Raw genomic sequence first — 144179 nt, forward strand, 5'->3', positions numbered from 1 at the left:
TCTTAATTCTGCTGGGCAAGAGACAAGACAGACACCTGCGTAATAAACCTTTTTTTTTTTTTTTTTTATTTAGTCAGGTAGCATCTTCTTTATCTCACCTAGCTTCTGTCTGATTAGAGTCCAGTAGTTTCCTTCCACGCAGCAGCATCTCTGGGGGTAATTAACCACATAAACCTTACAACAGGATAAATCAGCTCCTAGAGAGAGGCTGTCTCTTTCCACCTATAGAAGCTCAGACCAGACAGCTTTCAGATAGCCATTAAGGTGCAGCAAATCCCACCCTTATTATATACAACCCCACTGAGTAATTAAAAAAATAATACTGAAATCAAGCATATCTTTTCCATCTCACAGAACAAGCACTGATGCTCTGAACATACATTCTATAGTTAATTTTAGGTAAAACCTTTCAGTCCATCTTCTTTCCTGCTACTGTTTCTGTATATTTCTTTTAGATTTCTTCCCCACGAGGAAGAAGAAATCAACCCCCTGTGGTCAACATTTTCTTTCACCCAAAATGCCCTATATCGACACTGCACTAGTCTGGCCCTGATTCAGCAGAGCACTTATCCATTTATTTAAAGACTGCTGAATCAAGGCCAGAGGTACCATCCTGTGCTCAGCAGTGAACTAATAAGCCAAATATTGTGGAGTCAAGTTCAACATGCCGAAAAATTCGCATTTATCAACTTGGATTCCTGGAAGTCTCCACATTTCTGCAAAAAATTTGAACTTTCACTGATTATACTCTCTGTACTGGAGGTGCAATATGTTGCATCTTCTTACCTACTCAGTAAAATTTTAAAAGTATTTACCAATGCTCCTGTAAATCATTGGTACAACATTCTCCAATAATTGTCCCATGACATGTGTATAATATGCAGAGCATATGGAAATAAAGAAAGCATTGTAAGAGACCAGTTCATTTCCTAGGGTAGCTAGAAAAGGAAATAAGGAAACCGGGACAGCTGATGAGAGAGCCTAAACAATTCTGTTTAAAGGGAGAAACTTCAAAGTTATTATTCTTTAGCAAATCATCCTGAATGAATTTCATCATTCTTGATTCAAATGTGGTTTTTTGACACTTTAATTATAAAGAAACCATTCCTGAACCATACAATATGAACAGAGATGACATAAGTTTAAGTAAAATGCTATTACCAGATAATTTTGCAAAATTCACAGCCTCATTCAAATTAAACAGCACTTCTCTACAACAGATGAAATGAATATTACAAAAATGAAATTGTATGCATGGGTTCAGGAATATTTTAACTATTTTATACTTTCTATAAATATGCATGTGTGTGTGTATGTGGTTGTCAAGAATGGCATGCTGGCAACTTGCAGTTTAATTTTTTCCCCACAGTAAGATACACTCTTATGTTCTTAGAAATTAGAAGCATTCACTACAGCAGTATAATAAAGCAATGTTCATTAAAACAGAATATGTAGGTAATACATTTCTATTACCACATTACAGCATCCACTTAACTAAAATACAGACGACTCTATGAATTCACCTAATTTTTTTTGCTTGTATTCTCCTGCTCCTCATTTATTATTGAGCTACCACATTTATACACATTTGGACAAATTTTATCCAGAATAAAGCACAACAAATCTGCACAGTATAATGTTTACCTCTCACCCCTTGTCTTTTTCTTTTCCTTCTCTTCCCTTTTCTAGTCACAAATCATTTTCACAAGCTCTGACTGATTAGTTGTCACTTTCCTCCCCATTTTAAATTCAACAAAAAAACAAAGTTGAGCTCAATATATTTTTCTTTAATAAATATATGCTTCTGAATAATGCAGGGTAAGCAGTTACTTCAGGTATTACATAATACTCTAGTTCAATTGATAACATTTTCAGCCTGTAAATCAGTTTCTAAATTTGCATGACAAGCACAGTTCATATGACATTTAAGCTAGTGACTTGCTTTACGAATTTATGGACTCTTCTCTTCCTATAATGCTAGAAGAACAGGAAGCTTTAGTGTTAAATTATTTTGATTCCAAAACATTGCAAATTCTGTTTCACATTTCCAGGATCTCTGTTCCTCTGCTATGCAGTAAATATTCAGGCAGCAAAAGGGCGCTGCAGAGGGTACAAAACATAAAGGGAGACAGACTGTAAGAAACTGTTTTCAACACCAGCCAGAAGTGAATTGGAGCCCTTTGCTCTACCATATATAAAGAAAATAAAAACAAAAGCAAAAATCTTTAAAAAATCTTTCCATAGGGAACAGAGCAGACATTTGTAGAGCATCTTTTCTGATAAGGTGTCCTCCACACAATATTAGCTGAGGCAGAAAAGCAAGATGATAGTTGCAAACAGAAGTAAAAGCACAGCAACAAACCTAATGTCCCATATTATTTCACCTCTCCATTTTCACATTCAGGGTAAACAAACATGAAAATTTTAGAAAAATTGTCTGGTTACACTGAAGTTATATACTTTTATCCCACTGGCGTTAAGGCAGCTTGGGCTTTCCCTGAGTTACCCAGTTCCTTACTGTACCTCCTTTGTCTAGCTCTATTAAAATACAGCACATGCAGAAGCATATTCATTCAAATTGCACAGTTGTATATACACAGACTGACCTGATTTATAAGAACAGGATTCAGTAAGTACTTAACACCTTGAATCTCCAGCTCAGCTGCACTCAAATGACATATATTGGACTCAATTCTCACCTCAGCTTGCTCAAATACAAAACTCCCTGTGGTTTGGGGGGCTGGTGGCTAATCAAATGCCAACCAATTAATGAAAAATAAGAGGTAAGATATTAGCTACACTGAAAACCACCAGCCAGCACAACAGGAAACAAGGCTGAGTGAAATTATAATTTCTGAATGCTATTAATTATTTGCAACTGAAGAAGGAAAACCAGTCCTGTGGTTAAGAACCTGTAATAAGACTTGGGGCCAGACAAGTGACCTGCTTCTTGGTTGTGTTGAAGTTTCCCTGAATAACTTTGTGCTGGCCAATTTGTCTCCCATATAATTTTCTTATATATGACATGATAATACCTACACCTGTTTCTCTTCCTGCTTCTTTGTCCTCTTTCCTCACCTTCACCCATAGAAACACTGACATAAGAGGTAGGCTCTCCTAAGTGCCTGTTACATTTTTTTTCCTTTTCATGAAAAAATACCCCATGGGGCTTAGGTTAAAGGAATATGAAGTGCAAAATTTTACAGTAAGATTGTTTTTTTAAAAAAAGTCTGTTAGAATTACTAGAGAAAAATGTTTAGGTCTCAGTGAAACTATATCTATATGCTATTCATAAAACAAAATTTTATGCATATTAAGATATTACATATTTCAACATTATTCAACCTTACCATATCACAAGCCCTAAGCTTGACTATAGAAATCCTATTTTTCAGCAATATTGAACTGCACAAAACCTTCTGCAAAATAAATAGAATCAGCTATGAATTAAACATCATTCAACCTTAAACAAGTCTGCATATATAATTTTACTATAAAATCAATAAAATTTTCCATTTTTAATGAAACAATATAGTCAGCATTTTTCTTTAAGCAGGACTGTCTTTTGGTGAGGTTCTAGGGCTTATATTATGCAAAACATCAAAGTCCAGGGCCCTCTTCATGAATATATATACCTTTTCTTCCAGCAACCTCAGCAATTATAAAACTTGCCTAATTTTTTTTTACTCTCTACTGAAATACATTAATTGAATGGACAATGTGCACGCTTGTTTAACCACAGGGGGGTTGAGTGACCAGATAAAAGCCTTTTTTACCCTTATCAGTAGGCCATACCAATTGGCCTACTGAAAGATTTAGCTATCTTCACACAAATATAATCAGTGAAGTTTAAATTTGATATTATGCAAGACAAAAATGCAGAAATGCTAGAGTACACAGGAAAAACGAAAGCTTTTAAAATAGTTTTCCTCTTTTTTAGCAGTCTGTACAGCATGACATATCCCAACACATTGACTACATTAATACATGTATGCTTTAATAGATCAATACCCAGAACACACTTGCTCATAATGCATTACAGATGGTTCTCTGCTAATTATTTACATTTTGCTGTATGGAGGCTATGCTGCTTACTGCTTTGATGATACTTTGAGTTACTGTTTTGATGACTCTGAATAACTTTAAAGACTTCAAGGTGATGCTGTGTTCCACTTACAAGTCTCCTCTTGCTCTTATATATGTGATTAGCATGCAAATTGGAAGATTTCTATTTACAGGCCAGACACTAAGTGAGAAACAATCTGTATCAGATAATCTAAAGAATATAGTAACCTATGCTTCTTATCCATTGCTTATATACTTGACCAGTCAACAATCCAAAATCTAAATTTATTTATCTGCTTGCAATGTTTGTGTTGCTTTCTTAAGTCTTGTGAATAACTATATTCAATATCTATTTCAAGTTTTTCAGGAATAAATCTCACACACTGATCTACCCTATTAAGTATCATCCTCTGTCAATTACTTTTCTTCATCTTATTAAAATATTTATTATAAAAATCTTATTTTTTAATAACAAAAGATAATTTTGGGAGAGAAAATTAAATTATTTAATGTAAATGAAAAGAGCAATGCTATATTTATCACTAATAATATCATTAATTAATTCATCATTCCAGGCATGTACATTTTTTAATATACCATTTCCATTGTTTAGCTAGAACTATGAAGTCATTTTAGATTTACATATTCTTTTCTGATCTTCCTGAATGAAGAATTATATAAATCAGAAGAGCAAAACACTTCAGAAGTGGTCTTGTAGGAGTGGAAGAGAATACTTTTTTAGCTTAAAGATGGAAGAAGGCTTCTGCAAAAACTTCCAAATTACTTTGTTCCTCTGAGTCACTTTAATCCCTTGCAGAGAATATCTTCTGGAGTGACCTCCTTGAACCTTTTGTGACCAGGGCAATAAAACACCAAAAGACCTAGAGATTAGAAAAGAGAGTCTTGAAACTAAAAAGGGTGTTCCTCAGGGCTATAAGTTACACCAACATAGTGAGAATGAATCCCAGTGGGAAGGGAAGATCCTGTATCCCTATCATTAATTATCTGCTTCATAATCTACTCCCATTATAATTGCAATACTTTCCAAATGCAGCTCTCCTTTCTCATGCCTGCAGCAATGCACATTGTTCCCTGTCTGACAAAACCAGTCTTTGTTTGGGAATCACAAGCTATGTAAACTGCAGAGTAGTCTTTAAGAAAAGAATCAGATCTTTGTAGTGTTTACACTACACGTTTCTCTTCAGTGTTTTCTACGCATGATTTGCCCATAGAACCCCACGGATATTCCGATAGAATCATTTAAGAAATACTGATCTACATCTCTAAATGTTGTTTTGTTCTTCGCACAGCTTTACTCACCCCATGTGTCTTCATTATTTGCTTGTTCTACTCTGTTATGCTTGTTCTTTCCTGTTATTTAAAAATAAAGAAAACCAATTTTATTCTGCGGTACAACTGAGGACACCAAAACCTTGCTCAGAACAATCCACGAGAATAATTTAGACCACAGACAAATAGAGTGCATATGTTTAAGAAGAGGAATGTGTTTAATCCTACAGATCACACAAGTCGTCTCCACCGCGTGCTCGGTGCTCGGAGCACTGTCTGCTTGTCCAGCACGAGCTGCAGGCCACACTCTGCAGCACAGACTGCACAAACCTGTCAGAGGCACCACAGCCAGAGCCCTCCTCACTGCCCGACCACCCCATGACACGCTGTCCCTGAAGCCAGACACAGGCACCAAGTGCTGTGCTCTCTATTTGCAGAAGACCACCCTGGGCTGCTCTGGCTCTGTTACTGCACATGCACTGATAACAGAGCATCTCTCCAAGACATGGTCCTAGGCCTGGAAAAATACAGGAAAGAAAGTTTTCAATGAAGACAATAACACATGAAATGCATGCCTGCTATTTTACAACAATGTCAAATTTAATATTTATGCCAATATTCTATATGGCCATATATAAGTGTAGACAAATTTGAGAGGTTTTCATAATTTTTTGCTCGTGTTTTTTTCCTTTTCCAAAGAGTGCAAAATTACTGGAACACTCACACTCCCTCAGTTGGCAATGCTATTTTTGCTAAAGCTAACTCCTGATTATATCAAGTATAATTCAGCAATGTCTCAGCTGTTAATGAAATATAAGAAAGAATATTTAAAAAAAGAACCAGGCCTATGGTTTATGAAAGGATTTGTGGGAATTGGGGAACAATTACCATTCACTAAGACAGTTGCTTTGCCAGCTGCATACATATATTCTATCTCCATGAAGACCCCTAATCCACAAAGCTGAAACAGTCTTTCAGGAAAGGCAATTGTTTTGAGGGGTTCATTGTTGCAAAGGCAAGCAAGATAATCAAGAACTGATCATTTATAATTGTATCTTTTAGTAATAGACATACTGGCTTGAATCTGGAATGTTTCAAAATTATTTTTTAGTTATTCAATATCCTTTTTGATTCTTTGCTTTGAGTTTTTTTTAAATAACTTGGGACATCTTTAAAGTTTGTGGTTTAATTTTCTAATACTTTTAAAACACAGAAGAGAGGTGGCAATAAAGTAATCATTTTACATTAAGCATCAGGAGAGGAGTAATGAAGTGGAATCACAGTGTTCAAGTCCTTCATTTACAAAACACTCTTTTATCCCAAACACCTGCATCTTTCCCCAGGCTAAGGGAGCATTTTTATTTAGAATGTTAGAAGCTCTAGTGCATTATCACTTCAGATCACCTACAGCCAACTGATTCTGGGTGCCAATTAATGTTATTACCACCTAATCAAATGCTATTTAATGCAAACTGTGGGCTATACCCTTGGCTTTGTATACAGCCTGAGATTCACAGCTGAAGAGAAGAAACTATTTGCCAAGGGCAGTTTACAACAACTGCAAATATGACACTAATTTCTAAGCCAAGACAGAGAATTAAAAAGAATTATATGTATTTCAAGAGGGAGATCTTGTTATAATTACTTTCAAGGTATTATATGTAAAGGTCATATTGTCAAGAGTATCACAGGTGTAGAGGTTTCAAAAGCATAAAGTTAAGTAGGACTCACTCTCTGTTCTCTAGGAATATTCCCAAAACTGGAGTGGGGGAAGGGTGGACTAGATAATCTCCAGAGACACCTTCCAACCTCAGCTGTTCTATGATTCTCTAATAATTACCCTTCCAGGTGGAGGGCATGCAACTGTGATATACAGCCAGCTATGGTGCACAGCCTTGTGCCCGCTCACAACCACATGAATAGCTGCTCAGATACCAAATCCAAGGTATCTCCCTTTTCACCTTCATCTTCCTGAGAAAACTCCTTAATCAGCAGTTTGTAATCTAAGGTGGCATTTTCTGAATTTCTCCTATCTTCTCTGCAGGTGTTACTACAGTATTAATGGTAAATGAACAGACACAGCAAGCTTGGGCTTCCTGTGCTCAGGAGAAAGCCCAAACACAAAAGGATTATCTGCAGCTTTGCTACAGTCATGTTATCATATGAAACACCAAAATATGCACTGCAACATATTTTGGAACTCAGGAAATTTAGTATTTCTTTCTTGGGTGATGCCAAAACCACTGAACTTCCTTGTTTTTTTGTCCCAGGAACTGCCAACAGCTTGCCTCCAGATCCCATAAGGTCCTCAGACACTTGCAGCTGTCTCCTGGGAGTTTGCTGGTAGAGTGTCATATCCCTGCAAATGAACAAAGAGGAAGCTAAACCTAAGACAATCTTCCCTTGCAGATATTCTTCAACTCCTGACGCACGGAGGAAAGAAAAGAGCAGCACCAACTCTCTTCACAAGCATAAGCACTGGTGAACATGACCTTTTCCACCAGATCAAAGGTCACTAAATAGAACATGCACAAGCCTCCTCCTGTAAAATTTGATGGGGCAAAACCTGCAGTAGTCATATGATTAAAAGAGCTAGCTTTCTATGATAAAAAGAGAAAGCTTTCACTTTCCCAGTAAAGATTCATGCAAAAGTTCTGCCAAAACTTTCTGACAACCTTAATGCCTTTGTCCTGACATAGAGTGACATAAAAGCATGAGGTCTAAACCCTAGTGCATAGTTTGGCTAATTTATCAGGAATGCCCACATACTCGTTTTTGATCCAGATCAAATGTGGACTTAACAGACCCAATACTGTACTGTGCAGCCACTTCCTTCCTGCAAAGGGGAGTAAGTGCTTCTCACATTCCCAGCAAAGACCATCCTATCAACGTGCTTTCAGGATTTTGTGTGTCAGAGCAAACAGTACACTTCTCCAGTTCTGACTCAATTTCAGAAAATCTTGCTTACAGACTGAAATTTTCTGATATCTTCTCGGAATGCCATTAAATTTGCATGGGAGCTGGGCTTCAGTAGCTAGGCCTGTAAAATGTGTTGGGTTAGCTGCAATCCATTCACAGAATATGTGATCACTATCTCATACATTATTTGAAACCCTGCCAAAACCTACTTGAGAAATAAGTTATCTCACAAATTATTTCTGAAGAATTTCTTTTCTATTATAATTAAAAGCCCACTTTATATACACTAGGCATCTTATTTCCTTAATTATTATCAAACAGTTCCTGAATGGTTTATGCATTCATCCCCAAACACCCCAGCCTGTAATTCCCCACTGGAATATAACATATGCTGAATAATAATTATATGAATATCTAAATGGCAAATATTCTTTTCCAATATCTGTTTGCTGACCAAACTTTTCATTATCAATTAGGCAAGACTAAAGAAGGCAGAAAAGAGCAGTGTCATCCCAGCAGATATGCTCTATGTGCTTGGTGATGCCTTGAGTGTAGGCACACTTTGGACAATCCATCTGCATCTGTAGCTGATTTACACTTGACATCATTGCCAAGGGCTCTCCAGCTGGAAGGGCATAGTCCACCAGTAGACCACATTGGGTCCCCAGGCCTTGCAAAATCCATTCTTCAAGTTGTGTTTGATTCAAGTTCACCATGCCAGGACTTAACTGCTGACACCCTCTTGGTCTAGGTGGTCTTCTTTGCTTGCCTTTCAGACCTACCTTGAGAAATTTCTCAGAGTTGATCATAACTGAGTTTTGATGCCTACTGCTTTTATTCTTCTCTTTGGTACTATTTTCTACTGAACTATAGACACAACCATATGCATTCAAACAAAATCATCATTATTCTTTTTTGACCAAATGCCAAAAAACTTTAAAATTAATGGCATTCAGTCCCTTAATAACACTTTTCTGCAAACTTGAATACAGCAAAGAAACACTCTGGAGTTTTCTGGTTTAACTATTTGGATTTTATTACTGTGTCGCACATGACAACAATCCTAACAAACCAGGAAAACAATATTTTATTGTATAATGACTTTGTTTATTAACAAATTAAATTATTTTTGGTAAAGCTTCATGTGTCTATCAGAAATCCTAAGATACGTTTGAAATTGCATAGAAATATGGGAACTGTAGTTTTAACAAAAGAGAAAGGCAATAAAAGTCCAGGGTTTCTGTGTGCTCGAAACTCATATCTAATTCTCAGTCTAAATGCATGAGGTCAGTGCCTTGATTCTAATTTTCAAAGAACAGTTAAAGTCATTGTTTATATCAATAGTTGCTTTTAATTCAGATACCACCGAGGTAGCTGCAATTCCATGTGCTAAAGTTTACTGTAAATGGTTGCAACCATAATGAAGGCTATTGAAATTTGGAAGTAGAATATTTGAAGAGGTGGAATCTGTAAAACTAACTCCTAGAAACAGGTCAGAAAAATGCAAAGTGCAACTATTTTGGAATGTGACTCCATATTCAAGGTCCTTTTGACTTAAACCTGCTTTTGCTGCAATCCTTCCCAATCATTTAAGAGGTATAACTGTAAAATATTTGTACCAGAAAAACACAAAGAGTCAAATTGAGAAAAATGTGAAAGAGTAAAAAAGGGGCCAGTTTTTGAACAAACCAAAAGTTAGTAATGCAAACGGCAGACTAAAGTTTAAAGTTTTCTGAAGTTTTGGCTTTTGGTCATGGAGACTTTTTTTTGTTTTGCTTCTTATAGAATTTCTTTTAAGGCTCTTGTTCTAGCCTATTAAGGAAGTGTGGTCTTGCTGTAATTACAAATAAAATTTTAACTCTCACTTCGAAGAAAGAGCACAGCCAGTTCTTTTTGAAGTGATATAAAAGAGAAGTCCATGTAAAAGAAAGGAGTTATATTTTGATGTAAGAAAAATATTGGCTACAGAGTTTCTTCAGAGAATGCTCAAAAGCAAACAAAAGTTGCTTGGGAGTTAGATTAATTTTAATGAGCTTCCAGGAACATTTATGACATATCTATCCCAGTGACCACAGGTGGATATCCCTTCTGGGTAACACTTGGCTGCTCCTGAATAAAAGAGCAGAGAGCAAACAAACAGAAGAGACAAAAAAAAAGGAAGATATTTTTGTCAGGGTACACTTAATGAACACCTGCACTTCACAGGCATGGGTAACTATTTACCACCTTCTTCCCTCCAGATAAATATCTACTAAGAAATTAGTCCTCTTTCTGTATCAGTGACAAATTAAACGAAACCCTTGAAGACTGCTTAAAGGCAAACTACGCATAGGTTAATTTTCCTTTTTTGTATGTCAGGAAAATAATCATCAAGGGAGCACCTAATTAAAAAGGACTCAACCCTTTGTGCACAGTCATGCTTGTTGCTTCATAACAGAATGACTATTGATCTGGACATGGAGAATGCAGTTAAACACAGCTTCCAACTTTAGTGGTCCAGCTGCTTGGCATCAGAGCACCCTAGCAGATATCCATCAGAAAATCACCTGCGTAAACGTCAAACTAGCCACAGTAAGAGAAACCACAAGGTATTATTACATATGGAAGAAAGGTCTCAACATCCTTTGCATCACTGCTAGTTTGGGAACTTGGCCCATTTGTCTGGATCTGCCTCCCTTCCTCCCATTTGCAATGCTGATTTATGCCTTAGGGGCCTGGGCTTTTGCAACATATTAATGAGCCCCAGACAAGTTACCCAAACAGGGTAGCAGCCTGAATGCAAGCTATGTATGTAGTCCATGTGCCACAGTTAAGGGGAAAAGAGCTAACAAACACCAAGAGTGTCCAAAAGCTAATTTCACAGATAGTGTAGAAGGGCAGTAAAATAAGCAGTATATTCTAGATAATGCTAAATAAAATTCCTTGTCAGAGCATGGGAAACAACCACTCCACTGCACACTGCAAGCAAACTAGTGGCAATTCCACAAGGGGAAGCCATAAGTTCCTCCAGAGCTGACCAGAGCAGAAGCTGAAATTTAGGCATGCCCAGCACACTATTGTTCACAGGCTGATGTCTGTCAGCCATCAGAAGTGCCTGCCCATCAGAAGTGTCTGTAAAACACCAGTGTCCTTGTGGTATGACAGACGTTTATGCCAATACAGGACAGCGTGTTTTTCAAAGATGCTCAAGGACTGATAGGAATCTTGAATATCTGATGAGTTAATTTTAAAGGCTAGATGTAGAAGTCATCTTAATGAAATTTACTTAGGTGTCCAATACCAATTAGCCACCTGAGCACATCCAGGAATTTTGTTTCCACTTAGTTTGAAATCCTGACCACTGGTTGGATATCAGCTCCTCTGGAGAGGACTGTTCATGTTCAGTGAGCATAAATGGAAATTAAACATTAGTCCAGAACAGCCATGGAGGGTCAGATGGTTTAGACTTGTTTTAGATTAAGACACTTACATTTAGGTACTCAAGCATGCATGTCTTAATATCAGACTGAACACTGCCCTGAACTTCTGGCCTGGTCTAGAAAAATATTGTCTTCATGGGTTGAGGAAAAGGTACACTCACAATAAAATTCCTCAAGATCTGCAATCAAGCAGAAGTCTGTGCCGGAGTTTTTTGGCTCCTGACTAATCCAAATGGGTAATTTTCAGACTTTCAGCCTTATGAGCAAAGAAAGCAAAATCATAGAGCAGTTCTTCCTCAGGTATTAATCCCTTATTACTTTTTGTTTTGCCTTTAAAATATTCTAGAGGAAATAGTTTCACTTAAGTAATATTAGTGCTTCTTTCCTTCTATTAATCTTGGTCTCTTTATTTCTGCTACACCATAAATGATAGCATTTTTGCTTCACTTTCTCTCTCTTCTTTTTTCATGGCCTCAAATGATTCTTTTTATAAGTGGTTATACAATCTTCTGCGGCACTGACCTGGATCTGAAGAAAACAGACCTTGTATTCCATATTTTAAATGCTAAACAAGGAGAAAAAGGATGAAAGTTCCATTGGCAAAAGATTTTTTCACTCAGATCCTATATCGCATCTACTGAGGGTTTTGCATTCAAAAATTTTGGATACACAGTAAGAGAAAAATACTTAGAGAAAGTAGCAGTACTGGTATTATTGCATTAATGTCAAAACAAATGTTCCACACTCTGGTGGCAAGAAAGTCAATCCATCACCAAGGGTCAATTGCTTTTGCTAAAGGTGGCTTAGTTGTCATTAAAACAAATACACTGTTGTGACAAAAGCATCATAGGAATTATGCTCTGTGCCCCTTACAAAAGGAGCCTTGACATCCTACAACAAAACTGGACCTTTGGTACAAAAGGCCAAAAGCTTCAAATACTCTGTGTATGACAGAAGAGAACAGGAGAGGTCAAAGTGCACCTCCTGGTGTCTTATGTCCTCATAATAGCCGCTAGTGAAAAAAATGGATTATCCTAGGAAATTTGCCATACACTACAAAGGCAGAGAAAGTACTCTCAGTGTTCTTTGCCAGCCTGTCAAGGGAAATCCTGACCTCAAGTCCTCAGTGATTGAATAGCCAGGTACCCAAACTGCTTCACAATCAACTTGGGACACCCCCTGTGCCTTGCCCAACATCCCAATTCTGACTGTGGCTAAACTCCAGTGCTATTGGGAAGTATATTACAGAATTTGCGATTCTACCTCATTTGGGAGGTGTGGATTTGCAGATTCTTTCAAAAATATTGCAAGATGTTATTTCACAGTGTGTTGATACCAAAAAGATCCCTGCTACTCAGTATTCTTCATAAACAAAACAATATATTGCCTCAAACTAAAATAAGACAATAATTCAATACAGAAATTTATAGACAACATGTGACACTTCAATTAATTTTAAAGACTGCACTTACAGTCCCCCTTGGGTTAAAGCTTTTCTAACACATCAGGAGAATCAAGCAAACGAAGTCTATATTTCTGCATAAAGTATTTTATGTTCAATACTTCAATATTTATGTATGACATTATTTACCCTACACAAAAATATAGGCTTTGTGCTTTTCATTTATTCAACACTTTAGAATTGCTAATACCCATGGGTATATTACACCCACAGGTTTATTCCTCTGACAATGCTTACTCAATAAAATGAAATTTTAAATTTTAAATTAAAGGTAGCTCTAATATGCAATCATAATGCACTGTAAGATATTATTATACAGGATGTGTGCCAAAGGAGCTACCTTATGCTGGTAAGGTACACCATGGTAAGGACTGCTGTGAATGAATGTGACACATGAGAATGAGGAAAAAGATACATCAAGTAGCTCCAGCTTCTGACTATAACAACTCCACACTACTAAAGTAATTTTAGAGGTGGCTGATAATCTGCCCGAACCCACCAATATCTCCAGCCTGGCAAAGAAGCATCACTTACACACTACTCACCTGCAAAAACAAACCATGTCTTTGTAACTATGCAGAAAAGGTGATGTCCCCAGGATATCTCCCTTTTTTAATGGTCTTGGCATTAACTCTTCTGTCAATTAACATTTTATCAAGAAATCTTTTTTATTACATTGCATGAACAGAAAATTCTCATTGTACCGTTATTCACATCCCTACTTAGCCTAGATCTATGCTGGGTGTCCATGTCAACGACCCCTATTCAAAGACGCTATTCTGAAACAAAGTTGCTAATGATCTTCCCAGACAATCAGCAACTGAAATGCTAGCCTGATAAACCACCATTGTTTAATTCTACTCCCACACCAGGGAAGCTCCTGGTTCATCACTATCCTCCTCTTTTTTCAGAGCTAGGAGCAAGAGACCCCGTAAGGAAAGCTTGGCTGTACACACTCATATACTGCGAGAGGTGTAAAAAGGCAAGGTTCACTCCGGATGATGCTGTACTCTCTTATTTAGAGTTGCCTAATATATATCAAGCCTAAATTGCTTCCTGAATTCCAAAGATCACTCCCACAACCCTGCTACGGCACACAGTAGTCAATAAATCTTCAGAGTGCTACCATTTCTCAAGGTGTCGTTTGTTGTCCTTAACGCAGCAGGAATAACAGAGTTCATGTTCCTTGACAGCCTTAAGTGTCCTGCAGAAAAAGACTGCCCATCCCTCACAAACAACCACAAGGGTTCCTAGGATTTGTGGTCTGAAAAGGGCCAGATGCTCCCTCTGAGCATTTCCAGAGGTCAGAGGCAGCGGTGCCAAGGGTCCTCTTACACTCGTTATGTGCATTGGCTGGTCTTATATTAGAAGAGCATCTTAAAAAGCCTGTATGAAAACAAACCCCTTTGCCTTCGGGCATTGTTTACTGCCATCAGAGCGACTCTCCCTGATGTGGTCTATCGAGTATTTATTTCCTGCTTAAAACTAATAAGCTGTGAGAGTGTTATTTGTTCCCCCACCTCCCACTTTTTCTAATTTTCACTGCAAACACAGCTTATTTACACTCTGTCTCGTTTAAAAATCAAGTGTCAACCAAGTGCTAAACTGCTGCTATTTGCCAACGTTTCATTAACACCTTATTAACTTCCAACAGCTGAAGGTGACTGGACCCTCACCTCTGTTTATTTCCTCAAAGTAACAGTTAACTGAAGCATCAGGATAGAGGCACCCCTGTAAATACGACTGAAAACAAATATGCATGCGGAATATAATCAGGCACAACTTCAGCCAGATCTGCTAACTGACACATCTAGTTAATTTTATGCATCATCACATACTATCAAGTTTGGAGCTCAGATTTTTATTAGAGATGATAATAAAGATCTCTGCATTTCCCCCCTAGTCCATATCAGAAACTGGATAAAACAGAAATACAAACCTTGTCCAAATTAGGCCACCAGTAGTTTGCCATTTCAGTTTAAATACCAGGTTCAAAGGTGTGATCCTCTTGTCATGTAAATCAGCACAGCTCCACTGATTCCCATAAAAACTTTAGTGGTTTACACAGCTGAGCCTCCCCCATGTGTATATACATTATTCTATATTGAATTCCAGTCCATGTAGATATAACTGTAAAAGAAAGGAGGGAGGAAAAAAAAAGGCAAGCCCCAAGAAATAGGACTCCTAGAACAGGAGGATGGGAAACATCCTCCTTCAGAGGTATCTCTGAATAAAAGGAATTAAAGCTTTTCTTCAGCTTTCCCCTATTCCCCTGTCCTAACCTCCCTCTCCTACCACTCACTTCTGTGTCCTCATTTAATTTGAAAGGAAAGGGACAGGAGAGCTTAGACATATATATTTGCTATATCTCTCTCTCTCTCTCTCTGTTTTTCAAATCACAAAAAAAAATCTTTCCTGCTGTTTTGTTTTTGGTTTTGTTTTTTTTTTTTTGGGGGGGGGGTTATGGGGTTTTTTTGTGATTTTTTTCTTGTTGTTTTTGTTTTGTTTTGTTTGTTTGTTTGGATCCCACCCTTCCAGACTACAATTTTGCACACCTGGAAAAAGTAACTGATTTGGTGGAAAGCAATATAGAGATTTTTGTTCCTCTGCTCAAATAGGCAGGGTCTTTGAGCTCCAGTAATGCTGGAGGAGCTGGAGCTGTTATGGTTGTTCTCCAGTTCATACTTTTATTTTTGAATGGCATATTGTTTTCTACGATTGCATCATGTATGTATTAACTCCAGGAGCTCAGCTGTCAATCCTAGTTATCACTTTTCATTGTCCAAACAAGAAGAATACAGATGTTTCCAATAAGCTAAAGAGAGGGACGTCTCTTCTATGAATAAGCATTCAAGAACTTGAACTAATCAACAATAAAATTTTCATGCATATAGTAAAAAAAAAAATCACTTTCTGAAATAATCACTGGAAAAGCTGGTAAATCACAAAGCAGCTAATGTGAGAAGAGTAAAAGGAAAGGAATTGGGCAGTATTTAGTCGGAAGTCTAAAGTCCACAAGTGCAAAGAATCATATGAGTGATTAATAAAACATGGATAAAATAAAATGGATAAAATGACATAATAAAATAACATGGATAAAAAGGGATGCTGGTGCCACTAACAAATGTAATGTACCTAGTTATTGCAAGGATGGAACCTTGAATTATTGTTCTCATCTCAAAATATTGTGTTAAATGAGAACATTTAAAAATATTTGCAAGCTCATAATCTGAAAATTAATGTAGTTTACCTGATTTTTAAATTTTGCATCTACCCAGGAACATTCCCAGGTTTTACTAGTTTTGGTATAATCTAGTGTATAACTTTTAACCTTTTATTCTCTTAGTGTTCATTCTGTTTATGCTTATAGTTATAAAGAGACTTGTGTTCAAGGATTTAAAAAAGTCTGCAGGGTGGTATATTTTACTTGAGGATTGAAATGAATGCTTTGCTCTCAGATCTCTGCAAGTACATTGGACCAAATTTTGGTCTCATTATCACCAATTTAAATCTGGAATAGTTCCACTACTCTCTGTAATGTTACTCCCAATACATGCTGATTTAACTGAGTTCACAAGCTGGTCCATTGACCTAAGTAGTGTCAGTAGGAATGTACTGTGAAGAAAATTTGATCTACTAAATTCAAATCCTTGAGGTGTTGTTCTAGCAGCCAAGTTGTTTAGAAAGAAAACACTGAACTTGAATGTTGACCCTCCATCCCAGCTGGATCTCCATGTAAACTGTGCTCCTGCTGTAGCCTTTTAAATAGATCAGCAATTTACATTTTAAATAGATCAGCAATTCAAATTAGTGAAATGCCAGAATGTAGGTAGTGTGTAGTGGGGAGATTTAGCACTACCTGAAATTTCATCAGTGTTCAGCAGCATAACTCTCTGTACATTTTCTGAGAGCAGGGATTGGATGGGCTGTAAGGATTTGGCCACTGCATGTCTATACCCAGGGATGGCAGAAATGGCTGTTAGATAAATGACGAGCAGAGATGGATGTGGTGCCCCAGATTGCCACCAGACCTTGACTGGTGATAGCAGGTGGGCTGAAGCATGAATCTTGCTGGGGAGAAACATGCTGAAGAAGCATTTTGGACAACTGTGGGAGGCATAACCATGTTCTGGCCTGGCATAGTTTGCTTATGTGGATGTGTCCCACAGGTGTTCAGAGTGAGGGGAATGGACTATATGGAGCAGGGATGTGACAAGATGATGGCTCTATGTTCCAATTTGTACTCCTTCAAATGCCCAAATGTTTCCAAGAATAGGAAGCATTTGCTCCTAGGAGTTCTGAGATCTACTAAAATGGAAGTGGGTGCCTCTAGGCTTAAATTACAGTGGCCTGTAGGTTTTAAAACCATATTCTTGAATTTTAGTGCCACAGTAGGTGGTCAAAATCACACCAAAGATAAATGACTGGTTGTGAGAGCAGCGTGCAAACAGAGGAAAATGTAAGTGGAAAGGCCAGTGTAAAAGTGTATGACTTCGTGGTGTTTTCTTCTGAAGGTCCCAGCCCATGCCAGTCTGTGTCACACAGTGGCTCATCAGGCCCTGCTAGACAAGGATCTGCCCTTCTGCTTCCCACAGAGCCACACGCACAGCAACAGTCACTTGTTCATGAGGGCCCAACACGCGCTCTGTACAATAAGCCTGTGGGAGTACTTGTAAGGTAGAAACAGCCAGTTCTTCCGAATTAGTGGTGGGAAAAAATACAACTGACAAAGAATGAGATTTTAATGAGACGTTTTGTTTGTTTGCCGCTTTTTGTGGTGCTTCCTAATTTATTTGTCCCTCCCTTCTCGTATTTAACCATTGCTGCTGGGCAGTGAAAAGACTTTGAGCTACATTAGGTGCACCTTTGACCTTCAGCACTAATCTTACTGTGAATGGACCAGATGATTTTGGGCTGATAAAATGCTGCTGCAGTTCCCAAGCCCAAATAATTTTCCCCTCAAAGAAATGGTGAAGCTTCGGTACTTATGCCCATCTACATCACTTCCTTTACAGGCACAAAGAGCCTTTAATTGCTGCCACCAATTAAAGGCGTGTAGTGCAGGCACGCACCCCTCACCCCCCACTGTGCTAGGTCTATCTGTCCTTGTGTCAAGGAATTCCACTGCATGTTATCCGCCTCCCTCACGGCCTGACACAGCGCAGAGCAGTGTCACACACCTCAGCGTCTGCCTTAAAAACCATCTGCGCCAATCACAACACAATTATTCTTAATTCCTCCAGCTCAGGCATTTGTTCACCTCACACCAGGAGGAAGAATAGGGGGCAGTTGCTTGGGATAAACACGAATGACTGTGGGAGATCCTCTCAGAAGCGGCTCTGTCAACGAGGACATTTGCCTCACTGACAGCCCCCGCAGCCTGTCGGCTTGGCTGCTGCTCTCCACAAGAGAAATGGCAGCATTTCAGGCTCTTGAGGGTGTGATTGATGGGTGTTGTCGGTCCCTACCTGTCAGCTCATTGCACTGACAGGAGTGAGATCCCCCAGGGGAGGCAGCCTTACACAGTACAGCCCACCCGTCCTGCTCAGTGAGACCCTGATGTCCCTCTGCAGCGCTCCTGGCAGGTGGCAATCTGCTTGGCAGGGCGGGGGAAGGGCAAATGAAGAGCTGGGAGCACAGCTTTTGCTGGCAAGGGCAGTGACATCTCTCTCAGAAGTACCTGGAGACGCTGGAGCAGGGCTGCCAGAGCAGCTGAGGCAGGCTGGCTGCTGCAGAGCGCTGGTTCAGCCTGGGGTTAGGATAGATCCTGCTGCTGCAGCTGCAGCTGAGGGGACGTCAGTGGGAGAAACTTGTGGGATGCTGGCACGACTCCATGGCTTTGCATGTGCAACATTAAACACGTGCAGAGGGTTTGCAGTATGTGCTCCTGAGCCCAGGGGATGACAGAGGTGATATAACCATTTACCCCCGCCTGGAGGAATCCCCCACAGATGCCCATGGCAGAGCTGGCACATGTAGGTGTGAATTCCTTACTCCGCAGGAGTCAGGCTCAATGTCATCTGACTGTTCCTCTGGTTTTGCATTGAAGAGGCTGGTCAGAAAAATATTTCACCTTGGGAACCAGGAGCTTTTTTTCTGCTTTGTGTTTGACAGCAGGAGGTTTAGGGCTATTTTTCAACATTGAGGTTTAAAGAGGATCCTTTCATCCACAAGAACATATGAAACCTCAGACCATTCAGCCAGTGTTAACAAGAACAAAGCAACAGCAAGAAAATCCAGCTGTCCATTCCCTTTCTAGCTGTCCCCTTCTCTTCCCCACCCTCTGCCCCTCCAAACCAGCAGTGGTTAACCTTTGAGCAGCTTGACCTGCCTCTCCCTGCATCTGGCTCAAATCAGCACCAATGCTCAGGCCAGGAAACCCCAGCAGGGCCATCCAAAGCCCAGTGAAGTCAGTGGAAATACTCCCACTGGCTCTAGGGGAGGCTGCAGCAAGCCCAGCTTGAAGCAGAGCCATCTTTCCTTTAAAACTTTTGCTCGACAGTTCGGAGCCCGCAATGTCTGCGTATTAATACTTTTGGGGACTTGCTACGGTGCCTGCAAGGCAAGCACTGACGTCACAGCTGGATCGCTCCTTTCAGCTGGTGCCTGGGATAACAGTCTCACAGCTTCCCTTTCCCCTCCAAATCAAAGGCAGCGGCTGCAGCTGCACAGACCAGCGAGTCTGTTTAGTTCTTGTGGGCCAACAGCCACCAGCTGTAGAGGCTGCTGTGCTTTTTGCTGGATGGGAGCTTTTAATTCCAGTAGACAATGTGTACAAATATTTCCCATACCAAAATTGTTCCATATCTTCCTAAGTTAATTAAATGTTAATTTTCTAATGAGGTGGCAACAATAGCAACAACCTGTTATCAATATGCTTGCTAGTGCCCATAACCAACCAGTGAATGCAGAACCTTTGCGCTGTTACTAAACTGCATTCTTATATTAATTAATTACTTTTGCAGCCATATTATTCTGAAGCTGGACACAAATGTGGATAGCAATTAAATGAAAAAAAAACATTTACATAATTTGTAGATTCCAGAGTTGCTTTGTAGAATTTATTATTTCACAGTGTTGTTATAGAAACCCCTCATGTGTTTTCATGTCTGCTGTATGCTAGTTTAGCAAGAAATGGTGAAAGGAAAACTCAGGATGAAAATGCTATTTGTTGTGGTTTAAACCCAGCCAGCAGCCAAGTCCCACACAGCTGCTAGCTCACTCCCCCACCAGCAGAATCAGGGAGAGAATCCAAGGACAAAAGGTAGAAAACCCATGGGTTGAGATAAAGACAGTGTAACAGGGAAAGCAAAAGCCATGAACACAAGTAAAGCAAGGAATTAATTCACTGCTTCCCACGGGCAGGCAGGTGTTCATCTATCTCCAGGAGAGCTGGGGCCCATCACGCATAATAGTTACACAGGAAGACAAACGCCATCAATCCGTACATGACCCCTTCCTCCTTCTTCCCACCACTTTATGTACTGAGTATGATGCCACATGGTCTGGAACAACCCTTTGGTCATTTGGGGTCACCTGTCCTAGCTGTGTCTCCTCCCAACCTCCCATGTACCCCCAACTTCCTCACCGTTGTGGCAGCACAAGAAGCAGAAAAGACTTTGGTTCTGGGTGAGCCCTGCTCAGCAATAACTAAAACATCTCTATATGATCAGCCCTGTGTTCAGCACAAATCCAAAACATAGCCCCATACCAGCCATTGTGAAGAAAATTAACTCTACCCCAGCTGAAACCAGCACACTCTTCAATATACATTCAGCATAAATTAAGGTTTAAAAGTTTCCTGAGTTGTGCAATAAGAATGAAATCTTGGCATTCAGATGGAAGGGTGTGGATGTATCTGTCATGGCTTTATACTCAGAAGAGGACTTAGGTGCTTACAACCTGGCAAAGTTGGAATTTATGTGCTTACATCCAAAAGAGAGATTCTGCTGTCTGCTCCAGGAGGTTTCCAAACTCTAAGCTCAGCTGCCAGTACAAAAGCTTCCCAGGCATCTTGAATTTGGGTCATACCCAACAGCTCTTCGGTGTTAAAAAGATCAAGTTGCCCAGCATCCACTTCAGGTACCAGCTTAGTTCAGACATAAAAATATGTTCCTCTGTTTATCTTCCCTCAGGGCTGGTTTGAACACTCCAAGAATTTCTACCAAAGAGCTCTGAAATTGGATTTTTCATAAAACACAATGGCAGCTATTGATTTATTTTGAAATATGGCTGCTGGAGTCCTCCCCTGGTCTAAGCTACTGTAGTATTTGAATGGGATATGAGAGATGCAGCTCAATGCCTTACTCTGCCCAGTCAGAGCTCACAGAACCACAGAGGGTCCTGAGTTGAAAGTGACCCTCAAGGATCATCAAGTCCAACTCCTGACCCTGCACAGGACCATCTCCAAGTGTAACACTATCTGCTCAACAGCATTGTCCAAACTATTCTTGAATTCTCTCAGGCTTGGTGCTGTGACCACTTTCCCAGGGAGCCTGTTCCAGTGCCCAACCATTCTCTGGGTGAAGAACATTTTCCTGATATCCAAGCCAAACCTCCCCTGACACAAATTCAGGCCATTCTCTCAGGTCCTGTCACTGGTCACCAGAGAGAAGAGATCAGTGCCTGCCCCTCATCCTTCCCTCACAAGGAAGTTGCAGACTGCAATGAAGTCTCCCCTCAGTCTCCTCTTTCCCAGGCTGAATAGACCAAAGGACCTCAGCTGCTCCTCATGCGGCTTCCCCTCAAGACTCTTCATCATCCTCGCTGCCTTCCTTGGACACTCTCTAATAGTTTATTATCTTTGTTCTCTTGTGGCACCCCAGACTGCTCCCAGGACTCGAGTTGAGGCCACCTCAGTGCAGAGCAGAGTGGGACAATCCCCTCCCTTGCCTGGCTGGTGGTGTTGTGCCTGATGCACCCCAGGACAGGTTTGGCCTTCCTGGCTGCTGGGCCACTGCTGACTCATATTCAACTTTTCACTTACCAGGACCCCCAGAGGAACATATTCCTCTTGTGATATACTCTAGTCAGAAGATTTTATCTCCCTGGAAATCATTGTGAGATCTTCTCATCCCTTCTCAGAAAAGTCCATCAGGACCATGATTAAGAGATCCAACAGGTGCTCTGCTTTTGACAGAGCTGGCACCTACCACCATCAAGAGAGCATTCAGATGATGAGGAAGTGGACAAGTCTTCTTGATGGCATTGAAATTAAAAAGCCTGTTAAAAAGCCATTCCAAAGTGGGGAAGGGCATGGGATTTCAGACAGGCTCATTCCACATATCCATGTTCTGCTATCAAGTGTGCTCCACCCTCCAGCACCTCCATGTGCTGTTCATGGACCCTGGACACCCAGTCAAGGATCCGGGACTGAGAAATTGCATACATCAGTGGTAGAGTGTTGTGATAGGTAAAACCTGCACTGGTTCTGAATCCTCTTAAATCCTGGGATTTGTATTTGGGAAACTCCAAACATTTTTCTGCCATTGCCCAGCATGCTTCAAAAGTACAAAGGACAAATTTTTCCCCACTGTTGCAGAACAGACTATGTTTATAGTGACTAACAGATTTTATTGGGAATAAATTTTATGCACTATGTTTAGATAATGAGGTAATGCACTTCCACATAGAACATTTTTATAGCCATTCTCTTAATGGTATGAATTTCATCACAAGGAACAACAGGTGAGATGCACCTGTAAGACATTTCTTTGAGGGCTTCACAGAGCCAGTGTAATGATGTCCTACAAAGGAATAATAAAGTCTGCCAGGAAAATTAAGACATAATGTAAAATTCATGTTAAATCTGTTTAAAACAACTTGTTTGCTGAACTCAGTCAAATACCTCTGAACTGTTTTCATTACATTTACTACTACCTGAGTTAAGTAAAAGAATACAAAGCTGATAGTAAACTGTGTGTCCATTCACACTAAGGAATAGGTAGACAATTACCTCTGCTGTATTCCTGAGTACTTCTTTCTATTCCTAATGTGGATAGAAAAATTCTTAGTATTCACCCCTAGTAGTTGATGACAATGGCAGTAATAATAATGATGAGGATCATAATGATAATAGTGAAATAATTTACATTTAAATAAAATATTTTCATTAAATAATTCTACAAACTTTGCAAAATGATGCAGTGGGACCACTTTACTCAGTTGCTGAAATGCAGCCACCTATGGAGTGAATCACAACATCTGCTCAAATATAGGTAAGGTCAATCCTGTATGATAGATTAGGATCAGGAGAAGGAATAAGTACTATTATGTAACAATGAAGGGGAAAGTATTTGAGTGCAGGTTTGTAGGAAAACAACAGCTAAAACCCCTTTGCTTCAGACAAAAGTCCTACATGGTGTTTAGTAATTATTATGTTTTTGAGTTTTGCTTCAACCTAATGGCAAAATCTTAACTGTGCAGCGATCCCCACACCATACTGGAGGAAGGAAAAAACCTGGCTGTGACATACCAGCACTGTAGCTTCCCAATGGCTGTAAAACATATCCTGAGGAGGTTTCAGGAGGAAGTCTGTTGGCACCATGCACTGAATGAACTGCTTTTTAAGATGACTCCTTTCATCCCAACCTATCACTTTCATCTTAATGAATTTGGTATTATTCAGCACAGTGGATTTAATTAAAGATATTTAAAGTATTTAAATTATTAATGTTTTAATAATTAGAAATAAGTATTTTAATCAGTGACTGAATAATGTATATTATTAAATTCTTTTTTTTTTTTTTTTGCAAATAATGGACTAGGTTTTTTCATTTCTCTGTATTTGCAATTCAGCACTGTTCAGAAGTTGCAACTCTGTTATACTGGCTTGTTGCAAAATATAGTGAGTGCAAAACTGCAGCCCAAGAAAACACACATACATGTGGGAGAAAGAATATGACACAGTCTACTAGAGCTCTGCTAAAATCTCAGTGGTGATTAGATACAGTGGTGTGAAAAACACTGGAAAAAAAATCACAAGTCACAAAATCACAAAAACAAAAAAAAAAAAAAACACAAATCACAAGTCATAAAAGTTATAATTATAATTATGACAGAGAAAATGTACGACTTTTATACTACTAGAGATAGGACAAGATGTAATGGCATTAAATTGGAAATTGATAGGTTTTGATACTAGGAAAAAATTCTTTACTGTTATGGCAGCACTCTGAGACATTGGAACAGAGAAGCTGTGGATGTCCCATCCCTGGAGGTGTTCCAGGCCAGGTTGGATGCAGCTCTGAGCAACCTGATCTAGTGGAAGGTAACCCTGCTTTTGGCAGGGAGGTGTGATCTAGATGATCTTTAAGGCTCTTTGCAGCCCAAATCATCCTATGCTTCTATGCATGTGCCCACAGAGTCTCAGCACAATATCATGCAGGCAACAAACATGGGCTAGCCTAGGAGCAGCTGGAGACAGCCCTTCAGAGACCACACACCCAAGCACACCCAGAAGTAAATTTAAGATTGCCATGAGATGAAGTGAGTCAGACAGGCTGTTCCAAAAGTCACCTGTGGTTCCACTGTGGACTGGGAGCAGACATCCTGGCCAGACATGGTGGCCCTTTGGTGGATTATTCACACATCTGCAACTCCAGACTGCCTTCTGCTCTACAGAGACTTCTGGTGTGTCCAGTTATTCACTGTACACTCAGGATCAGTTGAGAATCAGCCCTTAACCAAACCAACCTCTAAATTCCCTTCATTTCTGACCAGAGTTGGATTTAGACACCAGCCTCCTGACAATTCAGCGAATCTAGGCTCTGTGTCCCCTGTGGCTTCTGCTCATCCTGCCATATGCACTCCTGACTTGGTTTTGTCCCCAGGGTATTTCTTGCTCAGGTCCCCTGCAGAGACCCACCCTGTCAATACTAATACTTCCTGCCTGGAAGGCTGTTGCAGCAGCAGGGAACACATCAGCTCCACTGGCCCTGCAGGGACTCTGAACTCCCAGAGCAGGCAATACCACTGGGAGAAGTGTGTCATGATGGCATAACCATGAACAGACTCCTGCCTTCTCCAAAACAAGCTGCCCTGCCAGAGACACTGCACCCATCTCTGTGCCAGCCACAGTGAATCAAGCCACTATCTGCGTGGGCTTTTTTTCCCCTTTAATGCAGCTGCCATATATCCAAAAAACAAGTTATTAGGAACATAGCAGTATTAGTCAAATCAACTTTGTTTTCAGAGGAATGAAAAGCAGTGATATAGTTCACAAGTAGGGAGTGTCAGTGGGTGGGAGTATTACACAGTTTTCCAAGCTATTTTTTCCCCTGTGAGCAAATTTTCATTCTTGCAGACCTCCTGCATAATTGCTGCTAAAGGTCACACAAGGTTTGTTTTTCCCAAGCTCCCCAGCAGAGTGAACTGGCCAAAGGCTTGGGATTCAGATGGAGAGGAAGTGCTGCTCCTCCAGGCCATGGCACTGCTGTGGATTTGAGGTTCTGGAAGAAGAGCCTGCTCTGCTTGCTGGTTGCTTTCATTTCAGTACCATCTATTCAGCCTTACACATCACTGATTATTCCTCCACTGGGACATAGATGGCCCAAAGCTTTTTCCACTGGGCTTTCCAAAGAGGAACAACAGTGTCTTTCCTGAAATACTTTATTCCAGTTCCACCTCCAAGGACAGCTGTGATATCTGCCTCCAAATAATTAAGACTAGCATCAAGTAGAGGTTTTTACAGACTATCCTCTTTTTCCTCCTCAATAGCCCACCAACTTCATCTCTCAGCCCATGCTAAGGTCAAGAAAACTTGTGAGAGGACCAACATAATACAAAATCTCTCACAGAGTCTGTATTCTTCAAGACTTCCAAGAGACAGGAGAACTTGACAGAGCATGAATATGTTGCTGGTGGATCTGGTTATGATATTTGGCTGTGAGGGATGTAATAAGTGGGGTATCTATATAAGTTATAATTTAATGAATGGAGAGGTTTATTTCTGCAGGCCTCTAAACCACAGAAGTGAGGTAGCCTGATGTTTTGTAATGCTGTTTTACTTAAAGTATTCCTGTTGGCTGGGTGGAAAGATGTGTCACCCTATGACTACCACATGATGAAAGGAGACATCAGGAGTGTACATGACTCCTTCCTCAGACTCCATCAGAGCAAGGACCTCTGTATTTCCTCTGGAAGAGACTTAGCATACTTCTTATTGAAATGTTTTTGGGGTTTGGGATTTGGGGTTTTTTTTTTTTTGTGGTGTGTGGTTTTTTTTCCTCTCATATCCAGCTGCATGAATTTCCTGATTACAAGAATTGTTTAGTTATCTGTAATGTGCATAGACTTACATGAAGCTTTACAAAGGAACCTTTGCTGTTAGGCTAAGAATGGTTTATTGTAACACCTGCAGTTCTGATAATGCTGAGTTGTTAATGAACTGAACTACTTTTCCTCCTTCTTAGCATGAGAAACACTTCTCATGATCTTACTCATGAAAAGATTGCATTGGGGTCCTCTCATAAGTTTTCTTGGGTTTCTGCCATTGGAGGAGGGAGTCCGTAAGCAGCAGCATCTGGCAGAACATCTGCATCAAGTCCCTGCTGACAACATGAGATCTGTCTGCCCAGGCTCACTCCTCCCTTGATACAGAACTTGACACATCGTGTACCCCATTGCCAGACAACCTCAGCAAATATTTCTCTCTCTAAGGGAGGCTGTGTCAGTTTTTCAGTGTGTTCATCCTGTGTTACCTCATTGCTTACCTGATGGAAGACTACTCAGACTCTTTTCAAACTTCTTAGTCTCTCTGGAAGGAACCTGATGAAGAACCTTGATATGAGCAAGCTGGAAAGCCTGATCTAGGTGCAAAGATCAAATCTAGCTTTCTCCAGACCAATGACCAAGAAGTTTTAATCCTTCACAAATGACAGGAAAACTAAGTAACTAAGATAAACGTCAATGAATGGATGTGACTGATCTGTTCCTCAAGGCTTTGCAAGGAAGCAGCGAAGGTCGCCATGCCAGTTCTGTAGCTCTTTGGTTGAAATCCAGTTATATTTTTTTTGCTGCTATTCTACATCACTTTGAGTTATACATTACTGTAAATACCCTCTGGTAGACCCTTTCAAAGCAATTGAGTAACTCAATGTTTAATAAAGATAGATTAATTTTCTTGTTTAAGTTCTGGGAAGTACAAGATCATTTTTCATTCTGAGTTGGCAATGACAATCCTTAAACTAGTACTGGAATAGGTGGAATAATAACTTTGTGGAAATTATTCTAGAGATCTGTACTGTAAGGAACGGTGAATCAATGAAATCTTCCTTTCTGTATTTGTATTATTTTTTAAATTGAATGTTTGATGCCTATGCACAACTCCTGTGCCGCAGGAATGATTCTTATTTCCAAATGCCCTTGCTCGTGGGGAATGTTTTTTTCTTTTTTTCTATCTGTAAAGACATATAAAACAGAATTTATCTTTTTCTGTAGAGAGGAATTAATCTAGGAAGAGAGACCTCTTCTGTGTACAGGAGCCTAATATAGTGTAGAAGAAACACTTGCCACTGTGGTTTTGAGGGTGCTACATTCACAAGCAAAGTGGGCTGTCTCAGATGTGCTGCCTCTCCATCACCTCGTAACACTGACATAAGCCCAGTCGCAGCCGTGTGTACATAAGAGGTTGAATAATGCATGGGAACAGTCTCTTAAGCATTTATTTTAGTCCTTTCATTTGGCCTTCAGGCATTTCCCACTCCATCCTGGTATCAACTTGAACATTTCCTAAGACAGAAGGTAAAATCCACTGAAGGAAAAATTTCAAAACCATTGCTTTTGTTGGAGTCATACATCTGATATTTCTGTGGAGAATTTACGAAATTTCATCATTGCAGTCTTCAGGAAAACTCATACATATTACAAGTAATTCTTATTTTGAGGTAACCCTTAACCAAAGGGATGTAATTACCACTCTGTAACATTTCAGATAAGAAGCTATATTTGACCGAACTGTATCACTGAAAAATAAAGGCCACTCTTCTATTAATTAAAAGCAGCTGATGATCAGTTTATATCAGAGAAAATAAAAAAATCAGATGTATTCTCATGAATAACACAGTCATGTTTATAACTTATTTTAATGTGAACTCAAAAACCTCCATGTATAAGTGCAAGGACTGTCAAATATAATTCACAAGAACAGGCTGCTCTTCAAAAAAAATATCTATACAGTGTACTGGGAGAATGCCTCCACATATATTGACTAACTTTAAATTAATTTGTGGCTTTGGCAATGATCTAAAAAAGTCACTCTACTCGCTTTTCTGTTTAGTGCATCCTGTTATTACCAGAGCAGCAGAGACTGAGTGGAACAAAGGCAGAGTACTGCCTGAGAAGAGCAGTTCAAGAAAGGCGTTAATGAACACATAAACATAAACATGGTAACCTGCAGTCATGAGCTCTTTAGGGCAGCAAAAACCCATTACACTGTTGTTAAAACAGCCCTGCCTTAAGTAGACAAGCATAGCTCATCTTAAGCTGAAGGAAGTCATCAAAAGGGAAATAGGGAAAAACCTGAGTTTCACCATGCTTGCAGCTCTAAAGGTTCCTCAGGCAGGAAAGGCTAAATAAAGCTTCCCTGAATTCACAATTTGCTGTCCTCACCAAAACAGAAAAACTTTTACTACATTACACAGTAATAGTGACTTGAGGCCTCTTCAGCTCCAGCCAGGTGAGAGCAGGGGAGATGGCAGGTCACTCCCCAGCCCCTCCTTGAAAAGGATAAGGCCTACCAAAGAGCAGTAGGCATGAGCGTGGCATTCTCTGACTGGACAGGAGTCCCACAGACAGTAAGCGAAACAACTGTGCAGAACAGTTTCAAAAGGACAACAAAAGACAATTTTTCTGGCACCTTCCTGAGAACCTAATACGTAAAAGCGAAAAGGCTGTGCCTCAGCTTCTATTTACTTGTGGCAACAAATCAGGCACCAGTAATGGTAGGAGATTCACCCGGTAGGTTAAACTCTGCTCTATTCTTTTTGTAGCCTGTCCAAAGCAACCCAGGACTGCAGTCCTACTCTAAACACCAGCAGCTCCCCACTGAGCAGGAAAGATGCTTTAGGAGTGCAGAATCAGCAAAAGGGCTCCCCATTTCCCTCCACATCCCTCCTCTCTGCTAACAGTCTCACAGGAGAAGGTGCCTCCAGAGAAATGTGGACATTGCCAATATCAGAACATTTACATTTAACTCTCTAACAGACACACAGAGCCACTCTATCTTAGCATAATGTGACTTTTTTTACACATGAAGGCAGCAACAACTGCTCTGACCTACGCTTTGTCCCCAAACCCTGTTTCTTATTTAAATAAACGACCCATTGGTCCAAGAAGAAGCTGCTTTGCTCCAGACACCTTTATCTCCTTGTGGCCCTTTTATCATCCTATGAAAAAGAAGTTTTATTAGCTCTGACTTGATATCAGACTTAGCTCTTCTTGAACAGAGCTGTGAGTTGTGAGGTGGTGGGCTCCTGGAAGAACTGGCCATTTTGCTTCAATCTTTTTCCAGTCTTGTTTCTGGAGGAAGTGCAATAGAACAATGACATCTGTTTGTCACCAAACTACATACTCACCTCCTGTGGCTGCACTATTTTAAATATATCTACAATATCTTTATTAAATGGCAAAAAGAGTACTAAAGATCTTTATGTTGCTCAGTTTTTCCACAGTCCAGCAAAACAAAGCTCTTTGTAGTTCATATTTGTAACTGACTTGGACATATAACTTTTAGGGAGAGTTTGAACTGTGGTCCAGGGTGGACAGCTTTTCTATGCTATATGTAGCTATGGAGAATAAGACAACATAATCAAGCCTATTGATTGACTAGTCAGGTATTTATTTGTTTTTAACATGCGAAACCAGTACAACAATCACAGAAGCTAGAAAAAATGTACCACTGAAAAAAGTATTCATGCAGAATGAGTATTGTACTTGAACTATCCTCCACAATCATCAGTTAGTCTGTCCCAATATTTATAGTTCATCATTACAACTGCCAAAACTGGCAACCACCAGGATTGTTGTCTCAATTAAGGACAGTAAACAGATTGTCCCATTTTTTTTAATGAAAAAATCTAAAATGTAATACTTCACAGTTTAACATATTTATTCATTTAAACGAGCTAAAAAATAGTGGTGTGACATCTGCTTGAGAGACACTGGTACCTAACATTTTGGCTGTCTCCCCACTAATTTGATTGTGATTAAGGGGGGATAAAAGGATGAGTAGAGGATTCTGTCAATTAAATGAATTGATGAACTGCAAAAAAAAAATTTTTCACTCTTGGAAATGTGTAGAAAGAAATACAACTACAAAAATGCATTACAGCAAACTAAGAGGATGATGGAGAAAAGTATTGCAAAATATCTCCACTGGCTCTTTCAGGAAAAAATATTGTAAGCATAAGATCACAGATAATCTTTGCCAATTTATTCATCTCATGGCTTCACTTCCCATAGTGCAGGCATAATCCACTGTAAAATCTTTTAGGATGCAGTTCCAACATCACATTTCTGCTGTCTTATTGATGTGCCATGCTGTTATTTTCTTAGTCATAAGCACCACTAATTACTATGCTACTGTAAGTAGAACTTGAAATGTGATCAAGATCTGTAGTATCTTTTTTGTTGGAACTCTAACTTGCCTACTCTGCTTTTCAAGTACAGTTCTCTAAAGAAAATTGTCCTGAATGCATTTGACCTTCACCAACTGGCTCAGTTGTGCCTTACAGGGACTATCCCTTATCAGTCATCTCTCTGCTGGGAGCTCCTAGCAGCATTTTCCTTCTGAAGAGGGCAGCATTCAAAACATGACCCTAAGTCAGCAGATGAGTCTCTTTCATGGTAGCAACCTTCATGAAAGAGGCATGAACAGTTTTGTAGGGCTTTCACTGTGCTTTTCTTTAGTAGAGTTGTTCAAAACCTGTGTTTTCAAACAAAATTTTTAGGTTACCTAAGGACACCTAAGTAAACAGATGAGTTTGCTCATGTAGTAGCTACTTGTAGTTATATGTTGCAGCACAATGTCCCAGTCTACATGTCCTGCTACAGCTGGTCTGATGCATGGAAGCAGCTGATTCTGAATCACATGGTGTCTGTATGATATGCAACAGTGAATTTTAACTACAGCATTTTTCAAGAAAAGTTTAAATGTATCTCTAGGGTCTATTAGGGAAATGCTTAACTTGCCTCCTAAGCTTCCAGTAAAATATGTTTATGGACTCTAGGTAGTAGAACTAGAGCCTTTCCTTGGCAATGTTCACTAGAAGCACTAGTAAAAATACTAGACTGAGGCTTCTGTCCTGAGATGGTCTACATGGTGGTTCTGCTTTTGAAGTATCAAAGAGAAAAGGAAAACCACCTAGGAAGATTTGCTCAGCAAAATCACTTCTGGAAGACTGTTATGCCTTCCTAGCCAGAGATTCTCCCAGACAGGATATTTGCTCCCACCCACAGCACAAGGACTCAGTATAGGCATCTCCTCCACAACCTCTGCTAGAAAGAAATTCAGTATACTCCAGGAGTAGAGGGCAACTACTGATGTCTACCTTTTCCTTCAGGTGATTATCTTTGAAAAAACTCATTAAGTCAGGTTTACCATGTAAATTGTTTGATCAGTAATCCTTCTTTGAAACAAGCATATAGAATTACCAATTTTATAATAAAAAAAGTCTTCTACAACTGAAGTGATAGAGCTGCATGGATCAACTCTAGAAAGAGATCTGATCTATTAGTATTGGGCAGGATGCCAAAGGAAGTTCTCTTCATTGTCTTTTAAGTATTCATAGGTCACATTAGTTTTATATGAGTTTAGCAGCTAGAACTGCCTAAAGTAATCCAGATATTCTAAAACTGCTTACTTTACAATGCTTACTTTTGAATATTATGCTGTTTAGATTGCTTTAATGTCCTTTCAAATGTACACATAATTCAGTGTGTTCAACATTAGTAAGAGAACCAAAATAGAAAAAAAAATTTATTAATAAAATAGACACCAAGCAATTCATACAAAGATAAATGGTCCAAAATCCAAAAGGCATATTTCAATCTCAGATATAATTAATGGCAAAATAAGCAACATATCCCATTAGGAATTATTGTACTGATAAAAGAAGATGTGTATTTGCTGTAATATTTACCATGTATTTCTACATACACTGAACAGAAGTCTACCCGGTCTAAGCAGAAAGAAATTTTCCAGTTACATGAGAATATCCTTCTAGTACCTGAAGGAAGCCTACAAAAAAGATGGACTTTTTACAAAAGCATGTAGTGACAGCACAAGAGAGAATTGATTCATACTAAAAGGGAGTAAGTTTAGATCAGACATTGAGAAAACATTCTTTATTCTGAGGGTGCTGAGGCACTGGAACAGGTTGCCCAGGGAAGCTGTGGATGCACCATCCTGGAGGTGTTTGACACCAGGGTGGGGCTTTGAGCAACGTGCTCTAGTAGAAGGTGTCTCTGCCATGGCAGAGGTATTGGAAATAGATGATCTTTTGCATCCCTTCTAACCCAAACTATTTTTAAATGATTTTATGATTCTATGATCTTTCATGCAAATGAAAAGACCTAATCCAAACAAAGCCAATAGACAAACCAAACTGCAAACTGTGGACAATATGAACTCATAAGCCACACATCGGGGAAGCTGACAGAATCACATATATGCACACTTCAGATTTGGTCTGATTCACAGTAATGGAAAATGGAATATTCCTGTTCTAGGAACTTCATGTTTATAAATTTGACAGTAAGAATTGCTTCCCTTTTAGTGCAACCAATTGAGAGAGCAGGTTACAAGATGACCTGCATGAAGGGAGTAACTACATATCTTTCTCAGACCATACATGACCCAGACAGCCATATGCTGACATTAAGGAAGCAACCACTCCAGCATGTAATAGAACATGAAAACTGCTAATGTAAAGTAACAGGAGAGGTCTGCAGCTTCTGTGACATGTGGTTGGGTGCTGGTGAAGTGAAAGGCATGTCACATCCAAGGAGACAGCTTGTGATACGCCTTTCCCTCCACTGGAAGTTGGGCCATGTGTCAGATAATGCTTCACCATAAATTCAGCATGTTGCAAGGTGTTTGGTCAACTGTGCGACTAGTAGCGGACTGTAAGTCATATGCATACACAAATGTTAGGATTTTGTGTCTGTAAGAGTCATACATAGAAAATTAGATATATTTGCATATATACGTTTCTCTTTCATATATTTCTCGGAAGACTGTTGTACTCTGAATTTCTAGAGTTGTTGTTTTGCATGGCAGAAAGTGAATGAAGACTATGACACATATGGAGTGGGTCCTTAGAGACTCATGATGTATATGACCATAGTTACTGTATGATTTAAAAATTAACTGTATTGATCCAAGTTTCATAAGTGGTGATAATGGGACTGCGTCAATTCAAAAGAAATATATTTTCCATTATAATATTTGCTGTGATTTGTATCCCTTTGTCTTCAAAATCACTATATGAAATCTTAGTCAGGCATCTCAGGAACAAGACAATAAATACCTCAGTTGCAATTAAACCTAACATTCAGCTCTGAAATTTATGTCAATGGCAAAACCAAGCTGCAGAATTATGGAAACTTTTCTGAAAATCAGTCTGCCTAAATTTCCTTGCAACATTCAGCACCAATGGCTCTACATATTTTGATACCAAACTGAATCAGAACTGAATCTCAGTCAGAGAAAGACTGACCACACTTCTAAGAGGATCAAAACTGAGTCTTTACATCCACAAGCTCAGTTATATGCCAAACTCAAAGCAGAACAGGATAAAGCTAGAATTTTAAAGCTCCCTGCAGCTGCTTTGACAAACCAAATTCTTCAAGTGGCTTTTGGCTATCAAAAGGAACAGAAATGCTATCTACAGTGCCTAATTTGAAAGGTACTTTGCAAGAACTGAAGGATATAATGGAGCCAAGATTTACCAGTTATTAGTACACCAGGAAAAAAAGTGGTTTTTTATTACTTACAGCCTCTCACATTAGTTTGATGATTAAAATGATTGTATAGCTGGAAAGGAATGTTTTTATACAACATGCTCCTAATAGGTAGAGCAAGTTGATAATAAAACCATCAGGAAGAGCATAATTAAAACACAGTTTTGACTTTATATTAATAGTAGACCAATACACTAATTAAAACCAACATCAACTAAACTTTCTATTTACACTAGTTCAGACAGCACAGGAGGCAAAGAACTGTGTTTCAGAAGCATATGTGAATGTTAGAGCTTCTGTCATCCAGGTGCCATTTCTAACAGAACACATGTGTGCTGAACAGTTGGCAAAAGAATGAAAAAGATTACTGCAGATATATGGGCACACAGAATCTGGAATGACAGAAAATTAAGTCCATATAGAAGGTGACAGACTGCTTGTAAGCAGATAGTTTTTTTCCTACAATTTCTTCAATCTTCATGCATGTGCACACATGCACAAGAAAGATTAAAAGGGAGAGAAAGGATGAGGGCATTTTGATATATTTTAAACACAAATGAAGAAAAGACTTTTTATTTGGTATTTCTGCTTTCTTTTCAGAAAGGAACAGGAAACTAATTTGGTTATTAGGAAGCTCTGGTTCCTAAATTTGGTCAAGGCAGACACTCCTGTGAAGTCAGCATCAATACCCATGATAATAGTAGCACCTGTCTTTTGACATCAAAGTTCTCTGCCTGAGAAAAACATAATGTAAACAATAAACTTCATGTATTGTACTGTTGCTCCTGGCTCTGGTGTTAGACAAATACACTTGGCCAGGCATAAGTGTTCTTCTTTTGGAGACCTGGAATGTGACTGATGTATTGCAAAACTTTCTTATGAATTTGGACTGCAAGAAAAGGCATAATTTACTGTCTTACAGTGAAGGGACTGTGTGTTCCTATGTAGTCTTGTTGAAGCTGAAGAAATCTTGATGATAGAGTCATTACATCTGCTAGTTTTCATCTGGGTCCAGATCAAGGTCAACTTCATTGGAAACATTAAGATAAAAAAACGCATAGAAAGCCAACAAAAATACCAGTATAGCTGCAAGGACAAGGGCAATTTCCTGTAGAAATAAAAGAAAACAAAAACCTGTTAGAAATAATGCTGTATTTTCAGATTAATCAGGAATAAATATTATTTCCCTTCTACAAAGCACATCAAAATAACATCAGACATAATATAATTGCATAAGGCATTGATACTTTAATGATTTCTCTATGGTGGTTACCATTCCAAATGTTGTAGAATCCATTCACTTAATAAAGATTTTGGTGAATCTGATATACCATCAGAAAGAGGATATTTAGCTCAAAAATCTTTAGTCTTACCTAGAATAGGAGCTTTGTATATTTTTTTTATCCAATTCCTTATTTTTTAAAGGAAAAGACAGAATTCACAAACCACAGTTTTGAACACAAATTTAAGTTATGAATTTACACTGTGAATTTTGATGTTTTCTAGCAATATGTTACTGCTTTTTGCCAACAAATTTGTAATTTTTTAATGAAGCAAACACAGTATGGTGGAAGTCAATGAAAATTGCTACCTCTACCTCCCAACCTCCTGGCATGCAGTACAACACGGAACTACAAACTCCTTCAGAATTGGATGAAACTTTTCTTTCTTCGGCTCTGAAATAAGGCAAAAAGCACAACAATTTGCACTTGCCTCTCTTCCCATAAAATATTGCAACTTGCTGCATCTTCCTTAATTAACATAAAAGAGACTTCCAAAGTATACATGATTTATAGCAGCTTTCAGAAGGAGAAAAATGTTTTTATACTACACATTATACTCATTATGTGACTGCTATCATCTTAAGGCTGGACTCTGTAAAAATGTAATTACAGTACAATCATCCTCTTAATATTTCTTTCATTTCCTGTATTTCTTTCCAAGACACCCTATTTCTCATTTTTAAGTTTTTATTTTTCTGTAAGGCTCAGCACACTTCCTATAGTGTTGACTCTCATTTTGCTAGACAGTGAAAGATGAAAGATAAATAAGATAAATCTGAGAAAAATCCTTATGTCCCTTCAGCTCACAGAAAGTATGACTCTACAGCTAATATCTACTGCTTTACTCCTGATCATCATGATGAATTTTTAAAATTGTGCATTCGAGATGCTCCAAAGGTTAGTTTGTACCTCCAAATCCCACTCTCCCTCTAAGGAAAGAAGCAAAACTTCCCCTCCAATTCTCAGCTTCATGCTAAGCTATAAAACAATTACATCAGAACAATCCCAATGCACATTTAAAATGAGACAAGAAAAAAAGTTCAGTGATTTTATAACAACTGATCTGAATTGGTACAGAAGATGTCACATCAAACCTACTCTGTCAGTTGGACTGAAATGAGATGCCTACATTGAACCAAGTCAACAAGACCCTTTACTTTCCAAGGACAGAATCTGTCCATCTTGTGTCCTCTAAGAGAGAACAGGAGACTTCTTCCCAAAAATGACCATTTCTCCCCTTAGACTAGAAGGGAGTGCAGATGGTACCTCTTTTTGTGCACTGTGGGATTAATCCTATCCAGCATCTCTAGGTTGGTGGTGGCTTTGTGACCAGCATTGTGTTCACTGACATGAAGGAGTTAAAACTGTGCGTTTCATTTTTTTAAAGTCTAGCCCATAATCTGGCATTCTTCTACAGAGCAGCATTTAATTTGCATTTACATGAATGCATTATATAGTTTATCAGAATGTTGGATCAATAATTCAACATATGCCATCTAATAAATTTTGAAATACTACTGCCTAGTTGGCATATGTTCTATAGGAGCATATTCTTTATTCTATAGGAACTTTTGCTTTATATTTTATATGGATTATTGAGATGTACTTTAAATTTGTTTTACTACATTAAAATTGCTCCTGCAAATTTGCCGAGGCTGTTGGCTACAGATATCAACTACATTTTCCTCTTAGAACTGTACCATCCTCTGAACTTCATCCTCCTGATTTCATGATTTGATTTTTAAAAAAGTACATCTAATTCACTCATATATTAAAGGAAAGTGATTTTTGCTTTGTTGCAGTTGCAACACGTCAGTATCTCACAAAAGGGCATGGCAGCATCAGACAGGTTTCATTTATTTCCTTGTATCCACAGCTGTGCTCCCAGACCCATCTGGCCACACAGCTACTAATCTTAAGAGGATGTAATAAACAAGTGACATACAACTGCAGGCTCCATCTGCTCAGGAGAGTGGACAACAAAACCGTACATTGCAGGCACCATTCACACTTGACACAGAGAGCAAATTCATTCCAGTATTAAAAAGTTTTTCCCTTGTTTGGATGCCACACATCCCACTCTTTCTGCTTTACAATATGTTTACCTTTGCCCTCCCTTCTCCCTGGTCTCCCTTGTGAAATGCTGTGAGTAGCAGCAGTAAACTTTTCAGGAACCTTTGCATTAAAGATTTGTTTCAAAGGAAGTGGAATTGGGAAAATCTTGAGTTTTATTCTCAGGCTGCCCAGTAACTGCTTGACAGAAGCAATGCTTTAATTCCTCTGCCTAAGTTTCACAATGAGTAACACTGTGATAACAATACTATTTTCCCTGCACAACCATTAGGAACGGTGTGGGTGGATCAGTATTTATTATCCCTGGGAATGAAAAGTCTTACTAAAACTCCAGGTTGGAGAGTTACGCAAGAACCTTAGTTTTGAGTTACTGAAAAAGACAGAGTAACAAAAATATAAAATAAATGGCCTTACAAAGGACATCTGGCTCTCAGCTAGGGATATGTAGTCTCTTAAGAATTGCATCCAGTTTATGGACTTTTATAAACATAAATTTTGCAAGGTAAATAGCAAATGAGATGCTGCACCACTATACTGTATTTGCAACAACAGATACATATTGTCATTTTAATTTGTTTTATACTTTTCAGGCTTTGCTATTTGTATTTTAAGTCATGCATAGAAATGAAATGTTAAAATACTCCCTGCTTGGCATATATAGCTCCCTTTCTCTTGCACTTTATGGATCATCCCCAACATCCTCTGCAAAATCCATTTACTCAAAGGATTTTACCATGAATAATTAAAGAATAGAGAAAAAGTTTTATAGGAATAAACTTAAAATGATCAGAGGGCTTTTTCTCCTTTTTTTTTCTTTTATATCATGGTACAGAACACTAGGAAACAACATTTCTACTTTCAAATCTCAAAGTACAGTCAGAGAAGCCTTTAAAAAGGAACAGAATTTTCTATTTTACTCTCTTACATGTAGAATAGCATATGTAGAATCCTACTAATTTCAGTTTGGTTAAGTTTTCCAGAAACTTTCCATAAAGGAAACACAAACCATTACAGCATAATGTAGATTTAATTCTCTTATCATTTTTTGTCATTTTTATGTCTCTCATGCCAGAATACTTGGATTATGTCCTGAAATTCACCCTGAAGGAGCAAGTGGCAGAGTGGGATATAAACAAGATTAATCAGGAGAGGGGGTGAGGAAAAAATGTTAGCTGTGATAACAGAAATCTGGACACTGTGTATGGCAGCTTCATAGCCTACACATATAGAGAAATATCATACTTCCAGGAAATGTCAGGAGGGTTTTACATGTTTTTTAATTGTCCTTCAAATAGAATCATACCTTTTTTACTTGAAACCTGCTTAAAACTAAGTGAAAGAGTACCACAAATTGCTCTCTTTGAATTGCTAAACTCTCCTTAGCTCTTTCTGAAAAGAGATGAGAAGAAAATCATGCTGACCAAGGATACCTGTAAAAATACATATACAGGAACTGACAATCTTTTTATCTCATATTTTTAATTGAAGACTTTAGGTGGATATTCACTGCAACCATGTTTTAGAGTTTCAACAAAATCGTCTTTATACATGAATGTTTACTTCCTTAATGCAGGACATTCTACAGCTAACAGAAGGCAACAAAAGTAATTTATGAACTTTTATCCACACTTTTTGGGCTCTAATTTTTTACTGTGAAAATTTCAGATGGAAGAAAGATCATAGTTGTCTCAAATAATGAGAACAAGGTACTATTAGAGAGTCATTGAAAATACCTGGCTATATGCCTACAAAACAACAGGATTCATTTGAAAACAGCTAGATGCAAAATAATATATATAGGTATCAAAGATGCATACAGTACTTTTAAAGTGGAGTACTCTGCCTTGAAAAACTGACTCTAAGAAGGTCTTTGGTTTCCACGGGTAAATACTCCCTCAGTGTGATTTCTGGATGTACAAAGGTGGAGGGATTTCCAGCAGGGAGATGACCGGTATTTATTTTATCATAGAGAAGAATGAGAGCTAGTTTGGTTACAGCATATAATTATATACACCTGTATTTAAGTAAAGCATTTCACAGTGTGGGGTCCTTTTATCCTGTTTACAAGAAACTTTCAAGGCCCAGCTGCAGTTAGATAAGTTCAGCCTTGAACTAAGATGCCATTTTTTTAGGAGCAAGAATGATTGAACATTCTTCAGGAAAATATGGACTTGCATACCTGTGAGTCCTTTATCATCTGATCTCTCTCAAAGAAGTACATTTTTATTTAGAAATTGGTAAGAATACTTCAAATTTGGCTTGTGTGAAAAGAAGGACCTGGCTGCCAGGAATCAGCAAACTCAACTCTCCTAGCTGCTCCTCTCCTTCACGGCTCTAGGAAACCTCAGATTACTTCAATGGTCAGTGCTACATTCTGAACCCCACAAATACTAAATTATTAAAAGTAACAGCACCCTATGTTTAACTGCTCAGACTTTTTTATATAGCATCAATAGTTTTCTGATGTTGACATTTTCCTCCATTGTATTGATTTGATTTCTAGGATTTGAGGTTTTGCTGTTGTTGATTATTCTTTGAAGTGCCACAGACTGGTCTTAAGTAGAGACAGATTTGAGAAGAAGGTTTGTGAAAGATGGTCTACTGCTCCAGGCTGGTACAGATTTTGCTTGGTGCATCTTCTTCACATCTCAAACCACCATGATTATGATACTTATGTGTTCAGGTCAGGCATAGATCTGATTTTGTTCTTCTCTGTGCGTGTTGTTTCCCCTCCCTTTCATTTCAAGGTCAGGGATCAAAGCCTGACTACAGGGATAACTGGGAATATCACACTTTATCTACTGCTGGCACATTAAGCTGCTCTGCATTTTGTGGTTTGAATTGGTTTGAAGACCCAGTATTTTGGCTATTAAGTGCTTGGACTTCGAAGAAAGTATTTGGATGAACTTTTATGATCAATAACATATAGAAGTGCAGATCAAATAATCTTATAGTCTCTTGTGGCCTTAATTTCTACAAAGCTATGAAACTGTATCTTGAAAAATGTAGTTCACTAATTTAGCAGATTATGAACAGCATGAAATTGGAGAATATCCTTTGCTAAAATACACCAGGAATGTGTTGCTATCTATTCCCATCTAAGTTGTTCCAGATGAGAGAAACTCTCCATAGCGAGGTATCTAACTACACAACAGATTAAGCAGATATGCTAAAGAATGACAGACAGTAAGCTCTCACTTTGTTTAGGAAACATTTTTTCCTTAGCTGAATCGATGTACTGTGTTGCTAATAATTCTCTGTGGAGTGATATTCTGCAGTCAGTGATGTCTTTGCAAATACTTTGCAAATACTACTGTTAAGATTTGTGTCTACCTTTCAAGAAGAGAGAAAACTTCATCACTTGTCCCATGGACTACTGATTTGTTCTTGCAGCCTGTAAAAAAAAAAATCTCTCCCCAAGAACTCCCATGACTTTTAGTCTCTGCATACCAAACTCCAGCTATCTGGGGGCCAAGCTTCCACACCTCTCAAACAATTTTCTGCTTGTCACCCTCCTGCTGGCATGTTTTCCTCACCCAATGAGAGCAGAACTAGCACCAGTAGTGGAAAGGCCTTCCTGCTTTACTTGGTAAGGATGAACAGCTGGGCTTCCACCAGCACAAGCCCCATGTGGGGGGGCCAACAAAATGACCCAGAGAAAGTTCAGAGGCTCCCTTTTTGGTACTGCTACAAAGAATTTTGTCTTATCCAAACACCAGGAGACATATAGCACATTGCTTTTTCTTGGAGCTGTTTCTCGAGACTAGGTCCTGCTTTTCAAAGAGACACAATGTATTTTGGCACTGTCTACATTAGTGTCACATATACAAACACAGCCAGTACAATCGTTCTGCTACAATATTTAATCTTTAAACGTGTTTAAAGAGCAAATATGACACACCAAGTACTAGCATGGTCACCCTGCTTGAACTAACTTTGGATAGTTATTAGTGCTCAGCTGCTTCTCTGACATTATCAACACAGATAAAAATCCCTCACTGGGGAAATTAAAAAGTACTAAATGCCAGTGACTGAAAGAAACTTTGTTACTTTAAACCTTGCATTAAAATGACAAGGCAATCAAAGTTTGACATGACAAACTAATTAGTATGCCAGCGATGAAATGTGAAGAATCTCCAGGGGATTGGCTCCGAAAAGTTTTATGTCATTTACAGGGCCTTTTTTAAGCTAATTTTGTCAGCTCTCATGGTGAAATACACAACAGTTGAATTTCATTATCCTCGTAGAAATTAAGGACTAAAATCCCTTCACTATTTTCTAGTCCTCTTTTTTTTCTGCCCTAAATACTACACTTAGTTCACAGCCAGGCATGTAATTTCTTCAGGACAGTAATGCAAAACAACCCTAGAGTTATCAATGACATAAAAAAGCCTATTGTTTTAAGTGGCTGTATGGGGCTTATTGCATTAGCTTATTGTGTGTATGTATTTCACAGAACTACAAACATATTCCCCTTTCCCAGAGAGTTTATACTTTTACATTTATCCTTCCTCTACAATATTTTTATTAGCTTCAACTTAGCATTTTATAATAATAGGTTAATTTATTTTAAAATGCTGCATACTGCATCATATACTGAATAGATATGTATATAAAAAAAAGTACATTCCAAATACATGTATGTATGGTTTCTTCTCAAAGATTTACAAGAACTTTGGACATTTCTTTTTAAAGTGCCTATTTACTGCATTGTAGTTATATCACTTTTTTTTCTCTCAACACAGATTTAAGTTAATCAATTGCTACAGAAGAGAATTAGGGCCTATATGATAAAAAAAGACTAAAATCCCAGTCTTTGGAAGGTGAATCATGTTGCTTATTGCCATTACTCATCCCAGGGAAAAGGAGGAGCTCTTAAGAGACAGTGGGAAGTGGAAATGAGTTTCTGTTTGGGGTAGCAGGTGAATTCCTTGCTGACCTACCTCACCTCTCCAGGTGCCCTTAAACAACAGATATGAGGCCCTGGAATGTGAGGACCAGGGAGATGAGAATGTAAATGAAGATACATCCAGGTTAGAGGGGTGCCTAGGGCAAGGCAACCTAGCCTGCAGATCAAAACCTCCTCAATTAAGAAAAAAGTAAGGGTAATAGTCATTGGTAACTCCCTTTTGAGAGGAATGGAGGGCCCAACATGCCAACTGGACCCAGCCCATAGGGAGGTGTGTGAGCCTCTGGGAAATCACCAACAAACTTCCCAGCTTGGCATGGCCCACTGACCATTGCCCACTGGTTTTCCAGGTGGACACATACGAAGTCCCAACAAGACTAAGGATGATCAAGCAGGACCTCAGGGCATTGAGACAACTGGTCAAGGGATCTGAAGGACAAATTGTGTTCTCTTCTGTCCTGCCAGTTGCTGTCACACCAAACATAAGTTGTCAAGAATAATTTCAAAAATTATCCAGAAAACAACAGAGAAGGATTTACGATAGGTGTGGAGGATGGATGTAAAAAGATGGCACTTGGCAGCTGGAGGATCTTAACACTGGACTGAACAAAACAAGCCATGCTCAAGAGAGGGGTATAGGTTATGGGGCTTCACAACTAAGCCTCTCCAGGGGTAAGGAAGGAGATTTTCCTACAGACACTCCAGGAGCATCTACTGCCCATGGTGAACTTCAGCTACTGGAGGGATTGAGCAGGGTGAAGAGCTGTCACTGTGAGACGGGAAGAGGTGCACCTTTACCCCAAGACATTAAATACACTTCGCTTCCATGCTGAGCACTGTGGGGTCTATAAGCAGAAGGGCAGTTTACTCTACAGAAATTGCCCATGTTCTGGTAGAAGAAGTATTGTAACATTTACTAAGCCTGAGGTTGTTGGCATTAAGCAGGCTCAGTGAGAAGGATGCATTTAAAAGCCCTGCCTTCCTTCCCCTACAAGCAAATCCCCGAAGGGAAAGGTGCCCAACTTACCGTCCTTTTCGCTTCAGCTCTGTCAGCTTTTCTCAGCAATTTGGAAGCAAAATAAATTAGTATGATCTATTTGGGGAAGACAGACTTTTTTCTTAAGGTCCAGAAACACAGAAGAATATTACAACTGGAAGAAAGTATTTTAAAGATTTTTTTTTTTTTTGAGGCAGAAGCAGAATTGTAAACGTGAGACATCACACAGTACAACTAGTAGAACCCCAGAAACACACCCATTCAGGACCTGAAGAGCACATGTGCACCTTGATGGCAAAAGTCCTTTATTCACTAATACTCAATTCTTCATTACATATATGATTACACATATGCTTTCCCATTCACCCTCATTTTTAGGAAAAAATTACTTAAGAAAATAAGGAAATGAAACAGGTTTTGAAGGACTAAACCTCATACTCTCCTCACTTGTGAAAGACATGCAAAAAACGTGTTCATTTAAAAAGAATTAGGCTGTACACTAAGTCTCCAAGTAGAACATCACTTTTAAAAGGTCACGCCATTGAAAGAAAAATGAAAAGAAAAAGGAAAATTTAATACAAAAGGAAGAAAAAGGAACTCAAAAGGTTAATAATTTATCCTTTAAACAAAAAAGGCAATCTACTTTTTCTCATTAAAACATGACACACAGCACTAACTGAGGAGATTATATTGTGAAAACATACTGCATCACACGGTAATGCTTGATCGAGATCAGCAATCAGGAGCAAAAAGAAAGCACTGTTTTGTGATTATAATAGCAAATTCTGGAAGACAACCAAATACATCATCTGGCAGCCTAACAGCTGTTACAGCTTGGTAGTAATACCTTGGCATTTGCTATAAGCTATAACTTGAAAAAATTGATTTCTCATCTGCCAGAAACAAGAAAATGTTCTCCTTTTAACATTTCTGAAGTTTCTTTTACTAGAATACCCAGATAATGGATCTACTTTTTTATTTTCCTCAGGTTTTACCCTTGCTGTTAAGTTAATAGTGTATCAGTTAGATTTAAAAAAAATAAATCCGAGGAAAAAATACTGGAGGCAACATAAATAATGTGCGTTCAGATAGATCCTGTTTTGATGACACACCAGGTAGTAGATAACAGAGAATATTTCTAATTGTCCTCCTTGCTCATATTCACAGCTGTGATCTAAAGTAATTGTTATACTTCTTACCTGCCTGAAAAAGGAACATTTTCAAAATAAATTTTAGTATCTTTCCATATGCTTTCCTTTGCTGTTAGTAAAGTCTTCTTTTTCCAAGTCAGAAGTAGTACACAAGGATGCAGACTGAGACAATAAGGCTGAGAATTAACAATACTTAACAAACCCAGTCTTTAAATTACTACTGACATGGGATGAGAAGAGGAACATGGGAAACGTTTATTGTAATTTGTCTAACTATACGAAATAGTTAAGGAATTTGTTCTGTGTGTAGACAGGCTAACTAAAACCATCAATTTTCTAAGCACACAGTACTTTAAACCTTAAAGTAAGCATGCATCATAACAAGGACATAAGACTACGTAAAATCTTTCAGCACTTCAAATATTCAAGTCATTTTAGGGTTAAGTAAAAGCAGTTAATCATAAATATTTTAGATTCTAGCATTCTACTTCGATTTTGAAGTGTCATAAACAATATCTCTCAGAAATCAATATTCACACATTACATCTATGGGGAAAAGAAACAAACACAAAGGTGGTTTGAGCTATCAAAGAAGTCTCTACCTTTACTCCTAGTGCAGTTTTCTTGGCCTCTGCTTTTAATCTTGTAGCTCTTAACATAGGCCTGGTTTTCTTATAATCTTGTTTCCCTAGAGTAAAAAAGCATATTCAATCAAAACAATGCAAAAATAATATAAAGAACATGAGCATTTATTTCAGTTGAAAAGTCAGATTCAACATATTAAAAACATCCCACAGTCCAGCATTTTAAACAACAGCTACTCTGTCACACAGTGATTCAATTTGTGGAACAACCATGCTTAACACAGACAGTGACAGAAACAAGATCTGACAAATCAGTGTAGAACCTGTTACTCCAGAGTGACATCAAAATACATCTATGGATAGATATCCACTAGTACAACGTTTAGTAAATTGTTCCATAGGAATCAGTCAGCAAGTAAGTAGATTAAAGGTAGATTATGTTTTTCCCTTTCATTGAAATCAAAACAAAAATTTCCATTAGAATTTTTCTTGGTTAGTCATCTCTAACGCACATATAAATGTGCAAGACAAGACATTCTGGTGAATGTAAAGGTTTTTGTAATGTAATTCTGAACCGGAACATTATTTGCAGGTATCAGAACTCAGAGATATGGAGATCAGTCTAAGTAAATACTAATAAAATCATTGCTTGACACCATCTGCTTGTAGAAACACGTTACACAAAAATTTTTAGCTTAACTTTCTACAAGTTACAGGGACTATCTCTTGCAGCCACAATGCGTGCAGCCCAGTGTTGATAACACTGAGTCCATATGAACTGAGTTCAGAGGAGGACATGTAAGCATTCAGAAATGGTAGAAATTGTATAAATCATTTATCTCAACTTAATAATGAAGCATAAAACACCTGATATCTCTCAGGGACATTTCTGCTGTCTGAAAGGCCTGTTACTGTTGTATTATGAACTATTAACCGTAGCTTCTTTAAGCTAACAGAAGTTAAGGTACAGATACAGTCACGAAAAAAGAAGAAAAAGAGGAATCTGTGAAGAAACTGCTTGGAGGGATACAGCCTCAGTACAACTACTTTGGCTTTTTAAAAAAGTCCTTTTCATTTTTTCCCTCCTAATGCGTACATATCTTTTTTTCTCTATGCCTAATTCCGAAGCTAAACCATAATGCTTAAAGCAGAGTGTCCGGCCTTTTTCAAATCACTAAGTTTACCTGTATTAGCTTTCTTTACTGTTACAGTCAAAGAGTTTAACCTTTCCTCTAAAACTTTGTCCAGTGGTTTTGTATACAAAAATCCCATTTATCCAAGCAGATGTGATTTTACATTCATAATCAATAATGTAAACTTCTCATTTTATGGCTGCCTTGAAAACTGGGATATTATTGTGTAGTGATGAAATTCTGAAATGTGAGTATCTCTTTCCAGCAATACATTGAATTCATGGAAACCCACTTCTGACTTTGTATACTCCTTGTATCACCCTGCTCATACTCAATACAGAGACTGTCTGTGTAGCATAACATAAATGCTGAACTCACATTACAAATCTGCTTTCATTATATAATCTCTCCTCAATCCTATGGATTATATATTGGGAAGGTCTCCATACTATTCTTTGGTCAGATATTCATGAAAGACTTGAAATAACTTAAAAATACTCAATAACAAATGAAAAAAATAACTGAAACCATATGTATTAGGAATAAAAAAAAAAGGAAGCATATATCCAAGGAAACTCAGAAGACAGAGTGAAGAAAGGATGACAGAAAGATGATTTATGTCAGAGGCTCAAATATATTCATCCAGTCAATACATCTTATTATCAGGACAGGACCACTGCAGCATTATTTTTCAGAAGTCAGTAATATCTGATAATAGGATGCATCAGGAGTACAATAATTTTTTAGAACAGCTGGAGAAAGACTTGCAGAAACCACAAAAATGGTTAAGTCGTGAGATGACACCAGCCAGAGTGAGAATATGTTTCTTCTCCCTAAAGTCCCACACTCATACTTTTGCCATGAAATAGTTAAAAGATCTTTCAGAATTTCCATTACAAATGGCAGGAGTTTATTACTCATAAAAATACACTCCAGGCTGAAATTTGGCATAGACGCACCACAGCCTTGAATTTTTTTGTTTGTTTGTTGGGAGCCAACTTTCATAAGTGATGCAGCTGTTCTTACTTACTTGTGAACTTGATAGAAATGTATCAATCTGAAATGTTTTAAGCATGAAAAATATCTTCATTTAGAACTATATAACTGACAAGTGCTAAGTTCAATCTCAGTTCTCATAATTCAGGTTTGCTGCTCTTCCATCAGGGGTAAATGAAACAAGACAGTCAGAAATTTCCCTTCCAGTGATGCAACAGCATTAGATAATGAAAACTAGAAAGCCTGGTAAGGTCCACTAGGAATGGGACACAAGTCAGCTAGTAAAACCCACCTCCCTTTCCTGCCATTGCCCATTCTCCCTCCTCTTCTCCACAGCTCAAGTGTGAAGGTGACACGAACAGGAGCAAATATTGCATAGAAGACCCAGTCTGTGAAATACATGTACGGGCAGAACCGTATTTATTCATCCAAATGAGAAAGCTTACTGGTGCTCTTTCCCTTGGTTTCTGGCACCCTGCTACTCTTTATTCCAGTATCATGGCTACAGCTAAGACTGGATTCTACTTATCTGGAGGATACTTCCAGATTTATATTAAGTCTGATACTAACAACTAACCCTCCTGTAACAACCAGGCTATTTCAGTGATGACTCTAGAACTGGTAGTTCTCCAAATCCATGCACCTGCCATTAATTTACCACTCTCCTTGCTAAATGTAATAGCCAAAAGGAAAAAAATACGGTAGAGAAACAGTCTGAGTCCACCAAGTGCAAGAGTTTAAAAAGGGCATCTGTGGACTTCTTTGTAATGAAAACCAGATTCAGCAATTGAACTAAAAGACTCTTAAAACATGTGAACTTTCTGAGGCCTTGGAAAAGACATCTGCACTACAGGACTACAAAGAACAATGAAATGCAAAGCTTCTCTCACGTGACTACTGATCATTACCACCTGGAAAACAAGCAGAAAAAAGTAATACAGGCTCCCTACAGCCTCCCCTCTTTCGGGCTTGCAAATTCAACCAGTATATTCACACTCTCAGTGTCTTCTAGTTTTATCTGACTTATCCTGCAAGCTGTCTTATACATTTATCTGTCAGAGTCATCAGTTTAAGCTATTTCTTCTTCTCAGGAAGTGATCGTCAAAGCCAGTTGAGACAGACTCATCAGACAAAGTCCCATTTGTCTGTTTTATCCAATACCTATCTGAGACATCAAGTTTTCCTGAGGGAATATATGAAGGCAAGAAGAAGCCAAAAAGATACCACTGGAAGATTTCCAGACCAAATCTTACTTTTCTTACTAAACATAATCCTTACCTCTTTGACTAGTCATTATTGTTATCAATTTGTCATCTCTTCTCTCAAACTCTAAACTCTAGTGCCAGCTTCCCAACCGCTATTTACTTCTTTATTTTTAAACAAATGCACTACTTCTTTTCTTTTTCAGGTCCATCACTTCCTTTCCACTTTTAAGGCCAAAGACTTAAAGTACTCCATGATAAGGCAACTATTTTTACTACAGCTCTCTGCTTGTCCTGCTTCCTGACAGTCCCTCCAAAGATCATCCACCTTCCCATCCAGTGTTTGAAGTAGCCTTTCTCTTTCAGAAACTCTACAGAGCTCATCTTGCACCTCGTCCTTTCCTTCCATCCTTCTTTTCCACTCATTTGGTGGCAAAGTGGCCTCAGTAGCACCTGAACTGAGCTGTACCATGTTTACAGATCCTGTTTGGAAAACTTTCCTCAGATAGAAATAAAGACTATTTTACTAGCTGTAGGATTAGAACAGGGTGAAGATAAGGGAGCTTTTTTTAGCTACTAAAACAGCTATATTGTGAAAAATTACAAAGGGTGCCTCCTTCAGAGTAGATGTTAGAGATTCATACAACATGCAAAATGAGTTTGTTTCTCTTCATGTAACTAGGAATAAAAATCTATTAATTTCACAAGATTTTTTTTTATTTAACTCTGCTTACAAGTGAAATTGAGATCCCATACATCTTCTCTTCAATAATTATAATAACATATTAGAGATGACCTGATCTTGTTTATTCAGTATTCTTTTTAATTAAAACCTCAGATGACATGATGATAAATACAAAAAAACAAAATAATATGTATAAGTTAGGCAAGTTCATTTAAGTTCTGGATTAATTTTTTCTTAGTCTACAGAAATACTGTGACACTGCCAGGTAGTATGCACAACACTGTACCTCTGCATACATACCAAGCTCCTTTATACATGCCACCGAGAATGCAGGATGTTGAGCACTGTATTACAGAAAACTGACTACATTTAGGATTGTGTTTAAAGATGCTGTTTAAGACACAACCTGAAAAAATCTACAGAATAACTTCACAAGAAAAAAAAAATGTATTTCCAACCCTCCTAGATATTTACTCTTTCATTCTAACAATAGCTCATTACTGGAATTGAATAACAGACTAAAGATTGCCTCTCTGCTTTTCAATTCATCAGGCTTAAGCAGAAACAGGACTGCATCTTTGGCCTTTGTTGATGCTGCTGTCCAAGCTTATTATCATATGAATATCTAGTTATTGTTTTATAAATGTTCACATTTCAGGAGCTCCCTGCTTTCTTTTCTCTCAGCAGACTTTACAATATCCACCTTCATTATCATCATGTGGCAGCATTGCTCTTCCCCTGCATTTGCTACTTTAAAAATTAATGCACTGCTATTTTCTGAATACTGTACTGCGTAAGCTGCTTATGAGTACATTATGCTATCAAGCAAGCACATGCAGAAAAGCTTCCTAAACTGTTATTCTTTCAATGAAAATACAGCTGGTTCTGCTTCAAAGGCACTTCTTTTCACCTGCAAATGGACTTGCTTCTACACTTATTCCTCAATTCATTGTCTTTTATTTGTGTCTGCAAATCTTTAATTGCCTTTAATTAGAAAGAAGTAAATTCAGTGCTTTAATCTTGCAAATACATTAAATCATAATTCTGTCTGGGATGAATACCAAGTTCTATTCACTGACTGATCTTTATAACAAAGGTATATAAATTTATTGTCCGTTTATATAGACCACATCAATTAAGCCACAATGGAAAACCAAATAGATAAGAGTCAAAATATTTGAAATGAGAAATGTGCAATCTAAATTTAATTACTCAGACAAATAATTTGAAGATGAGTTATTTACAGCATGCCAAAAAAACTGACAGATAGTTAAATTTTTTAATCACACTACAGATTTAAAATTCCTTTCAACAGTTTCAGTATAATTTGTAACAACCAACAAACTGCTGTCCTGAATCTTTCTCTGCTGGCATTATAGTCATACTCAAAACATTAGTAAGATGTTTTCCATACATTAGCAATCCATTTCATATGTTAAAGTACTGCTTAAGGATCAATAAAACTACAACTAGAGGGTAAATTTTAGTTACTAGTAGCAGTTTAACTAAAGTATCTTACTGTAACTGATACTGAAAACCATACTAAAATACATACATATCTAATTAGAAACTAGAGACAGATTGTGGCAAGATTTACTGAAAAACTGCAAGTGTGAAATCACACACCTAGTTAAGCTGAAATCAATTGGTTTATCATGATGTTTGATATGAATTAGTGAAGGTTCCAGGAAACCTCCACAAAACCCCACAGAACAAACAGAACAAGAAAATGGACTTCTGGTCTTTTCAGGGTTTCCAGAGTCTGACTTCACACATCCCATCCTTTTACCTGCAGTAACAGGGGTAAGGGAGAATTAGCTCTCATTAGCATAGACAAAAGCCCAGGATGGAGGAAGGTTCAGTCATACCATTCTCTACAACCTCCCTATATGCAAGACACAGAAGATCACACCCATTACACCTGAGTTCAGTTTTAGGTGATTGCTAGTTTAGGTCACTCTTTACCTCCCATAGAGAGACTTCTCCAAAGAGTGAGTGAAAGCAGCATAGCACAACCTAAAGAGCTCCTTGGTGCTGCCTGTTTTACTGTCAAGAACAACTAGAGATGTTCAAGTCAGGTGGGTTGGCTTCAACTCTAAGGTTAAGCAGAATAAATATGAACCAAGGAAATAGCTCTAAGGGATAAACAGAGAAGAAGAACCAGTTCCTACATGATTTTATCTTGATTCAAGACATTTACAGACATGGCCAAATTACCTTTGAAGTAATTATCTTGGGTATTATTAGTACTATAGAGAGAAAATCACAAAGCCACGAAGAGACTGTGAATTGCATTGAAAACCACAGCCTGAATTCCACCCTGCCAGTTAGCTGTGCCTGTGCTACAGAGCCACTGCGCTCTGTGCCATAATTAGCACACTGCTTCTTCAGAACCACTCCCGGGTACCAGCTATGCTTTAAGCTACAGTCTCAGGAGATAGGTTAGAAGACATTCCTGGAGGTCATATGATCCATCCCTCTGCTCAGAACAGAGCCAGTTTTTAAACTGTATTCAACCTGAAAGTCAGCTCCAGTGAGTCTGGGAGCAAGTCTAGCTGAGCTTATCCAGCTGAGTTTTTAGTATTTCCAAAGGTAGAGACCCCACAACCTCCCTAAGAAACTCTTCCCAACATTTGGTCATCTCTCTAGTAAAAGTATTTTTCACCTACCTACCAAGAATATTCATATTCTAACTTGCCTTTTGTCCTATCATTGTGCACCTTTGAGATAAGTTAGGCTTCACCCTGCCTGTAGCCTCCTATTAAGTATTTGCAGACAGCAATAACATTTCAGTTGAGCTTTCTCTTCCTAAAGTTGTAAAGACAGCTCTTTCAACCTCTTCTTGTACATCCTGTGCTCCAGATGGACATCCTGACCCTTCACCGGACTCACTCTAGTATGCCCATGTCCTCTTTGTTTTCTGCTGCATGTGCATGGCACTTGCCTTTTTCAACTATCAGGGAATCACTTCTGTGGAACCAGCTAAATGGCTGACAGCTGAGAGAGAATTTAGTAAAAAATCACATTGCCTGACGTTCCTTAATGCCACCATTGCAATGGAACCAAAGTGCACCAAAGGGATTCAGTAGGGTCTGCAAACAGCAAGTCAATAGACTAAAAGGTTCAAATAAGTTTGCATTACCACCAATTCCCTAACTTTAGAGTAGTTTGTTTTTTGGTAGGAGTAAAGGCAAGGATTTATTTTCTTACATGCCCTGGGATGTAAGAAAAACTGAGTATGAGCTCAAAACTGAGCTCTATCATCTCATACACAGTAGTACAACTTTTCTTTAAGTGCCTTTCTAAATGCCAACAAGTTAGGTGTCTGGCATGGGGAAAGAAGTGTTTTCTGAAGTGCTTTGTAACACCATCGAAAAACACAGAAGTACCTACACACCTGCTTCCTAAAATGCATGAACAAGTATTTAATTCTATGATCTTTGTGAGATTTTAATACAATCATTGTATACTCCTTGAATAACAGAATTTAGAATTTCAACCCAGTGAAACTCTGTGAAACTCTGCTCTCACAGAACACATCTTCAACATGCCTGCTTCATTCTGAAAATAACTATTTATTTAGAATGTTGAGGAACCTCAGAAAAACAAAATTCCATGGGAATTTCAGGCCTAACTTCAGTAAAAATCATTTGGCAAACCACACATCAGTAACAGTTTTATAACCTATGTCTGAGAATTGGCAACACAGCCCTAGTTCACATGTATGGAAACAAGATCAAGCTCTCAAGTATTTATTATTGTGTTTTGTGCTATGAGTGTCACACAGATAAATTCAATGACCATTCTTTTCCTGAGAAGCAGAAGTGAGATTTTCTTAATTGCTGTGATTCCAAAGGGAGTTTTTGGAGTCTTAGGTTAACAGAAAGATTTTTATATGTCTTATACCTACACAAGAGTGTGTCTGTACTCATAAAAGGCATGAAAACCCCCCACAGCCTCTCTATTTTATTCAGGTTTAATGGCAGCTCAAATCACTGACCATTTTTCAATCTTGAGAGACGGAACAGCTTGACACTAATAATACATTTGCAAAGGACACATCATCATTTAACACAACATTAAGTGCTCAGGGACAACTTTTTACCGTAGACACAATGTGCTCTGAGCTCAGGGTTGACATTTAATGCTACAAAGATAATCCAACCAGTCATTCATGAGGGGTAAATTAATTTTCAAGCAACTATATTTCAGCTTTAAGCCAACAAGAAGGATGCATTAAAATGAATAACTTCATCTTATGCTGCATGCAAGATTTAAAGACCCCCAAAATATAATGCATTCTTAAGTACATCAAAATATACCCATTTAATTATTGCTATCTTTCCCTCATTCCAAATCAGAAGTCTGGTAATATTTGTTAAATATAATATTCTGACTGGAAGAAAAATATCCCTCAAATTTTCTATGAGTTGCCATGAAAAGCAGTGTTTCATTAAAAAAAAATGGTTTACATTTAAAATTTGTATTAGCCATACTTTGATTGTAACAAGTAATTAAGAACATACTTAAATTAACACCTTTTCTGATACTTAAGGAATATTTTAAAAATCTATATAACTATTGAAGAAAATAAATTCAGGAAACCAATTATTAATAATGTACAGAACAACAAATAAAAACAATAAATCAGCCAATTATTCAGGGAATTTGTTTTCAATACCTGCAGAATATACTCAATTAACTGTAAGACTATAATGAAAGATCTGAAGAACAGCACTAAAAATATTGATGCTTATTACCACTATTTGATAGGCAGTCCTTTTTAATGTCTTTCAGTGCTAAACCATCTGTTGCAATCCTGTGCTTAAGTCCAACAGGTGCATACCAACAGACATTAAAAAGTACTGGCTCCATGCAAAAAGAGCCTCCACACACAGGATGGCAGCTCTTCAATTAACCTTTCCAACAATCTCGTTAACATTTCCTACTCAAACAGACAACTATGAAACCATTAAATACCTTTCTTAAAAATAAATTAACACAATTAATTTGAAACAGATCACTGGGTGGGTATTTAGCTTCTTTCTTCTCCACCTACATAACATATACATACATTACTTTGTACATGTTGTTTTGAGTACCTTTGTACAACTTTGCTATGGAACAACTGCTTGCAGTTACACTTTGATATAAACAACCACATTTTAGTATAAATTTTGAAAATGAGAAAAAGCAAACCAAAACTACTACTGCAGAGACTATTTACAAGAGCATATAGTAACAGGTCAAGAGAAAATGGCCCCAAATTGAAAGAGAGTAGGTTTAGATCAGATATTAGAAAAAAAAAAATTCTCTGTTGTGAGGGTGGTGAGGCTGGAAAAGGCTGCCCAGAAGTTGTGGATACCCCATCCCTGGAAGTGTCTAAGGTCAGGTTGGATAGAGCACTGAGTAACTAATTCACTACTGGTCACAACTTGCTAAAGAAAAGCTTCCCAGGTCTGAACCAAACAAAATCTGGACTGGAGCTAGAACATGTGGGGAACATACTAAATATATGGATTTAGTACTAGGGATGGGATTCATGTTGTTCACCTAGGAGTAGAAGACCTGCAAGAGCTGAGGGGGATATCCTATGAATAATCACAACCATGCTTGGAAAGTGAAAGGAAGAAAACATCTGAGTAAGGAGATCTGCAAGAAGTCAGGCACCGTAAGAATGGCAAAACTATGATCCTGAATACTTTAGCTTCTGATCCAGTATCTTATCCAGTATATAATGCTTTTCTCAGAATTGAAAATAAATAGAATGCTCTCTGCCAAGATGCAGTAATTTCTTACTAGTAAGTCATATAATTCTGGACCAGCTGTATATAACAAAGCCATCCCAAAATACAAGGTGTAATTTATTAATTCTGCCTAAGTAAAAGGTTTCCAGTAATACTGAGAGCATTCGCAGTCCTCACTTCAATGAAGCACATTGCAAAGGATGCTTTGTCAGACCTACATATCACTGTCACTCCAGAAGTCAATGCACTGACAGTTGTAGCAGAGGTGGATATTACAGGATACTGTGAAAGTGATTATGTAAGATAGAAAAGCAGATTTTTGGAGCCTCACTCCAGCAATGCACAAATCAGAAGCTTTTAATGGAATTAGCCAAGAAGGGAACATCTCTTGTACACATCACCATTATCTCTTGGGATCCTAAAATTCCTTGTGAGGAATAATCTCTACAACTCACTCATAATTTTAGCATGCCTAAGAACTACATATCTTCAGCTCGCCCATAATTTAAACTTCTTTCCTTCAACAGAAACACCACCTGACAGGTCTTAACTAGAAGTGAATGACAGCAATAGCAGCTTACTTAAAAGTGTAAAGGAAATGCATATTTATGAGCACCCAGAATAATGGTTTATGGACCTGAGAACTAAAGGTGTAATAATGCCTGAAGGCATATTAGGAGACAGAATTTTACCTTTAAGAGCCAAACTGGGTTTCTGTCAGTGATGAGATGGATGTTAAGATAATAGGACAGAGGAGCCTGGCTAACTTTTAAATTTATTTTTCAGACCTTCAACTCCATCCTTTTCTCTTTCTGAAGGCTCACAGAAAAGAAACTACATGTGTGTGTATAGTAAAACAATGGAATCTTACTCCTGACTTCGGGACTGGACTTACTGCCTGATAGGTGAATGCCTGGAATCCTTCACAAATACTGCAATCTAAAATACACAGTGAAGAATAGCTAGGCTTTACTTCAAACCTTCTCTTAGAAATAAAATTTTGTCAAGTAACTTATATGTTTCATTTTTTCCAATAACTGACATCAGAGTGATGGTAATGATTTTATCTGAGACCCTTTGATTTTATTTCACCATTTGAATCAGGATCACTGCTCTGTTGACATTTTAATGAATAAAATCAGTTGGCTTCAGTAATAGCCTTATTTTGAACATAACTATATTATAAATTGTTTAAATAGTGAAAGGCATGTATTAGGGAAATCTATTCAAAGAATTAAGGGTTGCTCCCAGTATCCTTTTTTCCAGATCTTTATTCCACAGGATGATCTTTTAAGTGTGATGACTCTTGTAGGAAACATACAAAACATGGAAAGACTGTTTAGGAAAAAATTCTACCATCTGGAAAACTATTTGATTAGATCAGATAAAGCATGGAGCTGTCTTCTATTCCTAAATCTTTCATAAAATTACTGTATGACCTTGGGAAATATCTTTTCCTTGCAAGACTTTGGTACTCAGCAAAAACTCTTGAGATCCTAGTCTAATGGTATAATAGAAGTAAAAAACACTCATGAATATTATCTATTGGAGATGATTCTCTGATGGCCTATATTAATTTATTTTTAAAGATTTTAAAATTACATTTACAAATATAATGAGAAATAATTAAACAACTACCTGAAAAAGTAACTGAATCTGCTACTGACCCTTAAATCCAATTTCTTATTCATTAAAAATGTGTGTTAAATATTTATAAAGCCATGGACAAAGCAATTTCAGTTTCTGGAATTAAAAGCAGATAAAATGAAACAGAATTAAACAGAAAACTAACTTTTAGCTATGCTTTGTTCCTCACTAACTGTATGTGGACATTGCTCTGATCACAATGTGCCACCTCCTGCATTCCCTTGATGAAGGCCCTCTGTTTAGAGTCACCTAATGTGGTCTAGCATGTGACACAAGATACAGAGCATCAGCCATGCACCATTAGGTGGCCAGTGACTTGGTCTTAGTTCATCTCCTGTGAGAGTCCTGATGGAAACCATCAGCACAGAGGAACCCACATCTCCCAGGTGGGCTCCAGCAGACAGGACAGGCATTGATCTGTACAGATGAGAGTTTATTTGTAAACTCTCTGAATGGTCCTCTATTGACATTCCTCAATCTGCTGATTCTGTTCTTTAAACACACCAGAAAGGACACCTCCATTATACATAACATGCAGAGCAAAAAATAGTCAATACATTTCTTTTTCAAAGTAATTTTTCAGTTCCTTGCAATCTAGAGGTCTGTCTCACATTTGGAATGAAATGTTTCTCTGAATGTCTCATTTTGCAGATAGATAGATAGATAGATAGATATAAGAACACAGAACAACAACAACAGAAAAAGCCCCACACCCTCCCTATGGCTCATTTTTCAACAGCTCCATTCTTCAGAAGAAAAGAGACACAACATCACTTTCAGTAACAACACGGTCCTTGTGACAGACATGCTTTTCCTAGAGCCAAAAAAACAAAGACAGTGAATCTCACTATGTCAGTTTTAAGAATTTGGCAAAGGGTTTTTGCAAATGCAGAATAGACAACACTAAATTATTAAAAGAGTATTACTATAACATTTGAGTTCAAACACTGTTCAAATGGCAGCCCTAGTCGACACACCAGTGTGATATATTAGTGACCAACAGTCCCCAGACATACATGTGCCTTCATCACTTTCCACTCCAGGCACTTACTCTGCTATAACCCAGTCTAGCCAATATATCAACCTATTCCAAAATTTACTGAGAACAGAGCTCTTCCAGTGTTCCCCATACTGGTGTACACTTCTAAGATCTGAGCAATTCTATGGGAAAGATTTCAGTAACTGCTGTGCACCTGCATGAATTTCTTTCAAAATGTGATAAACTAAGTTAAAATAATACTTGGCAAAATACTGCCTTTGCATATGCTGTGTAATAAATAAAGAAAGAAAGAAAGAAAGAAAGCACCTCAGTCAGTGATATATGCAGTGGAGATAGAACATATTACCATGTCCTTATGCCACCACCTTTGGCGCCTGCTGTAAACTGTTTGAAAGTCTTCCTTTTTACTTACTAAATAAAATATGTTCTTAGGTTCCTTGTCAACCTACAGACACTATGTGTTTTTCTTTTCTGTCACTCCCTGGAGATGAGCTAATTGCTAGAAGTATGTGGTATGAGCTCCTTTTAGTTTCCTACTGAGATTTTTTGATGACAAAATGCCTGTGTCACATCCTACCCTTGGGACACGCTGTAACAGCTAGGAACAACAGGTAACATAGGAAAGTCCCGTCTAAGACATATAACTGGGGATCCTCTGATAAACTGCACACTATACTTACTACTAGACTGTTAGGTACTGCACTTCTGTAATACAAAAAACAAAAAGTGCAGCCATGCCAAATGTACGCTCAACAATTTATTAAAAAGTCTCCAAAACAAACAGAAAAAAATGATGCTGTGGAAATATTGTGATCGCTTTGCCATACTGTATTGAGAACACAGGCACTAAAAAACAAAGTTTAGTGTTATGATCAAAATGTGTTCCTTCTCCCTTATCTCTCTCATTTCAGCATGAATTTCATGTTCTCTCAAAAAAAAAAAAAAAAAAAAAAAAAGGAAAAAGCCAGTGAAATTCACAATTATGTTGTCAGCTCTCCCAAAATCTTGATTTTGGTAAAAATATTCAGTATTAATTTTTCCACAAGTAAAACTTCAGTTAGAAAGTTATGGTAATCCTTCCAAATGCATTCTCTTGCTATAAATATCTATGAAAGCTGCTCCACTTCACAGTGAAATTTTGTCCATATGGAACATATGACTAGGAAGGACTTGGTGAACTACTGAAATCCAGTGCTTTGCTAGAGAAGGCACATGTATCATGCTGTTTTCTTTAAAACTGATCATAGAAAATGATCAGTTGGAAAACAAGTTAGAGCTTTCAGTTTTGGGGTTTTTTTTCGGTTGTTTTATTTTTTTTTTTCTTTAGCCTACCAGTAGGACATTACCCAAGAAGCTCAATCTCCTATTCATAAGAAACTGCCTTCTGTTTCCTGTTTCTTTATGAACAATTTATATAGTTATGGCCTGGATATATATGGACTGTGTCTTTCCCATGTGTTTACTTGGGAAGTTCCAAAAGGAACCATATTTGTCTTAGTTTGTGTTAAGCTGTGCTAAACAAGGCTCTTCTTGGTCTTCCCTAGTAATTCTGTCAGCATTCCTTTCACTTCCAATTCATCTTTCTTAAACACAGATGAGCAAAATAGTACTCAGTACTTCAAACTCACTGTCCCCAGTACCCTATTTAGTATTTTTTCTCATTACTTTAAATACATCATACAAGGATAAAGTACACTTTTTTCATGACCATGAGTAATCACTAGGAGCAAGGGAACCTTTCCACTAAGATTTCCAGCCAATGAATTGATATCACTGGTTGCAAACTAGCTGGTCATCGATGTGCACAGTTCTTTGATACCACTTTGGCTATAAACAACAAATGGTAAAGAAACATAATTAGCTTTTCCAGCACTGAAATGTTATTCATTATATCTTCACACTTATGGATTGGATTTTGCTCCCAGTTACAAGGATAAGCATCTGAAATAACTGCTAAATTCAGTAGTGTGATACCTGTCCCAAATTTCCACCATGAGAAAATCCAACCTTCCTACTCATGGTCTCTTGACTGTAGGAAGTGTTTCTCTGCAGACTAAAAATTAACTGAAAGGTAGCTGAATAAAGCTGAATAAAAAAAAAATTAACACTAAACTATGCTTTTAATTTCTCTTTTTTCATCTGTGACAGAAATAAGATGAGGAAGACAACCCTCTGTGGGATACATTTTTTCAACTTTTTTAAGAGCCAAAATGTTTTATTCTCCCTCTCCAAGGAATACATGAAAGCATTTCCCTCTTTGTCCTTTTCACGATGATTACTCATTAGAATTTGATAATTTTCTCTACACAAACATGAGTTATCTTTCTTTCTTCCATTAAACCATTTGGATAGAAGCTCTTTCACGGAGTATATACTCTACAAAGTCTGTGGGTTTCCAAGCTGCCTATCAAGACACACAGAGCCTCCTGTATCACAGACATGAGTCTTTCTTGTAACTCTACCAATCTTTTCCATCTGGTATTGTACTTAACAGGTGGATTTTCTGAGACACTTCACACTATGAAGTATGTTAAGGATTGTACCTTCAGTTCTATTTGATTTGCAATTTATTCAATGTTTCTCTCTGTGCATTCTAGTTTGCACAGTCCTAATCTATTCCAGAAAAGACAGAGAGGACAGCAGCCGATCTTTTCTGTAAAAGTATTTCTTCAGAGACAACACCACTAGTTGGGGGTTGCCATTTCACTCCACTTCCTTCCACTGTTCAGTAGGCTGAACACCACTGCACTATACCTGAACATTATGGAAAAGGCTGTGCCAAAAACAGGACTGCATTCAGGTTTTGTTATGCTTTCCACACATATGAAAGGCAACATCATTGTTCACTGAAGACAGAGTAAAATACCTCTAAAAATACATGGATTTAAATTATTGTAGTTTAAATGTACTTTATGTGTTACATAAAGTAACACAGCCTGTAGGCCTGATCTGACCTACAGAGGCCACTGGATTGAGATCAAAACTGATTCTGAGAAACTGAGGGAAACTAACACAGGGCACGAATCCTTCTTAGGCTTCCTAATCTGTTCAATCTGCATGTGATATGGAATAATGACTCCTCCTAAACTCAGCTGACATGTGGCTCAGCTTTGCAAAGTGTTCAACAGCAATACTGGTTTATTGCACGTGCTGGCCTGAGTTTTGCCACACCAGTTCCAGCAGTGTGCTGTCCTGGCTTTGATGCGTACTAGTTGGTGCAAGCAGCCAGATGATGAAGCAGATCAGGGAATTCACTCAACTCACAAACTGCTCAGCACATGTTTTACTTCAAACTGGATCAAAACGGCATACAAACAGCTCTGCCATCCCAGAGGATGGTATACTATACACTGTGACATGGTGGCAGGAACAAGGAGAGAGAGGTAGGCATTGTTAAAGGTCACTTTGTAATGTTGAACTGTACCCTCTGAATATCAGGTTGCATGTGCAACATGAACAGGAACTGGAATTAAAGGGTACGCTCACTCCAATTGTTACAACAGTCTCTGACACATGTGCCCGCTGTCACTCTCTCCCAAGTAATTCCTACACATAGCTTAAGAAGGAACTGAATATTGCCTGGAGCAACTTTCCATAAACAGTGTGCAAGCAGCCACTCTGTTTTAGGGATAAAAGAGTTTAACAGTACCGTCAGGGTTATTTGACCTCTGTGCCAGAAAGCAGTACAATTCTTGCTTAATCTACAAGTGCATACATGAATCATCAGCCCAAACTCTCACCATTCACCTGTAGGAACAGAAGCCTGTAGAGATTATTCTTACACATGTCCACTCAGTGCCTGCAAAAGGCCCCATTTACATTCTACTTTAACTTAAAAACTTTTCCCTGCTCCTCAGTTCACAGTGACTGCAGGTCCCTCAGGCCAGCTCTAAACTGACAGCTGCAGACTCATTCTGCCGGTGATGTGAACTGGTAAGGTGCAAGCAGAAGATGCATTGCCACAGTACATAGCATCATGGCCAGGTTAATTAGTGCTGATGAGAGACAGGTCAGCTCAAGGACTGTGCTCAAGAGGCCCAGAGCTGAAGGGTTTAATGCACAGTGTGAGCTCAGACTTACTCAAAACAGCTTCAGTAAATCTGGGCCGAGCTCTTACCAGAATTCTGTAACCTTGAGCTGAAGGGACTATGTCTAATGCTGAGACACTGTTTCACTCCATATGCTAGTTCATTATCCAGCTCCTCTCTGTTTTGACTGCCAACAAATAATGATGTTTTTCAACACTTCTCCACTAGGAACTGAATGCACAAACATCGCATCATAAATGCCACCCAACATCTGCCAGGCAGTTACCATCTTCCCATGACTATCACCTAGGCTGAACCAGAGCAAGTGATTTACTGACAATCTGTGTCACATCCTCTTACCTATCACACCCTAGATCATCCAAACACCAATGCTTATGAATGGCCCACAGGTATTCGGTTAAAATATCACAAGGAATTATTTCTAACAAAAAACTCCCCATGTATTCTAAAATTATTGTTACTTAATGTAAAATCAAATATTGCATCAGAGGATATCAGTTTTGGTACAAATCTTACAGAACCAAAGCAAATATGCTGATAATTATAAGATATTCACAGAAAATAAAGAAACAAAAGGTCAGGCTTTTCCACATTGCCTATCTAACAGGCAGTCAAAATTCTTGAAAATACTATTGTTTACTCTATGAGTTATTCTAGACCAGTATCAGTAGCTTAGCTGAGCAAAATTCCCTCAGCTGGTCCCACAGTGAATAGGGTATCTATGTAATTGAGATAATGACAAGGACCAGATTTCAAGTAAAGTATTTCAAAAATTAAGCAACAGATTAGTGACTTGCCTTATATTATCTGTAAATTTATTAAGTGAAACCAGAGTGCTCAATCAGGGCAAATTATTTGTTTTCCCACATTCCGCTTTTTATAGAGCTCTTCGTTCATTTCACAGTGCTTTTCTGTACTGATTCAACTACAACACAAATGAAATACCTCAAAATAACTCTGAATATTTTCAATGTGCTTATTTTAATCAGCCTTTACCACCAAATAAAAGCTAGTCACATGATTTTTGAGATTTCTGTAACTGTAATTCAAATCAAGCAAATGCCTTTTCTTATTTTCATTCTAGCAGTTTGAGCTTCCCAAGACCATTCTCCTGCTGCCCTGTAAGTTCTTATCCAACACTTTAAGCCTGCAAGCAATATGTAGAGCTGAGAAGACAATCCCATAAAGAGTTCAAGACCTTGAAACGCACAATGTAGCCAGTTCCTAATTTTCTTCCAAAATAAGGCATATAATACAAGCAAAAGCTTCCACTGAAAAGAAGAATATTTTTAATACAATCCCCTTACAGGAATCCATGACAACACGCAATTAATGGACTGCATGATAGCAATCACTAATGGGATTCATTACATTCAATTCATTACAAAAGCTACATGTCTATCCTGTGGTCATGCCTTCCCTGAACATGGACATCTAACACATTCTTTCAAGGCCATAAATAGGTGCAATACCTGATGAACTATGTAATGCACATGGTCACATCCTGAAGCATGAAATACAAAATTCCCTTCAGTTAAATCTCTTGACTTGATCCAAGGTGACTCTCATGTCTTTCTTCTTAGAACACTGTCCCTGCAATGCTTGTCAGACTCTCTGCTGCCTTCATTCCTGCTAGCCCAGACAGGGGAGAAGCAGCAGAGACCACCACTTTCCATGGTAGAACAATGGCTGGACAAAACTTAACTGCACCCAAAAAACCCAGAGCTACTTCTCATAGCAGTGCAGCTAAAGAAATGCAGTTACAACTATGAATTATGTTCACCCTATATATCTATCAAGCACATCCTGAGATGTGCTCGATAGATATATAGGATATATAGATAGATATATAGATATATACATCCTGAGATGTGCTTGAGATGCATCTGCGCTGAGCATTTCATTCTCATGCCTGTTCCACTGCTTTGTTATAATGAAATGAGAGGAAATACAATTTGTAGTTCACTACCCAACTCTCCTTTCATTTATATTTATGCAATAGCACCTACAAATATAAGCACATGCATCACACATAAGAATGTGTATATATGAACACTCTACATACTGAAAAATTATGTCTGAGATTTTTTAGAAATGGGTGCCTAAAATTAGATTTACATGTTCATGCTGATATGAGAGTACTTTGAAGTCCAGCTTTCACACATGAGCTAAGATTTTCAAAGCCTGGTGAAAGAACTTCTAAAAATGTTAAACTGCTCTGCCTCTGAATGTAATATATACATGCTTATATGTGTCTATAGTGAAAATATGATGTATTTTGTAAAGGTTTATAAGAGTTTTTTCTTGGTTGACTTTGACTACAAAAATGAATTCATTGAAGAACTGAATGAAAGTGAGAGTAAGTACAAACATTGCAACAGCCCTGTAGACACCACATACCTCACAGGAATTGCAAGGGCTTGAAATAACACCATGCTAAAAACCAGTTCAGCAACTGGAAACATGTCAAATTTCACTCTCATTTACACCTATATGTAAATGAGATATGCTATATCAATTTATAGCAACTCCACTGAGTGAAATAGCGGTGTTGTTGATGAGATTAAAATAAGAGCAGACTATGAGCCTCCATTTGTACAAGAGTACTAAACAAGTGTAGTATGAACATACAGGAAAATTAGTATAATCAAACAAGCTCAAAGAAACTTTTGCTGTGGAGAAGGGATGGTAGACACAACCCTTCTCCTTAGCTTCTCTTCAAGGTGTGTGAACACATTCTCACAGTCCTCTGGATCTGCAGCCACCCCTTCCACTCTTGCTTAGACTGAGTCTATGTCTGCCCAGCAAATGAAAACTAAATAATATTCTCACATATGTAAGTACATATCCAGATCTACCATCACCTTCTATGTTCTCAGCCAAGGCAATAAAACATAGCTCTGCAGCTTTGGACTTACAAAATATGTGATCACAAGCTGTATGTGCTTAAAATTCATCATCAGTCTTCACAGAACATATTTAAAAACATCCCAATCATCACAAAATGTGGATTAAATTAGTATAGCCAGACTAGGCTTTGCTTCACAGCAGTGTTTTCCTCAGCTGCTCCTGCTTTAGTTTCCAGAAAGTGATTCCATTGGCATAAAATTAAAATCAAAACCGCACTAACTGACCAAAGGAAGTAGTTCATTTTTTTTGTGACACCAAATTCATTCTTCATAAAACCTCCTCCCAAAAAAAAGGAACTACACATGTATCAGTGGCCTATCACTGTGAAGTACGAAACTCAGATTCCAAAACTTGCCAACAGTCACACATAATAGCAAAAGGAATGCTTTTATTCCTACTTCTCTTTTTTTATGTGCTTAGTAATAGATTTTTATTAGAAAAATTCAAGACAGCAAACGTAATGTTCCATATGCAAAAAAAAAGGTACACCAGGACTGCTATTTTTGGTTTTTTTTTCCAATATAAACAAACAGTAGGAGACTTTCTGAGTAGTCAGTATTTTTTTCTGTACTTTTCCCCTCCTTTCCTTTCCCACAGTTAATAGGTGACTGACATTAAAATAGTGAAAAAATATGACTAGTTAAAAAACAGACTGGAGAATTTTTATTCCCTTGACATCTGTCCTGCTACATCTTTGCTTATGGCAGAGGAGAGCAATCTCAATGATGTAGATGTTGCCTTCTGGTTCCATGCCTTTTCTTAACAGACATGAGATAGAAGAATTGCTGTTTTGTGAAAAATGGGGAAATTTTGAAATTTTCACTACAAATGCAGTGCAAACATTTTTTGCTGTTGCTGTTATTTCAGAAATTATATCTAAAATTTTCATTCTGATAATAAGCATTTCCTGATGCAAAACAACCACATTTCATGTCAAAGTATGCAACATATTTCAAATAAAAGTATCAAATGTAACATTTTCCTTCTTTTTAAACTGAAAGGAAGGCTGATAGTGGCCAGGTTTTTTTGAGTACGCAATAGCACTACCTGGGACAAGGAAGATAGAGGCACACTAAGTCCACAGAAGCACAGAGAAGGTGAACAGTAACAGAAAACCGAAGAGTTGAGGTGGTAAGAGTAAAGAGAACTCTTTAGCAGTAGGGCAGGTAGAAATGGCAATCTGACACAAGGGCTTCTCTCTGGAGACAAGAAGGCAACAGGTCCATGCTACAGCTGCTAGCCAGAGGTGGGAACCCCAGAGATGTTCGTGCTGCCATTAGTCCCCAAGCTCTTCTCCATCTCAGGGCTACAGTGACATCACTGCCTCAGCCCTAGGATGGGGCACCTTTCTTCTGGACAAGTCACCAGTCTCCACACCAGGGACATATGTTACAGCATTCTGTCACAGTTGAGATGGCCACGATACACACAGTATCACCATGCAATTTCAGAAGGCTTTAAGCATCCACGAATACAAAGTAACATCAGATCACTTCAGAAGGCTTCAAGCACCTGCCCTTCTTGTTCTTTAGCCCAGCCTTTTATACTCTTCACCTTACATGCATTGCACCTGTGTGCTCTCTGTTCCCTTTGGTGGTTGGTCAGTGCACCTGGGCACTCCATGGCTCATTGCTTTCAATGCTGTTCACCTGCTTTTCACAGCTGTAGCCCGTTAGGGATAAAGCTCGCTGCAGCCCCGCTCCCAAATACCACAAACTGTGTAGCTACATACCTACAAAGGCCCAGCTTTACCCACAAAATTTTATCTGTTAGTTCAGGTGGGCACTGTTCTCTCTACTCCTGTGCTGCCACAGCAGGATTCAGGACTCCTACCTAGTCCCCTTCCCTATCCAATTGCTCCACACAACAAGCACCACCTCCATCACCAAGTCACTGCGCACACTCTACCAAAGTGTGCTTTCCAAAACAAAAAGAGAACGTATTTTCATTCATAACTTTTATTCCTTTCCAGGGGATGTGAGGAGCCTTATTTGTTCCAAAGAACCCCCAGGCTATGCCTATATAAGCTCCAGCTCCTAAAAGATCAAGTTGGCAAGTCAGAAGATATAAAGCAGACAATAGGCAGACCTTTCAGTCTACAAATTGAAGGTTGAGTGATTGGCAAACAACCTCTCATCATGAAAAATTATGCTACAGCAACACAATAGTAATGGGAGCCAAAAGTATGTCTATTCCTGATTTGTAGACCAGGTTTTAGTTATGCTATAATCCTCTCAGTATGCCTGCTTAGGATCCCACAATCACACAAGTCATGAACACTACCCACAAATCCTGCAGCTTCCATGCCGAGCAAGCAACACACCAGATGAAGAAGGATGGAAAATATACATGTGGAATTGTTCTGGGAACTTAAAGCACACATAACAGTAAACAAAGCAAATATGGTACAAAACCTGTTGCTATTTTCACAGCATTTGTCGAGGAAAGCTGCATAAATGCAGAAGGATGCATACTGCCTCACACCTTTCCTCGGATTCCAGCAAATTAAGCACAGCAGCACAAACAGCAGCAGGGAGAAGGAAATGCTCTGCAGAAGAGCTTCCCTGTTTGCTGCTGCACTACAGGTATATTTGGGTATGTGAGTGAGAGATGAGCAAGAAGTGTTAAAATTACTTTTCCTCATGGTTTCTTCTACAGCCTTGGCTGCTTATGGAGATTTGAACAGGGAGACATCCCTTAGTGCCATCCTCCCTCCTCCAGGCACAGTTAAAGCCAGTTTGAAAAGGTTGCTGTGGTTGTCCCCTGTCCACTTGGGGCTAAGCTTCATGAAGCTGTTACCAGTTTGGTCTGATAACTAAAAGACTACCTCTGCTCCCCACTGAGAAGGCACTGCCACTGTCAGATACTGGAGCACTCTGCTTAAGTGGCACTACAGACAAATTTTGGCTGGTGGCAGGAGAGATGGCTGAAAGCCAGCTGACAGGGAAGAACAGTATCAATCTCTGTGCTGGGGGAATCCTCTGAAAATGCTGCTGAAGCAAACAGCAACTGCTAGCGGCACAGAGGCAAACAAGACATGAGTGAACCTGTTCTCATGGAGAAGAGAAAAAGGCAAACGGCTGAACTGAAGTAATCAACATGAACTTGAACCATGGCACAGGGCAAACATGTGGCACGCCGTATGGAAACTCAGAACAAAACAGAAAGCTTGGAACAAAATTAAATTAAAAATCTGCTTCTATTTCAAATTACTCCACGAAACATCTAACTGAAAATTACATTGGAAGTTGATATGACTTTGTGACATGTTGTTCCTTGAAGGCTGCCATTTTCCATCAAAAAAAAGGTATGAAAAATGTTTCAATCTGGTTACCTTCTATCCAGCAAGGCTAGAAAACATTAAGTTGTAAGCTAAAAAATAACATCACACCATTAGTCAGCAGGAGATAGCTGTTCAGCCAGCATCTATCATAATGTTTTCAACAATCCATAGATACCAAATGCCTGGAAAAGAAGGCCAGTAATCACTCCGAGCATGGATTTTGAGCTTTAAATGCATTTGATGAATTAATTTTTTTAAAGACAGGCCCTGTGCAGCCTCACTTTGCTTACTGTTTCTAGATATAATCTACCTTAGAAAGGGTGACCAAATGTCCATATCCAAAACAAATGAGCCTGGGGCATTAGGGTGCTCTGTGTTCTGAGGGATCAGAACAGCTTCACACTAAAACATCCCTGCAAAAGTACCTAAGCTGTCAAATCTAAGCCTTAAAGAATGACTTCTTTCAAAACAAAATTCTTTCTGTGTAATTTCTAGTAAGTATGTGAATGAAATCAGGCAAAGAAGAATCAAGAGGAGTTAAAATGAAGAATCTAGAGCATCTCTCCTATGAGGAAAGACTGAGAGATCTGAGAGTACTTACCTAGAAGAAAAAGAGTACGTTCAAAAAGACTTCATCAGTGTATAGAAATACTTGAAGGGAGGGTGCAAAGAAGACAGAGCCAGGCTCTTCTCAGTGGTGCCCTGTCACAGGACTAGCAATGGGAACACACAGAAACACATAAGAAGAAAACCTAATACATTAAGGATAGTCAAACACAGGAAGAGAGGTTGGGGAGTTCCTATCCTTGGAGATATCTAAAAACCATCTGAACACTGTTCTGGGCAACCAGCTCTAGGTGGCCCTGCTTGAGCAAGGCAGATGGATGAGATGACCTCCACTGGTCCCTGTCAACCTTAACCATCCTGTGACAAATGGATGAATTATTACCAGTTATGCAAAACTATAAAAGATCAAAAAAAATCAAGAAATAATGACAAAAAAAACCTGACCAAACAAACAAAAAGCAACACCACTTTTATATTCATTAGGGCAATACTGGATTATATTTGTCAATAATACACCTATTTGTCCTCTGGTATAATGAGACTAGAAGGCTCATTCCAAGCTCAGCTACCAGGCCTAAAGATAGCCCAAAATGGTTACACATAAAACTCAAAAACACCTGCAAAACTTAAGTTTAAAATCATATCCACATTTTCAAACTCCCCCTTTTACATTCATTAAATTTAGAGAACTGATTTCCATTGGCAAACTCTATAGCAGTATCAGTGAATGACCAGAGTAGGAGCTGAAACAACCATTATCAGAGCAAAAGGCAGAGCAGAGTCTATTTGTGCTCTCTGTCCTCTAAGGAGTATTACAATCACAGAAACACCTCCTAATTATGTAGTTTATTTGCCTGCCAGCATGAGATTCTTCCCTACATGATTTTTAAAACTTGCTTTCACCACGTTAAGAGCAATGTGTTGCATCCAAAGAAATTGAGTTGACTATGACCCCCCGCTCCCCGACTCATATTTTGTAGTACCTAATGGAGGATGTTGCTGCAGTGTTTAACAGCGAAGGTGCCAAATTGTCCAGACAACACACCAGGCCAAAACTGCCAAGTCAGCAACGTAACAGCACCTCTGAGTGCTGGATCCCAGTACCAATACTCCTAGCACCTTGCTATAGCACAGGGTCCTCTCCCCTGCCCAAGGCACAGCTATCAGTCCAAGCATCTCACAGCTTTGAGAAGTCCAACTGTGCCACACAGTAGTCATGTGCAAGAAACAGCACAAGCTGTTAAAGACAGGGAGGTAATTATTTGAGCATCCTAATTAAATAAAGCTTTACACCTGCCCTGGTCTCTCCAGGGATCCTGCTGACCACCACACTTTCACCGTGTAGCGGATTTCAAGAAACATCTCCAACCATGGTCACCTGAACGTGTTCACAAAAATCCAAAAAAAGCAACCCTAAAGGTGGTGGTTGAAAAACAAGTGACCATGATGAAAAACAGGTGGAGAAAATGCCAAAAAGTTGATACAATCATCCTCTATGCAGGTACCCAGTTACATAGGATGAGTTGTCTCAAAAACAAGCTGTAGGGCTCCCATTTCTCACCAAACACACTTGGGTGAAATATTTGTAGTGTCATCTTCTACTGGACAACAGTTTCCTTGCACGGTTTTCTACACAAAACCTAAAAAAACCCAAAAGCAGATAGTTCATATTTTAAAACATTTTTCTATTGTATCTGCTTCTCATCCAAAAAGGCACTCACAAGTTTTCAGACATGTTTCTTATAGAATGAGCCTAGGAAATCAGCCACACAAACTGCTCAAAACATACACCTCTCCATACCTATCTAAATAAAATAAAATACAAAATAATCCCTTACTTAAAACTTGATGAGAAGTTGAGAAGACCACTAAACATAGTCATAACTGTTGCACTAAAACAGTTATATTAAAATAATCAGGCAGCACTAAAAAAATTAAGACATGGTAAGATTGTTCACATAACCCTAGATCTTTCACCTTGAGAATGCACATTGTAAACAACCTTTTTTCCCCCAGACACTGGTTGTTTTCTGCATATTTAAACAGATGTGTGTGCTTAACAACTGTAAAACAAAATCATTTACTTAAATAACTGAGTACAGATTAAGGTACTTCAATTTATATATACACTTTCAAAATACCGTGACTCTTTTATATTATTTAACATACAGAGACAGAATCCTCATATATGGATTTCAAAAATAACTCACCTTTGCATTTAAGCAAAGACAGAGGAATTTGCATTTGCTATGTAAGTATCTATGTGAAGGTACATGTGTGCATGTACATACTTTGTATATGTTACCTATGTAAGTATTAGTTAAGGATAGAAAAATCCAAAGGAAAAAAATTAACATGTTTAAAATATCCATTAGTGTGAGAATAAATGTAGTTATACAACATTCAATGTATCAAAAATTGTTATGAATGAGGAAAGTATCCTGTTAGAAATGCCTATACATGAAATTAGAGACAAACAGGAAAGTTCCAACATTTCAGAAACATTGTGAAGCCACTTCACTGCAGAATTTCCCTAGTGTTTCCAAACACACAGCATATACTTTATCTGAAGTCACTCAAAATACTGTCTTCAAAAAGATGAATGACTTACTCAACAGCATATACAAAATGAAGTTTTTAAAGAGGAATGCTACATTTTGTTACACTAGTGGGCCTTGCTGGGAAAAAAAAATTGTTTTTATTTTAAACACACAAACTTTTCTTTCAAACTCTTACCTATTTGTTTCCTGTACTGGTCAACAGGAGTCCTTGATGTAGAGGCATCTTTTCTACCCATTGTTTTCAATCCAAAAATCACTGTCAGTATCAGAAAAAAAACAAACCAAAACAAAAACCACAATATTAGTCCTAAATAAATTACCAACAAAATCAATTGCTTATAACATCAGAAAAATGGTAACAAGCAACATTTACATGATTATACACAAAGACATAAACCTTCCCAGAGTACAATGAGACACTGGAGTTGAAATCATCACTATTCTGAAGACTATTAGATACATTCTAAACATACCTTTTTCTCCATTGCATGGGTTATTAACATTACAGAATGCTTGTTCGTTTGAATGAAAATAAAGAAAAAAGAAAGGATTTAAACTGATTGCACTGTAATTCAGCATTTGGTACCACTGTAATTCAGTATTTGGTACCACCAATTACATTCCTATATAATTTATTTCTTTAGTAAACCAGGGAATGAATGTAGTATTGTGAACTGTTTCCATTATTGAAAATACATTTACACCACGCACAGGAGTCAGAGGCAGGACTAGGCTGTGTGCATCCACAGGTGAAATTGCTCAGGAAACCCACCTGCAGACAAGCAGATACCTAAAACACAGCAACCCCACATGCTCCTATTTTCCTGCCATGGGCTCTAGATATCTGTGAATGAACAGGAAGCCAAGAACAAAAACTGAAAGCTGGGGCTGTATGCATTTTACACCTCTCAAGAATGGTATTGATAGTTTAAATCACCTTCATTGCATTTAAGCAACAACCATCCTGACTCTTGAATGGGATTCTCGTGTTGCACAGTCAGCTTGCACACATCCTCACAAGAAGATGACACTAGGGTTGCACAAGAAACTGTATAAGCACCCATACAAAGATGTTCTTTCTGGTATATTGGTGCTTCCACAGCATTCACGTAACTGAACAAGCATCATCTGAACAGTGCTCTAGCAAATTCCTGATGAGCATCATCTGAACAGCGCTCTAGCAAATTCCTGATGTATCTTTTAACATGCAAAATCTTATGGTTTTATATTCATCCCTCACAGGGCTGCCACTCAAGTGGCAGCTTCTACAAACATGCTCATTTCACCTCTTTTTCCCTGGTTATGAAATAAGTGGCTGTTACAGTCATGCTTATTGCTCAAAATACTGGGATTGAACCATTTTTGCTGGGCTAAAGACAGTGGGCTGGGGTCACCACAGTCTTGATAAGCCCCACCATCTGACTGCCTCTACAACACAAGAGTCCCAACATAAACACCCACACTCATGAGAGGTCTGACATTTTCAAGAAGTGTCAGATTTACTGTTCAAGCACAGAAGATGCACAGCAGCCAACCCCTGCCTTTTCCCAACTGGCCCTGGTGAGAACCATGCCAAGGGCAAACTTCAGCTGAATCATCCTGGGTAGCCACAAACCATGTGCAGATTGGGCACATATGGCCATGGAGTTATCTGCAAGAGTTGTACTTTTCTGTTAGACATAACCAGCTGTGCTACAGCAAGACAAGCGTCCCTGGTCACTGCCAAGGCACGCTTTCTGGGAAGTGCAACCCTGGAAGTGCACTGGGATGCCAAATCACGACCCAAAAAGCATGCCATGGCACTGCCGAACACTACTGCCAGCATCCCAAATTTAAAGCAAACACCATTATTTTCTCCATAGCTTCAAACATGATTTAAAACATAGCTGCAGGAATGATGCCCACTAGTTATTTGTGCATTTTAAAACCACAAAGTTTATTATTTTATATTTTTCTGTTCTATAGAAATTACTAGCATTTAATTTCAAGTGACAAATCCAGGCTCCTTAATTTCATTTTTGGGATATATGGCATAAAATTAACTGGGATGCTCCAAAGTCAGCAACCTTTTTTAAAATGTATTCAGGAATAATAGCAAGGTAGAGAAGAGTGCCACTAATTTTTAATCTGAACTTAAAATTCAATTATAGTGTTCTAATTTTTCCATACATTGCTTTGGTTGAATTCAGAGAATATTCCCTGTTTTATATAAAACACGGTTGCAGTGAACTGTAATTCACTGGGTTGCGTTTCTTTCCCCTTCTATTATGCTTCACATGACTGGATCGTATTTCATAACATTCACATCATAATAATTAGAAGGGAAAAATAAAAGTACAATTTGAACTTTCAGCTAATTGAGGAGGCAACAGATACATTTTTACACTGCAAAACTAGTTCTTGGTTTTTTTATGCCACTGTTAAGAGACTGTTTTGACTTGCCTTTTGCAATTTCCATAGTCTACTAATGGTTTATAACAAAACATCAGCTGTGAAAGATGTTTGCAGTTTTAGCAATGCCAGTAGAACAGAAGAAGAAAACACAGGCAAAGATTATTTCCTGACTTAAGCCACAGAGATAGTCGTGTTTGCCTGTGTGGCTCAGCGTCACCGACTCTCACATGCAGAACCTTGACTCCTCTTGTTCTTCAGAGGGATGCAGTAATCGTCATTCATTTCCACTGCTTTGATGGTTACATAGCAAACGCCTGAGAAACCCACGGAGACACTGGCACACAAAGAGCAGTGTCTAATAAGACAGCTATCTGCATAGAAGATCAGCCACAATTTAGAACGTGTTGTGATAGATGTGGAAAGGGAATAACAGATCTATATTAGCATGTTGGAAACTGAGATTGTTTTCACAATTTAATTCCTTGGGGACTATGGCTCATCACCTTCTCTTGTAAAGAATCCCACATTCTTGGGCAACTTGCCATGAGCTAGACTTAAACTAAAATATGGATTAATAAGAGGTAATATTTATTATTTATGAACCTTGCTGTAGGAGTGGTTTTCAATGCAACTTTCTAACCATTTCTTGATAAAGAAAAAGCCTGAAACCGTTGTGAGTTACAAAACTAATCCTCCCCATTTAAAATAGGAGTGGTCATCCTACAATAATTGGTCATCTTTACTGTAAAAGAAATTTACACTCAGGTCTCTGACTCTTTTGCTGCTTCTGACATCAGCTAATGGAGGATCTGGCTTCTCCTGTGTTTCTTTGCCAAACCAAAGGGACAGGCAGCACGCTGTGCTGCATGCATCCCAAGCTGCCTTCAAGTCCCTAAAGTTTTAATAACTACACAACCATTTAACAAAACATGTAAAGGAGCTTGTCACTGCTCCTTTTACTGGCTACTGAAAATACTTGAAAAGTAATTTCAAATAATATGAAAGCAATGTGGGCCATCCTCAGCTTTCAAGCTTTTATAAAAGATGGTTTTAAGAAAACAAAGTGTGGCTCCATTGAATTTTTGTTTATTTCTGCTTCAGAGATACTACAAGATTAAAAGACATCTTTGTTTTTGTGGTACCCTTCACTATTTTTTCACCCCCTCTGGCTTCCCCTCTATTAATTCACCTTTGAAAACTACACACTCAGAAAAACACTTTGTTCCTCTCTTCTTTTACTCCTAAGCAGTGGCTGATAATAATTAAAACACATAATAAATTGCTTATTATAACCTCCCACTGTTAATAGCATTTGGTGAGATTAAAACCAGTCCTAAATGTCCATTCAAGCTCTGACTGCAATTTAAATCCCAATTCACTGTTCTTGATGTATACATAGCATTTTCTACACCAGTTCAAAAAAAAAAAAAGAAGAAATTACATTAATAAAATAAAAAATTACTATTAATTACTTTAGAAATACTAATAAAAATAAGAACAGGATCTGTATATACAGATTGCGCTTTGTACATTATTGGTGCAATGCAAATGATTCATAATAATAAGTCATAAAATGTAAATCAGTGCACACCCAAAAGACATGCATATCTGCATGTGTACCAACTTTCTTAGCAGTGATATTTGACAGCATGTCTGCACTCTCCCAGCAGGTTGCCCAAATATTAACAGTGGGAACATGAAAGAAATAATCAATGAAATGACTGGTTTTGTAGCTGAAATATAGTTAGTCAGCTGAGAGAAAAGCAAGTAAAACTCCAGGACAGAAAAGAACCACTACAGAGCGTAAAGCTACTGAACCAAGTCTTTGGCATCTGTATATATGCACAATTTCCTCATCTGTAATTGCAAATAGATATCTACCTTAAACAAAACTTTGTTTTTGTTTGTTTTGTTGGATGTAATGCAGGTTGATCATCTGAACTCATAAATAAGATTCATTTTTAACGTGATTCAAAGATGGTATGAAAACTTACTGATATCATTGAAGGATAACTGGTCTTCTCCCAGTTAACTCCACAGCTGGTAAAAACTAATGGATAGTAAAATATTTACAAGTTACAAGAGAGCAAATATAGCCTTTTATCTACCTCAGGTAAAATTCAAGCAGTACATCAGATAATCTGGAAACATCAAGTTATCCCAAAGAAATGGTAGCACTACATTTAAAGTGGGAAACCATCTGCATGTAGGTACTCTGGAAATTGTTGCTGCTGGTTATAATAATTGGCTTTTTTTTGTTATTGTACTCCTGAAGTACAGTAACTAAGGTCTGTCTACACAGCAGTGGAAGCAACCTGCAACCAAAATTGCTAAAATAATGTAGATTAATTATTTAACCATACTGTAGCCAAGAAAAAGAATTTTAAAATCTTTACTACTATTACCACCTTAAGAAAAACTTCTACAAACAAAATACATTCATGTTCTTTTGGTAAGCCTTACAGTAGTCTTCCATTCCTCTGGAAAGTCTCTTTCAAAGAATGGACTATTATTTCCAAGGAAAGAGTCCCCTGCCCATGGTGCTTCTTGCAGAATCTATCTCTGCTTTATCTGGGGATTTATTTATTTTTCTGTTAATAAAAGGAGTGCAATACTACTTTACTTAATTTAACCTTGAAAGCAGAAGAGGTGATTTAAATTTAATTAAATTTAGGAAAATTAATCAAAAACACAGGATCCATAACTCCAGTCAGAACAGATATTAAAAATAATTTCAACATTCTACACAAGGTCAAGAAACACTGTACTACATCCCAAGATTCAAACAATATAGGAACTACAACTTTTACTCAGACATATATCAGGCTGTTTCATAGCTTCATATAAGACTAGGAACAAAACACACATTGTTACTTCCGATTAGTACCCTCTGCGCTGTTGTTTTTTTAGCTATACAGTACCTACAAACTGCATTAAATTAGCTCTGCATTTTTTTAACAGAAGTAATAAACAGGTAGTAGTTCATATGAATTTTGAACATGTCCTCATGAATATTTCAAAATCCTAAGGCAATATGTTCTGAAAAACTAATTTCATCAACAATCCAGATTAGTCCCACTAAATCAGGAACATAACTCAGACACAAAAGCCACACAGAAGGCCATCTCCACCCCCTTTGCAATGGGTGAAGAGAGAAATGTAATGGTTAGGAATCCAAATCACTGCTGGCAATCTTGCTTTCTTGTTATCTTCCTAAATCTCCCCAGAGTGCCTAAAATTTGGTGGGATTATTTACACCCAAATATTTGCATTTTCTCATCTAGTGAAGAGTCTACATAATTTTGCTAAACATGGAATGTTTTCAAACATCTGAAGAGTTGAAAAGATTATCCTTAAATGTACTCACAGCTAGGAAAAGAATGAATATTTCAAGGGTGGCATAACCTGAATAAGTTTTTTTTTAAAAGGACTTCATATTTATGTAAAATTGCTTTCTTAAGCAAAAGTAGGCTATTAAAAATGTTAAAAGGTTCCTTCCATTCCCAGAAGAGTACAGTTTGTCTCTGCTTCTGCAGGATGAAAATGTAGTAGGCCAAAACACACTTATAAAAGGACTACTAACACAGAAGAGATTTATTTTGCATCTGGTGTTATTCTTGCTATAAAAAAATAGGAAATTTTGCAGAAGAATATTCCTAACTGTAGTGATTCTATACACCTTACATTTTATTTTCATGATTAGGTTGTTATAGCTTCAGAACAAGATTCCCTACTTACTTCAGAGAAAAGTAGAGCTATAGCATGTGTGAAACATATATTGAATTTAATATGAAGACAGATCTTCATCTGAACAAATTTAAAATTCCAAACGTCCATAGAGGAACTTTTTTCCCTCATTTTTATTAATCTATGATGGCACTGATGTGTCAAGAAAATATCCTTAAAGAAGTTCATGAAGGAAAAAAGCACACACGTGGTTCATTTCTGCCTTGCCAGACAGTTGAAGAATTACATTCTTCAACAGTAACTGAATCTGGCTAAACATTTCTGCGGAGAGAGGGAAGGACATGGGACTATGGAAAAAATCAGAGCTAAAAAGGGTAGAAGAACTGACACCCAGACCACTCCATTGCCCAGAGGCAGATCTGCCGAGGATGGATACAGTTTTCATGGGAGCACATAGCGACGCTGTACAGACACCTCTGTGGCACGAGGTGTAGGGAGGATGTCACCACCACCACACAAAACAGAGTGAAGCACAGCTCTCTGCCTGAAGAGTCCAAAGTTCATAGAGTCAAGAGCAACAATGAGAAACAATTATTTGCTCTGTCTCAGTAACTGACGTGTCAGCAGCGGACACTTCTGCAGTTCAGTTAAATCCCAGCAATTTCACTCCCTCTTTGATCCCTGGCACATACCCTTTCAGCACTCATTTTCTTTGATAAAGTAGGGACTAACTTTAATTATAAAGCTAGAGGTCAAAGACCTTAACTTTCAAAATCAGCTAAATTTGCCTAAGCACTTCACTTCCAGTAAGTTACAAAGTTGCCATTTTAAAGGCAATGGAGTCCTGTATGGTTTTACCAAAGTCTTACTCCAAAATCTCAGTGACTTTTTTGCCCTCCTAGGTGTTACAGCAAGGGAAGAGTGACTTCTTTCCATTCTGTAAATGAGAAAATAAGCCCTCTATTCTCCCTTCTTTAGTTCTGGGAACTGACAAAAGTTCTCTTTTTCCTAAACACTACTTCTTTCCTGGGCCTGTCACAAGCCACGGCCTTGCTATAAGCCTGAATGCTTCAATTACACACACTTGTTAATTTCTCATTTGTACGTTTTTAAGCTTAGGCTCATTTTTGATGGAAGTGAAATTCTGATTTTTTCCTCCAGTGAGAAGAAGTATTTAGGGATTATCCTTCCCTTTAGTATATCCATCTTAAACTACAGTTCTCAGCCATCCAGAGAACAGTGTTTCACAAAGTTTTCAATATTGCAAAATGGGATAATGACCTTTATTGAAAATAAAACTTTTAACTTCTAAAGTTATTCACACATACCAAAAAAAAATGGGAACAGGTAGCAATTTCATATTTATCATGCTTTTATTTCTATGGTGCCTTTCTTTTCACTTGTCTTACCTTAAGAAGTCTAAAACCAAAAGATTTCACAGTAAATTATTTAAAAGCTGAAATAGTTTTTTAAAGTAATGTTTCAAAACAAGACAGTTTGAAACTGCTGTAATTTTTCCTTTCTTCTCATGCTCTCACACTGTTTATAAAAAACCCAAACTTTTTAAAGTATATGAGGCTAAGTCTCCACTTAATTTTTCTCCATTAATTCTAACATTGATATCTACTTTCCTTGAATATGCCTATCATTCAAGCAGAAACCTAACTCTCATCAAATAAAATTATGTTAATAATTGAAAACTGGAAGAGAAAACAGTCACAAATACATCATGCAGGCACAGAGCTGAGAGACAGACAAATCAAATGTGCCCTTCTGTAACGTATTTCACTGTAGTATCACACAATGTCCCATCCCATGACTTCAAGTCATAGTAATTGCCAAAACTGGTCACCATGTTTGTAGCCTAATGATTGCTCCCCTTCTTACCCTGAGTAAGCTTGCAAAAGCTGAAAGCACTCTACAAATGACAGTAGCAAATAATACTTCAGTCTACATAAACCTAATCATAACACTTCAGCAAAACAAAATTATTAGTTCCATTACTAAACCTGGTGTACAAAAGGAGTTACAGGATAATCATGGAGGCCCAAAGGCCTGCCACTATAACGCCTCAGCCGTGGAGAGGTCAAAGCAGGCAAGGAGAAACACCCCTCTAAGATTAGGGTCAGAAGTGTCTCCCTCCCATAGGCCTTTGCAGGCACGTGTTAACGTCTTAAGTTCTATTGGTTTGTACCGGTGGGTTGTATTGGTGTGTTCTACCCCAGTTCGGCCCTCATTGACCATATCTGTATATTCCCTAGAATGGGTCCCAGTTTGCTGCAGTGTTCCACCCCTGTTATCCATTGGTTCCCCTGGTTGGCTGCCCCACCTCTGCACCACTTTCTCCTGTTCCCATTAATCTTTGACCCTCACATCTACCCCTTTTTCTCCATATAAAACCCTGTGCCCTCAGTCCAAGTTTGTCTTTGTCCCTGGACCCCCTTCAAAGCAATAAGCAGCTTTTGGATCTCCAAAGAAAGACCCATCCTTTGCCTCTTTCGTCAGCCATCATAGTAAGTATCCTCTGAGCCCCGAAAGCGCTGGTCAGAAGGACCCCAGAAGAACTCATTGAAGCCCACTGCTTCAGGTAATCTCTCCATCCAGCATTCAGAACAAATGTACATTTTTTTCCTTTCTCTGAAGCTACTGCAGCTTAATAAGCATTAAAAAGGCTGGTCTATGAATGAAGAAACATAGTTTTATGCCATTATTTATTTTGTTTCACATGCTGTATTAAGCATTCAGGAAAGCAACTCAGCTTTAAAAAAAAAATCATTTAGTCTAGTCACCAGGCAAAAGAAACATGAAGTATAAGGAGTTTTAATTTGGTGGGTTTTGTATTTATGTTTTCCTCCATTATTCAACAGCTGATTAAAGACAGAGGAATCACAGAATCGGTCAGGATAGAAGAGACCACAGTGGGTCATCTGGTCCAACATCCCTGATCAAGGAGGGTCTTCCTGCAACACATGGCATAGGACTGCATCCACATGCAGATCTTCCCCATGAAGATCAGAACATAAAGCTGGCATGCATTTCATCAGCCTTAACAAAATACATCTTTTTTTGTACTTTCTTTCTTTAAAATTGAGACGAAAACCAGTAGATAACCAGTAGCTAACTTAAGTGTTAGCAGAAAAAATGTGAAGTTCAGCCCTACAACACTTAATAATAAGCTTAATAGTCAGTCCTAGTGAACACAGACCCATAGATGTTAACAGTAGCATTTTCAAAATGCCCTACTTGGTTTTGAAGGATTAAGCCATAACTGGGTGAGAAGTTTAATATGGCATAAATAACTTCAGCTCAGTAGTTTCTAAAGTTGTTCAAAACAATAGGCCAAGCACACTCTCTGCAGATTTTATCTAAATTGCTCAAGACTTGCCTCTCCTGAAAACTACCTAGAGATCCCATTAAAGACAATGATTTTTAAGAATAAAGTAATAGCTTACATGATACCATCTCTTTGGGAGCTTTATGTTGTATGTGGGCAAAAAGGAGAGTGTAAGATCATTGATGTCTATCTACAATCTGAACCTTGAACAAAGTTTGAATTAAATTAATGGATCAAAATCAGGCTAAAACCTTTATATGCACCAAATGAAAAAATAAACTTGATAATCATCAGAAAATCTGGTAAACTGTTTCCTTGCCTCATTTTAAGGCAGAAAAAATTGTAGAATGCAGCTGGGAAGAAGGGCCGCAAAATGAAAAAATCATCAACCAGCAGAAAACTATCAGTTGAAATAGAACATCATGTGAAAAGCTGAAGATTTTTGATGAAACCATTTGTGCAAATGCCTGCTTGGGCTCTTTTCACAGTTCTTCCCACTAATGGGAACAAGGTGGGAGAAGACTACATCCCCATCTCTTCCCTCTGTTCCTGAACAGCGTGCAGGTGTGTGTCATAAGGAAGAGATTTTGTTTCAGGGTTCACTGTCCAGAAGAATGCCAAAAGACAAAATGACACTGAGACAAAAACATTAAAAAAAAAGTATTCCTTTTTTGTTTTGAGTCATTCCGTATGAGTGAAATTTTATTTACCATAAAAATAGTAGTGAAATACAAAATTGAACACTTTTTTATGGGTGGCTGCTTTAGAAGATGGCACATTTTTTTAAGATCCTGAATTCTAATGTGTTAAAGGTTGGCCTTTTCTGGCCTAAGATACCTCTGATTAGAGATTCCTATACCATAATCCAGTTACAAACAGAATAGTTGTAAGACTGCTAAAAGACATAGTTTGCAAAGCAGTTAGTGAGCATTTCTTATGGAACCTAGCCAGAGATATAATGGCAGATGACAATCCACTCCATTTGCTCAAATTTCCTGAGTGCATCTCTCTAAGCACTAGAGGTGTCCTTGGGTGACAAACCAGGAAAGGGGTTTGCACATGCCCTTGGCTAGAGTCGAAGCAGAATGTGTGCTTCTGCCATAAAGTTTTATTAGGAGAAGGTGATTGCACTGCCTGAAATCTAACCTTGTAGATGACACACAACAATTAAAACCTTATAGAGCATATAGTAAAATGAGTTCAGATTGGTTTTCTTAAGGACACACCAACATCACAAGAAACTGGAGGTCTGTTCTCTTCCTGCTGCAATTGCCCAGTCCGGCCACTACTGTATCAACAGCTGTACAGCTCTGTAACAAAGTTTAAAAGTTTAAGCAGAGCTGGGTCAACTCTGAAAATGACGCTAAGTTGCTTCCTCTGTTACCTTTCAGAAGATTTTATCCCATGCACTCAGCTTTACAGCTGTTCCAGTTGTTTCCACCTGATCTATATATTTATTTTAATAAGGTGAGTAAATAAAAATGTGTAATGGTATAGTACAAGGGAAACACCCTTCCAGCTCTTCACTATTTCCAGCAATGTGCATAAATGTGAAGGCTCAAAACCAGAAAAGAGACAAGTTTGGTAACAGAGTCATCACCCTGGGCTTTTACCTACACACATTATTCCCTCCCCTTCAAAGTCCCCTCAAGGTAAAGTATATATTCTATAGTGCCCTTCTATGGTCAGGATACAGAATTGAACCAAGCCTATACAATATACATTACTTGTGTGCAATAAATGACAGAATACAAATGCTTTGAATTCCTTACTCTGCATATATGGCTATGTTATAGTACAGCATCCACATTTACATCATAATTTCCATGGGTCTATATAAACATGCACAAAGATAAACAGGCACTCTTCCCATGCAGAATTGGAAAAATTCACCCAGAAGCTTTGCTCTGTAAATTATTTCAGATGTACTTTAATGAAGCCATAAAAGATATTAGCAAGTGCGCTGGGAACTTTAGCTTTAAATTATTATGATCTGTTACTCCAACAGAAGTTATTAGTATTATTTAACCCCACTGGTGTACTTAAAATGAAAATGGTTTCAAGCTTTTTTCAATAGGTTTTGTCTCTATTTTTTTCCAGAAACCCTTCCTGTTTAGCCTGCTGGTCTCTAGCTTTGTATACACAGAAAAATACCAAAATAACCCAGGCTTTCAAATGAACCTATCTTTCAGAATAAAAAGTAAGCATCAATCCAGCAATGCTTTATTAACCTTTTTACTCCAAATTACAGGAAGATTCACTCACAAATTAAATAGCATGTCAAAAAATTCCAAGGAAAGCAACATCCACCCTTGTTTTTACCATTTCATGATTTCAGAATAAAAAAAAAAAAAAAAGTAAACTATTAGTTGCTGCAATTCTTAGCAGCTCTGTTAAAATAATACTCAAATTTATTGAAAAAAACATATTCTTGAAAGCTTTTAATGCTGCATATATATACAACAAAACAGAAACAATGCTTTGCATGTCTTCTGCAGAGAGAACAAATGACAAATTCAAACAGATTCAGCACAGCCTTGCCTAAGACACTAAACAGTATGTATGCAGGAGGGCATCTGCAGCAACCAGGTGGGAGAGAGAGCTAACAGAGGTGCCTGAGTTAAGGCAGATGCGTGGTCAGAAACACCACAGCAAGCATGGACCCAAACTCAAACCCATCTCTCAAGGGCAGTTCTACAAACAGAACTAAGTCTGTTCAGGACCTTCATCATGCCTTCAAATTTTTCAGGACATGTTTTCCATCGAAATAAAACTAGATGCAACATTCCTGCCCTGGTCGTATTATTCAAACCATGCTTCTACCTCTCCTAGACAGCACCAGCCCTTCTTGACACTGCCCTGCACTTGAATTGCCTTTGTCTACAGGACCTTCTTCACAAACCTTTTAAGTTTTCCCTTAGCCACACCTCTAGAAGATAAAAATTTTTCATTCTGCACACACATCCAGTGTTCCTTCTTCCTTCGCACATGCACACAAACTACATTCTAACAGACACACGTTACCATGATCTCAGCCGTGCTTTAAACTTCATCCTTTCTTCATCAGTCCAGCAATTACTGAACTATTCATCCTTTGCCACGATGCCTGTATGTTTACACACAACCGACCAAAATGACAAGCATGTCACACCTGATGCAAATGCTGGGACAAGTCCCCACAGGCTCTCAACCATCACCAGTGGCCTCCCAGCCATTACGCCTGAGTGCTGGCAGCTCAGCAGCTCTTTATCCATTTTATTGCTACTGTACAGTTCTAATTTTAAAATTAATTTTAGTTGAGTAACAGTAAATCAAGGACCTAACCAAATTTAAATGTTAGCTATATAAATAGTGTGCTTTCAGTTTGACAGCCAAGACACAAAAACAAAACAAGTAATCCACTGCTTCAGGTTAACAATTTCCTTTTGGCAAGAGTGTAAGTAATACAAAACTAGTCTAGCCGTAAAGTAAGTGATGCAGTCTTAATTGGAGGCAGTGTAACCAGCTCCTCACACAATGAGAGCAACACACTGCCCACTGAACAATTTCCTTAGCATACACATTACATGAAAGAAAGATCTATGGTTTTTAATATAAGCTTTTAGGCACATTTAAAATCAGCCAAAAGTCAGAGTTTAAGCAGAGATGGTGATATGGTAAAGCTAAGCTTGGAATTATCCTCCACACTCACTTGATACAGTTACAAACTGAAAATATAGGTAATTTAAAAAAAAAAGTTTTGAACCTATTTAACTTAAAACTACAGAGGAGTCTCATCAACAAGCTCTGGGTGTCTGAGAGGCTTTAAGATGTTGCTGACCCAGGTGCTTAATCTCTTGCCACTGTTTAGGAGGCTGTAAGAAAGGACAACAAAAGGGGGGATGTTCTGTGCCCAGCACCCAGGATCTGATTCCCATCAGCACACAGCACCCTAAAAGGAATGTGAGCTCAGGTGAGGGAAGTGAACTGCGGTGCAGGTATTGCCAGCTCCTCCATACAGAATGCAATCTGAGGGGTGGGGAAAAGCAACCAGCTGGCACCATCTTAAACTAGAGCATTTAAGGCTTCTAGAGTACATCTGTCAGAGCCATTTGTGAATAAATTTCAGCATAAGAGTTTGTAGAATTGAGAACTTCGTATGTAAAGATTACAATGAAAACAAAATAGATAAAAGCACAAAAAGCTACACAGGCTGATTGATAATGTAAATGTGAGAGGGAATTATCATGGGTAAACTTAACCTTTTCTTCATTTACATCACACAGCACAGCCAGGGAGAAGACAATTGAGACTTCGAAACCTACTACATTTTCAACCCAATCTGTTTCCCCAATATAAAAAACATTTCATGACATGACAAGGTTATTATTTTGTTTCACTACTTATTTTATTTCAATAGAAATACATGAGAATTAGTTTAGCTTTCTGGCTAGAGGCAAACAACTACAGACAATGCAACCCCATTTTTGTTGTCTTACCTAAAACTAGAAATAACAGCATTAATAAGTGACAACAAATTTGTGTAGAAAATGGTGTGCTTCAGCTTGTCCTCTGGATTTTAACTTTCCAACTATTATTCCCAACACTAACCTACTTCCATGATTTGTTCTTTTCCCCTCTCACACTTGTCCTTTCTGCTGTGACTTCTCCACCATAAGTTTCTGCTGTCAGAACAGTCTTTCCTGATTTATTTATTTTACCAGCTCAACGTCTAGCCCTGGAATTCTACTGCACCCTTCCTTTCGTATCTCCAATCCTTCTTTATAAACCCCTCTGGGTTTACATTGGCTAATTCATCAGCCTTTCCTCCCAATTCTGCCTTTTTTGATTGTAAAATATACTGAGTGAAGGATGATGACAAGAACCATCACAACACATGAATGAACAATATTTTGATGATGTATATATTATATTTAAAAATGCAAAAAATCTCAGGACACAATAAATTGTATTGTGCAAAGCTCCACTATATCACTGTAGTGTGTGTTAGGAAGGCAGAATCAAACTTAAAAATCACTAATGATGATTTTTGCCCTGTGGCTAAAAAAACACAAAACGAATGAGAAACAAAGGAATAAGCACTGTCCCTGTCAGGAATGCCTCAAGTATTTACTCAACTCACTGATTACAGGGGTATCTGTGCGCAGCTAGTGATATAAAAGCACCTGGGATTCCGTGACATTTTCCCATGACCTTCAAACATAATTCTAAAGAATAAAAATGTATCAGGAATCATAGGCTGATGCAGATAATTCTGCAACATTAAAGCTGTATTAATGCAAGTTCTATTTGAAAACATATGTTCAAGAACTTGTTATTCTTTCACAGCCATACCAGTGATCATCTATGTCATTACATGCAACAACAGCTCCTTCCTCTACAGCAAACACCACATTTTTTCTGGAACTATCTTTCCTTCATATTTTTCTTTTCAAAAGGACAAAAAAATTGTTACCTGCTTATTTTGTGTGTCAAAAAATACTTCCAAGAGTAAACCTGATCATTAAAGAGCTATAAGAGACACTGTTTCTTCATCTCCTCTACCAACCATGCCACAAGGTTTATGTTATACATAATACTGCAGTGATATAAAGGATCATCAGGTTAGTTAACTAAAAGCAGTTTCACTGTGCCTATGATTGATCAACTATGGGACTATTAAAACATTAAAAATGTTAATCCTTGTAATAATCTCCTGAAAAAATTTTATATTCATTTAAACCATGGATCATTTTAATATTTAATCATTGCAGACTTCACTTGGAATGAGGATAGCCATTCACTGAAAAGCAGTTCATTTTTTATTTTGAAAAACGATCAGCTAGTATTTATTCTGCAAATCTCTTCACATATTTTCCTCAAGCAAAGTAAACCTGCAAGTAAATGAAAAAATCCACAACAGTAGAAAAACTTAAGGCAGAGTTTGGGTCAGAAAACATTGACTTTCACACTCCTGTTTCCCAGGAGTAACTGCATTACAAGAGTACTACTGTATGAGAGTCAGAGGACTGCGGGAGACTTCTGCAAATGGAAATGACTGCCTTCTTTGTCTACATCTTACAATCATCTATGTTGCATTCTCTTCACATATCTCATAACGTGTAAACATAGTAATTCACTTTTTCTTCACAAGTACTTAACGGAGTGACTCAGCTCCCCACAATGATATTAAACCAGTTTCGGCTTTTTAACAGGCAACCCAATTTTGTAACATTAGCCCAACTCCTACCCTCCTATAATTCACAGCTTGCCTTGCTTAATGCAATATTAATGAAATATCCCAAAGAAAAAACCCAAGAACTTCCTAGTCATGATAAAAATCTCACAGAAACTCTAAAATTCTAACTACGATTAACAGTAACTAGTCTTCATGGTATCAATTAATTTTGAAAACTATTTAAAATAATCTAACCAAAACTAATTCATGGTCTAGAGAAACAAGTTTCACAGAAAAATGCAAGGACAGTATGTTCACTGCACTGCAAAAATATAATCCAAAGATATAATCTATCCCTTGTCTTGTTTCCTGCATAGGGTCTATTAAAACTGGATGTTCTCTGGAGCTACTGCCATAAAGTACACTGAGCTTCAAATGCCTTTTAGAGTGGGCTGTGGGAATTTGGCTGAAATATTTGAATTAAATAAATCCTAAAGATACCCTGAGCGGTACCAGAGGTTAATATATTAGCTTACATGACTAAATTCATTCTGTATTTTTGACCAATAGTGAGGTAGAAGATTTTCACACTGGCACACAAACCGGCTTCTTGATCTGAAGAGGCTGCAGAGTCTAACAGCAAGAACTACAAAATCCAGAACAGGTGGAAGTGAGTGTAGCATCTTTCAGTGCATATAAATTTACTCTCCATAGTTCAAATTCATGGAAAAAAAAAACCACAACTAACCAAGCAAAAAACAATAATAAAGGTACTGCCTTACTCCTGATTTTATGAAGAAAGTATGTATCTCCTTGCATATTACCTTCCACTAAAGTATGTTCTTAAGGATTGACATATGGAAAAATCCTGGTCATTCGATGTGATGCAGTAACAAACTCTGGAACTCAGTTGCTTGTATCTGAAATAGAAGGCATAGTCCTGTTTATGTGACTTTATAAAAAGCCACATATGTGTCATTGTATAAAACTCAGTGTAAGATTTAAAGCTAAATACATAAGGAAATTTACCACTGTTGAAAGGCATCTCTGCTTTAGTAATCTGAAGTAATCTTTCAAAACCTAGATGTCTAAAGAGCTCCCACATATGCACTGAGGAAGTATTTTCTGTATTGTTTTTGTAGGTACAAAATACTATTTTAAGCACAATAAGAAGTCAGTTGAAGAACATTGCAGTAATCTCTTCTTGACTACATAAATTAAATTCAAAGAATTCCCAAGATTGCTGATGGACCTTTTGAGATCATCTACTTATGCTCACCTATTCCTGCTCAGGAACCAGGTTCAGCTAGAAGACTGAAGTGGATGAAGTAGACTTACACCTTTCCAACTTTCACAGTGACAGAAATGAAGTCCTAGAGGATAAACTGTATTAATGCATGATGAAAGACAATCATGTCAACAAAAAAGTGGCCAAATTTCCTTTAGGTGAGCAGAAGAGTTATTTTCTGAACAATGGTCTGTCCCCAGCCCATTCTGCACCAAAAAGTGAAGTGATTCAGCCAAGGATCATATGCCAAACCACAGTACTTGAGAAACGGTTCAATTTTCCCTGCGCTTGTAGAATTTAGTGTATCTCTTAAACATAACTTTATACAGTTTTCCAGTATAGAAATGTATCTTTAATAGCAAGTACCCTTCCATTCTGATTAGCTCTTTGGGAATGAGCCTGGGCCCCAACAGGAAGGAACTCAAAACCTATGACATGCAATTGAATTACTGAGTGTGAAGGTGTGTGCTGCATATACAGCCCAATTACAACAAAAGCTCTTTCAGAGGGGGTTTCTGATACTACTGTGATCTGTCCTTGTAACTGTGTGGGCTGGTGGAAGGTGGAGCAGCTTGAGAGCCACACGAACAGTATGGCAGAGAATCCCCTGCCAACACTTCACACTTAGAAGTTTTTGCAGCTCACATATTCTCGCACATTTCTGCCCAGGATTTTCTGAGCACAGGCATGACCAGAGCACCCTGCAGAAAACACAAGTCCAATGTACCCGGAACACATCACGCCTATAAGGCAAACATAGCCAGCTCAACACTCCGGGCTGGATCAGATTTAGTGCACACCCACAGCCGGCCGAACACATCCAGCAGCACTACACGGCCTGGTCTCACTGCACGTGGGGGGTCAGTACACACAGAGCAGCGGATTGTCCAGCTCCAGACACCTTAAAACCTCACACAAGACAAGAGTTCCACACACACACCCAGCCCACACCACACGGGCCGGCAGCATCTAAGCAGTCGTGCCAACGCAGGAAAACCGTGTACACGAAAGAAAACCCATGGAGGCATCGCAGGCTTCGGCCAGTTCGGCCCCACTGACGTGCCCGGGCCAGGCCTCAAACACGGCCCTGCCGAGGACACCTCGGTGAGGGGTTTGTTTCCCTCCAATTTGGCTGCCTAGTCAGGGTCGTACTTCTTTGAGCACGGAAAAGCAGCCCTGGCAGTCGAGGGGTCTCGGTACGGTGAAACGGAACGCCAAACGCCACCGCAGGACAGCGCAGCGCACCAGGCATCCCCGGCCGCGCCCAAAATGGCGGCCGCACCGCCGACCCTCTCCCACCCCAGCCCCTCCAGCCCGCGCTCCGGGGGCGGAGCCGCCCGGATTGACAGCGCGCTCCGGCCAATGGCGGGGCCGCGCGCTTCCCGCCGGCCACTGGCAGGGCAGGCCCGCGGCTGCCGGCGGGCCGGCCGCGCGCGCCGCCCGCGCGAGTCCTCGCTGCCCGCGGGCCAATGGCGGCGCCCCCGCGGCGCGGGAGGGGCCGGGGCCGGGGCAGCGCCCGCTCGGGCCCGGCGGCCGCGGCCGCTCGCCCGCCCCGGGACGCGGCGCGGTACCTCGGGCCGAGCGGCAGAGCTCCGCCTCCTCCCTCCTCCCTCGCCGGGGCGACTTCCTGTGCTAGCGGGGCTCCCGCCACCTCCTGCCCGAGCGTCTCCGCCTCCCGGTCCCGCCCGCTGTGCCCCGGCCCCACGGCGCTTGCGGTGGCCCGGTGGGTCCCGGTCGCCTGTGGCACTCGAGTGTGTTGCTGGGTTTTCCAGGGAAGGCGCTATGTTGCTCCAGACTTGTAGCCCGAAAAGCAATTAGCCACTTTCACGCTGTAGTCACAGAATGGTTTGGGTTGGAAGGGATCATAAAAATCACCCAGTTCCAGCGCCCCATCATGTTCAGTAATCACAAGCCAAGTGGGAACTTACGTTCAAAATCCTAAAAACAAAACACATGGAAAATTATGAACTCCAACAGGTAATTCTCTGGCTACCTTGAGATGATGCTGAGCTTTCTGCAATAGATAATTCTTCCATGCAAGAAGCAAGCCACTGACTCTCAGAACACTTTACTGATTAATATTGAAAGTGCATGCCTTGGTTCTTGCAAAATGGCACTTGATGGCCAAGTGTAGCGCTCCCTGTAAGGAAAGATACACAAAAAAAGAAATATTTGCATTTTTTTACCTCTGCAACTTTGGAAGTGAAAGCTGTATCCAGCTGAACTTTCCCATCTTTCTAGATGACATGCAGACAGAGTGGACAATGAGCTTGCAGAAAAGCTGATTACTCAGAGTTTGTGTCCGGCATGCATACCAAAGCTCAGTTTTCTGCAGCCATTTCTGTAGCAAGATTAGTAGATCTTTAAATGATACGCCTTTCTTAGAAGGATAGTTTGTCTTGATTTTGAGTCGTGAGACAAAATACTATTTTTGTACCCTTTTCTTTTATCAAGATATCTCACTTAAGGGTATTTAGCTGCTTTGAATGTGGGAGGTCACTGGACACAACCTTATATTTTCTTCCCAAGAAATCTTATGCCCCTCTGGGACTGGAGTTGCCACAACCACTCTGATTTTTCTAACTTCTATGTTCAGAATTTTTAACAATAATTTTATTTCATCCATACTCCTAATGGTAGGGCAGAAACCATATATGTGTAAAATATTTTAATACTTCATTTTGATTCCTTGATTGTTTTAATATGGTTCACTTAAACCCAAGTCATGATTATGATAATGGATGTTTGAATATAGTATTATGTAAAAAAAACAGCAATCACGTTTAAACAGACATTACACATGATTTTTGACTGTAGAATCACAACCAAAAAAATCCCATGAAGAAATACCAGGATCAGTGTTCTTGGCTACATTATTTTGTGTTATCTGAACCACTGCTGAGGACTTTGTCCATGTGAGTCCTAGTGGCAAAATGCATATGGTTCTAGTTCAGTTTCACCTAATTTGACCTAATCACAATATTCATTTCACTACTCAGTTGTTCTTCTGAGTAATAAACCAGTGTATGCCCAGCAGCCTCAATACTTAATCTGTAAAGAAGCCATAAGGAATTATGACTTTGTGAAAAAGAACTCTATATGCACTGAGATGATTTTACCATTTTAGTTTCACTCTTTCATGTCTTCATTCTTAATGGGAAAATTGTTTCCTACTGCAGTTTTTTTCTGCAAGAAGGGATTCACATTGGTCAGAATGGAATGGTCAGAAGGGCAGTTGACTTTTAGACAATGAAGTGCTACTGACAAGCCTGCTGTGTTTTGTGGGATTCGAAGCAGCCTGGGTGGAGTATATGTGTCCTAAGATATTTTTAATCTGTTTTTTACAGGTAGTAATACAAGTACCATTACTATTATGTGACTGTAACTGAAACATATATTAATCAGAGAGGGATTTTTGTTGATCTTGTCACACCCATCAGTTTGCTGATCAGATTAGTGTAAAATTCTAAATATATTTTTAAATTATGTAGTTTTATCTCACAATTTTTTAAAGGAAATGTATCAGCCATGTTTTCAGTGACTGTCTTTTCCTGGATTTCCTTCTGTTTTCATTCTTTCACAAGACCTTCAGCTTCTTCTGACAACTGGACAAGAGTCTGTCCCTTTTCATTCTCATATGCAATGATTTGTGAAACTTTTTTTAACAGAAGTGTAGTTAAGCCCATTGAAAATAGGTTTCCTTTTCTATTTATCTTTTTCAAAACTCCAAAAAGCCATTCCTGAGCTTTTAGAGTTTAGTTAGTTTAGGTAAAAGGTTGGGAAATGATGCTCAACATCTTTGTTCCAACTTGACAACACAGATTAAACTAACATACAGAAAACTATCTCCCTGAAGGGTAACAACTTGTCTACTGTCTAACCTGATGTCTCCTAATGTATGTCTAAGTACCAAGTTAAGTTCAAAGATGTGAAACAATATTCTTAATTATTTTTTCAATTAATTTTGCTATCACCAAGTAACAGTTTTTTTCCATCTCTTCTCCTAAGCTGTCACCAATATTGCCAATAAAAAAGCTATTTGATTTGGGCTACTATTCAGGCTAACATTGAAACTTTCAGGTAATACCTTACTTCAGAACTTCTAAAAGGTACAGTATTCCCCATCTAACCACAAAGCTAAAACTGTCTTCATGCTCCTGTCACTTCCTAACAATGTAATTTCTGGTGGCTTTGACAGATACAGTCTTGCTCTTCTCATATCCAACCAGAACCGCTACTGAAAGAAATAATCACTTTAGCTCATCCCATTATCCTTGTAATTCCTCACTTTGCATCTCTCCAATGTCTCCCTATGCTGGCTCTGTACATACTATGCCTTCATTTTCAAATCCTTTCTTCCTGTCCTGTCCTGTTTTCACTTAACTTTTATATGTCTTTTCTTGCCTCTGCCTAATAAAGAATTCTGATACCACTACTTTTTTTTTCTTTTTAAGCCCTTTTTTGCTTTCCCCACGCGTCACTGTTTCTTTCAAATCCAAAAAGAGAGCTACTGTAACTTCATGCTGCTGGTGTGCTGTGCCTACTCCTATCGTGCTTGACACCACTCTCTCTAAAATCAGGCATTCCTAAAATCCCAGCATTGTCTGCAGCATAGCCCCAGACAACTGTCTTTACCCATGCCTCCTGTGAGGATAGGAGGGTTGTGGAGTCCATCCTCTATCCTTCCAGTCTTCCAGCTGAAAATCTCAACATGATGTCAGTCATGATAGATGGTGCATTTTGTGACACAGACAGCCTGCCATTAGGACAAACCCATTTCACTGAACCATCTGATGGTAATGACTTTCAGTGACAGACTGACCTGGGCTGGCTCAAGTCAGCGTGCTGGAGGTGAAAGGCTTCATATTCCATTACTAGGACTCTGAGCCATCAAGTCTGCTCCATCCCACCCCTACTTAAGCTGTATTGATAGATTTGGTAGCACTTTCCTAAATGCTGTCATCCATACAGATGTCTGCCATTGTTTTGTTGATGTGGTCAATCAATACTACATTAAATGTTGCCTTCAGTTTACCCTTAGTTGTCTAAAGTAGATGTGGTATTTTCATTATTCATACAACTGTGCCATTAAATTATGCATTCCAGATTAAAAGAATAAAAGACTTGTTTACATTATTATTATTATTGCTCTGGCATTAACTTTTGGATTTCTGTGTAAAGAAATTAATCTCCTATCAGAGGGGGAAATGGGGACTGACAGGCTCTAGCTCCTGTTGCCTCTGGGACGTAATTATGCTTGCAAATACAAAACCAGAAAAAATCATAAGCTTAACACAGTAGACACTCTTGAAAGTTTCATCTCAGCATGAAGCTATGTTTTAATTATTATTTTTGTCTGCATTGTTCAGATCGACAGTGCACCAACTAGAGTAAGTGCTTATCCTAGTTAATTCTTCATGAGACTTATGTCACTGGAAGATGCATTTAATTTATTTCCTTTTGCTTTCTTTAAGCTGGCACAGACTAAGTGGTTATCTATAAAAATTCCACAAAGGTTTTACTACTTTAGGGCCAGATCCAAAGCCTGTTGAGTCAATAGGAAGCGTCAAAAGTCTTTGGAACAGGCCCTATTACAAGACAGAAGTAAGCTGTGATTTGTTTGGGAACCTTGAAGAATAAAAAAGGAAAAACTCCTTATTTATATTCCACAATATTAAAGTATCTCTCTATATGGTAGAGATTTTCCATTCTTGTGAAGCAAATTTGGGCACTTAGACCTCCCCACTTATCTCATAAAAATTATATATATGTATACATATATGTGTGTATATATATATATATATGTGTGTGTGTGGGTGTGTATATATATATATATATATATATATATATATATCCCCCCACATATCTATATATGTATGTCCTGATTCCAACTGAAGATTGATAGCATTATAATAAAATCTTTTTCTGCCACAATTTCTGCTTGCAAATATTATTCTACGTAACACATAGAATTACCTACATAATGCATAGTTGTTATACCTGAACAACTGTCATCTTTGTTGTGGATGAAGATTTTCTTATTTGCTGATTTAATTAGGTAATTACAATTATGTATTTCATATTGGGGGAAATAGCATGTTTTGAAAGTTACTGTGACACTAGTTTGGTTCGTTTTATTTAAAAAAGTTAACCTGCTAAGTATCAGCATAATAGCTATCTATTACAGGATCAAATAAAAAGTTCGGCTTCCAAGAATGAATATGGATTTTGCAATGCCAGAATTAACCTCAGAAATGCACTGCCTCCAAATATTAGTGTCTTCATCTAGGAAACAAAAACCTATATACAATTTTATAAATTATGTGTAATATATTTTGAGATCCATTCTCTCCAAATTGCATGATAGTCCCACATTTTTAGGCTGATACAGTTAAGGCTACTTGGAAATATTTCTCAGTTAATGTTTGTTTAATGTGGACAGTGTTAAACTTTTATATAATTAATTTCAGAGGAAGCTTAATTTGTCACAGACAGCAGTACAATCGTGTCTGCATTTTCCAGATTCATAGTTTACTTCAGAAGTGAATGTTCTTCTGTCTTTATCTATCAGAATAGTTTTCAGCATCTTTTAACTGGGAAGCTGCTTCTATACCCTAATCAGACCACAGATTAACCCTACTTTTAATAAACTGAGATTTGGGAAGTTTTGCTAAGATTTCTTACCACTAGGCATTTCCATCAGCTCTCACACATAATTTTTACAGGTGTCTGCTGCAGTCTGCCTAATTTATCAAAACACTTTCCAAAATACAGATGATAGGAGTGTATGAGTTATTCAAAAAATGATCCCATCAGTGACAACTTCAGAATTAAAGCATGTCATTAACCCTGGAAGTTACTTTATTATCCAACAAGTAAGCATGTGCTTTGTCAAAGCTTTGCTTTGGCAAACTGCAATGACTCATTTGGAAGCAGTGACCATAATAGTTTCGAAGCATTAGTTTTCAGAATAAAGCTTTCCACCTTTTTAAGTATCACTTGTAATTTTTTTGTTTGGCTTCATTTAAATATGGTTTAATGATTCCAGACCAGCAATGGATTCTTATCACTCTTTTAATTCCATCCTCAATGTTGTTTGCTGTTGGCCAATCTTTTTGTTCTCATTTTTTTATCAAAAAATAGTTTCTGTTCCTAATTGGAGCTTTGGCAAAAACCTTAAAGCCTCTGTGGCTCACTCTCATTCCCAGAAAACCCTTATTAAAATCTATCTTCAATAATAGCTATCTTTTGAGTTCACTGTGTCTTTCTTAGTATCTTTAATGTGTGCTCTATTGATTTGTTACTAGAAAAGTCACCCTTCACCATTTCTTCCCACAAACACAAGTGGACTGACAAAATTCTGTAATAAGTTTAGTAACAAATTCACAATTAGAAATCAGATGTTTTAGCTTGACAGCCTCTGGCTACTTTTGGCATGTGTTGTGACTTATGGCCTGAAGTGAGAGCAACTTCAGGACTGTCCTCTTGACCATTTTTGCTGCTGGTCCTTTTCTGCAGTTGGGAGGGATGACAGCAGAAGTGGTGGCAAGTGCTCTTCAGCCATGCAGGCACCAGCTCACTTGCTGTGTGTCTGGCATGCTGTTCCTGGCAAGGCTGCCCATCCCAACACCTTTTCCCTTTGGTAATGATTGACACAAGACAGAAGGATCCTTCCTAGAAAGATCCTGGCATCACCTGTGAGGGAAAACAGATGGGATTTTTACACAGCCTGAATTCAAGAATAATGTGGATGTTTTTTCTGTCAGCACTTCAAACCACTAAAGTAAGTACAGAGACAACCCATGTTTCCTGGCTGGCCACGAGTCCAAAGATGTAAGGTGATTAGGTCCTGAATTCCCCTTTACTGAGATACAGCTTTGTGGGTGTCATTCTCCTCTGTGTCTAAATGTTACCAAACCCAGAGTTCATACATTGAATCTGAACAGCAGAGTGGCAGACAGCGTTCATGGAGACCATCCCTATTCTCCTTTCTTTGCAGTAGTAGAATAAGATTAGAGCAATAAGAAGCTGGAACTTCTCAAACCTTTCAAATAATTGCCAAGCACTGTTCCAATTAACTGAGACAATACTGAACCAAAGTGATGCAGCTGTAATGTTTTATCTATCTGCTATATATTGAGGCTCTTCTTGATGCTGTCTTGCTTTAATGGCTGCATGGATTTTATTTTTTTATGAGATTTATATCAGAATGACCTAAATATAAGCTAAAATTACCTCAAAAGGATAGTCAAGATTAGTACAGCTGAAATGAGCCATCTTTTCAATATCTTTATTCAAATAAAACATTTACCAAAATGAAGGGCAACCAGATCTGATTGGAATTACTTCAACACATTTTGTAAATACATTGTTACTAATACTGATAATACTAATGATATGTTGAATTATGCATTATATAAATATACAAGAAAGATATTTTTTGCCTGAAAATATCTGAAAATTAGCTCTGTATAACACTATGAGCTAGTGTCCAACAACTAAAAAGTGGGTCAGTTTCAAAGGGGTCATTAGCTTCCAAGGATCTGTTTAAAGATGTCAACACCAGTGTAGGATAAAATACAAAAAAATGCCCCATTGCATAATAAGAAGCTATTTCTTAAACATCTGGTGTAAAAAAATTCTTGAGTAGCTCAAAATAACTGGAAAATTCATGGTTCAATCTGTATTTGTAAATAAAAAACTGATTTCTCAAAAGATCAGGAAATTAGGATTAACTTTCTACTGCGAAATCTTTTCCAGGATAATTGAATTCCATAGTGACAAAGAGAAAGTACATGCAGATAATTAATTAGCAATAATTCAGAATGGAAAATTAATACTTACTCTACATAATAAGGTGAAAGGTAGTATAGCTGAAAACACTATTATTCTTAATTATGAATATTTTTGTTCATATTCATCTTTCATCCGGTATCTAATATCTTCATTCTTATTGAAATATTATTAATTCCTGCAAAAATTCTCATCCTGAAAACATTTCTGTATATGCTTTATATCATACAATCAAGTGCTAAGTTAAGAAAAGTTCTAGCTTCTAGGGACTTCAGTTTTCAAGCACTTCTTTTAAAAATCAGCTTAAAATAGAAACAGCTTTTCCTTCTTAACAGACTGAACATTTTCATGTTAACAGAATAAATAATAAACTAATGTGACAGGAGGTGTAGGATTAGTATGAAGACTGAAATGCTGCATTTTCAGCTTTAACATGTTTTGAAAAAAAATCTGATTAAAGCCATTTTATGAACAGAAATTTTCTATTTCCCTTTTGGGGTAAATTGTCTTTATTGTGGAAAGAGGAGTACTACTGGGAGCAGATAAGCTCTTTTTGAAATCTTTTTCTAGAATGAATGCTTTACTTTTTCAGATTCATAGCCGTTGGTCTTTTTCTATCACTAATCATGCAAGTGATGTCATAAAAAGTAACTTTTTATATAAGTTTTAACCACATATATTTCAAATCTCAAGTAGGCTGTTCAGACAAAACACTGTTTAGAAGACCCTATTATACCATGCAGTAGTGTGTGATGAGGAGATGCTACATTTATTTTAGGAGAGAAAGAAATCTGTATTTCATTTGTTACACTGCTAACTTCACTTTAGGTAATTGCATTCAGCTTTATTATTGCCCAGAGCAATAACTGATTGTTAGTTATTGAAGTCTGAAATGATTTTTCTCATTTCCCAGGGGAATCTGGAGATTTACATGGCGCACAGCAGTAACTAATAGATATAATCTGGTCATAATGCAGCCCTATAATGTGTTATTTACTTGTTGAGAACATGGATGTGGAACATTTTAACATTTCCTCAAGAAGTGTTACAGATTTTACTCATGATATGTGAGCTTTAAATGTGTACTACTCTTATTTTCACAATGGTTGCAATGCTAGCAACCATTAGAAGGTATATAAAACACTGGGATCACACACCTGTACTTACCCAGCTGCACAGGAACTTGAACACGTTTTATCCTCAATTTCTAAAATGTACACACATGAGTTAAAAATAAACTATGGTAAGTAAATTTCATCAACCAAAGGTACTCCTGAGTTTGACTTGGAATACTGTGGAAAGGTGATTACACTGGGACAGAGAAAGGATTTTATGGAGCACAGCTTGTTTCCATCAGAATTATTTGTACCAATTTTGGTACCAGTGTATGTGCAGCCTGGAGTATTTTATGTAACTGTGTGCATTGTTTTATGAATGTTTTGTACTACTCTGTAGCCCAAGGACACTGAGGGTGTGCAGTCACACTGTATATATTCTGGAAGCATCAAATGTTTTAAAGATGGTATTAAGATGCTTGAATTTAGGCATCTAATGCCATTTTGCTTGCTGTGGTGTATTAAGAGCCTGCCCCCCTAGGACCATCATATAAGGCACAGAGCCTGCAGGATTTTTTGCCTATGGAAGCAGCCAAGTGAAGTACCTTAGGGTATATCAGCTGTCTTGTGACACACCTTTGTAGTCAACAAACCAGCCCTCTGAAACTCTCCTGCATTTATTCAGTGCCCAGAACAAAGGACCCCAAACTAGCTCTGACTTTCTTTAATGCAGTAAAATAAACCTTTAACAGCAATTGCTTCGAACACATATTTTCTGTGTCTTCTTTTGAACCACATTCAGAAACGGGGTCTTAGAGAATGAAGAAGAAACTGTTCTGTAAACTTGAGTTCATTCTGGCTTTCTTAAAATGCTCAGTTTTGAGGTTACAGTAAAATGAACTCTTAATGTTAGATAAACAAACCAATAATATGAAGTAAAGCAATCTTGGCCTGATAATATATAATAACAATGCAAGTATGTTATACATTATACTCAAGTAAATAAAACACCAACTGCTGATTGTATAATAGCAGTAAACATGTTTTATTAAAATAGGTTTTCCTTTCCATCATATATGAATGTTTTATGAAGATTTCAAAGTATTCCTCATGGAAACATTAAGGAATCTGTTCTTCTCTCAGTCCTCAGGAGATTTGTGACTGTTATTCACATTAAATCTAATGAGAATTACTGACATAAATACCTGGTGCATCAAGAGGCATCCAGGCTCTTAATCCTCAGCGTCTTCATCATCCTTTCTGCACGAACTCCACCTCTTCCCAAGTTGCTGCTGCTTCCATTCCTAATGCTCATTTCCTCATACAATAACATTCCTGCTAATGTGGGATCGAGCACTTTCTTTAGTGAGGAAGATTGCTTGAAGAAAATCGCCCTCCTTGACAAATTGTGGTGTGTACTTTCTTCTGTGCTAGAGACAGACCCTATTCCACACAGCAAAGATCTGGATGTCATTTAAAAAGTTTTACTGGGACCTGTATTGGATGGGGAGGGAATCAGAACTATTTCTGTTCTCTGGATTCAGCTCCAGACTGTTTATTGTCATGGTGGGAGATGAAAGGCAAGAGAGAAGGAAGAAAGTAGTAAAGTGAGGACTGCAGGAGAAAAGGAGGGGGAGTGAGAAAGGACAGGATGGGTCTGTGCTCTGATTAAAACAAAATATACAATTAAGAGTTCAAAGCCATTCTTTCCCAAACAACAGTGAGAAAGAGCAAAATAAATTAAATACAAGCAATACCATCCTCCTTTGAAACACCCAACACTTGCTATACTCCCTCCCTCTCAAAACACAGAGCAAACAGCCAGAGCTGTGTCCTGGAGTTAAGTGTCCCTTTAAAGCTTAAAATGGCTGTTCAACATGAGATGTTCAACTTACAGTACCCTTTCTATCTCAAAGCACAATCCAGAAGGAAGGTGCTTCTTTTTTTGAAGCCTTCTAATACCAGCCTAGATTCACGGCTTCATCTGCATCTACAGAAACTATAAATAAAAACACTTGAAGCCAAATGATTGGGTTCCAGTAAGCAATCTTACATATTATGCTTTGATAGATCACTGCCGATAACATGTACTAAAAATGTCACATTTCACGCTAAAGCTGTAGATCAGGTAACTCCTGCTCTGGACCATCAGCCAAGGCCACATACATAATTACTGACAGATTACGGCTTGAAATTTTTTTTAAGGATTTCAGTCAAAATTACGTAATCTTTCTAAACCTCGTAGGGCCATTCATTTTCCTGTATCTTCACTCTGATCTATTTCATCGTTGTACTATGTTCTCTGCTAGCTCTTTTTCCTCCCCCAAGTCACCTCCATGAAATTCTTCCCTCCATTTTGTCCCTGGATTTGCGTATTTTAGGAAGGTGTTGTATTAAAGAAGTTTTCAAACTTCTGATGCTGGCTGTTACAGCATTACTTCTGCCCTCACTAATCCCAGCTCTCACACATTGTCCCTTTTAAATTATATGAGGTTTTTTTAATAGGATTTTTTTTCAAATAAGTAAAAAAATCTATACAGAACTAGAAGATTTTGAGAACTTGTCATACAATAGCTTACCTCATGAATTTACTTTCTCTAATTGTTGTCCTCATACAATTTTTCCTATAGCCACACCTGTATTTGTCTGGCTAGTTCATAACAGCAGCTCTCAGTCTTTAATCAGAGCCCTCTTTTCTATTCTGATTACAAATATACCATTATATATTTGTCATAGCCCTCTGCACACCAATATTGGGTTCTCTTCTGAAGACACTTTTCTGCAAGATTCATCAGCTGTGTTCCAGAAGAATTAGGTGAATGTAGAACAGATACGGGAAGGCTTTGGATACTCATGTAAATAAGCTATATTTTGTATGGCAGTGGAACAGAAGACTTGAAGTTTGGTAGGATATATGCCCAGGGAATGGGAATGGCTGGTAGGAGAGCATTTAAGCCAGATGATAAAGCTAGTCAAATAGCAAAAGGAGTATGGTGATACTTTCATGGAAGAGTAATACAATGGTAAAATTTACCATAGGTAACTTCTATTTTTTTTACTAAGAAGATTTCTAACCATCTTAGAGCAGAAGGACTGGAGTAACTTTCAATGAAAGCATTTATAACAAGAAATCTGACCCTTTTAAAGACAGGCATTAAGAAAAGGGCCTAGTGTGGTGCTTGGATAGCCAGGAGGTAGACTTAGTGATCCAGGGATTTTTATTGTTCCTTGCTTTTTTTCACTGACTTTGAATATGTATCTGTGAATTGCTAGATCTCTTTCTTGGGTGCTGTATAAACAATTATTTCTGCTGTATGGCTTTTTGTTGGTGCATTCCATTTTATTCAAAGTGCTGATAACATTTCCTCCTCTGAACACATGTACCTGATAAGATTGAAGTAATATTTTTCTATTTCAAGTGTATTAGAAAAATCGACTCAATTTAGTGGTCTTTGTTAACTTCATTAATAAGCAAAGTAGGAATCAAAATGCACCATTCTTGTTAATGTTTTAAAGAACTGACACTCTAACTTGGTAAAAACAATTTTATTGAAGCTCCAACAAGCTGCTAGATAAATATGTTAATACTGTACATACCCTCTTTGGCTTGCAACCATGTACCTGTTTTGGACAGATTAACTCAGCAAATAAGGCAAATACACATTAACTGTATTGACTGTCCGGTGAATAATGTATCAGGTACATGTACAAAAAATAGATTACATTTTCAATAAAGAAACCAGGACCTATTAAATTCAGCTTCTAAAATTAACTGTTTCAGTGCTTACTGTTGTTTGATACTCTTAGACTGTGAGCTTAGAGTTAAGAGCAATTATGGTCTCCTGCATTTCCAGAAGACACTTCATTAGGAAAAGTGTTTTCTTTCCCAGGCAATGGAAGTTTCCACCATTCTGCTTGTCTATCAAAGATTGGACAAACAGGTCATCAGCTGCTAAAGTTGCTTGTGCAGAACAGGAAAAAGTCCTACTGAATTGAGTTTACACTTCCTTTATGATATTAGTAATTTTTGGTGCAGTTCTAATTTCTCAAAATTTGTTTATTTATCTCCTCACATCCTTTGCCCATACCTGTCTTCAGGGTTTGCAATGAAATATCTCTGTGTGTTTCCTAACATACTTCATATGGACACCTACAGTCAAGACCTTTATGAGAACAGTCATAAAAATTTCCCTTGACCCTGAGACACAAATTCTAACACCTATCTGATACAAAGCCTTTGGAATGGTCTTCCATTAAACAGCACAGGACAATAAGATATTTTGATGATGATGGTAGGCGAGCCACTGCAATATTCTGGTAATATCTTACAGATTGGTTACCTTTATTAGTAATTAGTGGTGTATTTTGCAAGGTGAGAGCCACCACAGCAGGATACAAGTGCTTTCAGGGCAGAAACATCACTGTCCCTGGGTACATGTGGTAGACATTCTGAGCCATTTGTACACAGGCTGTTGCATAGTATTCCTCCTCTGTTTTACCTCTTAGGCTGCACTGTTTGTTTAAAGCATGAGATTGCAGTTCTTATGACTATAATTTTTAATTGAGTACTTTACAAATAAAAATGAATTACACAAAAATGATGTTTTTCCACACTTTAAAGGACTACTAAATGACCTTGTCATCTCCAAGAGGATAACAGAACCCAATGTTTTTCAGTTAGAGTTTTTCCCTTTTGAAAATTGCCTGTTGTTTTTATTATTGTAAGAACTGGTCCACTGAACTTAGCACAGCCTCTGAGGTCTCAGTGAGAATCCTATGATTAATGAGGTAACCATTAATGTCAGTAGATTGAACAACTGAAATCTGATTATATTAAAGTGCTTCCCAAACATTAGGGTCACATTAACAGTTTATTGAAACAAGCTGATAAAATTTAAAATGGTCATCCAATTCCCGAGGGTTTCTAATTGTTGCATGATAAATCACTCTGTAGAGAAATCTATTACAATGTTCCAAATGTGAAAATGTAATTTACTGTACCATTAGTGGGGTGTTTGAAGAACATCAGGTCTTTCATGGGGGAATTTTGCCAGAATAAGACAAAACGCTGTATATGGAGGGTTTTTTTTCTTTTAGATTGAGATAATGCATGGGCCTTGAGCTGCTTAAATTATATAAGAAACATGAGACCTTTATGGATACTAATCATCTGATAGTGACTTGTAAGTCTATTGCAAAAAGTACGGCATGAATGAGCATTCATCTATGTTTATGGTATTATTCTACTTATAAGAATATTTTTGCAGAGATTAAAAATTGTCATGGCTCAGTTATGGTGGCTTCTTACAGAGGAAGAATCAGCTGAAAATTTACACATTTCTGGTTTCAGAACTTCATATGCTGAAACAAATTTTTGTACAGAGGGACTGAGTTATTCAAACCAATATCTGCAGGGTCTGGGTCTGTCTTGATAGTGTTTTTCCTTTCAGTGTCAGAAAATTCCCTCACACACCTGTATTTACATCTTTCTTTTCCCAGTTTATTTATTGTATAATTTTATTACTCTCAGTCTGTGCCTAGGTAGAATTTGAGTTTCTGACATTAATACATTTATTTCATTGTGTGCATGTAAATAAGTAGCTGAATGATGAGCATCTCAGCATACCCTAATTTAGTCTAATTCAGTGATAACCCAAGTCAAGAATGAAAAGCAAGAATGAAAAATGATTTAGTACTCACCAGAACTATTTTTAAGGGAGGAAAAGTATCTCAGCTTCATCCTTTTCATGAAAAGAGGGCTAAGATATTGTAAAAATGAGTGCTAGAATGGGAGAAAATTGTCGAGTCATAGAATGGTTTGGGCTGGAAGGGACCCTAAAGATCATCCAGTTCCAACCCCTCTGCCATGAGCGGAGACACCTTCCACTCGATCAAGTTGTTCAGAGCTCCATTCAACCTGGCCTTCAGCACCTCCAAGGATGGGGCATCTATAACTCCTCCAGGTAACCTGTTGCAGTGCCTCACTGCCATCACAGTAAAGAAGCTTTTCCTAGTATCTGATCTAAACCCTCCCTACTCTGTTCCTCTTTCATTTGAAGCCCATTCCCCCTTGTCCTGTTATGCTCTTGTAAAATCTCCCTCTCCATCTTTCTTGTAGGCTCCCTTCAGGTACTGAAAGGCTGCAACTAGGTCTCGCTGAAATCCTCTCTTCTTCAGACTGAACAATACCAATTCTCTCAGCCTTTTCTCATAGGAGAAGTGCTCCATCCCTCTGATCATTTTAATGGCCTCCTCTGGACTTACTCCAACAGATCCATGTCCTTCCTGTGCTGGGGACTCCAGGTGGGGTCTCATCAGGGCAGAGCAGAGGGGCAGAATCTCATCCCAGCTTTGGATGCAGCCCAGGACACAATTGCCTTTCTGGGCTGCCAGTGCACATTGCTGGGTCATGTCCAGCCTCTCACCCACCAGCACCCACAAGTCCTTCGTGGCAGGGCTGCTCCCCACATCCCCAGCTTGTGCTGATACCACAGCTTGCCCCAACACAGGCGCGGCACCAACCGTTGGTTAAAAATGTTGGCATTTGTACTGAACATCCTCCCAATAAGTACCTGGCTTTTTTTAAGTGTGCCATTCTACCTGTGACAGAATTTGATTCACATTGCATATGAATTAAAAAAACTGATGGCAGGATGTGAAATTATTAGTACTGCTTGCAGCTTGGTAGCATCTGGGAGTCTCAGCTGCACAGCAGAGTTCTGTGTACAAGGAGAGGCACAAGCAGAGGACAAAATAAACATGTTTCAGTAAGTTTCAGAGGATGAAAAAATATATGGCAGATGGAATGGAACATTAAAACAAGCTGCAGTCTTAGCATTGTTTGCTGTAGGTTTCACACACACACACAAAAAAAAGAATTCTAGGCTGGCTGTGCAGAGAATAATAAGGTGCAGCTTTGTGAAAATTTGCTTTTCCCAGAGAAAGCACATCTGGAAGAGGAATTAATGACACTGCTTCTTTTTTATACAGTGCCTCAGTGGTCAGAATAGCCTCATGGGAAATTCAAGTGCAATTTTCCAGGCTTAGTAGTGTAGAAGTCAGATTGAAGAGGATGAAGAAAAAACTTTTGAACAGAAAAAACTCAAGATTTTTGAAATGGAAGAGACAAGAAAGAAATACAGTTACAGTTGAAGAGCAGTCTTTTAAAATGGGAAAAACATTTGGGTTTATATTCAGATGAAAGAGGAAGATGAGATTAACCAAAAGCAGAGAGTCAGAGTGACTCTCAGCACTGTCTTAGGGGGGCTTAGGGGAGATCAAGCAGTGGAAGGAAAACAAAATATATAGTTAAGTTGTGGAACTCATTGCTACACGATTGTGAAGACTAAAAAGTGGTGCATTTTTGTTCAGTTTTTTTGTTGGGTTCTTATTTTTTTAAAACCCATTAGACTTTTATGTAAGATTGGTTCATTCATACCTATTAAACATGGCTGACCCAATGGGACCTTCAGCTTAGGTCAGTGAACAATGGTGGATTTAATTTTTTTCTCTCACCTGCTTATTACTTTGATTTCAGATAGAAGCCCTGTGCAAAAAGAGTCCCTAAAGATGATGAACATACTTTCTAGGATGCTGATGAAAATACCAGGCTTTCAAGGGCCCTTTTGAAACCACTGGAATGGGTCTGCCTGATCTTTCTGAGAGACTGAAGCCTGCCCAGACTTTGAGCTGAGTCTGACAGGACAAAACACATTTCCTTTTCATCTTCTCAGATCTTCCTGTGTCCTGATGGAGCTCAGGCATCCAGCTGCCTTTCCCCAGTCACTAAGCTTAGTACTGAAACTGTGTGAGATTGATATCACTGTATTAGATCTGCTTTCTCTTCTCTGGGCTGTGCAGCTCCTCGTCTTCATTCACTTTCAGCCCTCCTATTAACTTTGTTCTTTTCAGTTGATCAGTCATCTTTCCCCACTGCAAATGGGGGAAGGGGAAGAAAGAATAGTCCCAGGGACCAGTAAATTTTGCTGTGAAGTACTTACAGAAGTAGTACTTTGGGGGGTTGGGATTTTTGGTGGGTTTTTTGGGTGGATTTTTTTTTTTTGAGGGGGTGTTTTTTGGTTGTTGTTGCTTTGTTTTTTTGCTTGCTTGGTTTTTGATGAAGAAATAGGATGGAAAACTAAAAAAGAATATGTAGAGATGACATTAAATGCTTCACCTGAGGAAGGAGGAAACAAAGACAAGGCAAGCCAAGAAAAGGAGACAAATAGAGGGATATGGATCAGCATGCATCTGGGTCAAGTTCAACTGTTAGTATGAAGACATTCCACTGTAGTTCTGATTCAGATCAGCATTTACTATTCACTTTGGAAAGTTCAGCGTAGTTTGAATGAGCTTGGAAAATTAATACCTGTAAAAAGTAAAAATGACAGGACCTAGATTACATAGCAGGGAGAAGCTTCTGCTTTTTTGTTTTCATCCTTGTGCATTTCTTCTCTCTGTCTTCTGTAGTCTGACACATGGGATGAAGGATTAAGAAAGAAGTAGAACAGAACATGTGAGAATTGTCTGGTGCCACAGCCATAGCAGCACCTTCACCAGGAGTAGGGAAGAAGGAAAGGCCTTTTTAAGCAGTTAGCCAGTTATCAGTTTGCGTAGCTTTAAGGCACAACAAGCCCAAGTCAACCAACCACCATACAGCACGATGTGGACATGCGGCAGCCACGCGGCTCGTCTCTCACATCTCTCATGTCTCTCATGTCTCTCTACCCCTATTCCAGCTGAGTCATTCTCCCATAGTTCCCTTCTACTTAGCCCAAGTAGCAAGCCTGAGCTGTGATTTGAAGGCCCTTATTTCATAAGGCTTCACCTATGTGCAACAGTTACCTAAAAAGGTCTGCCTCTGAGACCAAAGGGGTACTGCTGGGATTTGCATTATACTCACTGCATTACTGAAGAATTAGCAATAAATAAATATATAAATAAGAAAATAGACTAATAACAAACTAATAAATTAGCAGACTGTTTCCATGACAGTGACTGATTTCCTAGACTACATGATATTAATTCACTGCACAGCTATTAGTTTGGGAGGCACAAGGCTGTACATCACTCACATGCTTTCACTCCCTTTTTTTATCCTTAAGGAGTTGGCTGACTTTGAATTGAAGACTGCAGAGTCATGGTGGCTGTGGATGTGCCCCTGCAGAGTTTTTTAAATACATCATTTTATTGGGGAAAAGTTCTTCAGATGTAACTTGTCTGTCAGTTTTTCTCTAATTATTGTTATTAATGCAATCTATGAATGATATATATGAATTTCTGTGGATTTATAATAAGTACAGATTTTTACATTTTGGCATTAGAAATGTGAATGTTGCTATAATGTGCAATTCAGCTCCTCTGAAGTTGCTAAAGGTTTGCATGCTGGTTTGGAAGAACTGCTTGCACACATCACATTGCAAATTGGTCCTTTAAATGGCTGGAAGTAGAGGATTTTTGTGATACCTTTTGTGTGAAATTGCCTTCCTGGTTTTGGCAAACTCGACTGAAGTCAATAGAACTACTGCAGAGATGAATTTGGACCTTTGTATTTTGTTTAATCTAAAAAAGAAAAAATATGCCTTTATGGAATAAGAAAACATACATAGTATTTACCTGAAAGCTCTCAAAAGCTTTTTCATAAATACATGTAGTATTTTCATTCATGTAAATGTGTATTTGTATTTTCACAAAAATACTACTTATTAGTAGCACAGTTAAATAAGTGTTTTGGATGTACAGTAGGAGTTTCTTAGCTCAAATGTGATTTACCTTATCAGCTATAATGGCTATCAGGATAAATGCATATTTTGCTGTAAGTTAAAATGCATATTATTAATATTTTTAGAACAGTCTACATTTATATAGCATCTTTCATCCCAAATACCATAGTGTATTATGTATATGAATAATCCCATTGAACTGGTGTGAATAGTCCATTGAAACCAATGGGACTATTCACATAAGCAAGGCTATTCACATGAATTACAGCTATAGAGTCTGGCCTTCATTATATAATGCATTTTTTCTCCACAAAATTGTCACTCACCATACATGTTAGTTTTAAATAAATTAATTGCAGAGGAGGTGAAATTGCAAATGCTACTTCTTTAAATATGTTTTCAGAAATTTACATATATGAATAAGGGTAGGAGGCCAAATAATTAATCTCTCATATATTAACATAATAGTTTAGTGCTGATTTAAAATGAAGATGTCTCTTGCTAATGGCTCATCCCACAAAAACTTGCTACAAATAAGGAGCTTAATCCCAGAAGTTTTTACTTCAGGAAGTAGGTTTAAATCATGTTAAGAATCTTATTTCATTCAGTGGGATTGCTCATGAGTTAAGATGCTAGGATCAATATCAAGGCCAGATATACAAGTGGCTAATATAATTGATTGCTCCTTGGTCTGTATTAAGCAAACATTTTACACTGAAACAGCAATTTGAGGAATCAAAATTGGGTGACAAGCACTTTTAGTTCTACTTTTCATTTTGTGTGCTAGACGTGTTCATAAAGCAAACTTTTTGTGAGATTTGGAATATGATACTTAATCAGCTCTAATTAAACAACATACCAGCAATACAATTCCCTGAAAGACTAATAAATTTGGCTCTATTTCCGGTGAAAGGATTCTTGCACTGCTCTGCTCGACTTTGTTCCTGTCTTCTGAGCCCACTATGCCCTATGTCTACCCACGCCATTGTGGAGCCATACATTGAACATGTCAAGGACCAATCTGGCTGAAAACTAGCAATTTTTTAAATTTTTTTTTAGCCAGTTTATCCCCACTATTTGTCCAGATGAAGTCCATGACTGTATCAATAACTGTTCCAGCATCAGGGAGAGGGTGATGTGCATCTTAAAGTGCAAAATGGGGGATGCCCTTTCTTCAAAATAGCTCATGAAACTGCAGCATTAATGTGCCAGTGTCACCGTTGATGCAGGATGGGAACAGAGAGACTCTAATTCAGAAGGTGAGAAGAGAACTGAACTCAACTGATTTATTTCAAATACATTGCTCTTTTTATAGAGAACATCGTGTAGACCAATTTTATTGGTCTTAAAGTAAAAACATCTCACACCATTGGTGCGCTGTGAATGACGCACGGTGGCAGAACATATCTATAAACAATGTGAACAACATGCCAGGGCTGAGATCAAGGACCTGAACATTGGAAAGGCTTTAACACTGAGTGACAGTTAGTTTTCCATCATACACAAACAGAATGAGGTGTCTTGGAAAGTTATCCCAGGACACAGAGGTAGCAGTGGTGAGAAAATAGCAAATTAAGCCATGTATGGGCTCTCAAGAGGCTCTTATCCACCTCTCTGTGGCCAGGACAGTCAGGATTAAAATTTGAGAAACTGTCTGGCAAAATGTGAAGATCAAAAAAGGGGTGCAGCATGGTTCTTGAACTTTGCCAAGGTTCTGGTAACAGAGGGGCCACAGGGGTGACTTCTGTGAGAAGCTGCCAGAAGCTTCTCCCGTGTTCAACAGAGCCAGTAGAAGACAGACCCGCCACTGGCCAATGCTGAGCCTGTCAGCAAGAGTGGTAGCACCTCTGGGATGATGTATTCAAGAAGGGAGGCAAAGTTCTGCACAGTTGCATCCAGAGAGAGAGACAGAGCGAGAATATGTGGGAGCAACATCTCTGCAGTCACCAGGGTCAGTGGAGAAGGTGGGAGAGAAGGTGCTGCAGGTGTCAGAGCAGAGATATCCCTTCACACTGTGGCACAAACTATGGAGAAACAGCTGTGCCCCTGCAGCCCATGGAGATCCATGGGAGTGCAGAGATCCATCTGCAATCCCCATAGCAGGTGGATTCCCGAAAGAGACTGTGACCCATGGAGCAGTCCCCTGGTGGGACCTGTGGCCCCATGGTGAGAGCAGCCCATGTGAAGCACATGTGCTGAGAGGACTTGTGACCCTGCAGGGGACCAACACTGGAGCAGCCTGTTCCTGAAGGTCTGTACCCTGTGGAAGGGACCCACTTTGAAGCAGTTTGTGAAGAGCTGTAGCCCATGGGACGAATTCACCTTAGAGAAGTTTGTGGAGGACTGTCTCCCACAGGAGGAATTCCATGCTGGAGTAGAAGTGAGGAGTTGTTTCTCTGATGAGGAAGGAGTGAGAAACAACCTGTGTTGAACCTCCATTCCCTGTCCCCTTGCACTGGCAAGAGGAAGGAGGGAGAGCAAACTGGGGGAAGCCCAGGAAGAAGGGAAGTGTGAGGGGAAGATACAGTTTTATTTATAAGATACAATTTTATTCTCATCCTGCTGTGATTTGATTGGTAATTAATTCAGTTAACTTCCCTAAGTCTGTTTTGCCTGCAAGAGTAACTGGTGAATGATCTTTCTCTGCCCTTATCTCAATCCATCAGCCTTTTATTAAATTTTCTCTCCCCTATCATGCTGAGAGGTGGAGTGATGGAGCAGCTTTGATGGTCACCCGTCACTGAGCCTGGTCAACCCATGACAACAGCACAGGGACTGAGTCATTGAGGATGCAAGATCCTTCAGATCCCCATACTGCCTGATGTGGAGCATTGACCCCATTGTTTTGGAATCTTACATGAGGTGCTAGCACATGGGCTTAGGAAGACAGGCACTTCCTTTTCTTATTTGCCTTTACAGTGCAGTGCAATGCAAAATACCTCCCACAGGCACACCAGAGGAGACCCACTCCAGAGGGGAGCACACCCTGGCAAATGGGGGACTCCCTTGCAGATGTGTGAGGTGATTGAGCTTACATCCTTGATTTACAGCAGGTAGAATAATGATGAGAAAAAACCGGAGCGCCCCATTCATCCACCAGTATGGTAAAACCAAGCATACAGAATCATGGAATTATAGAATGGCTTGGTGTGGCATTCACATTCTCTGGACAGAGAGACATAATTCTGTCTCTCAGGAGAAGCACAGCGAGAAGAAGAGAAGACAATCTTTATCTCTGCTCCTTTGTTTTCTCCATGTGGAATTTGGTATGTTTACCTGAAGTTATTGCTTGATTGGATTCTGGTGAAGGTTGTTTGGGTTCAATGACCAATTGGATCCAGCTGTATCTCAGACTCTCAGCAGAGAAGTCATGAGTTGTTGGTTCATCGATAGGTAAGATGTATGTAGAATAGGATAGTCTCTCTTTAAATAGTATATTAATGTAATATAGTGTAGTTTTAATAAAGCTATCCCTCAGCCTTCTGATCTGGAGCCAGACATCATCATTTCTTCCTGCAGTCAGGGTTGCCTTTTTTACAATAGCTTAGGCTAGAAGGGACTGTACAGATTATCTTGTTCCAACCCCCTCCACCCTGTGCAGGGACACCTTCCACTAGGCCAGGTTGCTCAAAGCCTCATACGACTTGGCCTTGAACATTTTCACAGATGGGGCATCCACAGCTTCACTGAGCAACCTCTTCCAGTGCCTCACCACCCTCACAGTAAAGAATTGCTTTCTAATATGTAATCTAAATCAATCCCCTTTCAATTTAAAGCCATTCCCTCTTGTCCTACCACTACAAAATTCCCTCTCCGGCCTTCTTGTAGGCTTTCCTTTAGATGCTAGAAGGTCTCTCTGGAGCCTTTTCTTCTGCAGGCTGAACAACCCCAGCTCTCTCAGCCTGTCCTCATAGGAGAGGTGCTCCAGCCCTCTGATCTTCTTCCTTTGGACTTGCTTCAGCGTGTCCAAGACTTTCTCATGTTGTGAGCCCTAGTGCTCAGTGCAGTATGTATTACCTAGCTACACTCTAACATCTTGAGTCCAGTGAGGAGGCAGGTCTGGGAATGAGCCTTAATTAGGGTTTTCATGAGATATCAGTGTGGGCTTACTGCTCTCCAGATTACCCATGTGCTGGGCACACAGCTGGTCAGTAAAGTTAAATTGCATTTTCATGCTGGCAGATGTATTGGTGATAACCTTGGTGTTTAAGTGTGAGCACTTGGGGATTTGGTTGTTTTCCTGCTATTGAAGTTAAGCAGTTCAAGTGGCTGACCAATGCTTGAGTCTCTTTGCAGATGAGTTCTAAATTATTAGAGGAAGTGTAATTTATATATGTGTGTGTGCATGTTTATATATATATATGTGTGTGTATGTATGTATGTATGTATGTATGTATATATAATATTCCATGTAAACTTTACTTGTTTCCTGGTCTAGAGATTGTATTACCCCACCTCAAGGAAAGGTCGTAGCCATAGGAAGCATATGAGACCAAAAATTCACTTTTAAGTTTTGTATCCATTATATGGGGGTTGTTCATTAGTTCTGAATATCATAGGGCCTGAATATCGTTCTGAATATCATATCTCAAAAAACAAAGATCCCCTCAAGGTCATTTAAGAATGTCTGAAGGTCTCATATGAAATCGTAGTAAAGGATTTTTTAGCAAAATTTTTAAGAAAACATTTTTAATACTTTGTGTTTTTAAGTATTTATTGCAAATATGTCAGATTTGCTATACCTTTTATACTAATGTCATACTTAAAATAAATCACAGTGTGTACTTCCTGTGATCTTTTCAGAACACAATAAAACAGATTGTTTTTAATGGCTGTTCCAGCAATGAAAAATATCTGTGTTAGGTGGAAACAACAAATTGATGCTTTTTCAATTCCTTTTAATGGCATGAGGATCTTTGCAACATGCTGTGAAAAATATTCTCTTAATGATAGGCCTGTGGCACAACTTAAGGAGTCATCAAGAAATAAATGCTCTGCTGTCTGGCTGGCAGCTTGGTGTCCCTTAATTGAAGTATTATAAGATTCTGTGCAGAGTAAAGCCTCCAGGGTTTTGTAGCTAAATGGCACGGACACCTCTGATGAGACATGCAGATGAAGATGTGTCAATACAATCTTCACCAATTTGCTGTAATAGCAGAGACTGATTAATTTTATAACCACGGGTGCTTCTATTATCTAACCTAAGGAATGATTTAGACTTTATTAAGCGACTTATTTCTATCTTTTTCGAGAGACTTCTGCAGCATAGTTTATCTCCAACTGCTAGACAGCACCACTTTTTCTAATAAGGATTCTAAATTTATTATTTAAGGACAGATCATGAGCATAACTCAGTTATGTGCTGCTTAGTGGGGGCAAATCTTTGTGACTTGGCAAATCAGCTGTACTTAGGTTGGTGTTTCTCAAAAAATAAAGTGGCTTGATATCCTATGCAACTGAAATGGCAGCTCCTGTATACATTTTTAATGTACAAAAAAGGAAATTGAAGCAACTAAATCAAAAGTATGTGGTTCTATATTTTTATCTTCTTTTTTGCTAGACTATAAAACTTTTTTAATATTTTATTATAATTGCTTATGGACATCTAGCATGATTTGGTTACCCATAATCAACCGACAATTTATATTTTAGGGCTTTCTTCAATAAAATATGAATTACCACAGGGACAATGTGTTTCATGATTGCTTTGCACAGTGCTGGCTGTGCAATCATGCTTTCTCTCAGGACTCCTGTACATTCTGGACACAGCAGACAGTCAGAAAAATGTCATATCCATTTTTTGGATGGCAAAACCCCTGAATTGATGGCTGTCATCAGTTTCCTTACCCATTCAGCAGAAAAACTGATGGCCGTATTTTTTCCATCACAGATGTCATCATGCCTCCCACTGAGGAAACTCTGCATCTTTCACTGTTCCCCACTGCTGCCTCCTGACACAGCACTATGTTCAAGGAGAACGTTTGGCCAATGAGTGGAGACAAGCCTCCTTCCTTAGTCTTACTTACCAAAAATACTGGAGCATGCTGACCTTGTCTTTTTTATTTTTCTGTTGGCTTTGTGCTATTTTCCAATTAGTCGGCCTCATACACATTATTAAAGAATATGCTGTTTACAAAAGTCAAGTTCAAACATGTCAAATTATAGCCATCAGCATAGATAAGGAGTAACCCACTTCCAGACCATGGTCCAAAGTTTTACTCATACCCTAATGGCAGACAAAGTAGTTACTCTCTGCTCATCATGGTCCCAGGATACCGACACAATTTAATGCAATCTTGTGCTCCTTTATTTAGTCTGATTCTAGGATGGACACTTACTGCATGAACTCATCTGTTACAAGGTAGGAGAGCTGCACATACAGTCTGAAGTTCATATTTTTCCACTACCAGCAGAAACATGAATGTGGGAGAGTATTTCTTTGGATCAGGGATTTTTCCTCCCATCTCCTGTCCCCTACTGGTTTTGTGGTTTTGTGTTTTGATTTGTCTTTCTTTTTTGGTGAATGTGTGATTCATCATTTTTCTATATTTTTCAATTGTGGATGAATTCATAACCCTATTTCAACATCTATTTGTTTGAAATTTTTTTATTACCTGCTTCATAATTTCATTTCTTTGAACAACTGTTGAAATTTTGAAATAGTAATAAAAGATTCCTCATTGGTGAACAATAAATTTTATTTATTTTTCTGCATATGTGCAACTCACTTTAGTAGCAAGGTTCTCCGGAATCACAATTTTTCAGTATTTCATTCTTACAGCTATCTGAAAGTTCAGTCTTCAAAATTACAGGAATCCCTACTTTTTCACTTGCCTGAGATCTTTGGAAAGTCAATTTATTTCTAACTTTGCCTCTTGGAGGTTCCATATACATTTTCCTCATGTATCTGGTGCAAATTTCATGCCAGCAGTTGTCTGATCTGGCATAGCAGATCCAAGTGCTGCAGACATGTTCAAAGAAGTCATTCTCCAAAGGCTTGTGGGAGCCAAAGGCAACTTTCTTGTGAAGAACAGAAAAAGCATCCCTTTGGAATTGAAGCAAACTTTGGTGATCACCTTTCATCATACTTGCTTTGCTTTTTCTTTCTTCCCTACATCCATAGGCTTAATTTTTTTCCCCTCTCCAAACTGGTTTCTCTATCACCCCTGCAATTTTAGAGTTTCTGATCAGAAGTGGAGCAGCATGTGAAATATGGCTGCTTTATTACAAGCAGGCACATGCCAGTTCTATCTAATCTGCTTCCCTCAGTACTTCAGGCTTGTTCCTTCTGCAAAGATAAATTAATAGTGCTACTGATTCAGGTTGCATTTGTGTTAAAATGCATAAGAACCTGCTCTGATACTTACATTTCTCACTGAATGCTGCTCTGGCAGCTCCACGATACCCCGCCTACCAATTAGTTTTCCTTTGAGATCTTCATGGGTAGTGAGATTGAGGCTGCTGAGAAGTATTGTGGCATTTACTGAAGATCCATTCCCTAGTGCTTGAATTGGTAGCAGAGAGACACTTGTCAAAGGAGCTATGACTGACAATTGTCTTTAAAAAGTATATTTATACTTGTCAAATATATATATTTATACTTGTCAAAGGAGCTATGACTGACAATTGTCTTTAAAAAGTATATTTATAATGTGTGTATATGTGTGTTTGCATTTACACATTAGTTACCAGAAATATGCTTTAAAAATAATTATATATTTTATATATATATAATTACATAAAGATCACTTTATAAATTAAAACACTGGCCTTTACTTCACCTTATAATTGAAGCAGTGCCTCTAGCACCCTGTCCCCTGCATCGTCCTGGAGAGACAGAAAGGACAGCTAAGCTCAGATGGGTTCATTGGCACCATATTACCCCATCCAGTGAAGTTCCCTAACCCTTGAATTGGTGCTGCACCTAACACAGATTGAATCACTAAACATTATTGATTTTGGCTTTCTAGAGAAGTCATTCATATGGCCTACAGTGTATAAAAGAGCTTCTATTCTCCCTGAAAATGATTTAGTATAAATAACTAAAATAAATGTCAGTGGGAGATCTGTGAACTTATTAAGCACAGGTAGACCTCTTGATGTGTTGCACACAGAGGGAATGTGTATATGTACAGATTTAAATAACGATACATCTATTTTCAGTCCCAAGTTTGGCACGGGACCAGAATGGACCTCAGAGTGCGTGCAAATACCCCAGACAAATGACATAATATGCATCTGCATAGGGAAACCCAGAGCTGAGGCACACCATGTCTATTAATCCTACCCCAGAGGCTACTAAAGTCTGGAGAATGCATACTCATAAATAGGGACTGTGGCCCCTGGTCACTGAGGTAGTCCCTGGAGGCTCGTTTGTACCCACTTTGGCAAGGTGGTTTTGTGTCTTTGAGGGTGACCAGAGCTGGGAAAGAAATTCTGCCTTATGGCTAGAAAGCACTGTCTTGTTTACGTCCTGCATGGACACAGTGCTTTCTTTGGCCATTTAATTTGGGTGCAGGTTGCTCACAGTTCAGGCAGGTTTCTGACGCACCCAGGGGTTTGTTACCTCTCTCTCCTGTCTCGCTGAAGCAGGAGCATGCTGGTGAATGCTGGAAAGTAGGGACCCTGTGCCTTCCCTAGATTCCATCTCTGCCCACCACAGGGCATCCGAGCATCTCCTGGTCTTTAAATTAATGTCATATTTAGGTTTTTTAGAGATGAAGCACAAAAAATGCAATACCATGCCAGATACAGGCATTTCAAGTTAACTGATTCATAGTCTGCTGCAGGCACTAAAAATCTCTCTATCATCTCTGATAGACTCTGGATCAGGCAGATACTGAGGCTCTAACAAAATATTAAATTCTATGTAAGTGTGCACACACACACACGGGATTCATAAAGTATATACGTCTATGCATTGCTTTAAATTTTCACACTAATATAGCATAATTCTAATTTATAGAGTGGATCCATTGCTCTGTTGGATTTTGGAAAATAAAAACAAAATAAATCTTCCCTAAAAGTGGACAAGATTTTTTTATGTTACATGTTCTTCCAGCATGACAACCATTGAAAGAGCTATTTAGTATGTTACATGGTTTAATAAAAATAACTTGTCTGGCAACGTCTGAAAGCTTTTGCAGCTGCAGGGGCACTTCTTGGAAATAAATTTGTGTTTACACAGGTGCAGCCATATTTAACAAAAATTTTATATGCAATGCAAACAGCTGCCTGTCTGTTTTCTTTGGCAGAGCTCTTTCCAACTGAAACAATTTGTATCAAACATATCTCTCTGTGATACCTATATAAACAATAGACAAAATTCCTGTGAAAGGAAAAGGTTTTTAATAATGCACTTTTAAGATAAACTGGAAAGCAGAAGCACCTTGATTAGAAAAAGCTTGTTCCTTCACAAAATATTTTACATTTGAGAAGGGCTCAGGGGTCCACCAGGAAAGTATTAAACACTCTGTAGGAAAACTCAAGAGTTTTATCGAGTTAAAGTCAAGCTGAAGGATTCTATGTTCAATAAAAGGCACTTGGCAAACTGGATATTTTCCTTAACAAGAGCACTGCCAGTAGTGATGTACATTATATTATTCAACTTTTGTAATATTTTTATATAGAATGAAGTATTTCCCAAAATATTTAGTCATAACTAAATTTTCTTTTTTTCCCTATACTTTAAATATTTTGTTATAATTTTTTACATAGTATGAAATTCTTGTTCATTCAGAAAACTGTTATTTACTACAGTCTTTTTACTGCACTTTTTACTTCTTTACAAATAATCATGCTTTTGAAGGGCTGACCTTTTGCCAGCTTGCTTTCTTTTGGTCAAAATTCTGTAGGTTAAAAGTCTGTGGAATTTAAATTGTGGTCTGGAGTTTGGGTTTCAAAGACACCTTCCTCAGCCTTCCCTATTCCCAACCAAAACAGTGAGTAGGAAAGAAAGATTTCTTCACGTAATTCATCTTGATGTTTACAATTTCTTCCACTATCTGTTCACGCAAAAATGTTTTCTGTTTAATTTGCAGCAAAAAAATGTTAATGTTAATATATGCTGCTATTGATTCAAATTACATTCAAATATTTTTGAACACATACACAAAATAGAGTTCCAACTTTAAATATCAGTTTAATTATTTCAGCAATGATGAGGAATACTTTTCTGTTCACAGATGAAGAGCAAACTCACCAACAACATTATCTTCTCATTAATATTTTTTGTTCTTTTGTAACCATGCAGTATAGCAGGTGAACCTAAGCATGTGATATACTTGATCAGTCCTTTTACTTTATCAAAGAGTGAAGTGGAGAAGCTAACAATGCTTCTGGCAGCCTCGCTACAACAGAAACCTTGTTTAGATAAAGATTTTAATAAATTATATATTTGTGTAACTCCACTGACTACAACAGAGGATCCAGTGGGCTTTGTGCTGTACTTGCATTTGTGTGGAGCTGACACAGCTTCTGAGTGCTCAGAATGACAAATCTTTGTTAGCACTGCTGCAGCTTCGCAGAAGGCTCTTTATGAAGTGCAGTTTAGCCTCCCAGTGCCATGGGGGCTTGTCACACTCTCTCCCAGGCAGTGTGCTGGAAACATATTTTTAGTGAGGTCGCTTGTTTGTTCTTTCCCTGTGAATTTTCCCCTCAGTATAAATACAGTCCAACAAATGACCTTTTCTTAAGCCTATTCTGCACACAATATGCTCGCATATCTCCACAAGATGTATTTACATATACCTATTATATCCCTCTATCCCTATATAGAAGGAGGCAGTACTTCACCACTGCTCGGAATTTTGGCCACAGAAGAAGATTCCGTGATTGTACATTTGCTACACTTTCTGAATTATTCTGGCCTTCTGTTTGAACTTCAATCTAATGAGCTGAGAACCCAGAAGACATATTAAAGAAAGCTGTACTATGTGTGTAAAGGCTGCTTTATTTTTATATGACTACATTAGGTGTGAGAACCAGCTAGAAAATGAAAATTCTTTTGGGGTATTAAGCTTCTCTTTCCCATCTAAATAGCATTTAAATCTTTAGCTACAGTGTGATTATTTGTTCCTAGGCTTAAGAAACATGCTTCTATCATCAGGCATGCCTGCACGTTGGTAATTGTGTAAGCCTTGTGGTTTTTTGAGCAATAGATTTACTCAGTGAATGAGGATTCTACATATCCCTTAAGCTCTTAAATTTTCACCCTGAAAGATTTTACTCCAGTGTTTTTAGCTGAGCTAGACTATAGGCTAAATTAGGAACACTGCTCACTGACAACCAAGGAGATGGAAATTCCAGTATGTAAGTTCACGTTAACAATCTTTTTCCTAATAAATGAACAATTAAATAGAAGAGGGTACTACATTCAACTGAAATTAAAAAAACACTAATAAAAAAGAGGTGGAGCAAATTTCATCTTGATGGGGAAATTTTTTTTCCACGTTGACTTGGGATCATGTGCTCAAGAGCAATGATTTCACCAGAAGCAGAGCCAAGTCTGGGGCAGCTAACCAGAAGAGTTGAAAATCGCACTCCTTTGCTTCAGAAAGTACAAACCAGTGGATCTTACTGCTGCTGAAAATTCCTTTAAGCAAGTTGCCTAACTGACTGCTGGACCCTAACACCTTTATAAGCAATCCATTCCTGTATCTCTGTAAAGCCATAGCTTGCTTTCCACCAGAATTCCCTCTCCAAGTGCATGACCACCACCTCTCTGTTCAACCTCAGCTTAAAAAAGTATTTACATGAACAAGTAATGGTATTAAGTATATGAAGAATGGTATTAAGTCTATGAAGAAGCCACCTAAGTCTATTAAGAACCTCTTAGATAAAAAAGTTCCTTACAGAAGTAATTATTATTTGTTTCCGTCCTTTCTTCATTTAAGTTACTTTAGATATACTTTATCTAAAACACTCATAAGACTTGTTTTATTTCCTATATGGGCTGTTATTTTTCTATGCTGTCTCTATGTGATACAGCCCAGGTTTGTAGGGACCCTGAAGGATGAAGTGAAATGCTACAGGAGCCAAATCCTTAGCCTTGGATCTGACTGCGAGCAAGCTCAAAGAAGCTGAAGATGTACTTTAAAGGAATAGTCACGCTCTTAAAGTTTTAATCATACAGGGTCCCTGAGAAAATAATTTATTTTACATAGATAGTCTAATGAAGACTTGCTACTGGGATCCGCCCCTTGAAAGGAATTCTAGGGCAGCAACCCTGAAAATAAAGAATAAAACCTGTAATCATTAGTGCTAACTGTAAGTTTAGCAAGGCTGGGATAATGTGAAGATGCAGTAAATCAGGCATTAATATTAAAAAGATAATAATAAAAGCTATCTGAAACCTCAGATAGCTATGTTAACTAAGCTCAACTAGGAGGCTTAACTGCATTCTTTGGTATAAATTGTATCTTGAGTTATGTCTTCAGAACAAAGACCTGTACTGCCCTGTAGTGGGCAATGGATGAGGGAGCCTTACTCATTTCTTTATCATTAGCTTATAAATCACCCCTCTTCCCTTTCCTGCTTTCATCTTACTTCCTCTCCTTAAAGATCTGACATCAATTTAGGTCGTGCTGTTATGTGACTGCCCCAAGAAACTCCATCTATATCTATGCTTTAGCACCTGGGTTGGACATCCTGGCAGAGCAGCCTGGACAGGACTCCTGGAACACACACTTCCCTTGCAGGTAGGCAGTTCACCCAGCCCTGTACTGATGAGGTCAGTAATATTGTCATTCCTTTACAAGCACAAGCAACTGTCCTTTCCCCAGGTGCATAAACATGAAGTTGCTGGGAATTAATCCTCCCAAGATAACGTGGGGGAGAAATAGGGTAAATATACTATTGTATCATTTAGACTAATCAAATACACAGTAAAATTATCTTGCTTGTGATAATGCTAGTTGCAATAAATTAGCATACAGGTACTAGGAAATAAAAGTGGCCAAGAACTATTTGCTAACTTTCAAGCAAGTGACACATCTCATGTCCATATAATGAAATTTAATTCACATTGCCTTCTATTTCCCAAAATAGAACAGAAACAGTTTTGCCCAACATAATCCATCTGGGAGCAATCCTAGTTCCTTTCAGTCTCCCTCAGTACTCCTGCATACTAGTTCCTGACTGACATGTGCCAAAACTGGATGGGAGAATGTACTAACAATAAATACTACAGACAGCCCTGGCCATAATTATGCCACGGCTATATTTTGCCATGATCACCCTGCCCAGCTTCCTGGCACTGCGCTCCATCAGTTCAAAGTTATTTTGAAGACAGTGCAATATTTTAATTTTGCTAGAGCTAAGGATTTATATAAATCCCAGATTTATATCAAAATCCAAGATTTATATCAATCCCTGCTTCATATCAAAAGTACTTAGGTCTCAGCACTCTCCAAAGGACTTTGGTGATTTGCAGAAGAATGTTATATCATATCACAAAGAAAATTAAGGAGTAGTATTTTTTTTTTAATAAATTGGTTTATAAAGGAGTACTGACAAGGAAGATACTGGGGTTTCTTGCTTCATTCTTGGCTGCATCTCAAAAGAGTGAGAAGCAAAACAATCTAGCGCCTTTTTTTTTAATTGTCTCTGTATTTTTTAGGGTGAGAATAAAGATTACTATTCAGCACATGGCAACAGCTCAAGTTCATGTTGGTGATAAAAGAAGTCTTGTGTCGTAGGACTTTAATCTGAAGTCCTGCAAAGCAAAAGCTCTTCAGTAGCAAGGACAAAATCTGTTTGCTAAACAATATAATCTCATTGGTCAAGTGCTTCTTGGTTTTTCAAAGCCCTTGAGAATTCTGACATCTTTCATTCTTGAAGGCGTTCAAAGCTGTTCTCCTGAGCACAGGATTTATTTGGCTTTGTAATCAGCAGGTGTTTTAGCAACAGTAGGTTTTTTAAGGAGCATTTGACCGTATTTTGTCCTAAGTCTGGATAGAGTCACATAGTTTGAAGACAGGCACAATCTTCTCAGCATTCCAGTCAATTGACTTTAGAGCACAAGCTGGTGACTTCAGTTACAAGCCTCTGTTGCCATCATCTTTTATTATGTAACCCAAGTTATATTATTGCATCCCTGGTCTGCCTGTGATCACTCTGCCACTTCATTGTTCTGGTCTTTTCTGTTTGAAACAGATGTTTAAAAACATTTGAATAAGATATTTTAGTTTGTGGACTTCTTGTCATCATCCTGCAAATTTACAACAGTCAGCAATGTAAACATGTACTTGACAAACTCCAGCAGCTTGTAGACTTCAGAGTTCATCCACTCATATCAGCAAGGCAGATGTTTCATTTTAATACTCTTCATATTATAGATTAGGATTATGCTTTTTCTTTCTTTTGCTTTCTTTATTTCTCTCTTTGAAAAGGGAATAAACCTGACATGCTACTAATGTCATTTCACACTGTGGGCCAGATGGCAAAAAATGCAAAGGCTGCAACTCTGTTTATGTATGGGAGAAAAGGGAATTTTGTTTCTGAAAGACTTTCAGCTCAATCATTTGTTACTTTAAACTAAACACTAGATGATGAATAAAGTAGGACTATCTGAACTTCAAAAAGGTCCTTGAGATTAAGTGCTTAACAATGTAATGCATCTGGAGGAAGAGTATTACATTATTCCTGCTTGCTGCATTGGAAAGATGTTGGGAATGTTTTCACTGTAGTGGCTGCCTGTGAGCAGGGTGCTTGAAGACAACATTTGGCAGCGCCTTGGAAATTTCTGGAGATATAAATCATATTTCCATCACTTTTTATTATTATTAGTGAAAGATGGTACTTGAACAGACTGTCTATGCTAAAATAGCTTGTTTTATCTGCCATTTCAAAGCAACAAAATTGTGTATTTACCAAGAATTGTGTAAAAATGTTTGCACAGCAGTTCAGCATTATTCCAGGTAACTTTAGACTCTGAAACTTAGGGATGGGAAAGGTTTCACCCAGCAGGTTTCTCATGATGTGCAGATTATCATAGAAGTCATCTAAAATTTGTGATTCTACATGATTTTTAGAGAAAGGCTGAGAAAACTAACTGTGCTTTGATTTGTTTACTTTAAAGCAAATGTTTCAGAAGAGATCTCAGTTTGGGGATCAAACTGTTTTGGTTTGTTTTCCCACCCCACGTCTGTGGTACAATTTTAGCACATCCTGAATGTTGCAGTCCAATTGCCTCATTCTGGTGTTTGGATGGACAGGGTGGTATTTTCTATGAAATACCATTACACTTCAAAAATTGAAGTGGTCTCATGCATCACTGAATGCTCCAGTTTTCCAGAGAAAGTCAACCCTCATAAAATGGTGGGAACAGAAAGGAAGCAAATCCCAGGTGCAGAATCATATTCCATTTTAAATCTTCGCATTTAGGACAGAGTTCTTGAATTTTTATTTCTATTTATTAAAATAGTGGGGAGAGTTTGTTGTTTAGGATTTTTTTTTCCTTTGGTTTGTTTTTTTTACTTGGGTGGGTGCATGGTTGTGTTTTGTTTGTTTGTTTGTTTTTTCTATTGGGAATTTTACTTCCCTAGCTATCCTCAGTAATTTCCAAACAAACATGAAAGTGAACTTTGGACAAAGCAGGAGGAAATATTTTGTTCCTCTGTTTCATGAGGGTTTTAAAATGTTTCTGTGTCATCATGGTCTCTCTATGACACCAGGTTGTGTCTGGAAGAAGAAATGCCTGTGTAGCTTTCTTCAAATGAGTTATGTCAGATTTTTAGAGGAAGGAATTAACCATGTAAAGGGGAACAACCTTTTGAGATTAAAATTGCCTGGATGAACCCAAGAAAAGCTCAAATAGAAGAACATTGACCATCCTGTGACCTCACAAAATTGCTTCCTTCACTCTTGGCTGAACACTGTGATGATATATCACAGTATGCATGAGAATCTGCCGGGATGTGTTAGTATATTAGATTCTGGTTAAGAATGAAAGGCAAAGATAGGGTAGGCATCTTTCCCTGCAATATCTTCCTGTCCTCTGCATATGAGTATTCTCCAGCACCAAAGTTATCAGGAATAAAGGGAAAATACAGCATAACTCTAAAAATAAGTTGTCAGCAGTATTTTTGACAGTTCTACTGATTACAGTAGAAGGAAGCAACAAAGGAAATTAGTATAAGTCTTTGGTTAATCCAGGTAAATACATGCATTAAAAATGTGTGCATTAACAAGATGAGACTTGAATTTAGGATATTATCAAATAAAACAAACTGTGCCTATTGTGGATGTAGTCCTAAAGGTCATGATCATAATAACAAAACACTCATATGACTTAAGAAATCTATTCTGTCCAGATATTACTATATGAGATATAAAGAAAAAAAACCCTTATTTTAATGCTGTTTATACTTTTGTCATTCAAAATGCAAATTACAATTTTGAAGTATGATGTAGATCAGAAGTAGATGATGAACTGAAAGCTCCAACTGAACCTCATCAAATGCCTGCACTGTTTGAATGTGTCTGAATCTAATCCATCCTAGTACTTTTTTGATTTTTGGCCAAATCCACATTAAAAGAGAGACTTACTTAGATACAAGTGAACTTTTAATGTGAGTGACTGACTTCACAATTTTTCCAGCACTCATACTGCTAGAAATTCCTGAAGAATAATTTATCATAAACATTTTACCCTATTTCAAACTACCATATCATATTCTAGACTGTAACATTGTTAGTCTCCAGTTTACACACAAACTCCAGTCTACATCCAAACAAGATTCAAGTGTGTGCAGAACTAAGCATGGCTAGAGTTTTTGAAATATGTTTTTGAATAAAGCTACTGTCAGTCTTCTTTCAGTCTTTTCATGAAGTCTATCGAAACTGAAAGGGAGGTATTTTGATATAGAAAGACTCCCTTACAGAAACAATACTGTGCAGTGTGAGTAGAAAAGTCTTATAAAATCTTTTTGTGTTACTTAATTAAAAGATGATGGGCAGAAGGGATAATAGGTTGTTTCTCAAATTCTAATGAATTTTATCACCATAATGATGATTACCAAATGTCTGTATTTGCAAAAGAACAGCACTTCATAAATATCAAATTTGTGCTATTATTAACATGCAGAATGTGCCAGTTTTTATCAATATAGGAATCTGGTAATTATCACTAAAGCCATTAATTAAAATTAAGAAGTAACTAAATAAGGAATAGGAATGCCACTTTTTAATATCCAAAGAGCAGAAATATCTACCTATTATCCTTTTCAGGCATCTGACACTGTGACAATGGAATAGAAGGTTGTCATGGCATAATAGTCCCCAGCTGCTGGGTGTATGTGAGCTGAAACTGAGGCATTTATCAAAAACAAATACCGGGGGAAGCTGGGAGACATCCGTCCTGGGACAACACTCGGTTAAATCAATGGTATTTCTGTGCCAGCAGGTGACTGATGGGTGTGCTCTGTCCAACGGGTGTCGGTGTGGCACAGTGGTCCCACACCTCAGGGAGCCACGTGGTGATTGTCCAGGGAAGGCAGGCACCCTCACAACCTGCCTCTGTGGGGTGTCACAGCATGTCACCCCTCCATCACCCTCTGCCTCACAGGGCACTTGGAGGACTGCGCACAGCAGGGCCAACACCCGTGAGTGTGAGCGGCCCGAGGGCTGGGGATGACCCGCCACCAGGCATCCCTGGTTTCTCCAGCATTGCATTGGTCAAATCGGCTGAGAGGGTGCAAGGCAGACAGGAGAATGTCTGACACTGCAGGGCACGAAGGTGGGAGGTGATCAGAGAACAGTGGAGGCTTGGGGAAGGAAAAGGGACTGTGCTTTCATTTGCTGCAGTGAATCTGCAGTGCAGCTGGAGCCAGGCAGAAGAGCCAGAGGCTCTACATGGAGCCACACCTGTACAGCCAGGGAGGTGGTTAGTGCACACCTCCATGAAAGCAGCCATCAAACCCCCATGGAGCACTCTCTGCAAGCCAAATGAAGTCTATGGAAAGGGGTGTTGCTGGAAAGGACGATACTCATGATTATCAAGACATTAGTACTCACTTGCAAGCTTCGTCTGCGCAGGACACGAAAGGTTTTGAAGCAGACCCAGCCTGCCAAGGCAGTGAAGGAGGAGGTGAAAAGGGTACATCTTTTCGAGGCAAATACCAGTTACCTCTGTTTCATAAGAGGCTTTCTGCTTTCCTGGCATTGTGTTATATATATCTTCAACCTCACTCGCTGCCCCCTCCTGTGTAAAATTTACACAAGCATTGAAAGATTGTGGAATACCCAAGGAAATAATTTTTCAGTCGATTGAGTTCTTAATGGAAAAACCTCCCTGAATGCTATCTTACAAATTAGAAGATCCCCTGCTTTCTAAATAGTTCAATTGAAATCAGCTTTTGTATTTATCCTTCAGGTCATTCAGGCTCAAATGTTGTTAGCTCTGAGTCAAAAAGTCAGATTTTTAAAGGGAAAATGTCAAGTCCTTTTAGGCTTCAACTGACCTTTTAAACCAGATTAGGGATTTGAAGCATTACACATGGATTTCTACATTTTATATCACAGTATTTAACAAATGATCAAATACAACTCCCAAGAATACTATTTTTACAAGCTTGACATTTCAGGCCTTAAAGGATGTTGCTGGTCTTTCTTTTACATAAAATTACCCTGGAGAAATTCAGCCTGTTTTCTGTTCCTTCATTTCTCTTTCACATGAGGGGAGGTTCTGTGCATTTCATTCCATGCTGTTGTTCTCTCTCTGGCATTGCAAGCAAGAAAATATCATGATGAAATCTTTGAGATATGCTCAAAGTGATTGCTACAATAAATTCACTCGGTGGGTGTCACATATGGTTAGGGCACAAATCAGGCAGTTATGGATGCCAACAGGGCCCTAGGAATAGATCTGACCTTACTTTGTGCCTGGACTGACAGATAATGCCACTAAAAATGCACTAAATCTCCCAAGGTGGAATAATAGAAACCCTCATGTGCTTCTGAGTGCTTCCCTCACACAGGTAGGACAGAGCAAATGGATGCTAGAGTGGGATCATGGATGTGTGAAGGGACACTCATAAACTGAAGGAGCAATCTGGGTTGAGTGCTCAGAGATTGCAGACAGGGGGGCAACAAGAGGAGGAGTCCCATTCTGAGCTACTGTGGTCTGTAATGGGTCTCTGTCAGTCTTACATCCCATGAGTTGGCATTGCATGATGGTGATACCCACGGAGAAGATGGAGACAAGGTAAATTTCCTTCCTGTTCTTGGTCAAGGGAGGGAGATCCTACTTCAAAGGTATCACATCAGAGGACTCAACTCTGCCTTACTGGCTGTTCAGCCCTTCTGCTTTTTTCTGAGGATGGCTCATTAAGTACTAATCATGGTTGTGGAATTTTTAGGTGGACCGTTTCTCTGATCAGAGTTGGAAAGAGACCAGAAAATGGTCACATGGACCAACTAAGCATCAGACAGCAATAGGGTTCAGGTTTAAAATGCTGTGCATTAAACCACCAGCTCCTTCTATGTTTGTAGGGGAGATATGGTTTGTCATTTAGGCACATGGGTTTTGCTTGTTTGAGTAATTTTTTCCCATACCAGACCAAGACCTGTAGATTCCCTGACAACCTTTACTGGTAGCTTCAAAATCTCTGAAGTCAGGATTATTATGGAATGTAGACGACATTTCAAGGATTTTCACACAGTCCCATTTTTGTTCAAGCTCTCTCCCCAGTGACTTGACTCCAACCCAGACAAACAGAATTGACTCCAACCCAGACAAACAGAATGCAACATTCTGCTGCACACTGCAGTCCAAAGGGGTTAAATCACAAGAGCTTGTTACCAGTCAAGCGCTCTCCATCCCTTGATAAATAAAAGGTGTTAAAAGGGCACATTTAAAGAAAAACAGCAGAGAGTGCCTTCAAGTTTAAGCCCTGTGCTGGTAGCATTTAGCACAAGTGTGTTTGTATTTTATTTGCCTAATAGGCAGCTACTTTGCACACCACAGTACCTGTATGGGTGTGGATAAGTAGAGGCTTGCAACATCTACACATTTTAAGTGCAGAGCTTGCCTTCTGAAACAGAATTCCAAAGTTTCAATTGCACAAGTTATTGTTGTTTTGGAAAGGACTGAAGAAGTAAATCTTGTTATAGCCAGAAATAGTGCTGACTTTGAGTCTCTACTGGTAACTGCTAACTATAAAGTAAACGCCATACAATTGTGTACCTCTGTATGCTTTGATACTTTCTGCATTGTGACATTAGTACTGTCCTTACAGGATCAGAACAACTCGCTTTTCTCACATCCTACATCTGAAGGGGAAAATAAAAGAAGCAATCAGCAACTCTGTGCCTGGGATACAAAATTACTGTAGGCTGAAGCTAACCTATTATAATTGGTTAGAGCAGTTATTTACAGTCCTTAATGTTAGTTTTGCTGGTGATTTCACTATTTTCAGCTCTTCTTACTGATTGGTTTAGAATTCTAAGATATTCAAAATTATAACATAGAAAAAAAGCATTTGTAGCTTATAGCCAGATGTAGAAAGTCATCACAACACCTAATGATAAAATTACCAAAGACATCTGACAAATGCCATTTTGTGTTGCTGTTGGTTTTTTTCTAAAAAAAAAAAAAGCTGCTATGCAGCTGTTTTAAAATATTTGTCAGACTTTATCAAAATCATTTACCTATCACCATATATTTGTTCCTTGTAATGGAAAATACCTGTAGTTTGACAAGAAGATGAGGTTAATCTGAAGCAAATCAACATGATAGTTTTTTATTATTGGAACTCAAACAGGCTTATCAACAAGGGATGACACAGAATAACGATGCTGCTGCTGTTGCACAAATATTCATTCACAGAACAAAGAGCATTTTTGAGATGTGTTTTCCTTCTTATTTGGCAACATTTTATAATGAAAACTAGGCTATTCTATTAAAGCTCAGGAAGTCAAGCCCCTTTGAAATAACATGTTCTCCTTGGAGCTTCTGCTTTGCTGAAGTTTATCCCCTTTCCTTCCACCAAACAATACTTTTGTTGCTTTAGCCATTATTAGAAAGACAGAATTAAGAAAAGCTTTCCAGAAGCATTTGGATTTGTCATGTGCTCCAGTGTTAATGGGGAGTACTTGGTCTCTGATACTAAAGTTGTATTTATTTAATTTATAAATTTTATAGGACAGATCTTCTGATCATCTGTTTTTGCTTTGGAAGCAATTATACATGGAGCCTTGGTGGACCCTCCATCTGACTATGGGCACTTTTCTTTATGCCAATCAGCTCTGCATTAACAATTAGATGTTTGCTTGAGTTACACTGAATTTTTTGCAAGAAAATGCTTCTAAAAAAGAGGGCTATTGCACTCCTAGCTCCCATTCAGAGTATTCAGGACATCTTTTCTCCATTAACCAGATGTGGCAAGAAAACAACACCACAAAACTGAAATGGCTAGTTATTAATGATTACATAATGGTTATTGCGTTGCACTTTATCTTCAGTTTGGAGAACATCCTGTCACAACAGAGCTCTATAGTAGGTGACATGAGTCTATGAATTTTGCAAAGCCTAGAGGGCATCATTTTTTCAGAGTTACCAGGTAGGAGCACAGTCAATTCAAAACACAAAATCAAGAGCAGAGAAGAAGGTTTGACAATGTTAAAACCCCTAAAGTTTTGGAAATAGTTGTTTGCTTGGTTTAAAAAAATTCAAAACCCTCAGCTCTTGCTTCAGAGAATCTTCTCCCTTAAGTGTGCTGCGGGAATAGTTTTCAGCAAGATACTCCAGGAACAGCCTGCCTAATGAGGAACTCAAATGAGTTTCTAAAGCAAATGTATCACTGAACTGTACTGGTGGAGCTCCTGGTAGTCAGCCACAGTCCTGTCTTCACCATGCAACAAGGTGTGATGCAGAGGTTCCAAATTAGTGCCAGATGCAATAGTAGTCCTGGGACCATGTCAGTGTGCTGAAGCCAACTATAGGATTTCCGATTCATTATCCCAACTGCTATCTGTGCTCAATAGCAGCATGGACCAGGCTGGGAGGCTCTCTCTGACACAGAACCCCTTTCTCTCTGTCACATACTGATATCTAACAATATCGTTCAATAGTTCATAATTGGTGTTTTACCTCATTCTTCCCCTTTTTTCTGATTGCCCCAGTCTGAGAAGAAGTTAGTCTTTCTCAACTTCAAAAGAATCATCAGAAGCATCCCAAGTGCTGTGTTCTGCATCCATCCTGCCCTTTGTTTAGGAACACATGACTGGAATAACAACTGGAGTTTGAGGGGCTGGTAAAAGCTCATGACTTTCAGATAGCCAAGAGAGAAAGAGATAAGGTGCATATAAAATTAGAACTGTTTCCTTTTCTAATGCAGAGGGTGTTCCTATGGTCTTATATCAGCAGAAAGGCAGATACCATACTTTAGAAGCACATCGTAGCCTTGCTCCCATTAATCATCTGCCTTTACCAGATTAAATTAGCCAGAACAGGAAGATCTGGCAATTGTTCTCTGGGATTCAGGCTGGTTTACCGCCGCATGGACTCAGTTTTCACATCTCTTTGTACATGGCCTCTCCCTTCTAAGTCACTTCTGGTCTCTCCCTTTTCCTCTGCCTTGGGCTAAAGCAGCCTGTTTCCTTTACTCAAACTCCTGCTTAGTCCCCACACTCCAGTCAGCAGCTCAGTGCTTCACTTCTGTGTCTCAGGTTTGTGCCAAGTTTCACTCTCCATACATGGGTTTGGACATGAAACTCCTTTTTTTTCCCTGAGAATACTTTCCCTTGCCCTTAGCGTCCAGGCAAAAAGGCTTTTCTTCTCTACCTATTACTTTACATTTATATTGGGTCTATCTCCTCAGAGCACCCCAAAGCACTTTACATACTCTGCAGGAATCAGTGGAGGGTGAATGCATTGGGGCTCTCTTGTTATTTCTATATTCTTAGTTACAGTACTCTGTGTCATAAGAACTGACTTGGTGACTGACAAGGTTAATTCTGCTTTGCCTAATTCATTCCAGTAGAAAAGCCATGAAAAAGTACAGTTTAAGTGCATAGAATTTTAGAGGGAGTATCAAGCACATTTCCTTCACTGTTTTAATCTTGCTCTAAGGGAATATATGAGAAGCATAGTTGATAGGAAAGAGTATTTACATAATTTAGATTACTCCAGAGCACTTCATTATAATACCTAGAAAGAGTGGAAAGAACAAGCGTTTTGGAGATGGCTGTCTGGGAAGCAGAACTATCCTTATCCAAGGATGCAAATCAATCCTTTCAACAGTCAAGGAAACCAGGGTTTGGGTGGTGTTCATCAGAAAAGTGTGGCATATATGAGAAAGGAATACGATTTTACATTTCCAAGTACATGACTCTATTCTGTTTCAGCCTTTCCTTTTAAATGCTACAAACAAGGTATGCAAATTAAGATGCTGTTCACATTGCTTAATCAAAAAACACATACTGGTATAACTGTCATCTTACAAGAACAAAATATAGTCTCATGTTTGAAGGATTTACGACCTTAAAACAACAGTTGTTTCCATGCTTATGTCAGAATACAGGAGGAAGTATGATCATATCCAATCTTAAGAGATCAATACTTCACAGCAGTCAAGGAATAGATAAATATAGCAGTCAATTCAACAAGCAATATGGTATAATAACTTTTATTTTGAAGGTAACTTTTGGAAGGGTAGCACACACCTGATAGGAGGGAGATGGCATGTGGAAAGTGAGGGCAGAGCAATCATAGGCTGTGAACAGTGAACATTTGCATTGACCATGTGCTTCCAGTGACTGACCCACTGACTTCAAACAACTTCATAAAAGGACTTGGGTTTTGACCAATGCACTGCATTTTTCTTTTCAGTCTCTATCATACAGCACATCAGCACATCCATGCTGTGTCCTGCTCTGAGAGCTCACAAATGTACAGCAGATACCAGCGGGTCCCTGTTTATCACAGTCTGTGCCGCTGTCCTCAGGCTCCCCGCTGCCTGGTTAGCACCTCCTGCACAGAGGATCACAGAACAGGTCAGATGGGAAATGCAAGCCATGCCACTGACAGTGGAAGCAATACTGCTTACAGCATGGGATTAAAGAAATTTTTCTTTCATCTGTTCAAAGTGTGGTGAATAAAAACCTGTTCATTCTCCAGAGGAAAGGGCATTAGGAAAGTCACACTTTCTGGCATGAGAATTTCAGTCAAAGGTCCTCTTCTTCCAAAATGCCTCTTACTGCCTTACTGAATCCATGAAAATTCCTCTTTTAGCTGGAGCTGCTGTAAAACAAGTTCTACATTTACACTGAATGTCATGGGCTTATTGACTGCGGTGGTCTCAGCAATTCAGAGTATACTCAGTTTGACAAAGTTTGTGCCTAGCAGGTCCCTGGACTTGTGAAGATTGGTGTCTCTGGATAGCTGGTTCTACCACACATAAAGCAGAGTAGCCACGTGACAGAAATTAAGATTGGCAAAAAATCATGCAGTTCAATGCATTATGCTTTGTTACAACAAAAAAACATTCCATGAGGTACGTGGCAAGGTGGTGGTGTTTTGTGGAAGATGATCGAGTTTGGCCTAAAAGGTTCTGCCCAGAGTTACACTCAGTTAACCCCATTACTGCTTCTGATGATTGCAAGTTCACTGAGCTCTGCACCTCAGATGCCCGAGAAATTCAAGAGGTAACAAGGTGGCTTTGAGAGGAAAAATGGTGACCAATTCTTCCCTGTTGGCTAAAACTCCTTTCACCAGAATGCACCTGAAATCCCTTTTTGAAAGTGTTACTTTCTGTACAACCAGGAATAAAGGCTTTTGTTGTAGTATCTATAGAAGACCTCTGACCATCTGTCATGGTCTTCTGATGGTGTCCCAGTTGTGCCTGCCCAAAAGAAAAACAAATTCCTACTGCATCCCAAAACATATAATCATAAAAAAGGAGTATTATTCTTTTTAGCTAGAAAGAGAATTAATGGAAGGTCTGCTTATGTAATCTCATTACTTGGTCTATATTTGTAAAGGGATTATTAAACAATTCTTCCACTGTTGTTGTGGCCTAGAATAGAGCTATTTCTTTCTAATTTATCCAACGATTCTGAATACTCCAGCATTTCATCAATAACAGTGCCAGGGATAGATAAATTTATAGTCATTCATTTTGATAACTTTCTTTTTCTGAACCTGAGCTTCTTTCTGATTAATGTACCCCTATGTTGATAAAGCATTTCATGGAAAAAAAAATCCAAATGTTTGATAAGAATACAGTGGAGCTCCTCTTCTATGTCATCCTCTCCAATGATTGCAGTATGGAGACAAAAAAACTTCATGCCATCATGACATGGGCAGCTTTTTAAGTATTTACAAGTATATTGATTTTGATTTCACTAAGGTTCCTCAAGGCAATTCAGCAAAGATTTTTCAAAAGCGGTATTTCACTACTCTTAAAACAACAAAATTAACCGGATAAATGAGTCCATGTCTTCCTTTGACCACTTTAAAGAGCTTTCATTATCTTTCTGTGTCGAGATTGAACACAACACTTCTTTGTAAAGATGAATACATAGAATTATATAATTGGATCTGACCTTTTACAACACAAGAGTACCAAAATGAACACTGTTTGTTCACATTCAATTCCCACAGAGAAAAGTAAAGTGAAAATAGCAAGGAACTTCAAGAACCAAGGAGGCCTTCAGGCAATGGCATAGTTATTTGGAAGGTGAACAATGTCTGATTCACATTTTCATAAGGCTTAAGAATCTCAAAAACCTCATAACAGCCTTGATCTAATACCATATTCAAAGATCATTTTTCTTCTCTAGGTTCTGTTTCACAGTAAGTGTAACCATGGTCTGAGAACATTAGTCCAAGTGCACTATTCTGTGAGTACCAGTATATCCACCCAAGCATTCAACAGCTTGTAACTATTCTATGATCCTCCCACTGCATGATCTGCAGTGTACTGTCCAACGTTAAGGCCAGATCATGCCAAAATCCTTTCCATTGAAACAAAATATGCCAAGGAGAAATACAGTTTTAATTCAATATTTCAGATCAGAATACACTTACATTCTTCAAAACCTGGCTTTACACTTGGAGCAATTAATCCTGCTGGGCTACTCAGACCACTCCACGACCTACCCAGGAGCAATCAGCTTGGCGAGTTTGTACATGCAAGCACACGTAAGGTCACATTTTAAAGCTTTACAAACCATGAGCCAGTGGTGTTGGTGATTGGAGATCTCATGTGGCATCTTTTTTTTTGTCCTGGAGATGGGTCAACCCACTTCTCTAGACCTGCCTGGCACCCTGTTTCCTGTTATGTGGAAAGCGCACATCTGTTAAATGATCTGGGAGAGGCTGAAGGACCCCATGGGGCACAGAACAACTGGGAATGGATTGCCACTGCAGGAGTCATTTCTCCAGCCAGCAACCTACTCTCTCTTCTGTATTGAGAAGCCCTTGGGAAAGTAGAAAAAAACAAAATATCACATGTCCTCTGCATGCGTAGGACATCTGGTCCTTCCCAGGGGATATGCCATCATGTACTGCTCCTCAGTGGCAACTGGAGGGAGCTGTGTGTCCCACCCAGTGGGGAGGGTTAGGAGCTCCTGGTCAGGAACAGTCATTTTAAAAAGCAACTAGGGAAACATTTGGCTTTCAAGTGGTCAGATCACTTGCCCTGGCAACACAGCTTCAGGCCCTTTCTCCTCACCTTCAATGACTTTCCCAGAGCTCTGTACCCAGTTGTGTCCTTACATCAGCAGAGCAGCTCCTCCACTTTTAACTTCTGCCCATGGGGACTGCCACTTGGAGCCACAGTTCCATCCCGCTTGGACCTCTTCTGGCCTGGGCCTGATTCCTGGAGGCAGAGGGCTGCCCGCTCCACATTGGCTTGAGGAAGCTTTGTTTTACAGCTGTCTTTGGCTAATTGGCTCTCTGAGACCTGATATTCTCCAGGACTTTTTGCACAAGCAGCCAAAAAGACTGAGGGGGACAGAAGGGGCCTCAGGGTGAAATACTTGCTCTATTGAAGTAAGATGCAAAATTCTCTTTGACTTCAAGAGGGTCAGAGTTTTACCCTGTAGCTTTAATTAGCTCACATTGCTGTAAGTGTCCTGTGCTGCTACATGAGGAATGTAAAGTATGGTATGTTCAATAGTGTTGTGTACATAAATGATTTAAGAGGATATAAAAGAGGAGTAATGCATTTAAAAGGCATGAAGTTACAGGAACTGGCTTGTTTAAACCCCTATGCTTCATAATAACACTGAGATCTATGTGAAGGCCCTGTAATTTGTGAACAAAACAAACTGGTTCCCCCAAAACAAGTATCTGTGAACCACTAGGAAAAGTGTCAGAGAAAAATGATCTCACAAAAAAACACCATAAAGGGAGTCCACTTTCAAATCATTCATTGTGTCCCTTCTAATAAAGACCTGAAGTGTTCATACAGGTTTATGTATTTTAAGCAGGTTAAGATGTCTGCCAGGAAGTGGAAGGAAAATAAATCTTAATCATCCTGCAAAAGGGAAGAGGATGCATGATATAGGATGTTTAGCATGCTGGAGTGTAGTAGACTCCATAGGAAATGCATTTCAGGGTGTCACAAGTAGTACATAGTGGCAGAGAGCTGATCTGGCAGAGCAAGGCATATTTTGACAAGAGCCACAGTATGAAAAGTGTTCTATGCAAATGCTGTGCCTGGAGTAATGAATAGTGTAATTTTTTCCTCTTCTGAGAATTGCAGTGGAATGGACACCTGGATTTCACAGAAAAACCCCCACAGAGGAATTAACAATGTTTTATTCATTTATGAAGCAGACTTTGTCTTGTGTGCAGATTTCATCATTTCATTGTCTCTGGTATCTCAGAGAAGAACAAACAGCTGGTTCCTCACTAGATGCTTCCACAGAGGATTTTTTTTTTTTTTTCTTCCCAGGAAATTATCAGTCTATTTGCACAGGAAAGAATCAGACAATGCTTCCATATTTCTGATTTCTAACCCATGCTGAGTGAAGAGGGGCAGTCCAGTTTTGGAGGGTAGAACAGGGAAAGCCACATAATTTTCTGGTCTTTCCTCACTCACAGGCCTTCTGAGTGCTGGAACAAGGAACATTGAGGCCAGGTACTACCAATGACCTGGAAAGACCGCCCATGATGTGCACAGGTCTTCAGCTTAATAAAAAGCCCACAGTCCAGGATTCAACTCGTGCATATGATTGCTATGCGTTCAGCCATGGCTTTTGCATCACAACTGCTTTCAAGACAACTTAAGTGAAGCATTTCATATGCTTTTCTTTAGCCCTGCCCAAATTTTAAGGCATTGAAAATTTGCCTTTTGATATTCTTTCAAAGCAGACTTGTAGAATAATTTAGGTTGTAAAAGACTTATAAAGCCATCAGGTCCTCAACTTAGTCCATTAAGTTAGCCCTGCCAAGTCTACAACTAAACCACATCCCTAAGCATGACATCTACACATTCTTTAAATATCTCCACTGATGGTGAGTTTACCACTTCCCTGAGTAGATGGTTCCAATGTTTGACAACACTTTCAGTCAAGAAATCTTTCCTAATATTCAATCTGAACCTCCTCTCGCACAGCTTGAGGCCATTTCCTGTCATCATATCACTTGTTTCTTGGGTGGGTAGAATGATACCAGGTATTTGCTTGTTGGGGTAGAAAGGTCATTCTGCTCTGTGTTTCAGTTGCAGAGGTATGCTCCAGTTCTTATTTACATGAAGAGATTTCAAGGTCCTAATTTGCTGTGTATTATAAATTGAATACTAGCAATTCTTCTATTTTGCATTGTGTTTTTAATTGCTCACATGATAGCTCTGAGAACGCACAATAGAACTCAGTATGTTTTCTTAAGGGGAGAAAAAGTTTCTTTCCATATCCTTTGTTATTGGTATAACATTATTCTTTGCTAATGCTATTTAAAACTGAAATTTAATGTTTTATTCCACAATTTTCTCTAGTTTCTAAATGGCAACCCTTCTTCCTCTTAGGAAACACTGGGGAGACAGAATGTCTCTATCATGAGAATCCCCGCACTGGGGAATTAAAAAAACAACTTGTAATGAAATATGCTACAATTGTATAAAAATACTTTGTGTGGGACTTTTGCCTGTGGCAGTATGTACGCACATAAATGACAGTATTGTGTGAGACAGAGCATTGTGTTGTTCAGTGCCAGTGTATAAAGCTACACTCATTTTGCATAAATATTTGACTGCTTTCTGGGATGTCTGGGTTTTTTTTTTTTTTTTTTTTAAAGTAATGTTCCATTTCTCTTTCTCTGCAACCACTCTTTGAATTTACATGTTATAACCATGGTTGTCACAATGTGGAAATCTTCATGTGCCACTTAAGTTTTATCAAACTGGTGAGGGGGAAAAGGAGGAAGAAAAGGTATAGCTTGATAACCAGCAAAACGGTATCTATTTTTTTATCCATAAACTCTGCATTAAATACAAGAGGTTATGGTTTTAGTCAGACAGTCCTTTAAATTTCTAATTATTTGGTCTTCGCAATGTTCCACATACTTATGAATCACCTCCACATCTCCTTGGAAATCCAGGGATAAGATGCCAGATGACAATGTATGAATATCTTCAAATGTTTTAGTTTCAGTTTTTCGATCCCAAGTGCACTTACGCAATGAAGATTTTTCTCATCTCTAATGCTCCAAAGAAGACATTTTTTGCATAGTTCATTTGATGATGAGAATAAGATACTCAAAATTATCTGGACTGATTACTTATTTGGATCCGCTCTTTTACATCTTCTTTACATTTAAGAAGCAGGAAGGATTCATCTGCAGGATAAGAGATGATACCTTGGAAGCTAGGGACTCAGAAGAAGATTCAAGGGTAGAAAACGAAGAGAAATTAATCTAGAGCTTTCAGTGCAATGCCCAGAGGAATCTAGTTTCAGCTTTGTAACTTGATGGGCCAAAGAGGTGACATGTCCCAGAACACTTAAAAGACTCATGATGGGAAATGTGTTCCTGTGCACACAGTTTTAAATTGGAAATCTAAAGTTTGAAAAAAGTTTTAAGCTTCATGTGAAGCCTAGAGAAGATATGCTAGAAAATACTGTGACTCATTCAGATTCTTTAATAAGACATAGACTGACAAATGGCATGGAGACTAGAGTGATGAGTGGATGATGAATCCCAAAGAACCCATTAAAGCCCCCGTTTAGTTTAACCGAAAATAACGTCTGAAGTCAGGTATATTGACAATATAAATGAGGTAACGTTTATCACTCTGAATGATCAAACCACTGAGGTTTTCCTCTGTTTTGTGGCTACTTAGCCAACACTGGATGCCTGGAAGGTGTTTGATTGGCCACCCTTTCATAAATGGTAGTCAAACCACCAACCCTCAGTGCAAGGGTTACTGGGTAATAGAGCAGAACTAGGTTAAGAGACCATTTGAACTGGGAGATCCAGTGAGATAATCTAATGCCCCTTCAGGCTGTACACCTGATCAGGTTAAAGGAAGCTCTTAGAAGGCAGTTTCAGGACACAGAGTCCTCTCATTGCTCCCATTTCGCGGCTACTTCAGACTGGTTTGTTCACTCAGCATTTTCAGTTGTCAGCTGTGACACTTCCCATAGATGTCAGAGTAACCAAAACTGAAGGGAAGGCCAGAATCAAGAGCAGCTTGAAGCTTTGCCCAGTAACAAGTTGGCAAACTCAGTTATCATGTATATCCTGCTATTACTCCAGGGCAACCGCACAATTGTAAATGCATTGTCTGCCCTAGGAGTCTCATGGAGAGCATTCCCAGGACATTCCCAGGACATAAACACCCAATAGGTCTTGCTCTAACCCATCTCATTTGGTTCAGTTAATTTTCGTATGTGCTAACGGGCACATGGAAACACTGCAGAGGACATGCCTCACTGTGCCACTGACTGTTTTTATCATTCCATAATTTCTATCTACCTGTGCCTGGAGCCTGGGTTACAGGCCTGAAAGAGATCACTCTTTTTCTGAGTTTTCTGTTGCAGATAAACTCAGAGTATTTACATTGCATTGAAATTATTCCTTTTTTGAAAAACGTTTGAATTTCTCATATATTTAGGATTGAGAAAGCCATAATTCAAAACCAAATGCAAATCCACTTCCTAGCATGTCCAATTAAAAAAAGAAAACCAACAAAAAAAAATATTCCATTATAATGTGATGTGCTGTGGAAAGGGGTGCTAAAAACACCTTTCAGCTGGGAGAAAGAATGAGATCAGAAACAAGCCACAGAGCTTGGAGGTAATTTAGTCTGTGTGCAGTGTGAGGAAGCAGGACTGACAGAAAGCTCAAGGAGTTAATCTTTTATTTGAGTCTGTGAGCATGAGACTGGCAAAACTTGAGCCAAGCTCTGCAAGTCTGTGGCCACAGCAGAAGCAGTTCATGATCTCTACATATGCTGCACTGGAGTTCTCCAATCTGTAAAAATTTAATACTGCAAGTTTTCAAACATTCATCTCACCAGAGCAGGAACCACTCAAAATGACCACTTCTCCATCAAACGCAGGATCTCCGTGCTCTGCCAGTCACCTCTGAAAAGAATAATGCTCTAGCAATCACCAGACCTCCACCAAAATTGCTGCTCTCAGTCAATTGGTTTATCTTAAATGAAGAATGATTCACACAGACAAAATTTAGCAAAAGTAAGAGGCAGTGATTGCCTCTTTGATCAGGCAGAACTGATCAAGATGAGCTCCTTTGATGCTGGTCCATTCTTTCAAGGCACTAAAGTAACCTCTTTGACAGCAGATACAGATGGAAAGGAAGAAATGCACTCTGCAGCCAGTGCTGATCTCAAGTGGGAGATGGCAGCGAACAGCCCACACCTCACTGAAGGCAGAAAGAAGCCTGGTGCCTGTGTACTCTGCCTTGCCTTGACTCCTGAGATGTAGGAGGCACCCACTTGGCTTCCCTAGACTGCTTCATAGAACTGGAAAAGCAGCCAAAGGGACTTTCCAATGAACCTCACAAGCATCCAGCCAGCTACGACCCACTGTCCCATTCAAACAAATCATAGCACAGTGGTGAGCCCCATCTCCTCAGACTCTCTTTCTGCGAAGGACAGACAGCTTTGGTCTTCAGGAGGTCAGTAACGTGCATGGTAGGTAGAATGAATTAGGAGGCAAAGCTAGATTCATAGTTGGGCAAAATCCATAGCACATAGCACGCCAACCAAGTAGAATGTCTGTAGGCTTCAGAGCAATTCCTACAGATTCATTTCTCCTTTGCATAATTTCCCAAGCAAAAAGAGGACTAATGTTTTAATAATGGAAATTGCCATTTTTAAGGTTCTAAATTTTTGGTATTTCTGCAGAACAACTGTTACCTTCATAAAGTATAGGTGGAGTTCAGCAGTTCACTCTGACTGTGAGCAGAACTTGACAGTGTAAAAGGTGCTACACAAACACCTAAGACAAAATGTGAATTATTTTAACAAGCCAAGCAGACAAAGAATGGCAGAAACCATTGTGGAGAGAGGGCGAGACACCTTATTCAAGGTTGTTCCTTGAGTCTGTGGTAAATTCAGGCAGACAGTTGACTTATATAGTCTCTCCGAACAGATAAAGTGTGAGAGTCTTTATTTGTTACCATCCAATAGAATCATTATATTTGCATTGAATTTTCCTTGGCAGGGGTTCTTCATATTACTAAATTCTTTGAAAGAGTGATTTAGCTGCTGTAGGTTAATAAATGGGGATTTTACTGTCACAGGGAAAAGCCACTATTTTCAGTCCTTTAAAAAACATATTCTGAAGAAGGAGGTGAAACAGCTGAAAAAACTTTCTTCACATGGTCAATGGAAAAAGCAACAAATGACAAAAGTTAGAACATGTTGCAATAAATGAAATCAGCTACACTTTATCCTAGAGATTCGTTCATATGGTCTTAACCCTATGTGAAGGGAAACCTGATATGTTTTCCCTGCTGCAAAATATTCAACAGCAAACTTTGTGAGCTATGTCCTGTTAGTTCCTTATTCACATATTACTACATAGAACAATTCTGAGCACTTATTTTAACAATTAGACTGTTTGCTTTTTAAAATAAACTTTAAAGTTGAAAAAGATTAATACTATTTTAAAAAAGAGGATTTGATTATTTTCAAATTTGATGCAAAGAAATAAATGCCCTTGAAAGCAAAGTTCTGTTCTTGAAAAATCATCTAAGGCTTTCTGTCCATTCATTTATATTTAAGCATATACATATTCTCTTCCTTACTTTTATGTGAACACCCAGAGCAGTTCAAGGGCTTTTTCCATACAATCTTTTGTGACAGGAAAGCAGTTTCTGCAAAATCAAATTTCCACAGGGAAAATTTATTGAATTCTCTTTCTCTAGGGAAAAGGGAATTTAAATATTTAGTTCTGAAACATGCTTAGAAGTGTAAGAATTACCTCCAAGCTTAAAATTCTTTTTTCTGGTATCTATAAATAACCTGTGTGTCTCTCAGTCATACATATGGGCAATGTTAGCAATCACTCTGGGTCCCAGGCACATACTCCTGAAGGACATTGAAAGGCATCTGTTCTCACTTTAACCTGTGTTTCAAACTTGACTAAGTACAATTTTCAGTCTTTTGAGAGACTTTGCAAATGAGAAAGCATTGTATATTTTGTATTTTCAGGTGGAATTGGTAATAGCTAGGAGTGTGAAAGAGTTTGGTATCATTTAATCCTATGGCACTCCCCTATTGATGAGGTTTCTTGTTATTTTGCTCCCCTACTTTGTCCCAGAAAGAGGTGACCAGTTCAATACTGCACGATGCTGCCTGCGGTTCACAGCATGGGCAAAACCACGTTGCAGCCCAGTACATTCCTGATTTTTCACCGTGATCACTGGCAATTAGAATTGCTGAACTATCAAAGAGAAACTCAAACTTTTTGAACTCAAAATGTGAGTTTGCTCCACATAAACTCTGGGCTAATAATTTATTGGGTTTTTTTATTAGTTGTTATGAGCTATTATATATTTACTGCGTGTTGCAATGATTATAAGCTATATTCATTACTTTGTCTGCTACTGCTGGCTGTTTTGTAATCTGAATACTCTGAACCATGGCCGGGAAGATGAAAAAAGCATAGGCAATAATAGAAACAAAAAGACCTATTGAGTTAAAATGATAAATTATTATAACTAAATCATCTGAACATTCTTAAATTAATACAGGATTAAATAACACTACTAATAAAGGTTTGCATATCAGTGAACAGGAGTTAAGTGGAAATGACACTACTAGTAAAGGCTTGCAAATCGAAGGTTGAGCTGGTATGCTAGCTGTTTATTTATTCTGTCCTGAAAACCACGTTCTGCTGTTAACAAACACCAAAAAGCAGTACACATCTATTTCTGGAAATGAGATTTCAGGGAGTGTCAAGAATTACAGAATGAAGTGTACAAATGTGTTGTTCAGTGTCCCACACATGGCAATGAAGGTGAAAAGATATCTGCAAAGGGTGAATACAAAATCCTATTCTGCAGAACGCTTATCTCACACCTCAAAACCAATGCCTGAGATCATAGAATGTTTCAGAAGTGCAGTGTAACAAAACAACTGGACAGCTGTTAACACTGGAGATTGAGCTAGCTGTAATGTCTATATTGTCTGTGTTGCCTATGTCCATGCTAGGCTTGTTGTACCCAATATAGGAAAAGAAAGTTCATATGTAGGGAAGAGGCATTCTGGAGGAAACATTCATAGGTACCACAGTATATTATCCATATAATTTTCCCTCCTGTTTTGGACATTGTAATAAATGCACATGAAATTGAAATCTTCATTGTGTTTTATTTGATTTTACCTATCATAAAATTCAAATTTGAAACCAGAAGAAAACCAAAACAAAGTATATAGTAGCATGATTTTATTCTTTCTAGAAGAGAACTGGAAATATTTATGAATAATGAGAACATTTGACATCATATCAGCAAGTTTAAAATTGAATTGATTTCCATGGAGTATCTTGCAAAAATCAGCTGTAAGGCAAAACAAGGAGAGGCAGATTTGGGTAGGATACAGCTGCTACATGGCACAGGGCAGGGTCTGGTAGCCCTGGGCTGAGATGAAATGAGGTCCTGGGCCATGGTCAGGTGTGGGGAAAGGCCTCAGGAGAGGCAGGGCCAGAAAGGGCTGTGGATGCTCAGGTACCTCTACTAGGTACTCACAGGGCCCAGGTACCTGTACTTGCATAGCCACCCTTATTCTTTTAAAAGTCTACAAATGATACTGGCAGAGAAGGAAAGGCTCACAGGATGTGAGGGAACAGCAAGGCTTTCAGAAAACTTGAAATCCTTAATTAGATGCAATTATTGAAAAAGAAACTGTCTTTTCATGGCGCTCTTCGTACTTGTAAAACCCACCTCCTGCCAAAGGTAGCAGGAACTTTAATGGCAGACTCTGTATAAGAATTTCATGAAGGGAATATTTTAAAATAAGTAAATAAATTGCCCCTCTGAAATTGAAAAAAAAAGGCAACTCCAGATGTGTTAGTTTTACAGGAAATCCTGTCTCACTTGGATGGATATAGAGAGCCTGAGAAACAGCAGAACCATTAGGTAGCAGAGGTGAGAGAAAGAAAGTTACAGAAATACTTTACAAAGGAACACTATTCACCCTCTGTATATATGGACTGTACATACAGAAGGTTGCACTCTTTACCAGAGATGTATAAAATCCCTGTACAAGGTACTCTTTCTACAGCTGCCCTTGAGATATGTCACAGAGCATCCCTGTTGCTAGACAGCTGCTAATCCTGTGTTAGCCAGTGTAGCCAAACCTGCTTCATCAATGCAAGAAAGCCTTTGTCACAAAAACCTCCTCTGAAAAAAAACGAAAAAATATCACCTGAGAAAGAAAATTAGTCTTAAAACAGGTCTTGAGAAAAAACAGACCTGGGCTCTGTTAAGCAGAGGGTTAGAAAGTAGTTCTAGATAATAAAACCATTTTTCTTGAAGTTGTCCTGTCCGGAGACGCAGGTGCAAATTTCCAGAGGACCTGGCAGGGAGGGTGCACTTTGACATCACCCTCCCTTACAGATCACACCAGATGGTGAGCTGGCAGTTGCTCAGTTGCAAGCCCATCCCGTGTGCATTTACCCCCAGCCAGATGCACAGATCAAATCTTGTCTCTTTAAATACTTTAGCTGTCAAGTTGAAATGCAATGATCTTATTAATATATACAGGATTCAAAGTGGGGTGGGCCTTATAGGTCAAAATTAGCCCAGAATTAATTATGTGCCAAGTAGCAAAACTACTCAGAACAGGACTTACACCCTGTTCTAGAACCTCTGTAGACACTGGTTCACACCTAGCGAGTGTGAAGAAAGAAGATGCTCAGGAGTTCAAACTGTAAAACAAATCCCAGGCTTGAATATAGCCAAGCCAAGCTTAGACTGCAAATCTGACACTGTGTTTTGCTTAGTGTGGGATACCTATGGTTTAAAATGTAAAGAAATAAGACAGAGTAGCAGTGGCCCAGAGTCCTTCTTTGGTTTCATATTCCCCTTTGCTTCCTACTTTGGATTAAAACCTGTATGATGCAAGGCAGAACTTTATTATGAAATGTTCACTGACCTTGCTGTGGGCAGACAGATGAATTTTTGGGGCCAGCTTTTATCTGTCATCAATCAGCATACAATGCTTAGTGGTGGAGTGGAATAAAGCAGTTCATCAGAGTGTGATTTGCAATAGGGTGAAAGTGTTTGCCACAGAATCATAGAATATGCTGAGTTAGAAGGGACTCATCCAGATAATTGAAATCTAACTCCAGGCCCTGCACAGGACACCCCAAGAATCACACCATGTTCCTGACAGCATTGTCCAAACACTTCTTGAACTATGACATGCTTGGTATTGTGACC

The 144179-nt window shown here is 38.5% G+C and overlaps 1 protein-coding gene across 6 annotated transcripts; it reads right to left on the bottom strand.

Moving 5' to 3' along the window:
- Positions 1-29988: 29988 nt before the first annotated feature.
- Positions 29989-89353, bottom strand: TRIQK (triple QxxK/R motif containing). Of its 6 annotated transcripts, none has more exons than XM_053958697.1 (6): positions 88906-89023; positions 87745-87838; positions 87290-87385; positions 71069-71149; positions 45132-45217; positions 29989-35224 (listed from the first exon to the last, which is right to left on the bottom strand). In XM_053958697.1, exons 4-6 carry the CDS (start codon positions 71127-71129, stop codon positions 35111-35113), a joined length of 261 nt encoding a protein of 86 aa, XP_053814672.1. In that variant the 5' UTR covers positions 71130-71149; positions 87290-87385; positions 87745-87838; positions 88906-89023; the 3' UTR covers positions 29989-35110. The 6 variants fall into 6 exon arrangements, 3 of the variants coding, with proteins under 3 accessions (XP_053814672.1, XP_053814683.1, XP_053814693.1); XM_053958708.1 differs by having other exon boundaries at positions 87745-87850; XR_008433889.1 differs by lacking the exons at positions 29989-35224; positions 45132-45217; positions 71069-71149 and adding exons at positions 86087-86181; positions 87002-87111.
- Between the last annotated feature and the right edge of the window lie 54826 nt (positions 89354-144179).

Source organism: Vidua chalybeata, chromosome 1 (genome assembly GCF_026979565.1).
Source record: "Vidua chalybeata isolate OUT-0048 chromosome 1, bVidCha1 merged haplotype, whole genome shotgun sequence".
NCBI lineage: Eukaryota > Metazoa > Chordata > Aves > Passeriformes > Viduidae > Vidua > Vidua chalybeata.

Excerpts from the sequence above, each read along its gene's own strand:
- TRIQK (XM_053958718.1), bottom strand. The coding sequence starts at position 71,129 with ATGGGTAGAAAAGATGCCTCTACATCAAGGACTCCTGTTGACCAGTAC. Across the intron at positions 45,218-71,068 it reads CCAGTACAGGAAACAAATAG|GGAAACAAGATTATAAGAAA; the intron begins GTAAGAGTTTGA and ends TTTTTACTCTAG. Across the intron at positions 35,225-45,131 it reads AAACTGCACTAGGAGTAAAG|GAAATTGCCCTTGTCCTTGC; the intron begins GTAGAGACTTCT and ends TTATTTCTACAG.